We start from the raw sequence: 143,489 nt of genomic DNA, 5'->3' as shown, positions 1-143,489 counted from the left end.
AAAAGTGAAGGACCTGGGTTAGGGTCTGTGTCAGTTCAGTTCAGTTCAGCCGCTCAGTCGTGTCTGAATCTTTGCGACCCCATGGACTGCAGCACACCCGATTTCCCTGTCCATCACCAACTCCCAGAGCTTGCTCAAACTCATGTCCCTCAAGTCGGTGATGCCATCAAACCATCTCATCTTCTGTCATCCCCTTCTCCTCCTGCCTTCAATCTTTCCCAGCATTAGGGTCTTTTCCAGTGAGTCAATTCTTCACATCAGGTGGCCAAAGTATTGGAGTTTCAGCTTCAGCATCAGTCCTTCCAACGAATATTCAGGACTGATCTCCTTTAGGATGGACTGGTTGGATCTCCTTGCAGTCCAAGGGACTCTCAAGAGTCTTCTCCAACACCACATTACAAAAGCATCAATTCTTCGGCACTCAGCTTTCTTTATAGTCCTACTCTCACATCCATACATGACCACTGGAAAAACCATAGCTTTGACTAGACGGACCTTTGTTGGCAAAGTAATGTCTCTGCTTTTTAAAATGCTGTCTAGGTTGCTCATAATTTCTTCCATGGAGTAAGCATCTTTTAATTTGATGGCTGCAGTCACCATGTGCAGTGATTTTGGAGCCCAAGAAAATACAGTCTGTCACTGTTTCCATTGTTTCCCCATCTATTTGCCATAAAGTGATGGGACCAAATGCCATGATCTTAGTTTTCTGAACGTTGAGCTTTAAGCCAACTTTTTCACTCTCCTCTTTCACTTTCATCAAGAGGCTCTTTAGTTCTTCACTTTCTGCCATAAGAATGGTTTCATCTGCATATCTGAGGTTATTGATATTTCTCCCAGCAATCTTGATTCCAGCTTGTGCTTCATCCAGCCCAGCGTTTCTCATGATGTACTCTGCATATAAGTTAAATAAGCAGGGTGACAATATAGAGCCTTGATGTACTCCTTTCCCAATTTGGAACCAGCCTGTTGTTCCATGTCCAGTTCTAACTGTTGCTTCTTGACTTGCATATAGGTTTCTCAGGAGGCAGGTCAGGTGGTCTGGTATTCCCATCTCTTTCAGAATTTTCCACAGTTTGTTGTGATCCACACAGTCAAAGGCTTTGGCATCGTCAATAAAGCAGAAATAGATGTTTTTGTGGAACTGTCTTGCTTTTTCGATGATTCATCAGATGTTGACAATTTGATCTCTGGTTCCTCTGCCTTTTCTAAATCCAGCTTGAATATCTGGAAGTTCACAGTTCACGTATTGCTGAAGCCTGGCTTGGAGAATTTTGAGCATTACTTTGCTAGTGTGTGAGATGAGTGCAATTGTGCAGTAGTTTGAGCATTCTTTGGCATTGCCTTTGTTTGGGATTGGAATGAAAATTGACCTTTTCCAGTCCTGTGGCCACTGCTGAGTTTTCCAAATTTGCTGGCATATTGAGTGCAGCACTTTCACAGCGTCATCTTTTAGGATTTGAAATAGCTCAGCTGGAATTCCATCACCTCCACTATCTTTGTTCGTAGTAATGCTTTCTAAGGCCAACTTGACTTTACACTCCAGGATGTCTAGCTGTAGGTGAGTGATCATACCATGAGGATCAAAGTTTGGACGTCATCTCTGGGCCTGCAGAAGAGAGACCTTGGGAGGCCCAGGACTCTGAGCGGAGTGGGGGGTGAGCAGTTGGCTCCATGGTAGCGAGGGGCTTGGGAATGTGGGGGAAGCCAGAGCCAGGGAGTGGGCTGGCCAGGAAGGCCCTGGAACAGTTCCCAACTGGTGTTGCTGCCAGTTGGGTCCAGAAATCTCTCTCCTTTCCCTGACCCTTCAGTGAGGTCTCTTGCACGCACAGCCTTTGGGGATGAGGAAATCAGGGCAGCAGGGGTGTGTGTGTGTTAAAGACAGCAGGATGCAGTGGAGACGTGGCTCATGCCAAGGGTAGAATTAGGAATGAGAGGAGGCAGGAGCCATACACCTTCTAGAAGGTCCTGAAAATTTCACAAAGGGCTTTGGACTTTCCAAAGCACAGGGCATAGAGTTTTGAATGATTTTATTTTGAACCTAGATGACATGGTGACATTGGGGTTATGGTTTTAGGTTTGTATGATTTGGACTGGCAGAGAGCAAAAGCCATTCCCTAGTAGGTAGGGGTGGGGCTGGGGGAATGGTATGACCCAAGCCTGGAGTTGAGAAGCATAGGGTTGGAGTGGAGGACTCGTGGATGGTGTGTTGCTGCTGTGGGCAGTGGGTTTGGGTCCCAAAGGCCTGGAGTGCTAGAGGAGAACTTGATTTTTTGTGTAGTCACTGGGGAGCCATGGAAGACTTTAAGATAGGGGAGGGACAAGAAGCAAATTGGCCGTGGGAAGATGGCTTGAAAAGCACAGAGAGGAACTGGGGTGGGATGGAGACAGGTAGGGAGGTGGGAATCAGCATTCGGTGTTGAGGACCATTCACTGTGTAGGGTTTGTTGTGGTGGGTGACCAAGGCAGGTGTGATACAGTTCTTGTGAAAGAGTGCGCCTGTGTGATGGTCCTGGTGGCAGCCCGATTTCACCTGCATCAGCTGCCAGCTCCCTCCTGGTGGAGGGAGTTTTTATTGTTTTTATTTATTATAATTTTATTTATTTCTTTATTTGGCTGTGCTGGATCTTTGTTGCTGCACGGGCTTTTCTCTAGTTGCAGTGCACGAGCTTCTCATTGTGGTGGCATCTCTTTTAAGGAGCACAGGCCCTAGGTTGTGGGGGCCCCAGGAGTTGTGGCGTGTGACTCCAGGAGTTGCAGTTCTCAGGCTCTAGAGCACAGGCTCCACAGTTGTGGCCCACAGGCTTAGTTGCTCCAAGCCATGTGGGATCTTCCCAGACCAGGGATCGAACCTGTGTCTCCTGCATAGGCAGGCAGATTCTTAACCACTGAGCCACCAGGGAAGCCTGGGAATTTTAAAAGTTATGTCATTTTGGAGGTGACTCAGTTAAAAGGGCAGGGCTGGGGGATGGGGATCTCTCACCCCAAGAACTTTTGTGTAGCCCCCAAATCTTCATGGGTTATAGCTAATCACTGATCACAAGATCAGTCACCACACCAGCCGATCTCATTTGATGGATGGGAAAACTGAGGCCTACAGATGGGAAGGGACCCGTGTACACTTGAGTGGCCAGGGTGAAGGCCTGGGTCTAGTTCAGTGACTTTCTGTGTGATTCTGGGTGGGTCATTGCTCTCTGGGCCTCTCTTTTCTCATCTGTAAAATGGGGGTAGTGCAGTCTGTCCTAAAAACCCAGTTTCCTCTTACCCTCCCACTTTGCTGCCTGCCCTCCTCTCACCAGAGATGCTGTCCTTGCCCAGACCTTTGGTCCTCTGCGCAGGTGTTGGGTGTCTTTACAACTCACTGCTGCTCCACCACCTCCTCAGCCTGACACCAGCTCCCCTCCCCTCCTGGGGCCCTGCTTCCTTTGGGCACGCTCCTTCCTAACCCTGCCATGCTCTGGCAGGCTGGGATCCTCCTCATTGCTATCTTCCTGACCTCCCTGCCACCCTCCACATTCCCTGAAGGCTTGGCTCATGCCCTTCCCCTACCCAGCCCCACCACCATACAGCCCCCAGGTTGAGACCTTCTGTCTGATGATGGCTGCTCCCTCCACTGTCTTCTGGATGCTTCTCTCTCATCTCCCCTGGGGTCTTGCACCTTCAATAGTTCCCATTCTCTCTGACCCCTTCACCCCACTTCTCTGATTCAGTCCTAGTAGTCTGTTATCATGTTTAACTCCTCATATCTCAAAATAAATGACCCTTGATCCTGTGTCTTATCTCTAGACACTAAGCTCATCCGTTTACCTGGAACCTCCCAAGTCTGGTCACTAACATGCCTTCATTTCCCCTTTTCATGCTTCAAGGCATTACCACTTGCCCTTCCCCTCATCCTGCAGAAGGATGTCAATAACCTCATTGCTAATAGGTTAACTCTTTATGCCTTATCTAATTTATCCTATCATTTCTTTTCTTTGCTGGAAAGTTCTCCCATCTGTGTTAGAGCCTGTCAATGGCCTCCCCTACAGCTGTCCTCCTCTGGTTCCTTACTATTAGCAGCCAGATTTTCTTTCAGAAAGTAACGTGCTCTGATGAAAGGCCACATTTCCCAACCTCCTTGCACCTAAGTGTAGCCAATGAGGTATAAGTGAAAGCCATAGGATGGGAAAAAGTTTTCAGGAAAGCTCCTTTTCAAAGAGTCTGAGAAGTCTTAGCAAGGAGGAAAATTTCCTACTCTTGCTTCTTCCTTCTTCTTGCTGCTGGAGCATGAACATGATGGCTAGAGCTGCAGCAGCAATCTTGTGACCATGAAGTGAACTTGAATGTGGAAATCAAGGATAAAAATAGCAGAACAAGAGACAGAAAGAGTCTTTGATGTTGGTAGGCTGCCTCTCTCCAAACTTCTTTTATATAGGAGAAAACAGAACCTGTATTTTGATTAAGCCACTGATTGGATTTCCTGTTGCTTACACCAAAATCTAATCCTAGGCCATGCAACGTCAGAATGGTTTCCTGGCTTTCCTATCTTTCAGGCTGTTACCAGTTTGTCTCCATGTGTGGGTGCCTTTATTGTCATGCTCCTAAAATGTGGGGAACCCCAAGTCTCTGTTCTGGGTCTTCTTTTTTCTGTGTCACATCAGTTCAGTTCAGTTCAGTTGCTCAGTCGTGTCCGACTCTTTGCGACCCCATGAATTGCAGCACGCCAGGCCTCTCTGTCCATCACCAACTCCCGGAGTCTACCCAAACCCATGTCCATCGAGTCGGTGATGCCATACAACCATCTCATCCTCTGTCGTCCCCTTCTCCTCCCGCCCCCAATCCTACCCAGCATTAGGGGCTTTTCCAATGAGTCAACCCTTCGCATGAGGTGGCCAAAGTATTGGAGTTTCAGCTTCAACATCAGACCTTCCAATGAACACCCAGGATTGATCTCTTTTAGGATGGATTGATTGGATCTCCTTGCAGTCCAAGGGACTCTCAAGAGTCTTCTCCAACACCACAGTTCAAAAGCATCAATTCTTCGGCGCTCAGCTTTCTTCACCGTCCAACTCTCACATCCATACATGACCACTGGAAAAACCATAGCTTTGACTAGATGGACTTTTGTTGGCAAAGTAATGTCTCTGCTTTTAAATATGCTATCTAGGTTGGCCATAACCTTCCTTCCAAGGAGTAAGCGTCTTTTAATTTCATGGCTGCAGTCACCATCAACAGTGATTCTGGAGCCCCAAAAAATAAAGTCAGCCACTGTTTCCACTGTTTCCCCATCTATTTCCCATGAAGTGATGGGACCAGATGCCATGATCTTAGTTTTCTGAACGTTGAGCTTTAAGCCAACTTTTTCACTCTCCTCTTTCACTTTCATCAAGAGGCTCTTTAGTTCTTCACTTTCTGCCATAAGGGTGGTGTCATCCGCATATCTGAGGTTATTGATATTTCTCCCGACAGTCTTGATTCCAGCTTGTGTTTCTTCCAGCCCAGCGTTTCTCATGATGTACTCTGCATAGAAGTTAAATAAGCAGGGTGACAATATACAGCCTTGACGGACTCCTTTTCCTATTTGGAACCAGTCTGTTGTTCCATGTCCAGTTGTAACTGTTGCTTCCTGACCTGCATACAGGTTTCTCAAGAGACAGGTCAGATGGTCTGGTATTCCTATCTCATTCAGAATTTTCCACAGTTTATTGTGATCCACACAGTCAAAGGCTTTGGCATAGTCAATAAAGCAGAAATAGATGTTTTTCTGGAACTCTCTTGCTTTCTTGATGATCCAGCAGATATTGGCAATTTGATCTCTGGTTCCTCTGCCTTTTCTAAAATCAGCTTGAACATCTGGAAGTTCACGGTTCACGTATTGCTGAAGCCTGGCTTGGAGAATTTTGAGCATTACTTTACTAGCATGTGAGATGAGTGCAATTGTGCGGTAGTTTGAGCATTCTTTGGCATTGCCTTTCTTTGGGATTGGAATGAAAACTGACTTTTCCAGTCCTGTAGCCACTGCTGAGTTTTCCAAATTTGCTGGCATATCGAGTGCAGCACTTTCACAGCATCACCTTTGAGGATTTGAAATAGCTCAGCTGGAATTCCATCACCTCCACTGTCTTTGTTCGTAGTAATGCTTTCTAAGGTCCACTTGACTTCACATTCCAGGATGTCTGGCTCTAGGTGAGTGATCACACCATCGTGATTATCTGGGTCATGAAGATCCTTTTTGTACAGTTCTTCTGTGTATTCTTGCCACCTCTTCTTAATATCTTCTGCTTCTGTTAGGTCCATACCATTTCTGTCCTTTATCGAGCCTATCTTTGCATGAAATGTTCCTTTGGTATCTCTAACTTTCTTGAAGAGATCTCTAGTCTTTCCCAATCTGTTGTTTTCCTCTATTTCTTTGCACTGATTGCTGAGGAAGGCTTTCTTATCTCTCCTTGCTATTCTTTGGCACTCTGCATTCAGATGGGAATATCTTTCCTTTTCTCCTTTGCTTTTCGCTTCTCTTCTCTTCCCAGCTATCTGTAAGGCCTCCTCAGACAGCCATTTTGCTTTTTTACATTTCTTTTCCATGGGAATTTTCTTGATCCCTGTCTCCTGTACAATGTCACGAACCTCTGTCCATAGTTCATCAGGCACTCTGTCTATCAGGTCTAGTCCCTTAAATCTATTTGTCACTTCCACTGTATACTCATAAGGGATTTGATCTAGGTCATACCTGAATGGACTAGTGGTTTTCCCTACTTTCTTCAATTTAAGTCTACTTCCTAAGTAATCTTGTTCTTGCTCGTGGCTTCACATCACAGGACAGTGACTTGCAGCACAGATTCCAATATTCAAGTACAACCCTCAAGTCCAGTGGCCCCCAAGTTCTTCCTCATGCCAGTTTCTCCTCCCAGGGCACAAGCTCAGCTGATGGATCTTTATTCACCCATCTGGCCAAGTTGCAGACCCGAGAGTAATTCTCTTTTCCCTTACCCTCCTGCTGCCTCAACTCCTCACATGCAATCATTCATCACAATCTAGTAGTTTACCATTTTATACCCAGTAGAATGGCTGTTATAAAACCAGAAATAACAAGTTTTGGATGGATGAATGGATAAACAAAATGTGGTGTATCTACACAATGGGATATTGTACAGCCTTGTAGAGAATTTGAAACCTTGTGCCTTTCTGGGTGGGAATATGAAATGGTATAGCCTCTGTGGAAGACAGTATGGCAATTCCTCAAAAAGTTGAGCATAGAATTACCATATGATCCAGCAATTCCACCTCTGGACGTATACCTCAAAGGATTAAAGCAGGGTCTTGAAGAGATATCTGTGCATCCATGTTCATAGCAGCATTATTCACAATAGCATAAATGTGGAAGCAACCCAAATGTCCACTGATGGATGAATGGATAAACAAAGGCTATACAATGGGATATTGTACAGCTTTAAGAGGAAAGGAAATTCAGATACATGGTACAGCACAAATGAACCTTGAAGACATTATGCTAGGTGAAATAAGCTGGTCACAAAAGAACAAGTAGAACCCTATGATTCCACTTAAATGAGGTACCTAGCGTAGTCAAATTCATAGAGACAGAGAGTAGAATGATGGTTGTCAGGGGCTTGGAGGAGGGGGAATGAGGATTCAGCATTTAATGGGTGTAGTTATGGAAGAAGAAAATGTTCTGGAGACAGATGGTGATGATGGTTACAAAGCAATAGGAATATGGAACTTCCCTGGTGGGCCCATGGTTGCCACCTTGCAACGCAGGGGACACAGGTTCAATCCCTGGTCAGGGAACTGACCACATGCCATGGAGCAACTAAGCCCTTGTGCTGCAACTACGGAGCCCACTTGCCACAACTTGGAGTGTCCTTGCATCGCAACAAAAGGTCCTGCATGCCACGACTATGGCCCGAGGCGCCCAAATAAATAAACAAAGGAGACAGACAAAAATAGGAACGCACTCAGTACCATAGACCTGTACACTTGAGAATGGTCACTATGTAAATTTTATGTTATATGTGTGCTGTGCTAGTTGCTCAGTCGTGTCCAACTCTTTGCGACTGCATGGACTGTAGCCCACCAGGCTCCTCTGTCCATAGGGATTCTCCAGGCAGGAAAACTGAAGTGGGTTGCCATTCCCTCCTCCAGGGGAACTTCCCAATTCAGGAATTGAACCCAGGTCTCCCACATTGCAGGCAGATTCTTTACCAGCTGAGCCACCAGGGAAGCCCAAGAATACTGGAGTGGGTAGCCTATTCCTTCTCCAGGGGATCTTCCTGACCCAGGAATCAAACCAGGGTCTCCTGCACTGCAGGTGGCTTCTTTACCAGCTGAGCTACCAGGGAAGCCCTATGTTATATATATTTTACTACAAAAAATCTAGCAGTTTTACTTTCTAAATTGCCTTCAATCCATCGCTTTTCACCTTCATACTTTTGATGTTCCATGGGGCTGCTGCAAAGCCTTCTCTCTGTTCTCCCTGCCTTTAATTTCACTCTCAGTATCCACAGCCCGACCCCTTCCTAATCAGAGTGTTTTTTTTCTTCTTCTAAATCTCAAATCTGTTCATGTCAGTTCCTCCCACAGAGCCATTTGGGTCCCCACTGACTCTAAGCCCCTTCGGCTGACCTCCGAGGGCCTCCCTGCTCTGGCTCCGCCTCTGTTTCTAGGCCACACCTTCCCTTTTTTGGTTCGGTGATTCCTCGAGTGCCTGGGCTGGCTCATACCTCTGTGCCTTTGGCAGGTGCCCTCTGCCTACTCACAGTGACACTTGCCTTCCCCCCTTGTCACAGCCCATTCATCCTTGAAAACACTGCTCTGGAGTCCCCTCCCTTCTGTGATGTCTTCCCTGGCCTCCGTGCCACTCCTTTGCCATCTCTGTTACCCCACACCCTGTGTGGCGCTGTGATGATCTGTTTACATGTCTGTCTTCAGGCAGCCCTTCAGCTTCTCTCCTCTTCCTCCAGCAAGTCCTTTCTGACTCCTCCAGCCCACGGTGCCATCCACCTGCTCTGTGCTCACCATCTCTCACAACACCCTGGATGAACCATTCGGTATTTGATTGGCCCCTGTCTCAACCTCAGTTCTCTCATGAGGATTAGTCTTGCCTCTGATGAGCTGGTAAAAAGTGCTCCTGGGTTGCAGGGACTGTGGCCTGAGTTCTCTTGGTCCCCACTCCCCCAGTATGGAGCTGGCTGCCAGGAAGAAAGGCAAGAGTAGACATTTAGGAAGCAGTTGGTGCCAGGTACTCTGGCACATATCTTGTCGTTTTATCTTCCCGAGGACTCTGAAGTGAGCATTAGTGTTCCTGTTTTACGGATGAGGAGGCTGCAGCTCAGAAGGTCAAGGGGCTGGGATCACTCAGCATGGCCGCGGGGGAGAAAGGATTTGATCGCAGGTGGATCAAACTTGCACTCTGCTCCTGGCCAAAGTCTGGGCCCCAGGAAGACTCCCTGGGTTGGACTGGGTTGAGTGAGCCTGTCTCCCACACACGTGGTGGTGTTGGGTTTTTCCAGCAAACTCAAGTACAAGCAAGTCGGAGGCGGCATCTAGGGGAAATAGCTTGTGTTGGTCCTGGTCCCGGGGCTGGGGACGTGTCCAGGGCTGCCCAGGCTGGGTGGGGGCTTGGCTGGCCTTGGGGGCCGTGAGTCTCCGGGGTGTCCCAGGACATGGCCCTCCTCTGTAGTAACAGCTCCGCATATTTTAGGATTTCATTTTATTTATTTATTTATTTATTTTGCTAAGATTGTGGGCAGCTCCTGTCACCTCCCTGACTTCCGTTTTCCTCATCTAAAAAAATGAGAATTAAAATAGTGTCTCCCCTTTAGATTTCTGGGGACAGATCCTTTGCAAGGGTGGATGAACACAGTCCCATGGGCTCTGAGAGATGTTGCCTCCTCTTGGGGAGCCTATGGCACAGAGATGGGGGTAGGATCGACAGTCCTAGTTTACAGATAAGAAAGGCAGGGCCTCTGGCCATGTATGGACTTGCTCTCTTCCCACGGCTGGTGAGAGAAGAAACTGGGATCATTCAGGGCTTTGAATCAAGTCCAGCAGCCTTTCTATGCAGGAGACCCCAGTTCGATTCCTGGGTCAGGAAGATCCCCTGGAGAAGGGATAGGCTACCCACTCCAGTATTCTTGCCTGGAGAATCCCATGGACAGAGGAGCCTGGAGGGTTACAGTCCGTGGGGTCGCAAAGAATCGGACGCGACTGAGCAGCACCGATAGATGGAAGCCAGAGGATAAGAGGCCACATCGTTGGCATTTAGGGCCAAGGGATTGGATGGAGAGTTTAATGCTGAGGGTGTGAACCCTGAAGAAAGATCACTGCACTACCAGTTTAGAGGACCAGAGAAGGAATGTTAGTTGGCCAAAGTCACAGAGCAGATTGTTGGAGCTGAATGCAGAATTCAGCTACAGTGACAGGGCAATACCAAAAAGGGAAAAAAAAGAAAAAAGAAGAACAACAACAAAAAACTCAACTGTCACTATTTTCTGTATCTGTTCTCGAAGGTAATAGACGCTCTTTCACTAATGCAGTTAGTCCTCTCACGGCCTGCAGCCTGTACCTCTCTGATTGTTTTCAGATGTGGAACTGGAAGTCCAGTGAAGTACTCTGAATTGTCCAGAGCTCACCCTTGGTTCATGGGAAGCCCACGTTTGAGCTCAAGTCGAACCCCAAAGCTGGTGTCCTCAGCCACTCTGACCCACCTCCACACTTGCCCACATGTGAGTCTGTAAACTAGCCTATCAGTCAGGGGCTTTGAGGCCCCACGGAGCTGGGTCAGGGCACACGGCCAGGCTGGTTGCTGGGTGCCAGCTGTCAGGCACTCAGCTCATGGGCAGCCAGGTGTGCAAAGACTCCATTAAAAGGAGTGTAGGGTGTGGGAAGTGCCCGGGTCAGAGGATCAGAAGGCTCCCCACCCAGGCCTTGGTTTCCCCATCACCAAGGGTGGATGTTAACTAATTTCGAAGGTGCTTCCCACCTCCACATTCCTGGCCTCCCCACTCAAGGGGGTTTGGGGTTGAGGTTTGGTGGGGGTCGGGGCAGGGGGAGCCAGCCGAGCCCCTCCTTCTCCACCAAGGTGTGAGCCACCCGGGGAACGTGGGGCCGGCTGTCATGGCAACCCTGTGTTGCAAAGTGACGTAATTGGAGTTCCAAACGTGTGAAATCAAATACAACATCCACAAACACAGCCTGGGGGTCGGCATGGCAACCGCGGGCACCAGGATGGGCAGGCGCTGTCTGCCCCGCAGCAGCCAGCCCATCTCTGCCACGAGGCGAGAGAGCACCCTGCCCCCTCTCCACCCGGGCCCTGCCACCTCCACCTCCTCTTTTTCCTCTTTTGGTTTCTCTGGGAAGCCGTGCTGCCCGGTGGTCAGGGAGTTGACGCTAGCATTAGCCAGAGCTGGGTCCGTGTGCTGACCCATAGCAGTGCTGAGGTCAGGCAGTGGGCTTTACCTCTTGACACTTGCCTTAGCTGTGACTACTAACCCATACTTTCCCTTCTTTCTTTCCCTTTGTTGTTCCTGGTCCTGCCTTCCACCCTTTGGGCACCTACAGGCCCCAGGAGTGACAGTGGCCTGGAGCCTGAACCCCTAGGCTATCAGTCAGGCCCTATGTGGCTTTACCTGTGATCTCAAGCTTAAATCTTCCCTTCCTTGGACCTGGGTCCTCCCCTGTAAAATAAGGTGTGGTGCACCTGTCTCTCTCAAAGCATAGGCATCTGCATCAGCATCACCTGGGCGCCAGGTTGCAAATACAGGTAACTGGACAGTCCCCCCTTAATATTTTGATCCAGTAAGCCTGTGGTGCAGTCTAGGAATCTGTTTTAACTGGCTCTCCAGGTGAATGGAGACCTATCCCAGTGTGAGAATCCCTGGACTAGATGGGTCCTTGGATCCTATGCCTGGCTCTGATTGGGCCCCAAGAGTCAAATGCCTGACTCTGATTGGCCCCCGAGACTCAAATGCTCGGCTCTGATTGGCCACCTTCCAGGATCCTCTTTTTATTCTGTAGCCCTGTTGCTGCCAGGCTGAGGCAGGCTTCCTCTGGTTTCTGTCTTGTTCTCTCCTATTTGTTCAAGCAACAGGTGTTCTTGTGCCAGATACTTAACTTTCCTGCAGGAGTGAGGAACTGGGCAGCCGTGTGTGTCTGGGGGTGGGACTGAGAAAGTAGGGACAGACAAGCCACTGGCCTCTCTGTGACCCAGTTTCTTCGAGTATAAATGGGGATAATGATTCATTAATGAGTGTTCTGCCCATCCCGAGCTGGAGTGGGGCTTGGGGGCGGGGAAGACAGACACGTTCTCTGTGAAACTGTGGCGTGCCTGGCACTGCGCTGGATGCTCTGCATGGCTAACTCGTTCAATGCTCCCAAGAGTAGGGGCCCTTTATCCTTACAGTTGAGGAAACTGAGGCTCAGAGAGGTGACTTGACGCATCTGAGGCCACTCAGCAAGGAACCAGTTTGGATTTAAACTGTCTCTTGGCTTCATGCTCTTCTCCAGTTACTTTTTTTTTTTTCCTTCTTGCCTCTACTCCCCTCCCCCTTCTCCCTCTTTCTCCTCTACTTTCCATCAAAAGGTCTGGAGGCTCTTCTGCAGTCACAGTCAGTATCCATGTCTTCACACCTGCAATCTATTTGCCCACCTCCCAGTCCCACCAAGGAGCATCCTGGGACAAAACTCCTTGGTCTTGACGTCGCTGGAGCACTCTTCCTGGAAGTCAACTCTCCTCCCCGACTTTGCGTTCAGCCCATCTCTCCTGGGTTTCCTTCAGTTCACCTCAGTTCAGTTGCTCAGTCGTGTCCGACTCTTTGTGACCCCATGGGCTGCAGCACGCCAGGCCTCCCCGTCTATCACCAACTCCCAGAGTTTACTCAAACTCATGTCCATTGAGTCGGTGATGCCATCCAACCATCTCATCCTCTGTTGCCCCCTTCTCCTCCTGCCTTCAATCTTTCCCAGCATCATGGTGTTTTCAAATGAGTCAGCTCTTCATTATCAGGTGGCCAAAGTATTGGAGTTTCAGCTCCAACATTAGTCCTTCCAATGAACACCCAGGACTGATCTCCTTTAGGATGGACCGGTTGGATCTCCTTGCTGTCCAAGGGGCTCTCAAGAGGCTTCTCCAACACCGCAGCTCAAAAGCATCAATTCTTTGGCGCTCAGCTTTCTTTATAGTCCAACTCTCGCATCCATAAATGACTACTCTTAATTTAAAGGATTAAAAAAAAACCCAAACACTTGTTGGGCACCTGCTACATGTCCGCTCTGTGCTAAGTGGGGCGATGTGTGGTCCTTGTTCTCCGGAGTGGGGAGCATGGTGAGGAGCACCGCCACTGGTCTGTACCTCCTCCTCCTGCTTTCGGCTGGTGGATGCTCGGCTGGTTCTCCCACTTCCCTCCTCTGCTGGCCGCTCCAGCCTGTGCACTCTCTTGTCACAGTTTTGTCTGTTTCCATGGCTTTGGCCCCCACCTGCAGCCTGGGGAGTCCCCAGCCCCTAGTCCAAAACATTCTGTCATGAGCTCCGAACTGAGATGTCCACAGACCACCCGGAGCCCATCACCTGCCCCTAATTGTTCTCTGACTCCAGATGTCCTCTCCAGTCCCTGCTCCGCTGAGTTGCCATGGTGCTTTCTCTGTGACACTAGTCAGACTGTGACTGCTCAGTATCACAAGGTGGAATCCTCACTCTTTGGTCTGTCCCACTCCTACGCATCCTGTGAGACTCAGCCCAGACATCACCTCCTCTGGGAAGCCCTCCAGGACTGATCAAGTGACTGCTCTGTGTGTCCCCAGTACAGAGGCTTCCCTCCAGCCCTGTGGGATCCTTGAGCTTGGGGTCTGGCACGGAGTAAGGCACCCGTGAATATGCCTTCAGTAGAGCCAAGTGACTATAAGAGCTCGCAGACACCTAGTCCAAACCTCTTGTTTCACCAATGGAGACATGGAGACCCAAAGTCTCAGATGGAATTAACAGCAAAGCCAGGACTCAGTCCCAAGTGCCTGGATCCCATTTCAGAGTCTGTCCCATCAGACATGGCCAGGGTGGTGAGAGGCTCCTAATGGGACAGAGCTTGGCATGCTGAATTATCCTGTGACCCCGTCATAAGTGAAGTTGCTCAGTCGTGTCCAACTCTTTGCGACCCCATGGACTGTAGCCTACCAGGCTTCTCTGTCCACGGGGTTTTCCAGGCAAGAATACTGGAATGGGTTGCCATTTCCTTCTCCAGGGGATCTTCCCCACCCAGGGATCGAGCCAGGTCTCCCACATTGCAGGCAGACGCTTTACCCTCTGAGCCACCAGGGAAACCTGTATTCTGGGCTTATTTCTCTCCGGAAAGATGCAGTTAGTTCTTTGCACTTGTCCAGTGAGGCGTGCCTCACAGTGAATAGGTGACTATTCACAAACTGCCTACTGTGGCCTGACCCTTTCACAGATGTTATCTAGCTTCTGTTGTCTTGGGGGAGGAGCCAAGAGGGGTGAGGAGACAGAGCGTTTCCTCCTAGGCGGGATCTCGTGTGAGGCGCCTTGACCTCTTCCCCAAGTGCTGGGTGCACAGTGGGTGTTCGCTGAGTTTGGCGCTGCACAGAGGACGTGCTGGTTGGACCTCAGGGTGCCGAGCTGAGCTTGATCAGAGAGTAACTGGAGCCCGTGAGGATGCAGAGCTGAGTAACTGCAATACCGAGTGCGCTTGACCCCAGACCCCAGGCCTGGGGTCTCCTTCTGAGTCCCATGTGGGTGAGCACCTCTAGGATGGGGTGTGAGGCGTGAGGCGCTGCAGTACCCAGCACAGCCTGGGCTCTCAGGAGGCCCTCATACATGGATGCTGAGTGACCTTAACACCCAGGTGACCCTGGAGGTGGCTGTGTCTCTTGGACTCAGGCTTCCGGTGACAAAATAGGAGTCCTTACTCTTTCCAGTGGACGTGGCTTGAAGGCCTTAAGGGTGAATGCGTCCTGTGTGTCAGGCCCTCCTCTAATACTTCACATGTACAAACTAATTCAGTCTTCACAACTACCTTTTGAGGTTGGTACTATTTCAAGCCCCCTTTACAGATGAGGAAGCTGAGGTCCGGAGAGGTTCAGTAGCTCACCCGGGGCTGTGCATCTGGTGGACAACCCCTGAGCCTAGTGGTTAGGAGCATCTGGCTCTGAAGCCAGATGGCCCGGGTTTACCCATGCTCCTAACCACTGGGCTCAGTGACCTCTTTGTTCAGCTTCCCATTACCAAGGGATAAAACCCAACCGCCTGATTGTGGCCCATGGGTGACCTGCCTCCTGTCCATACTGGGCCTCCCAAGTCTGCCCCCTTCACTGTCCCGATAAGCCTAGCTGCTGCTGCTGCTAAGTCGCTTCAGTCGTGTCCGAATCTGTGCGACCCCATAGACGGCAGCCCACCAGGCTCTGCCGTCCCTGGGATTCTCCAGTCAAGAACACTGGAGTGGGTTGCCATTTCCTTCTCCAGTGCATGAAAGGGAAAAGTGAAAGTGAAGTCGCTCAGTCGTGTCCGACTCTTCGCGACCCCATGGGCTGCAGCCCACCAGGCTCCTCCGTCCATGGGATTTTCCAAGCAAGAGTACTGGAGTGGGGTGCCATTGCCTTCTATCAGGTGCTATTTGTTGGGTGAATTAATTAAGTGTACAAATTAAGTGAATTAATTAATTAAGTGTACAAATGAGTGGAAGAAATTATTATCAAAATCATTTAGGAGGGATTTCTCTGGTGGTCTAGCGGTAAAGAATCTACCTTGCAATGCAGGGGATGAGATTTTGATCCCTGGTCAGAGAACTAAGATCCCATATGCCACGGAGCAACTAAGACCACACTAGAGAAGCCTGTGTGCCACAACTACTGAACTTCAGTGCCACAGCTAGAGAGTCCGTGTGCCACGTTGAAAGATCCCGCGTGATACAACGAAGACCTGACACAGCCAAATTAAAGAAAAATTATTTAGGATTTATCCCACCCCTACTTCCAGAAGCTTCTGGAATTGCTTGCAAAACAGAACATAATGAAAACAGACAATTAAAGATGAAGATACAGCAAAACCCACTGAATTTAGCTGAGGCCCAGTGTGTTGGGCTCTGTCACACAGGTTTCTCAGCAGTCAGGGGCTGAGCTGACAGAAATCACCAAAGAAGAGTGACTTTATATTTTCCCTCGTGTGTCTCAGTTTCCTCACCTATAAAATGGACATATAATAATGCTTGTGAGTGTGCGCTAAGTCGCTTCAGTCGTGTCCAACTCTTTGCAACCCCAGGAACTGTTGCCTGCCAGGCTCCTCTGTCCATAGGATTCTCCAGACAAGAATACTGGAGCAGGTTGCCATGCCCTCCTCCAGGGAATCTTCCCCACCCAGAGGTCGAACCGGCATTCCTATGTCTCCCATATTGAGAGGCAGATTCTTTTTTTTTCTGTTATTGGTTTCTTGTTTAATTCCATAACAGTCAGAAAATACACATTGCATGATTTCAATTTTTATGTTTGTTGAGCTTTATTGTATGGCCCAGGATATAATTTATCCTGTTGAATTCTTCTGGGTGCTTGGGAAAACAGTGTGTATTCTGCTGTTGTTGAGTGACTTCCCTGTAGTTTTAAAAAATTTGTTTATTTATTTTAATTGGAGGATAATTCCTTTGCAGCATTGTGATGGTTTTTGGAAAGGCAGATTCTTTACCACTCTGCAACCTGGGAAGCCCGTAATAATGCTTACCCCGCAGAATTACTGAGAGGATGAGCTGAGTTATAATTTGTGAAGTGCTTAGAACAGTGCCTGGCATGGAGCTGATGCAATATAAGAGCTGCTGTTGTCATTATTATTCCTAAAGGGAAGATCCCCTTGTGTGGTTGGAATTAGAATCTCATTTCTGGGATCTGATTCAAGGAAGGAGCTGGAAGAAAAAGGGCCTGGGGTATATCTTAGTTTGACCAAGGGTTTGCAAAGGGCAAATGCAACTAAGACATGAATCTGATCTGAATGTGGTGTTTGTTCTGATCTTGTCCTTTGATTGGCACAGAGCTCAGCTCCTCTTCTGCAGTCTTCTATGGGAGTGCGGGGAACCAGCTCACGGCCCAGGGTAGCAACCTTTCCAAGGGGGCTGGCCTCATTCAGACTGGGGAGCCTGGGAACCCCTCAGCTGCCCAGACAGGACTCACTGCCGCCTCCTCCCCTGCCGTGGGAGCTGGTCCTTGGTGGGCAGTGAGGGGAATGGGAGCACTGGAGTGGGGAAGTTGTCGAGGCTGAGCCATGGTAACTGTTCCTGTCCACCTCCAGCCTGCTCGTTTAGGCACGAGATGTGATGGGCATCTGGGCAGAAGAAGAAGATGCCCACTCACATGATCTAATCCTTCCCAAAGGCCCCATCTTTTAGTGCCATCACATTGGGGGTTAGGATTTCAACACGTGAATTTGGGGGAAGCACAAGTATTTAGTCTACAGCAAGAGTACTAAGTCCTCTAGTTTGTTCTTCTTTACATTCGACTTGGCTATTTTTGGTTCTTTGCATCCTAACTAATTTTAGAGTCAGATTGTCACTTTTCACATATGTATATCTTTCTCTCTATATATATACATATGCACAAAAAGTCTGCTGAGAGTTTTATTGTGATTTCATTGAGTTTCCACATCTGAGGAGAATGGACATCTTTATGATACTGAATATTCTAATCCATCATGCGTGCACGTGTGCTAAGTTCTTTAACTGTGTCCGACTCTTTGCGATGCTATGGACTGTAGCCCGCCAGGCTCCTCTGTCCACCAGGCTCCTCCGTCCATGGGATTCTCAAGGCAGGAATGCTGGGATGGGTTGCCATGCCCTCCTCCAGGAGGTCTTCCTGACACAGAGATTGAACCTGCATTTCTTACATCTCTGGCATTGGCAGGCAGGTTCTTTACCACTAGTGCCACCTGAGAAACCTCTAACCCATCACAGTTTGTTTTAAAAATAAAGTTGATTTTGTATTTTCCTCTATAGATGTGATAAAGCAGAAAAGTTGGAAATGACATGTTGATAGAAAGTCATTTTCTTTTATATTTATTTAATGCTAACCTCATGGTGTGTCTCTTTCTCATAGTTTTTCTACATATTTTATTTAATATACAGCCCATAGGGTTGCAAATATTCAGACACAACAGCACAGCACGTGGTGGATGGATGGATACTTAGTGGACAATTGTGTATTGCATTTTATGCAATTGTGTATTGCATTTTGCAATTGTGTATTGCAATTGTGTATTGCATTTTTATACTTAACATTAGAATATAAACTTTTCATGTTATTTCAAAATCTTTATATATGTAAATTTCAGGTTAGAAAGTAATTTATGAGTTGATAATCTATTGTCTAACTATCTAATCCATAATTTAGAAATGGAATATTGGGGCAAAGCTATATGGCTACTTGAAGGCTCTTTATCCTTATCACGGAAACAGCCAGTAGCAGAATCAAGACTGTGAACCATAACCCTGACCTCGCCTTCAAAGACCAAGTCCACTGGCCTTAAGGCCTCCAGGCAGTGGAGGAGATATAGCCCCCTTCCTCCTGGCCCAGGGTCATTCTGAGTGGGCCTGCCTCGGGTTTGCCTGAGATATTCTGCCCTGGGTAACCATGACCCAGGGTGGTGGATGAAGCTGCCTTCTCTCACCGATTGGGGTTATGGTGGGAAAAGACAGCCCTTTACTGGGCTCCCCAAGAGTAGGGCTGAAGGACACCATTCCTTTTGGTGAAACTCTGCCAAGGTTTTCTGTACACTTTCTATGTGCTGGGCAGAGTGGGGGTGGTTAGAAGAGGTAGGATGTGGGGACAGACGGTCTGAGGAGGAGTTCTGGTCAATTCTTTCTTTCTTTCTTTTTTTTTTTTTTTTTAAAGTGAATGCTTTATTTATTTTTGCCATACTGTGAGGCTTGTTTCCCTGACCAAGAGTTGGATCTGGGCCCTCAGCAATAAGAGTGAGGAGTCTTAACCACTGGGCCACCGTGGAATTCCCCTGGCCATTAATACTGGTGTGGCTGTGAGCTTGAGGTGACTTCATTTCTTTGAGCCTTGGTTGCCTCATCTGTCACTTAGGGATGTATACACCCACCTCTCAGGGCTCTTGAGTATTTAAAACAAGATGATGTAGAAGAAAGGCCTTCATAAATGGCTCAGGCCAGGAGCTTAAACACAGGTATTCAGTGTGAAAAACCTCATAGCCAAAGAAGAGTCTTTTATCAAGTTCTCAGACACTTCGTTTCTTTCCACCAGTCAGAAGGTCCTCCCTGGGATAGCCCAAGGGTCTGTGGTCGTGGTTCTTTCTGCTTCCAGGCTGCCCTGTGGTTCTCTGACCAGGCATCAGATGGACCTGTTTCCTTCATCTTTGATGACTTTCAGGTTCTTGGCAAGAATTGTATGCCCTGTCTTAGGTCAGGCTGCTATAGCAAAAATACCCTAGACTGGGTGGCTTAAACAGCAGAAATTTATTTCTCTCAGTTTTTGAGGACGGGAGGTCTGAGTCCAGGGTGCTGGTAGCATCAGGTCCTGGTGAGGGCCTGCTTCTTGGTTTCCAGCTGGGCCATCTTCTCGCTGTGTCCTCATGTGGAGGAGAGAGGTCATCTCACGGTGTCTCTTCCTCTAAGGGCACTAATCCCATTCGTAAGGGTTCTACCCTCGTGACCTACGAATCTCCCAAAGGCCTCACTTCCAAATACCATGAGCTTGGAATTAGGGCTTCAACGTATGGATTTTGGGGGAGCACAGACATTCCATCCACAGCAAGGCCTCAGGTCAGAGCTTGGTGGCGTTTGCCAGCTGTCCTAGGCATTTCCCGCTTGTCTGAGATTAACTTCAGCATTCAGGATGACTGCCACTCACTCCAGTCCTGATCACCACCCAAGGGTGGTCTTGGCAGTTTCCACGGCAGAGGTCACCTTTCCATGAACAGCGGCCCTTTCAGTCTGGGTTGTGATGGGAGGTGACTGTTGGACCTGACACCGCTGGGAGTCCCTTCCAATCATGGGCTTCCTATACTGGAATAAGTGGTGATGGCAGCACAAGCTTATATTCACATCCTGCGTGTCTAGTCTATTTGGTACCATGGTAACTGGGCAGAGGTCTGATTTCCACCCTAAGCCATCTTTCTGTTCTGCACACAAATCCACCTCTTGGCACTGAACCAACCTGACCAGGATGGACTTTTGCAGACACCTTCTGGGTTTCCAGCACACAGATTGTGAGCAGGAAGAGCCCAGGGATGACTGCACAAGTAGCAGTCTCCGTACGGAGGATGCAGGTCTCTGCTTTGATATAGTGGAAGGACCTAGATGCAGGGATGCGACTGAGAGGAAGCTGAGCAGGAACTCAAATGTGTGTCTGTTCCAAGTACTGGTAGTTTCTGGGCACCCCGAGGGGTTTCTGACCACCTGTCCACTAACCAAAGCTTGACCCTCCCCTTTGCCTGCCCATGTGTGATGTTGAATGGTGAATGCAACTTCCTTAAACATTAGTGTCCTCTTCTATAAAAGAGGATAAATAAAATATCCCTCCTTAAAATGAGGGTGATAATGATCTCTCCAAAATAAGAGCAATAATAATCTGCCCATGTAGAGATTTTCTTTTAAATTAATAGATTTTATGTTTTAGAACAGTTTTAAGTTTATAGAAAAACTGAGCAATTGTACAGAGTTCCCATACACACATACACACACACACAGAGTTCTCTTTTTGTCAACATCTTGCTTTAGTATGGTACATTTGTTGTAATGACATATCACTGTATATTATTATTAACTGAAGTGTATACTTTACATTAGGGTTTCCTCTTTGTGTTGACAGTTCTGTGGATTTTGACAAATGCATGACATCATGTATCCACCATCATGTATCCACAGTATCATGCAGAATAGTTTCACTGCCCTAAAAATTCCTTGTGTTCCACATATTCCTCTCCCTTGCTCCCCACTGCCCTGGCCACAAGAACCCCTGATAACCACTGATCTTTATAGTGTCTCCATAATTTTGCTTTTTTCAGAATGTCACATAGTTGGACTATAGAATATGGTACCTTTTCAGACTGACTTCTTCAAATTAGCAACATGCATTGAAGTTTCTTCCATGTCTTTTCATGGCTTGATGCTCATTTCCGTTTGTTGTTGAATAACATGAGAAGGGACGACACAGGATGAGATGGTTGGATTGCATCACCGACTTGATGAACATGAGTTTAAGCAAGCTCTGGGAGTTGGTGATGGACAGGGAAGCCTGGAGTGCTGCAGTCCATGGGGTCGCAAAGAGTCACACGACTGAGTGACTGAACTGACTGAACATTCCATTATACGTATTTGCTTATCCATTCATCTTTTGAGGGACTTCTTGATTTCTTCCAGTTTGAGAAAAATATCAGTAAAGCTACTATAAACATCTGTGTGCAGGTTTTTGTGTGGACAAAGTTTTCAGCTCATTGTCATAAATACCAAGGAGCATGATTGCTGGATCATATAATAGACTATGTTTGGCTTTTTGAGAAATTGCCAGACTGTCTTCCAAAGTGGTGATACCATTTTACACTGCCACCAGCAGTGAATGAGAATTCCTGTCATTCCACAACCTCACCAGAATTTGATGGTGTCAATTTTTTGGTCATTAGCTATTCTAATAGTTATGTAGTGATCTTTTATTATTGTTTTAATTTGCAGTTCCCTAATGACATCTGACACTGAGCATCTTAAATTTTATATTTATGGCTGCGCTGGGTCTTTGCTGCTGCATGCGGGCTTTCTCTAGCTGCGGTGTGCAGGCTTCTCATTGCGGTGGCGTCTCTTGTTGCAGAGCACAGGCTATAGGGCACGCAGGCTTCAGTAGTTGTAGCATGTGGGCTCAGCAGTTGTGGTGCATGGGCTTAGTTGCCCTGACTGTGTGGGATCTTCCCGGACCAGCGATCAAACTGGTGTCCCCTGCATTGCAAGGTGGATTCTTAACTATTGGACCATCAGGGAAGGCCTGAGCATCTTTTTATACACGTATTTGCCATCTGTATATCTTCTTTGGTGAAGTGCATTCAGATCTTTTGCCCATCTTTTAAATTCTATATTTTGTTTTCTTACTATTGAGTTTTAGGTGTTCTTTGTGTGTTTGAATACAAGTCTCCTATCAGATATGTGTTTGCAAATATTTTCTCCCAGTCTGTTGCTTGTTTCTTTTCATTCTCTTAGCAGCGTCTTTCACTGAGCAGAAGATTTTAATTTTAATGAAGTCCAGATGATCAAGTTTTTCATTTAGGGATCCTGCTTTTGGTGTTGCATCTAAAAATTTCTTGCCAAACCCAAGGTCACCTAGATTTTCTCCTAGTACTTTGGTTTTCTGGGAGTACTTTAGTTTTGCATTTTCCTTTTAGGTCTATGGTACATTCTGAGTTAATTTTTTTTGAAAAGTAGAAGTCTGTGTCTAGATTCTCTTTTTTCCCATGTGGATGTCCAGTTGTTCCAGCACCATTTGTTGAAAAGATTATCCATTTTCCATTGAATTGCCTTTGCTTCTTTGTCAAAGATCAGTTAGCTGTATTTACATGGGTTGATTTTGGGGGTTCTCTGTTTTGTTCTATTTATCTATTTGCTTAATATTTTGCAAATATACTGTCTTGATAACTATAGCTTTATAGTATGTCTTGAAGTCAAGTAGTGTTAAGATGTTTTTCTCATTCAGTTTGTGTTGGATATTCTGGGTCTTTTGCCCTTCTGTATAAATTTTAGAATCAGTTTGTTGATTTCCATGAATAACTGGCTCAGATTTTAATTGGGATTGCATTGAATCTATAGGGGAAGTTGGAAAAAACTGTTATCTTAATAATATTGAGTATTCCTATCCACGAATGTAGACTCTCCATTTATTTATTAATAGATCTTTGATATTTTCATCAGTGTTGTAGTTTTTGTCATATAGATGTTATTTTTTTTGGCTAGATTTATACCTACGTGGTCTTTCCAGGTGGCGCTAGTGGTGAAGAACCCACCTGCAGGTGCAGGAGACACAAGAGCTGTGGGTTCGATCCCTGGGTCGGGAAGATCCCCTGGAGGAGGGCACTGCAACCCACTCCAGTATTCTTGCCTGGAGAATCCCATGGACAGAGGAGTCTGGCGGGCTACAATCCATAGGGTCGCAAGGAGTCGGACACGACTGAAGCAATTCAGCACGCACACATACCTAAGTATTTGATTTTTTGGTGCTAATGTAAATGGTATTGTATTTTTAATTTCAAATTCCAGCTGTTCATTACTGGTACATAGGAGAGCAATTGACTTTTGTACGTTAACTTTGAATCCTGAAACCTTGCTGTAATCCCTTGATATAATAGTTGCAGGAGGTTTTCTTGTAGGTTCCTTGAGATTTTCAATATAGATGATCATGTTATCTGCAAACAAAGACAGCTCTGTTTCTTCTTTCCCAATCTGCATGTTGCCTACTTCCTTTCCTTATCTTGTTGCCGGGCTTCCAGTATGATGGTGACCGAGAGGAGTAAAAGGACATCTCCTTCCTTTGTTCCCGACCTTAGGAGGAAAACATCTAAGTTCTCACTAGTAAGTATGATGTCAACTATAGGTGCTTGGTGTTTCTTTATCAAGTTGAGGAAGTTTCCCTCTATTTCCAGTTTGCTGAGAGTCTTTTTCTTTTTAAATCATAAATGGGTATTGCATTTTGTCAAATGCTTTTTTCTGCCCATTTAGGGTTTGGAGAAGATTAAATGAGCTAGTGCCTATGGAGCACTCAGCACAGCATATGGCAAATACTTAATATATGTGTAACTGAAAGGTAACAAACATAACAAACATGCTAATTGTTGATGTATAGGAGAGCAGTTGACTTTTGTATCATGAAAGAAAGGAAAAGTGAAGTCACTCAGTCATGTCTGACTCTTTGGGACCCCATGGACGGTAGCCTACCAGGCTCTTCCGTCCCCTTGCTATAATCCCCTGCTATAATTGTTCCCGGAGTTTTTTGTCAATTCTTTGAGATTTTCAACAGACTCCAGAGTCAAATTGCCTGGGTTCAAATCCTGACTCTACCATTTACAAGCTTTGTGACCTTGACTAATTTACTTAACCTCTCTGTGACTTAGCTTCCTCATCTGTAAAACAGTGATGATAACAGAGTCTTTTTATAGAATTGTTCAAGGATTAAATCAGTGAGTATTTGTAAAATGCTCATGGTAAAAGCACCTGGCACGTATACAAGTGATATTGACCACCATGGTCCTCTCCTATTAGTTGCAGTCAGATTTCTCCATATCAGAGAAGCAGTTGAGAACAGATAATCAGATGGTCTGGATTTGAGTCTCAGCTTTGCTGCTTACTAGCTGTATGACATTGGACAAGTGACAAACTCATTATGCCTTGATGTTTTTCATTTGTAAAATAATACCAGTATCTCCTTTATGAAGTTTACTATATGGATATATGTAATGTGCCTAGAAAAAACATGTGACCAAAACCTGTTAGTTATTACTGTTATTTTCAGAGGCCAGCTTTTCAAGTCCTGGCCTCTAGCTGGCTTGCTCTGAGACTGTGGTAGAAGAGACACACAGACCCAGGATGCATGGCCAATCTAACCATCAGGGTGGCCTTAGGGGCTGTGGAGGAGGTAGTGAGTTCTCCATCACTGGAGGTATTTAGGCAGGGATTGGGGGTTTGGCTGAATGATCTGAAAACTTCTGTCTAGGCCGCGTTTCTGGGAAGTCTTAGTTTGGCTGAGCGAGGATAGGGAACAAGGTTCTGAGAAGGTGTCTAAGGAGGTTGGTTGGGGTCAACTTTCTTCAGCTTTAATTAGAGCCATTCCACGTGCATCTGTTTTATTTATTTATTTTAAAAATTAATTTTGATTGGAGTATAGTTGCTTTACAGTGTTGTGTTAGTTTCTCCTGTACAGCAACGTGAATCAGCCATCCGTATACATACATCCCCTCTTTTGTGGATTTCCTTCCCCTTTAGGTCACCGCAGAGCACTCGGTAAAGTTCCCTGAGCAGTAAGTTCTCATTAGGTCTCTATACATAGTATGGGTGACGCAGTTGGTAAAGAATCTGCCTGCTTATGTAGGAGACACAAGAGATGCGGGTTTGATCCCTGGGTCGGGAAGATCTCTTGGAGAAGGAAATGGCAATCCACTCCACTATTCTTACCTGGAAAATTCCACGGGCAGAGGAGCCTGGAGGGCTACAGTCCATGGTGCGGCAAAGAGTCAGACATGACCGAGTGTGAGCAGGCACATACACATCACCCGCTTGCATCTGTTTCATATTTTGAAACTCCAAAGACTTTTTTTGGTGGAGAAGGATGTCCAATTCCCTCTTTTCCCTTCGCAGCTGGGGGAAACTGAGACTCTGAGAGAGGAAGTTACTTACCAAGGTCAAGCAGTGAGTCCCAGAATCTGGAGCTCCTGACTCCTAGTGTCTTGCTCACTTCATCCCATCCCTCTGATTCTTCCTGTTACTGCCACTCCAGCCCCTGATGGGCACTCCGCCTCTCAGTTCCCGCGTTGATTGATGACCTTGGCCCTAGCTTTGCTTGAGCTCAGCTCCCTGGAGTGGAATCTGCACAAGCTCTTCCCCTAGGCCAAAGCTTTAAATTAAGTCTCCCCCTCTGTATCTGGGTGGGCTCTGGGTTGCTGCAGTATCCTCATGGTGATGAGAGTAGCTTGCCCCTGCCACCAAGGCTGTATTCGTTTATTTATTATTTATCCAACCAACAAATGGATACAGAGTTCCTACAATATGCAAGGCTTAGGTGCTAAGTCCTGGGGATTTGGTGCTGTGTGAGACAGACAAGTTCCTGTTCTTACGTATCTTACAGTCTGTGGGGGAAGGCAGACAAATAGCAGTTAATTCCATTTCAATATTGCCTTACTCAGGGTAGGCTAACTGTTGCAACAAACAACCTTAAAATGTCAATAGCTTGATATGCGGGCTTCCCTGACAGCTCAGTTAATATGACGTGGGATTTCTGGTCACGTGGCTCCTTTCAGCTACTCTCACCTAAGCAGTGGCTCAGAGACCCAGGCCTTGGGTTCTACCTGTCTGCAGGTCCTCAGCATCCTTTTCATTCGCTGGAAAGAGGGGGAAGGAGAAAGCACCTGCAGAATTATGTGGGAAGTGAAATCAAGGCCAGACCTGGATGGCCTCCTTCACTTCTGCCCTCCTTCCATTGGCCAGAACTCAAGTCACACGGCTCCACGTAACTCCAAAGGAGAATGGGAAATGTAGTCTAGCTCTGTACCTGGGAAGAATTGGAAATAGGGTTTGCTGAACACATGGCCGTCTGTGCCACTGTGTGATCATTTCAGTGTAAGGGGAAAGCTGAGCACCCCAGGAAGGCTTCTTAGGGGAGGTGACATCTGACCTGAGGCCTGAGGGTGAATAAGAGTTGGTCAGGGCAACGTGGAGGAAGAAAGCTTTTCCTTGTATAGAGAAAGATTGAGCATGATATGTTTGGAGAATAAAAGATAGTCTGGTTCGAACTGAGAATGGGAGTTGAGGCGGGCAGTGAGTGATGAGGCTGGACAGTGGGACCCAGAACCTGAATGACCTGTGCTCAGGACAGGAAGAATCAGGACAGGGGAAACGCTAGGTCATATTAGTGATTTAGATAGATCTCTCAGGAGCAAATGGACTGGAAGGGCAAGAGGCTGAAGGCAGGGAGCTGTTGGAGGGTCTAGGTGGTAGGCGATGAGGCTGGACCAGGGCAAGGGCTGTGATTGGGAATGAGGGGCTGCTATTTAGAAGGGAGATTTGATAGGATCTGGTGACCTATCAGATGAAAGGATGATGAGGAAGAATGAAGGACACAGCTGAAGTTACATAGTACCTATGTGGCTAGTTCAGCCAGAGGGTTTGGCCGAATATATCCCACTATCTATTTTGTAAATAGAGTTTTATTGGAACACAGCTCTGCCCATTCATTTATGTATTTTCTGTGGCATGATTTACACTACAGTGGAAGCTGAGTAGTTGTGACAGAAACTGTATGGGCCTTCAAGCCTAAAATGTTTATTATCCAGCCCTCGACAGATTGATTTGTGGGCCCTTGAGCCACGCAGTTGCTCATTTCAATAAACTAGGGGAAAAAAAGTCAGTTAAAACAGTGTTATGACCTACGCAACATTTCCTACCCGTCCATCCACCCATCCCTAGGCTGTTTCCCGGCCCCTCTTTGATGGTGCCCCACTTGCCTGCCTGTACCCCGTAGCCGGTCTGGGAGGCTGGTCGGGTTGCCGGGGACCGCAGTCTCAGAGGCAGGTGTCCACTTTCACACATCAGGACACGAGGGCTGTGGTGGGATCTGCAGCACATCTGGATGCGCAGATGTGAGGTCCACCTGGGCCAAGCTGGCCTCTGGAGCCGGGCCGTTCAGGTGACGGGCCTTCGGGGGTAATCACATTTACACGAAGCTTTCTCACACACGGTATCGTTTACTCCGAAGGGCATTGCTTGAGCTCAGCGTTACCACCCCTCCATCGTGCAGACCGAGAAACCAAGGGCTGGAGAAGTGATTAGCTCAAGACAAAGGGAAGACGCAGGCACATCTCTTCTTGGTTGGATCGGAAGATCCAGTCGGGGTGACTTGTGGTCTCAATTCCTTCTCCCCTGAAGACCTAGGGAGCCGGCAGGGCAGGAGTGGCCTCTGGGTCAGAGCCCCTGGACCCTCCGGCCATCTGGCACCTCCTCGGCTTTCGTCCCAACACGGGTTACAGATGTGAGCTGGACAGTGTGGGAATGCAGCTTCGCGGCAGTAATTAGTTTATTCCTGAGGTCAGCAGTATAAATAGTAGAAAAATGTATTTCCTGTTCCAAGCCAAATAAGCAAGTGGCAGCCAGTTGGCCAGGCGCCACTGATGGGATTTCAGCCGTGCGTGTGCCTTGCCTTTGGCCACGAGTTTGGGCGGGAGAGCAGAGAAGGAATGTTCCTCCGCAGGCCCAGTCCTGCCCTTGATTGGTGACTTACCGGGTTGACTCCAATAGCCTGACACCTACCCGGGTAATTCTAGGTTCCTGCTGTGATCATGGAGACCTGCAAAGGTGGGTGGACGTATGAAGTGGGTATCACCAAGTCTGGCTTTTACCATTGGTGATCACTCCATGTGTCTGGAGTGTGGTTGATGATCAAGGGATATTGTTGAATGGGCAAATGAATGGGATGGTGCCCAGCCTTTGAGTGGAAGGGAACTGGCTGTGGGAGCAAAGGCCACCTCCATGGATGAGGGGACCAAACCGCTGTGTCCTTCCTATGGTTTGATGATGAAATTGGAAGTCAGAGTCCTGGGCTGTTCCATTTGGTGCTGAGATAACTAGATGCTTTTTCTGTAATATATATGTCTGTATCCCTTCCACTTTTTGCTCATTTACTTGCTTATTTATTCTTTTTCTTTTGCAGAGGACTGCATGATGGTCAAGAAATGAAGGAGGCGAGAAAGAAGATGCCTCATGCCTTTGCAAATGTCAGGGCCCCACCTCTACCCTTTGACCTCCCTCACTTCTCTTGGCTGTCTCTTCCTCAGCTTTCAAGCTGTACCTTGGAGGTCATTTTCACTAAAAGGCTCTTTGACTGTCCATACTGGTCCCCTTTTCTGTGCTTTCAAGCCCCCTCTGTGGCCCCTGTCATAACTTCCATCACTGTGGAGGATCCTTGTCTGGATCCTGGAAGCAAGGGCCTGGTTCAGATTCTCCTCTGTGTCCCAAGAGTGAGGACTGACTTAAGGTAGGTGCTCAATAAATAGCTATCATATAAATGAATGAATGGATGAAGGACAGGTCTCACATTCCCAATCCATAGCTTTCATCCCTTCTTGAAACCCTTGCTAATGAGATAAATGCCACCATTTCTTCATTACAGGGATAGACTTGTTTTCTTCTTCCTGAATATGGCTCACCAAGCTCTGTTCTAGAAGGCATTCACCCCCTATAGGGCAGGAGAATACTTCATTAAAAAGTTTTTATTTTATTAAAGTATAGTTGATTTACAACGTTGTGTTAATTTCTGCTGTACAGCAAAGTGATTCAGCTATACTTATATTTGCATTCCTCTTCATATTCATTTCCATTATGGTTTATCACAGGATATTGAATATAGTTCCCTGTGCTATAGAGTAATAGGGCTTCCCTGGTGGATTAGCAGTAAAGAATACACATGCAATGCAGAAAATGCAAGAGAGGCAAGTTTGATCCCTGGGTTGGGAAGTTCCCCTGGATGAGAACATGGCAACCCACTCCAGTATTCTTGCTGGGAAATCTCCATGGACAGAAGAGCCTGGTGGGCTATAACCCATGGGATCACAAAGAGCTGGGCACAGGCACGTGCTATAGAGTAGGACCTTGTTTATTCATTCTACATATAATCATTTGCATCTGCTAATCCCAAACTCCTAATCTGTCCCTTCCTCTTCCCTCCTCTCTCTTGGCAACCACAGATCTCAGAAGAACCCTTCTTAATCCACCTTCTCTCTCTTTACATTGTTCACCTAGTGAAGCAAAAGCCCAGAGAGAGTAAGCAATTTCCCTAGGCTCACACAGCCAGATTGGGGTGAGGTTGGATGCTGGCTAAAGCCCTGAAGATCATTCTTGGTGTGAGAGCTGGCAGTTTAGGAGTGAGCTGACCCAGGAGTGAGCAGGCACTCTGAATGCTGCCTTGTAGTCCCTGACTCCCTGGAGCCCCACTTCCTGTTTGTGAGCAGAGTTGGACACTTGCAGCTTGAACCAAAGGTGTGACTTAGGCCTAAGCAAAGGTGTTCTGCAAAGACTGTGGGACCGACTGGGCCCATAGTGAGGGGTCCTGCCCTGCCTCACTCACCCACCTCCTGAGCAGGGCGTGCCTCTCCCTGTCTCAGGCAGGCTGCCCCTCTTTCTCAGCCTCTTCTAGAATTCCACCTGGAACCCACAGTGATTTCCTACAGTCTACATCATGGCACTTGGACAACGGTCCCTTCTAGAATCTTCTTCTTGGCATCCACCCAGCATTCTGTCCTGGGCCTGAGAACCCACAAGCTTTCGTTCCAGCATCTTTGGGTTCATCTCTGCTGGTTCGGTGAAGGCTCACCACCATTGCCATGCTGGGGGTCCCCATCAAGCTTCCTCCTGTGACTGTTAAAATGACAGTAAACACTCATTTCCTTCTATTTCTTTTATTCATGAGATGTACAGTTCTCTTTGCACCTGAGAGGGCCTGTGGTGATTGAAATATAGAGTAATTGAGACCACCCTCAATTTTGTCTCCCTACTGTTGCCTTCCCATCTCTGTCTGGTTTGGACCATGTGACGCTGAGGAATCGAGAAGTTGTAAATTATGGTTGGGCCTGGGTGGAGGCAAATGCAAACAGGGACCAACCACAGGCTGCGCGGGGGGAAGCCTCCCGCGGCCCCTCGGCCCCAGTCCTGTCCAGTTTGGTAGTGAGGGCTTTGCTGAGAAAGCAGCTGCCCGGAGCCAGACGTGCTGGGAGGTGGGGCAGGCGGTTGGGCTCCTGAGTCCTCCTGTCCCGTCTCTGACTCCTGGGTGGCAGTGGCAGCAGCCAATCCAGGGGGCATGGCCCTGAGCCAGGCCTGGGGCCTGCCAGGTGTGCTTGTCCGCTGGCTTTGGGCAGCTGGGAGCTGGTATTTTCACCGCGTCCGTCTCAGCCTCTCGTTGACTGCAGTAACAGGCCCATCTCCCCAAGCCTCCCAGACGACTCCCTGCGCCAGGGTGGCTCTCACTTGCAGACCACGGAGAAGCGCCGAGCTGAGCCCATGGCCAGGGGGCGGCTCTGACGTGGTCCCCACTGTCTGGCATCTCCTGATCCAGGAGGAATTCGCCTGGAGAGCGGGGCTCGGGCAGCTGGCGGGCTGCGTTCTGAGCTATAACTGAGACGCAGCCGGTTGGCAAGGGCTGGGGCCTTCTACTGGGGCCTCTGTGTTTGGAAGCTCCAAGTCCTCAGCTCTCCTGGAACAACGGGGGATTCAGGATGCTGATCCCACTGAGGATGAAAAAGCCACAGGCTCCCAGACAAGCCGCCCCCCCCCCAGCCTCCCGCCACCCTGCCAAGCGGCGTTTGGCTGAAACTGTTATCGAATCTGGAGACAGCGGCTGGGACAGGGGTGCGGGGCGGGGTGGGGCAGGTCTCTAGTCTCTGCAGCCAATGTTTCCTAGGGGCAGACTTGGGAGAGAGGCTGAGGCAGGAGGGGGCAGTCCTTCTAGAGCGCCAACCCCTGCCCAGGCAGCATTTGCATGATGTTAGTTCTCCGTAAGCTCATTTGATCCCTACAGTCTCCTTTCGAAGTGGGTTTTACCGACTTTCTCCCCATTGAGGTAACTGAGGCCAGGAGGGGCCGAGGCCTGGCCTGAAGGCCCTAGAGTGTTCAGGAACCATCCGCGGTCCAGGCCAGTCCCTCTGCCAAAGCTTGTCTTTGACGGGGTTTTGTTATGAATCCCACCCTCCCCCTCGCCGCCTCCCCAGGACCTCTGAGGATTGTGACAAATTGAAAATCCTATTAGTGTTAAATTAATGGGCTTTTCTTGTGGGGCAGTGGGCTGGAACGGCGGCAGAGGGTTGAGAGCCTTCACTGGCAAAAGCTGTGGGCAGGGAGTGGTGGTGGGCCTGCCTGTCCAGGGCCTCCCTCCCATCTTTTATTAACCAGCTCATCTCTCCGGCTGAGCGGCCTTTCATCTGGGAAGGAGGCAAGGGCTCTTTGAACCTTGGAATTAAATTCTGCGGGGGCCTGGGACAAAGGACAGAGCCTAGAGGCCATCACCCCCACCCCCTCCTTTGCCCTGACCTGGAAACAGCAGGGGGCTTTGGGGCGGCGGCGGTGGGTGGTGGGTGGGTGGGATGGTTGTCTCAGGTCCAGGACCGCAGCGGCAGGGGGCATGTGCCCAGCAGGGATGGAGGGGAGCTTTGTACTTTTTCCAAACTGTGAGAAGGCTCAGGAGGCGGAGTGCCAGGGCTGCCATGAGCTGGCACCAAGGGGCTTCTGGAGACTCCTCTCCCCCCCGCCCCACCCGCACTGCTTCTCTAGAGCTGGTAGGTGGGTCCTGGTCCTCCTTGGAAAACTGAGTGCCGTCTGCGGCCAGGCACCGTAGGGTGTGGGTACAGCTGTGCCCCAGACAGACGCCCTTCTGTCCCACGGAGCCAATGGGTCAGTGAGCCAGGACGGAAGGTCGACAAATGAACAATCAACATACAACACACCAGGCTGTGCTACGTGCTACAGAGAAGAATGAAACAGGTTAGGGAGGAAGCCAGAGATGCAGGTGGTCAGGAAAGGCCGGAATGGAGTGAGTGAGGGAGTCGGGCAGACATGGGAGATGGGCAGAGGTGGGTGCTGGGCAGAGGGAATAGCGGAGACAAGAGCTTCGAGCCCAGAGCGTGGCTGGGGAGTTTGAGGGAGAGCGAGGAGGGAGGCCTCAGTGGCTGGAGTGAAGGGAGTGAAGGGGGAGAGACAGAGGAGAAAAGACTAGGGGGGCAGCCTCGCCCTCACATCTGAAGGGGCTGGGCAGGAAGGAACCTTCTTCTCTCTATAAAACATTCAGTTAACTAATTGATTTTGTGGGCTTCGTTGCCCCGCGCCTTGTGGGATCTCAGTTCCCAGACCAGGGGTGGAAACCCACATCCCCCTGCACTGGAAGGCAAGTTCTTAACCATGGGGCCACCAGGGAAGCGCCGGGAGCCTTCTGCTTGAAAAAAAGTGCCAGGGTGAGGGAGGCAATCATTCAGGGTCATGCAGCCAGGTCCTGGCAAGTCTGGGACCAGAAACGAGTCTAACATGGGTGTCCAGCCCAGGGCGCCTGCTACCACTCTTCAGGCAAAACAGAATAATAATCAGAAACCACAGGATGATTTACTGAGCACATATTCCACACCAGACTCTTTGCCCAGCCACTTATATTGGCTCACATGTTGTATGTTTCGCTGCTCTTGTGGCTCAGCTGGTAAAGAATCCGCCTGCAGTGAGGGAGACCTGGCTTCCATCCCCTGGGTCGGGAAGGTCCCCTGGAGAAGGGAAAGGCTACTCACTCCAGTATTCTGGCCTGGAGAATTCCATCGACCGTATCATCCATGGGGCGGCAGAGTCGGACACGACCGACTTTCACTTTCATTGTATGTTTCACTCAGATTGACCTCAAGGGAGTTGTGACACACCCATTATACAGGTGCTGCAGCTGAGGATCAGAGACGTGGAGGGACCTGTCAGGGCCAGCGGGCTGGATTGAGCCCAGCCTTCCTGATTTCAGAGCACCCCGTATATGACTCCCGGCTCCTGTAATCCCTCCTGTGAGGTGGCGATTCGGGGCCTGTGGGGATCATGAGTCCAGTCCTTCTGCAGCTCAGGCCTCACAGTTACCTGCAGATGCATTTATCTGCTCCTCTCCCCCATGAGACCGTGAGCCCCTGGAGGGCAGGGAGTGAGCTGTCCTCATCTCTGCCTGGGTCTCCAGCGCCAGCCCCTTGGTTGGAGGTCGGCATGTAGGGCTGAGGCTCAGTGTAACTCTCAAAGCCCAGCGTGCCCTGGCTTTACCCCTCTGAGCTCCTTTCCCACACTGCTGTTGCCTCGTGCAGCCCACCTTGTCTGCTGGAGGGTGAGCAGCAGGGAGGGACCAGAGGGACCAGGGCTGCCCTCTCATTTCCATCTCTGCGGCTCTCAGGGGCAAGCCTGGGGCCCGGCTCAGACTTGGTACCCGATGCTTGTTCAGACAAACGAATCCTGAGTTGTATAAGTTCTTGGGAGGACATTAGATGCAGACGAGAAAGGCGAGGTAGAGGGACATACACTGAGAGATAGAGAAGAACAAAGAGAGGGACTCCAGGCTGACCTGAGACTCAGGTGAGGCGGAAGGAATGGGGAGGACTTCTCAGATGCTGATGGAGGCAGAAGGGCACAGATGAGACCTGCAGGGAGGCTGGGAGGTGGAGGAAGGTGGACACGAGGCCATTGCTGGCTTCCTGGCAGCGGGGGTCTGTGAGCTGGGCTTTTCAGGAAGACAGGACACGGGCAAAGATGGGCTGGTCAGGAAGAACATGAACAGGGCTTGTTTGGGGTGGGGGGGGGGCAGATCGCAGTACAGGGGTGTGTGCTGGGAAGACCAGGGGGCTTGGGATTTGGAGTTCATGTCCATTTGTCTCATTGTCTTGGGTTGTGACGGTCTCTGGTCAGGAGTTACCCATAGATCTACGGCCAGGCTGAACATATGGTGATGACGACAGAGTCAGGGTCACAAGTGGCCGGGGGGCCTTTCTGATTTCTTGTCTGTGTGCCTCCACGGACGATGTGGCCACTGAAGTCAGAGGGATTATGTCACCACTGTCCCCTCTTCTGCCTCTCTTCTCTTCCCTGTGGTTGTTGCTCAGGTTCCAAACTTCCTATTTCTCATCTGGGCCCTTAGAAGTGTCCCCAACTCTTTCCAGCTCCCAGCCGCTTCCCCCAAGCCAGTCTCTACTCTGCAGCCAGAGGGGTCTTCCAAAACCACAGTCTGACCGTGGCACCTCCCTGCCTAAAGCCTTCAATGACTCCCTAGGACTCTCAGGCCCTGTGTGGCTTGACCTGTCCACGCCTCCAGTCCCAGTCACTCCAATCCTCCCCATCCTCAGCTTTGGCTCTGGCCACACTGAATTGCAGGTCAGCTTTGTCCTAGCTCAGTTGGTAAAGAATCCGCCTGCAATGCAGGAGACCCCAGTTCAATTCCTGGGTCGGGAAGATCCCCTGGAGAAGGGATAGGCTACCCACTCTAGTATTCTGGCCTGGAGAACTCCATGGACTATATAGTCCATGGGGTCACAAAGAGTCGGACACGACTGAGCGACTTTCATTTTTGTCCTAGCACATCATTGTCATTCTTTCTATAGAATGTTCACCGTGTCCATTGGAGAACTTCTAGCTGAACTTCAAGACGGGGTTGTAATGTCTCTACCTCCAGAAAGTCTTCTCCTACCCCTACCCCCATTTGTGAGGGTGTCCTTAGGCCCCACCTCTGTTCTTCGGGAACCTGTCCTCCCCAGCATGGCACTGAGTAGTCCATATAGAAATCGCTGGGGCACTTGCTTTTAGACGCTCAGTCTGGAGGGCAGGGCCACATGTCATTTACCTGTGTATCTGCACAACCTAGCACAGTGAAGTGGAAGTCGCTCAGTTGTGTCCGACTCTTTGCCACCCCATGGACTATGCAGTCCATGGAATTGTCCAGGCCAGAATACTGGAATGGGTAGCTGTTCCCTTCTCCAGGGGATCTTCCCAACCCAGGGACCGAACCCAGGTCTCCTGCATTGCAGGCAGATTCTTGAGCAATCTAGTACAAGTCGTGGTATAAACCGTGCTCTTGGGAGATGTTTGAATGAATGAAGGCTGCTGGGCTGTGGGATCCTGACTGGGATCGCCGCTCCAGGCTGGGGGAAGTGGGGGTCCTAGAGCTCCCAGGCTGGGCACCGGGACAGGCTGAGACAGGAACTCAGCCTGCCCCTGGGCGGGTTATTTTGGTCATGGCAAATAAACCGCTTTGGAAAATGTGACCAGCTTTTGATCCTCGTGTCTTCACTCCGGACGCCCTCCTTTCAGTGTGTAACGAAGGCAGCGGCCTCCGTTAATAAAGAATAATTATGGGGTTGGCTTAGGGAGATTATCAGGAACAGGTGGAGCCCCTGGGCCCCTCCCTGCCCCGTTCTGCCTGGCGGGCGGCGGCAGGGATGAGCTCACACTTTCCCCCTCTCTGGGGAGGATGTGCCCCCGGGTGGGGGGCCTCCCGGCATGGCTGCTAATCCTTCGAGGATGGGAGAGAATTCTCCTGCCGCTTACTTCCTACCGAGTCCCAGGTGAGATTCCAGGGGATCAGCGACGAGAGATCCCTCCCCAGCACATCAGGAGGCCCTGACGCTGCTTCCTACCCGCTTCTTTAGAAAGCCGGAAGACAGAGGGCACGAGGGTGTTGGAGGGGAAGGCCCCACTGGGGAGGCAGCCTGTGCGGATTCTCATCCTGGCTCAGTCCCGGGCACAGCCCTGGATGACCTGGGCCATTGTTCCTATTTCGGCTTCAGCTTCCTCATCTGTCCGGCAAGGCAGTTAGACTACACCAGGCTGTCCTGGTGGGCTACAGCCGGGGCTGTGTAGAAATCAGTTTCAATTTTTCAATCTATGAGAACTCAGGGAATAAAAGTCCCATGACCCCTTCTTGAAGATGAACATGGAAAGGAGAAATTGTGGCAAAAGGTCTAAAGACTGATGAAGAATTGAATTCATTGTCTTTGTCTCTAAGACTAAAACCAAGATGGGGGTCATGATTATGGAACAGAATGAAACACAGAGAAATGAATGAAATTGTGTAGAAACTAAATAACCAATAAATATTAGGAGAGCAAAGGGGAAAGAAGGTACAAAGGAAAGTAAATAGACAGATTTGCTCATCTTTTATAGCCAGAGGACCAAAGATATAATTTAAATATGAAAATTAAAGTAATAGATATATTATAGACATGAAGGTAGACATTAAAATACATAAAATAATAACTCTGGGTCATGGAGGGAGAAAAGGAAGGGAGAAGAAATAAACTAATTTTATCATTATTTCCAGTTATGGTTGTGTATGTGTTAGTTTGCGACTCCATGGATTGTAGTTTGCTAGGCTCCTCTGTCCATGGAATTTTCCAGGCAAGGATGCTGGGGTGGCTTGCCATTTCTTTCTCTAGGGGATATTCCCAACCCAGGGATAGAACCCAGGTCTCCTGCATTGCAAGCAGATGCTTTACCATCTGAGCTACTGGGGAAGTCCATAGCTCACAATTCAATACAACAAGAAATAAACAGCAAAAGATAAAATATCCACTCTTAAATATCTCTGGTATCAAAAAAGAAATCAAAACAGATTGCAGAAATCCAGAGTCCAGAGAGCTGAGTTAATAATAGCAATCCATATGCGAGCTATTAAATACCACTAAAGCAGAGATCAGAGAAAAGTTCATAGCTCTAAACACTTTTGTTAATATATGATAAAGATTAAAAATTTATAAATTAGATATCCAAATCTAAGAACTTAGAAGCACAGCAATAAAATAAATCTAAAGAAATCACAAGAAAAAATGTGTAAAGATAACAGTGAATATTAATGAATTAGAAACCAGAAAAATACTAGAACTAACAAATTATTTTTTAGATCCAAGTAAAATAGATAAGATGTTAGGTAATCTAATCCAGAAAAAAATGGGAAAACACACGTTCATGAAATAAGAAATGGTTATGGAGAAATAACCTCAATTTCAGAGAAAATAAAAGAATACTTAAATATATTTGAGAAATCAGTTGAAATGGATAATTTTTAAAGAAAATATAACTTATAAAAATGTACCTAAAAGTACATTAGTTACTAAAATCTTAACACATTAATAACCATGGAAGAAATAGAGATAGTTTCCTAAAAAAATCACTATGTACAGATCATTTCACAAGGAATACTATCAAACATTTAAAGAATTACTTAAGTTTTTTAAATTGTTTAAATAGGCCCAGAGCTAATTTCCTTCATATATAAGGAACTCCTGTAAATCAATAATAAAGGGCTGAAAATGCAATAGAAAAACAGATGAAATATACGAACAGACTACTCACAGAGAAGGAAAATGACTCTTAGAAATGACTATGAAAGATGATCAACCTTACTCAAAATAAGAAAACTGCACATTAAAACTATAGTGTAATGCCATTTTTCACCCATCAGATAAAGACTGTGAAATCAGATAAATCACTGGGTTAGTTCATAGGGAAAAAGGAACATAAAGTGCTGGTAGAAATGCAAATTGTTACAACTTTATGAAAATCAGCTTGGCAATATCTTCGCCTTTGACCCAACAATCTTACCTCTAGGAACTTTTTGCACAAATAAGCTCACATTTGTGTGAAATGACATTTCAGCAATATATCTGTGACAGCAAGAGGAGGGACACAGCCTGAGTCTGTCAGGAAGAGAAGGGTTATTATATACTTTCTACTCCAGTGGAACATTATATAGCCATCAACAAGAGAGGAGGCAACCCTTAATGTACCAAGACAAACTATTGCCAAAATACATTGTGAGCTGAAACAAAAATGAAGTATGATATGCTATTTACCTGTGTAGAAATGAACTTGTATATGTCCTCATCAGTATACACCTAGAATAAATCTGGGTGCACACACCAAAAGGTAGTAGGAAGGGCTTTCTTTGTAGTGATGATCTGGATGACTGAGGACAGCAGCTGGGGCTGAACTGATCTTTCAATGTCTGCCTTTTTATACTTTTGAATTTTGTACCACATGAATGTGGTACCTTTAAAAAACAGAAGTGATCAAGAAATTTAAAGATGAGTGGGAAATAACCGGGTAAGAAGGGACTAGGGGAGTAAATATATGCAAAACTGCTCAAATTTGCTAGCATCAGGGAAGTGAAAAAAGTTTTTTGTTTTTGTTTTTGTTTTGGCAAAAGTGAAAATGAGTCATAATTTTCAGAGCAGAGTATAAAGTTTACCCCAAGAACAATAGGAGCCCTGGGTGGGCTGTGAACAGGGCAGTGAGGATTAAGTTACAGGGGCTGAGGCTGAAGGCAGGTATGTCAGGAGGAGGCTGTGTGGCCATCCAGGCTACGTTTAGGCACTGGACCACAGGCAGGGGCAGTGGGGAGGAGGTGATTGAAAAGATTTTCAAGGTGGGGTTGACAGCCATAGAGCTGAGTGGATAAGGGGGCTGGGGAGAGGAAGCTGGCTAGATGAGGTCCAGGCTTCTCCCATGGGTGCCCTAGTGTTGGTTGAGGTTGACCAGCAGGCCAGAGACGAACTGTTTACTGGAAGACAGGCCATCACCTCTCCTGCTGTGGGACAGCTCTCCTCATGAACCAAGATGCTCTTCATTCACTCAAGCTACGGAGAATTGAATTCATGTCTTTGTCTCTAAGACTAAAACCAAGATGGGGGTTGTGATTATGGAACAGAATAAAACACAGAGAAATGAACGAAATTGTGTAGAAACTAAATAACCGATAAATATTAGGAGAGCAAGGGGGAAAGATCTGTTCATTCACTCAGGCCACCTTTGTGATGAAGGTGGGGCTGAGGCTGGTGATGTTGCAGGCTGGTATCCCATTGTTCAGATGAACAAACTGAGGCTCAGAGAGGGTAAATGACTTGCTGCAGTCTCTCCAGCAGATCTCAGTCAGGCTCACCCAGGGTACCTCTCAGCCTGCTCAAGACCTCACTTTTTCTCCCCTCGGCCCATGACAGCTTTGGACTGGAGTCTAAAGTGTCTGCCAGTGCTCACAGCAGACGCATAGTTGTTACTGTCAGTTACCAGTGACCCAGGAGCCTCCCAGGACGCTTCCAAAGCCGGCAGAATCCTACTAGTGACATCCTGACGTGAGTAGTCAGAGATCTGGACGGGCTTGGCTGGCTTCTCGGCTCAAGGGATAAAGCTGAAATCAAGGTGTCGGCTCAGCTCAGCTTCTACCTAGAGGCTCTTTTAGAAAATTTTTTTTTTTAATATTTATTTATTTAATTTATTTTTTGGCCACGCTGGGTCTTCAATGCTGCATGGGCTGCATGGGCTTTCTGTCGGTGCGGCGAACGGGGCTTCTCTTCATCGTAGCACACAGACTTCTCACTGCGGTGGCTTCTCTTGTTGAGGAGCACGGGGTCTAGGGCTCCTGGGTTTCCATAGTTGTGGCTCTGGGGCTCGAGGGCACAGGCTCTGTTGCTGTGGCACACGGGTTTAGTTGCCACGTGGCATGTGGGATCTTCCCGGGCCAGGAATCGGTCCTGTGTCTCCTGTATCGACAGGTGGATTCTTTCCTACTGAGCCACCAGGGAAGCCCTGCCTCGAGGCTCTTGAGAGAATCTGTCTTCATGCTCATTCAGGTTGTTGGCTGAGTTGAGTTCCTTGCAGCTACAGGACTGAGATCCCCATTCTTGCTGGCCGTTGGCAGGGGTCACTGTTAGCTTGTAGGGGCCACTCATGTGTGGCCTCTTCCAGCTCAACAATGGAGAAGTTTGCTTCACTGGGTCAATCTCCTTTATGCTGCAAATTGCCCTGACTTCTGCTTGGCAGGTGGGAAAAAAAATCGCTGATTTTAAAGGGCTCATGAGATTAGGTTTGGCCACTTGCATAATCTCACTTTTGCCATGGGATGGAACATAATTATGGGCATGATATCTCATCGTATTCACAGGTTCTCCCCACACTCAAAGTGGGGTGGGTTATACAAAGGTTATTAGATATCATTCCTAGGATTCTACCTACCACTCAGATGGGTACCCTCTTCATGTGTAATAGGAATAAAAACATGTATTCATTATCACGGTTTAAGTTCTAGGCACTTCCATATGAACAGTATCACTTGCTTCCCAGGAGCATATGTGGTTGTTCCTACCACTATTATTATTGTCAGTTTACTGATGATAAATAGGGACTCAGAGGGGTTAAGTTACTTGTCCAGGGTGACTCAGCTAGAAAGAGCCGGGGCCTGACCCAGAATGCAGGTTTGTCTGATTCTGAAGCCAGTGTTTTGGTCTGTCTCATTCGCATATGCCTGGAGGTCCGTGGCCACTCATCTGTAACACGCACACACCTGGGCATCGATACTCCTGTGCCCAGGTACTCAGGCATGCTCAGGAGGGTTCACACACAGATACGCACACACTCCCCTGCCTGCCTGTTTCGCTGGGGCCTGGAGTTAATGGAGGGGCATGCAGGGCCCACGCAGAGCAGCCACGGGCAGAGATGAAAGGTGGGGTGTGCCTAACCGCTCTCCGGGGATCTGGTTACCCATGGCTGAGGCTCCTCAACCAGGAGATTAATTGCCCGGCACTGCCTCAGCCCAGTTAGCTCCCAAGGCCTCCTGCCCTCTTATTAAAAACATCCCTTGATGTCATCCCGCCAAGGAGATCAAGGGCAGCCAAGGGGAGGGGGGCGCCTGCCAGGGAACGAGGGTCTCAGTGGCCTCTCCCCGGTGCCACCTGCCTCCCCGGGTGCTCACTATCCTGGGAGATGGCAGGGGTGATGTTCCCAAAGAGACTGAGTCCTGTCTGACTGGGTCATGGGCAGCTGGGCTGATGAGTGAGTTTTGGAGGAGACCAGAGGACTCGAGCCTCTGCTTAGGGCCTTGAGAAGCTAAGAAGAAGGTTCTGGACCCTCCTCTGGGCTCCAGCCTTCTTCTGGGTGTCCTGGCATCAGACTCTCTTGGGTTTGAATCTGGACCAGCCTTGTGACACTGACCTCCCCAAGCCTCTGGCTTCTCTCGTGCGGAGCGGAGGAAAGGGATATTTCTCGCAGGTCTTGAAGGTCAACCTGACTCTCAAAACTCCTTCTGCTCTTGGCTTGGGGGCCCTGCACACTCCTGTTGTCCCTCCTGTCTCTCTGGCTGTGTCTCTTCTGTCTTCTTGACTCACTTCCAGGCAGCATAGCTCTGAGCATGACGACTGGGGCCCAGGATCCACCACTTACAGCCAAGCGACAGCCTGGCTTGACGGTGCTCAGTGTTGACAGAGGAGCATGACAATTTTCATGTTTATGAGTTCAAGTATTTTTTTTTTCCCTTGGCAGTTGTTTTTTTATTTTTGGAGATTTTCACAAATAGCTCTTGGGATAAAAAGGGATCCATTTCCTGGAGTGTTGCAAAACTCATGTCCATTCAAGCTTCTTCAAACTGCCTCTTTCTCCCTCTTCCCTGAATCTGTTTGCTCATTCTGCTCATTCCCACACAATTCTGAAGCTGCTTTGGGGTGCGCTGGCACAAACATGGACACACCCATGGACAAGAACGTCAGCAGGCACAGGATCCTGGCAGACTGGGGACGGTTCTCTTCTTCAGTGCTGTGCTGGTTTTATCAACAGGCTTTCTGGCAAAAGAAAGGCCTGATTTGGCATTTGCCAGTTTCCATGGCGTGATGGCTCAGCGATAATGAATCTGCCTGCAATGCAGGATACGTGGAAGACGCGGGTTCGATCCCTGGGTCGGGAAGATCCCCTGGAGGAGGAAATGGCAACCCAACCAGTATTCTTGCTGGAAAAAATCCCATGTACAGAGGAGCCTGGTGGACTGCCGTTCGTGGGGTTGCAAAGAATCAGACACCACTGAGAAATTGAGTATATATGATACGAATGCTCTCACTATGGTCAATTTCAAGTTACCAAACTCAAGTTGCCAAATGGGGGCTTGGGAGGAGATGTGTGAACGGCTCCTGTGAGCCAAGTGGTGTTCCCTGGGCTCCAGGCACCACGTCCTGATTCATCACTGTCTCCCTATTGCCTGACACAGTGGCCAGCGCAGAGTTCATGCTCAATCTGTCTGCCAAAACCCTCATTCCTGCTGAGTGACCCAAGGCCTGACCGCTGCCTTCCCCACACGTGTGCACACTCAGAGTCAGAGGTACCCTCATCAGCTCACCATCAGGGATGTGTTCCAGCACAAGCACCCTTGCATGCATCTTGCCCCCAACGTGTGCATTCAGAACCCACACGTACCCTCAAAGTGGCCCTCGCAGCTCCACTCATGGGCACAGCTGCAGTTTCTCCTTCACACACATTCTCTAGTGGGTTCGTGCACACCTGTGCTTACCCTTGACTGACATGCATGCACACACAGGTGCACACTTTCAGAAACATGTGCACACACACACGTGTGTCCCAGTTACTGGCATGCATGTCGTGGGGCATGAATACACGGACACACTTCTCTGAACAGCAGACCTGGGGGTGTGAATCCAGCAGCTCCCACAGAGCACCAGCCATGGCTGAAGCTCAGCCTTTCTCACCTTCACGCCTACACACCACGGCACACCCGTTGCTCACTCATCACCCCACCCTTCCTGGTCCCCCCGCACCCCCTGCAGGCATCTCCCCCACCCCGCCATACCCAGGGAAGCTGGCCGGGCTAGGTTGGTGGGTGTGGTGTTTGGGAGTTAGAGAGGAATTCCAGGCGGGCCCCTTCTGCTCCCCTGGCCAACGTTAAGTGCCTTCAGACTGAAAAGAACCGTCCAGAGAGGCTTTTCCGGCTAGAGATTAATGTCACTGAAAAATGTGGGTCCCGAGCGATTAACGCAGCCTTCTCTGCCACACATTATGCAAGTGCACTAAAGCGAGAGGGGACTCATTTTTGGCATGTTTTTAACCTGCTTGGCTCAGGGTGAAAGAAGAGTAGGAGAAGAGCCTGGGGCCCAGGAACTCGAGGGTGGGAGGCTTGGGGGGCACCAAGAGCCCCAGAGGCCAGGTAGGGTGAGGCTGGGTCAACCCGGTCCAGGGCCTGGCGGGTCGGGTCACAGCCGAGTCACCACAAGACTCGGAGGGGAGGTGATAGTGGGCCCGCTGGCGGTCCCCGAGCTCCAGGTGGTGTAGCTGTGGAGATGCGTGAAGGCTTCTGGCTGTGCAGCGTGGCCAAGGCAAACAGCCCTGCCAAGCCATCTCCTAGCGCAGTCAGGACCTGGATTCAAACACTAGCTCCCCGGAGTGACCTTGGGCATGGGACTCCACCTCTCAGGGTCTCGTTTTCTCCATCTGCAAAATGGCCGTGGAGCCGTATCTTCCTTACAGGGTTGTAGTGAGGCTTAACTGAAATCAGGTACCTAGTGAGTGTCTGGTAACAAGCGCCCTATTGAAGTGATGGTGGCAGTGATGGGCATGTGTGCGTGTGTGCGGGTGTGTTTGACTGATACTTTGAAGCAGATGAACCTGGGCTTGAACCCCATCATGCGACCCTGAGAAAATGATTTGTCTCCCTGAGCCTCGGTTTCTTCACCTGAAAGAGTTAGTCGCTCAGTTGTGTCCAGCGCTTTGCAGCACCATGGACCGTAGCCTACCAGGCTCCTCTGTCCATGGGGTCCTCCAAGCAAGAATACTGGAGTGGGTTGCCATTCCCTTCTCCAGGGGATCTTCCCCACTCAGGGATCGGACCTGGGTCTCCTGCACTGCAGGCAGATTTTTTACTGTCTGAGCCACCAGAAAAGTGTGACCTTGAGAAAATGATTTGTCTCCTTGAGCCTCAGTTTCTTCACCTGAAAAATGAGGTTCGGTAATATTCCTGGGATTTCCCTGGTGGTCCGGTGGTTGAGACTCCTCACTCCCAACGCAGAGGGGACAGGTTTCATCCCTGGTCAGGGAATGAAGGTCCCACATGCCATATGCTGTGGTCAAAAAAAAAAAAAAAAAGATTCCTGTCTCCAGGGTACTGTGAGGACTAAATATACATTATGCCTGGCACGGTGCCCAGCACTAACCAGAGGCCCTAAGACATGGTAGCTGTGGTAAGTGGGCCAGAGAGTGGGCTAGTGTGAGAATTCTATCTACAGTAATGACCTTTCTCCTCTGCCTGGCAGATGTGCTTGGAGTCAAACTGGCTGAGACTCACATTCTATTTTCTCAGTTCCCGAGAGCTGGATGAAGAGATTGGTGACGCCGGAGGAACAAATAGTGTGGGGGTGAAGGAAGCACACAGGAGGCTCCTTGCCCAGGCACTGGCAGGGCAGGGGAAGGGCAGCCCTTTTCAATGCTCCAGGAACCTCTGCAGAGGGGCAGGGGAGAGGAGTTGGGGCGAGAGTGCTGCTGAGAAGGGTCACCTGTATGCCAGGGGTCAAGGGAGGCGCTCAGCGTCTTTCCCTTGTCGGTTTCACCCTGAAACCCTGGAGGGGTGATCGTGTTCAATGGAAAACTGAAGGCGCAGAACAGGTAAGCAACCTGGCTCAGGTCACACGGCTAGGAAATGGTCAAGAAGCAGGTTCCTTTGGAGCAGATGGCACCTTGTCTGGGCAGGATTCTGAGGGCAACCAGGAACACACTGAAGAATGTGTTGCTCACATATTTAAAAACACAAAACGGATCAGGTTATTTCTTGGCTTAAAACTCACGAGCATCCTCAGCTGCTCGCAGGGTAGAGCCAGAGGGCCCGACCTGACAGCTGTGGGGTCTGGGCCCCGTCACCCCTCCAGCCCCACCTGGCACCACAATGGCCCTCATGTCCGAATTCCAGCTGCGAGCCCTCTCGTCGGTGCCAGGTTCCCCGCCTCCTCCCTCCCTGGGCTTCACCCTTCAGAGCCCGGCCCCAGAGAGCCCCTGCCTTGCTAAGACCAGGGGCCCAGGTTTAAACTCTCACAGGCCTTGCAGCAATTCTCACAACATAAAGTGATAACTGAGCTCTTTGCAGTTTGCCTTCTCTGCCAGTAGGTCAGCTCGGTGTGAATGGAAGCTGTGTTCATTGAGTCTGCACAGAGCCTGGTACGGATGGTTGAGAGGGTAAACTGAGGGGTGGACAGGCAGGCTGGCCTCTGGGCTTGAGCTGGGTCCCCACGGGAGTTCAGGCTCCGCAGGTCCAGGGCCTCAGCTCCCCAGCAGGCCAGGTGACTGGAAGCAGGATTGATGGACAGGGTCACTGAGCATCCTTAGCTCGCACCCCTGTTGCCAGGGAGGAAGGGAAGTTGGTGGTGGTTTTTCTGTAAGATTTGCCTGACTTACACTGAACGTGCTAAAGGCTTTGGCTCAATTTCACACCCAGAATTATAAACTCAGTGCCACGAGGGAATGGAATTCAGGGATAAGGGAGTTCTCCAGATGGAATTCAATCCTCAAAACGGCTTCAAAGTGGGCACCCCTTGTTATCCTGGTTTTTCAGACCAGGCGCTTGGGGCTCAGAGAGGCTCTTGACCAAGCTGGGTCCAGAACCTGGATCTGTTTGTCTTCCCTGCTGATTGAGCCGAGGGAGTGGGCAGGGAATAGGGATGGGACTACCGGTCTCATTTGCCAGGACCAGGGAGATGGAACCTGATGCAGAAAGGAACTGCTGCTTGCTGTGGTGGTTTTAAGATATGCTCACAGGTTCTTTAATATTTCTCCTTTGGTTTTTGTTGTTTAGCTGCTAAGTCGTGTCCAACTCTTTTGTGACCCCATGGACTGCAGCTTGCAAAGTTCCTCTGTCCATGAGATTTCCCAGGCAAGAATACCGGAGTGGATTGCTATTTCCTTCTTCCAGGGACCAAACCCACGTCTCCTGCATTGGCAGATGGCTTCTTTACCACTGAGCCACCTGGGAAGACTCACTTCTCCCTTCAAGAGGTGGTTTAATTCTCTCCACCTTGAACGTGGACACAGTGACTCCCTCCCAATGACTAGAATGCAGCAGGAGTGTGTGGCTCCCAAGACTAGGGCATAAAAGCCATTGCAGCTTCCTCGTCACTCTCTTCTGCATCAGAAGCCAGCTGCCATGTTCTGAGGACACACAAGCAGTCCTGTGGAGACGGAGGCCTGGCACTTAGTGAGGAGCTGGGGCCTGCTACCCACAGCCATGTGCGTGAACTGTCTTAGAGGCACGTCTCCCAGCCCCAGACAAGCCTTCAGGTGAGGTCTAGACTGCAACCTACTGAGAGATCCTGAGCCCAAATCTCTCAACTTTGCTGCTTTCTAATTCCTGACCCATAGAAACTGTGGGATAATAAGATTATTGCTGTTTTGAGCTGCTAAGTTTTGGAATAACTTATTATGAATAGATAATTAATATTCACATTTTGGCAGAAATGACTCCAGGGACCACTGAGTGTATTCATTTTGGCAGAAATGGTCCAACAACCATTGACAGTAGACTTGATGGAATATTATAGAGCAATGAGAAGGAATGAATCATCACCACAGGCAACAACGTGGGCGAATCTCACAGATGTGTTGAGTGAAAGAAGCCAGACCAAAGGGAGCACATGCTGTGTAACCCTCCTTCTTATCAAATACAAAAGCAGGTGAAACTGACCTACAGTGATGGAAGTCAAGATGCTGGTTTATCCTTGCAAGGGTGGGTGAAAGGGTCTGGAGGGCTCTGGTGGTGGAGGGGCTCTGGTGGTGGGGGACTGGGGAGAGTGGCTTCCTGGGTGCTGCTTAGATTTCTCTGTGCATGCAGATTGTAAAACCTCACTGAGTTGAACACACATGACTTATTGTTGCTGTTGTTCAGTCGCTAAGTTGTGTCTGATTCTTTGTAACCCCACGGACTGCAGCAATCCAGGCTTCCCTGTTCTTCACTATCTCCTGGAGTTTGCTCAAATTCATGTCCATGGAGTTGGTGATGCCATCCAACCATCTCATCCTCTGTTGTCCCCTTCTCCTCTTGCCCTCAGTCTTTCCCAACATCAGGGTTGGTTTTTTTTTTCCAATGAGTTAACTCTTTGCATCAGGTGGCCAAAGTATTGTATGACTTGTATACGCTTTTACATGCTGGACCTAAATCAAAAGTAAAGCAACAATAACAAAGTACTGCCCGTATGGAATGGGACACTGCAGGGTGGATTGGGCCCACTGGGAGCCCATCTGGCCGTGAGAGATGCTCTAGTTTAAGGGGTTGAAGGCATGGAAACCTCCAATCAGCTAGAGCAGAGAGGGTCAGCTGTCTGGGCACGAGGTGGGCAGAAGAGGGTGGGGTAGCCTGTATTGAGACCTCCCACCCTCAAGGCTTGGCCTAGCATCTCACTTCCACAGCCCTCGTGCTGATGGATAGGAAGGGACAAAGGCTCAGGGCTGGACCAGGGCTGGGGTCAGCTGAGGGGCCAGCTCAGGGGTGGCGGTGAGGGCAGGGGAAGTCCTGCCTGGCTTTGTGCCTGACGGATTTGCCATAATCCCAGCCCTTCCCTGCAGCCTGTCTAATCCCCACCCATGGGGCTGAGCCTTTTTAAGATCTGACTTTGGCCTGAAAGGCTCCCAGAGGGGCCTGCATTCCTGCCCGCAGCATCCCTGCTCCTAGCAGGGGACTGCTCAGGATTTTGCCCCTCCCCAGATGGTGTGCCTCTTCCTTGGAGGAAAGAGACTTGACAGCTTTCCTAAGTTCAGGAAAAGTTAAAATGGCCATGTGAGAATCTTGTCCACCCATTTCCTCAAAGGAAATTGTGGTCTCTGCCCACAGGGTCTTGGGTCTTGTTGGGCCATTAAGGAAACAAGGGAAGGGATGCTGGCGAGAATGGGGACCTGCTTGGGAGTTTAATGACTCTGAAGGCTCAGCGTGAACCTCTTCTATAACCTAGTCACTCACTTGACAAGTTCCAACTACCTGGACCTTTATGTTCCTAAAACCTACCAGCCTAATCCCTGTCTCAGGGCCTTTGCAGATTTCCCCTCTGCTTGGAATGTTTCTCCCCTGATCCTTGCATGGCTGCTCTTGCACGAAACTTAAGTCTCAGTTCAAATATCACCTCCCCTGAGAGACCTCCCTAGAGGCCCATAGTCGCACTCAGTCAAAGCATCCTGTGCCTTGGACTCATTTGTTGCCTTTCTTGGGTCTGTCTTTCCCGATCCCCTGCCGCCTAAAAGGAGAGACCCTTAAGAGCAAGGGTCTTGTCTGCTGCAGCCCTGGCCACTCTCTTTCTCAGAAATGTGCCCAGGGCATAGGGGGTTCTCAGGGTTTATGTGCTAAAAGAGTAAAGGAATGAAAGTGAAAGAGAAGAGTTACTCAAGGAAGAGTGAGGAAAAAAATCCAGGTAGGGGTGATCTTGCTCAACTAAAGTATCATAGATATACCTCCCTGAACACTTAAAACTGTCTGAGGAAATCACTATTATTACCCTATTTTTACAGGTAGAATTTTACTTACCAAGACCATGCAGCCCATAAGTATTTACCCCATCTGGTGATGATGGGTTCTATAACAGAATAAGCATGCAAGAAAAGAATCATTGCTGGCCTTGGATTTCAGCTGTTACGCATACACTGAAGTTCTTAGCACCTGAAATTTCACTCTTAGACATGCATTCCTTCTGCTTAAACATTGCCCTCATAAGGATTCCTTTCTTTTCATCTTTTGTCTTAGTAGTCAGAGAATGTTGCATGAATGAATGATTTGCATGGTAGCTCTAGAAGGAATGTCATAGGCTGTATCCTAACCTGCCAGTTTTACAAGTAGAGATACTGAAGACCTGAAAGCAAGAATAGTTTCTTCAAAGTCACCTAATAGGTGCTCAAGAAGTGCTTGTTCATAGAATTAACTTATATCTCTTTCTAACTGTGGTGCTGGAGAAGACTCTTGAGAGTCCCTTGGATTGCAAGGAGATCAAACCAGTCCATCCTAAAGGAGATCAGCCCTGATTACTCATTGGAAGGACTGATGCTGAAGCTGAAGCTCCAATACTTTGGCCACCTGATGCAAAGAGCCGACTCACCTGAGAAGACCCTGATGCTGGGAAAGATTGAAGGCAGAAGAAGGGAGTGACAGAGGATGAGATGGTTGGATGGCATCACCGACTCAGTGGACATGAGTTTGAGCAAACTCTGGGAGATGGTGAAGGACAGGGAACCCTGGCGTGCTGCAGTCCATGGGGTCGCAAAGAGGCGGACATGATTTAAAAACTGAACAACAACAAGACAGCAGGAGTGTGGCTTGTTTGGGAATCCCAGGTAAAACTGTTTTGACGGTCAGCACATGCATACCACTTCATAGCGCCCCGGTGCCTGTTCCTTGACACAACTGCAGGCCAGCACTTTTATTATGCTTCAGTTGTTGTTTCTCCTGGAAGAATTTTTTTTTTTCCTTTTTAATTTATTTTCAATTGGAGGATAAAAGAAAGTAAATACTTAATGTGCTTAGATGCTCAGTCATATCTGACTCTTTATGGACTATAACCTGCCAGGCTCTTCTGTCCATAGGATTTTATAGGCAAGAATACTGGAGTGGGGTGCCATTGCCTCCTCTCAGGGATCTCCCCTACTCAGGAATTGAACCCTTGTGTTTTGTGTCTTCTGCATTGACAGGTGGATTCTTTACCACGAGTGCCAGCTGGGAAGTCCCTATCCTCCATTTTACAAGCAGGGCAAATAAGGCCCAGAGAGGTGAAGTGTTTTGTCCAAGGTAACACAGCAAGTTAAAAAGCAGTGCTGGGATTTGAATTCAGCTCCAGAAATCAACCCTGAACACTCATTGGAAGGAATGATGCTGAAGCTGAACTCTGGTACTTTGGTCACCTGATGGGAGGAGCCGACTCATTGGCAAAGACCCTGATGCTGGGAAAGATTGAAGGCAGAAGGAGAAGAGGACATCAGAGGATGAGATGGTTGGATGGCATCACTGATGCAATGGACATGAACTTGGGCAAACTCTGGGAGATGGTGAGGGACAGGGAGGCCTGGCGTACTGCAGTCCATGGGGACATTGACCCAGGAGCCGGGGCTGGCCCTGAGCTTGTTGAGCAGGGTGTGTATGCACACACATGAAGGAAAGGGTGGTGGCCTCGCCCCGCTACACTGAGAAGGATTCTGGCGGCTACAGCTCATGATCGGTGTGGGGCACAGGCTGCCCAAGGAGCGTCCGGGGGTCCCGCCCGCCGGCTGCCCCCCCCGGCCCTCCCTGTCCCAGCAGGCAGGCCACTCCGACACCGGGACTTGCCAGAGCCTTCTCATCAGGCGAGGTTGCAGGTACATTCCTCCTCCTCAGAATCCTCCGGTGTCACCTGGGGGGCCCAGTGTGGACTAATTCTATACAAATTGGCTAGTATTCCAAAGAATGCCATTCTGTAAGAAAGCAAATATTTAAATACTCGAGGCTGGGCCCTCTCCACCCCCACACCCTAGCCTTGCCACCTGCCAAACTCTGGCACATCCTCTGGGAGGCGTCTTGGGGCTGAACACCTGGCCGCTTCTCCCAGAGCTCAGCAGCCCCCTAGACTGGGGTGGGGGGCTGGCAGATAGATGCATCTCCCAAAGCAAGATCCCCTCAGGGGGACTGCCCTGGTGGTGACCAGGGAGGTGTGTCCAGAAGGGGTGGGGAGGCTTGGTGGGCATAGCAATGGGGTCAGAACCCTGGCCTGGGCACTTTGCTGGGTCCCCTTGCGCCCCACGTGTGTCAGCAATTTGGGCCTCAGTTTCCCCATGCATACTGAAGGGTGTGCAGCCAAATCAGGGGTTCCCCATCCTGGTCGTGCTCTCCCACAGACCCGCGGGAGCCCAAGCTGAAGGACTGGGGCACAGGAACCTGTATGCTTTCACCCAGCCCGGTGGGGAGAAGCATACAGCTGGTGAAGCACTCTCTGCCTGTCCATGGGTCATGCTGGGCGGAACTCAGGGCGGGCTTCTCTCAGCTCTAGGAGGAGGGAAGGGTGCCCTTGCAGAGGGAGGGCATCAGCAAGGCCAGGAGCCCGAGTGGCCTCTGGGAAAGTGGCAGGAACCTAGGGTGTGGGCTGGGGCTGGGGGAAGGTAGGCAGGTCGAGTGCAGATAGTGACGGCTCCCACCCTGCCTTCCCAGGGCTCAGGAAGCCTTCTTGATGGTCTGACTCTGGCCTGAGAGCCTTTCCTCATTTTGGCCTCAGTCTTGGGCCACGGGCTTCCTTCCTTCTTTGACTGCAGGGCGCCAACTCCTTCTGTCCGTTTTACAACCAAACTGTCAGTGACCCGGCCCTGCTTTCTGCTCCTCTGGATGCCTCTCTGTCCTAACAACGACCACGACCTGCTCTCCCCTTTGTTGAGAGCTGTGTCCGGCCCTGTGCTAACCCCTTCTCTTGCAGGATCTTGCTTTCCATAAGAGCCTGGTGAAATGTGTTCTGTTACCACTGCCAGCTGACAGAAAGGTCAATGGAGGCACTGAGTGACTCCCTAGCTTGCCAGGAGTGTGCAGAGAGGGTATGCAGAGCTGAGCTTTGACTCTGGGTCTGCCCCCCCTATGGCCTGGACGCGTGCCACGCGTCTCTACCGTCTTTGATAGATTCCTCCCGGGGATGGGGAGGGGGTGTGGCTACTCTTCTGTGTTCCCAGCACCCAGGACGAGGTGGGGCACAAGGCAGACCCTCCCCAGGGCCAAACACATGGGTCCCTTGTGAGTGTTAAGCAGTTAGTCCCGTATTACAGACAAAGAAGCTGAGGTACAGGAAATTGAGAGCCTTGTTCAAGGTCCTAGAACAGGCAAATAGCAGAGTTGGTTGTCTTACATGTTGTGTTCCCTCAAAGCAGAACCTGCATCAGGATTAGAGTGCAGACAGTTTACCTGGGAAGCAACTTCTGCAAGTACAGGTAGATAAACTGGAAGAGAGAAGAAAAGAAGGAAGCTGATAGAGGTGTGTCAAAAAGCATGGGGGGCGGTGTGGAGGAAGTGGGGCTCAGTCCCATCAGAGACCTCTGGGACAGTGTAGACTGTGCCTTGGAGTTGTCCCCCCAAGGAGTGAGGGGGAGAGTGGTTAAGGGGGTGAGGGGTGTGATGTTTGTCCTCCCCATCCTGTCTGTTTGGCTGAAGGCTGTTCCAGTCCCTCTTGCCCAGCATGTTCCTGTGGCTGGAGAGGCAGGGCCACAGGGGTTTGTGTGAGAGATTCATGGCATGGGCAATGCTGAGGGAGCACATAGGGCCACCAGCAGCATCTGCTGCAGGAGTGGCCATAACTTGGCTTTTCAGGCTCTAAATCCATCTTTGTCTGTCCATGCATGCATGCATGCATCCATCCCCCATCCTTCCACCAATCTATCCATCCATCTATCCTTTCACCCTACATTCATCCATCCCTCATCCATCCATCCATCCACCCATCCCTCATCCATCCATCCACCCATCTCCTATCCATCCATCCATCCACCCATCCATCTCCCATCCACCCCATCCATCCATCTATCCATCCTCCATCCATTCCCCATCCTTCCATCCATCCATCCATCCATCCATCCATCCACCCATCCATCTCCCATCCACCCATACATCCATCCATCCATCCTCCATCCAGCCATCCCTCATCCATCCATCCACCCATCTCCCATCCATCCATCCATCCACCCATCCCTCATCCATCCATCTACCCATCTCCCATCCATCCATCCATCCATCCTTCCATCCATTCACCCATCCATCCTCTATCCATTCCCCATCCTTCCATCCATCCATCCTCCATCCATTCCCCATCCTTCCATCCATCCATCCTCCATCCATTCATCCAGTCACCCCTCATCCATCCTCCATCCAGCCATCCCTCATCCATCCATCCACCCATCTCCCATCCATCCATCCACCCATCCCTCATCCATCCATCCAGCCATCCCTCATCCATCCTCCATCCAGCCATCCCTCATCCATCCATCCACCCATCTCCCATCCATCCATCCATCCACCCATCCCTCATCCATCCATCTACCCATCTCCCATCCATCCATCCATCCATCCTTCCATCCATCCACCCATCCATCCTCTATCCATTCCCCATCCTTCCATCCATCCATCCTCCATCCATTCCCCATCCTTCCATCCATCCATCCATCCTCCTTCCATTCATCCAGTCACCCCTCATCCATCCTCCATCCAGCCATCCCTCATCCATCCATCCACCCATCTCCCATCCATCCATCCACCCATCCCTCATCCATCCATCCACCCATCTCCCATCCATCCATCCATCCACCTATCCATCCTCTGTCCATTCCCCATCCTTCCATCCATCCATCTCCCATCCGTCCATCCTCCATCCTTCCATTCCCTATCCATCCATCATCCCTCGATCCCCCTCTGGGTGCCAAGCACAGTTCCAGGACCTGGGGATAAAGAGACTACTGACCAGGCTGATTGTAGTCCCTCCCTGTCTCCAAAGGTGCTGCCCTTCTGGCAGAAGCTGTGAGGTGAGCAGACAGGGTGGGAGTGGGGATGCCAGCGTGTCTGGGTTTAGGGCCCTCCAGTTCCTTGGAGGCTCCTAGAGACAACCAGTGCCACTGTCATTCCAGAGGAGTCACAGACCCTTCCACAGATCGGCCGCCTCTAACACTGGAGTCCTTCCCTCCTGTTCAGCCCCATGGTGGGGACGTGGGCCCAGTCCAGGCTGAGGACATCCACTGGGTCTTTGCCGGGCAGACTTGAGAAGCTGAGCAGTGCCACGGATGCTGCTGGCACCAAGTTCTCTCATCATCTTAGTGTCCAGAGAGGTCACTTGCTTGGACCAAGATTGTCCTGGGCTCACATCCTGGAGAAGAAGCAGGGACAGAAAGCCATCACTGAGCACTTACTGGGTGAATGCTCCCTTGCAGGATGGATTTCGCTGAAATCTCGTATCAATGCTAAGAGGTGGTCATTCTCACCTGTACTGGACAATCAAGGAAGCTGAGGCTCAGCGAGGGGAAGTGTCTTGCCTGAGGCCACACAGCTGGTGAGTGTCAATGGCAGAACGGCGCCAGGTCCCCTTGTCTTGGGTCCCAGTTATGGCATAGCTGGAACAGCTGTCCTGGGTCCTGTCTTCACTAACAACCCTCCTCACCTGCACCCCCTTCATCACCACCGTCACCCAGACACATGTGCTGAATGGCTCTTTCCCACCCAGGTGACCATGCTTTTAGGGCCCAGGCCACAAACACGTGACGGAGGGAGCAGGGGCTTGTGTAAACTTCAGACACTGCAGACTGTCAGCTGGTAGATGGAGCACAGATTTGGAAGAGAGCAGGCCTGGGTTCTGGTCTTGGCTTTGCTCCTTCCCTGCTTGGTGACCCTGGGTAAGTTACCTTACCTCTCTGAGATGTCCAGTTTCCTCATCAATAGCTGGGGAGAAATACACATCTATCCTACACAAAGGACACAAGTGGGAAACGGGAGAAAATGTGCCAAGCGTCACACGCTTTGTGCCTGGTCATTTATGCTCCAAGAATAAGTACAGAGGAATAAAAAGACTTAAATTCGGTGTGCGTCTTAAGGCAAGGAGGTACTAAGTCTAAGGTAGTGTTATTTGATTATTAAAATGGTCTCTTCCCTGCCCAGAGAGACTTTTAGAGCCTAGTCTGGTGGTTTTCACAGAGCCTGGGGGCGCAGATTTCTTTCTCTAAATGAAACCGCATCTCAGACTTCAGTCTAGAAAGCAAGTCACAGTGCTCCTCTGTGAAAACTAGGGGGCTGTTCCGTCTCTTGTCCGCGCTTCAGCCCTCCACACCTTGCTTCTTCTTGGCAGCCCCGAAGGCACTTGTGAGGACCCCAAGAACCCAAGAAGCACAGTATGAGGGCTCCCGGGGTCCCAGGCCTTGGAAGGCAGTTTGGAAAGGAGGGATTGGTTTGGCAGATGTTGGAAAGGCCTCCCCAGGCCTGACTCCGAGCGACAGAGTAAGTGTGTGTGTGTTTTGTGTTTGCGCGGCTGGGTCTGGGGGCAAGGGGGGACGCCCTGCCGCTCCCTGCTTGTTGCGGTCCTTCCGTGCCCCCCAGCCCCCATCCCTACGCAGCCAGCTTCCTGCTGTCCCCTAAGGGTGTGGTGGGGGTGGGGATGTGGGGTCATCTCTGGGTTTTGTAACAATGATTTAAAAACTGCCAGGTGGTGGTGGGGAGTGATGCATTGCCCAGGCCTGAGTCTCTGCCAGAGAGAAAGTTCCTTCACTCACCTCTGGCTCCTCTTCCAGCTGTAGCCTGCCGTTGGAGCTCCTACTCTGTCTGAGTTCCCCACCCCATCACACACTGGCAAGGGTCAGAGAGGGATGAGACCTGTCTGTGGTTGCACAGCACCTCAGCGCCAGGGCTGGGTTTGGGGGGCTAACGGCTGGGTCTGGGTTGTCAAAGGGAGGCCTGGCAACTGGGAAGGGGTGCTGGAGAGTTCCATACTAACTTGTCCCAAGTCTTGGGGATCATTTGTTGTTGTTCAATAGCTGAGTTGTGTCTGACACTTTACGACCCCATGCACTGCAGCACATCTGGCTTCCCTGTCCTTCATTGTCTCCCGGAGTTTGCTCAAACTCACGTCCATTGAGTCAGTGATGCCATCCAATCATCTTATCCTCTGTCGTCCCCTTCTCCTCCTGCCTTCAATCTTTCCCAGCATCAAGGTCTTTTCCAATGAGTCAGCTCTTCGCATCAGGTGGCCAAAGTATTGACACCTCAGCTTTAGCATCAGTCCTTCCAATGAGTATTCAGGATTGATTTCCTTTAGGATTGACTGGTTGGATCTCCTTGCAGTCCAAGAAACTCTCAAGAGTCTTCTCCAGCACCACAGTTTGAAAGTATCAATTCTTCAGCCCTCAGCTTTTTTTTATAGTCCAACTCTCACATCCATACATGACTACTGGAAAAACCATAGCTTTGACTAGACGGACCTTTGCTGGCAAAATGATGTCTCTGCTTTTTAATACACTGTCTAGGTTTGTTATAGCTTTCCTTTCAAGGAGCAAGCATCTTTTAATTTCTTGGCTGCAGTCACTGTTACCAGTGATTTTGGAGGCCAAGGAAATAAAATCTGTCACTGCTTCCACTTTTTCCCCTTCTATTTGCCATGAAGTGATGGGGACCATTGAGGCCTCACGATGTGGGGCCCCCGTGATCGCATTTGTGGGGTGTATCTGTTCATTCCACAGTCACTGAGCCCTGCTGTCTGCTAACGCCTGTGCTGGGGGTTGAGGACTCAGAAACAGGGCTCACCTTGGTCCTTGGGGAGCCTTCCATGTAGAGGAGGTCAGGGCCAGACCCCTAGCTGCCCAGCTGCTGGGCTGTGTGACCCTGGGTGCACCCCCCAAACCTGGGCTCCTCTTTTCGCCTGTGCAAAGCAGTTACTGGTATCCCACCTCCTGGGGTCACAGTGAAATTCCCCGCATGGTGCCCCCAGGAGGTAAGTTCTCAACTGAAGCTGGTTGCTGTGATTGTGATTTTTGCTGTGATTATTGTCTGTGGTTGTGACTATCGGCTGCTATCGGCCAGACACTTTGCATATTACCCGTGTGTTTCACTGTGACTCTGAGAGATAGGATTACAGAAGGGGAAGCTGAGGCTGAGAGGCACCATGCTCAAGATCACACCTCCAGGAAGTCATCGGGCTGGGTTTGAACCCAATTCTGCCTGCCTCATCCCACTGGCACCCCCTCATGCCACCTCCCACCTCTGCCTCGGGAGGGCAGACCTACCCTCGCTGGGCAGCCCAGGGCCCACTGGGTGGACCTCGCCCCTCAGGGCCCACCAGGGTGCCCAGCCCCCATGATGGACGGGTCTGGGGGGTATTTTCTTCCAGAGAGGCTGCCAAGGCCAAGGCCTTGATAAGGGTCTTCTCTGGCTTTGGTTCCCCTCCCCCACCACCTTCCCCAGGGGGCCATGCTGGGACTGCCTGGGCCTGTCTTCCCCCTCCTCCCTCATAGCTTACATTCCTCTAGAAGCTTCTCCCCCGGGCTGGTGGGCGGGTCGGCGCCCCCCTGTGCATGGCCCTCTTTCCTGCTCTGCTCCCAGTTCTTGGCAATTGGTCCCAGGACTCCACTTGCTCCCGTGGCCCCGTCCAACTCCTGCCTGGCTCTCCTGGTCTGTCCAGGGGCCTCCCTTCACTTCCAGTATCTCCGCTGCCCACGCAGGACTTGGCCCAGACAGGACAATGCTTAACCCAGAGGACTGGAGGCCCAAAGCTCAAGTCACAGTCATAAGAGGAGAAAATGCAAGTGGAGCATTCTCCCAAAAATGCCAGGAAGGCACCCGTCCACTGTTCTCTCTAGAAGGCAGTTCTTGGGCAAGGTCTGTTCCCACATAGGAAGGTCACCATTCAACTGGCAGTCCTGGCTAGGCCTCAGGTTCCTCATCTGAAAAATGGATCCATAAACATCTGCCTTGAAGAGTCCTGAGGATTCAGTGAGATTCTAATGAACCTGATATAGTATATCTTCAGAGAGTGGATTTTAAAAATTATTATATAGATTATCGAGGAAACAGCAGAAGATTGCCAAGAAGAAAGGGTTGCTGGAAAGGGTGCTGCAAGCAGAGGGAATGGCTATCACAGAGGCAAAGAGCTGTGACACAATATGATGAAGAGTAAAGCTGGTGCTGAGCTGGAGGTGGGCTTGCATTGGCTCCTAAGAGTTCACTGTTAAATTCTCAGGAATGTGTAAACTGGTTGTTGGCATAGCCATCCGTAAAAATTACCCTACAAATTTACAGTTAAACAAATCATATTGCAAAGTGAAGTAATACTCAAAGTTCACTTTCTCACAAATTATTTTGCTATTACCTACTCTCTGAAGGTTATTTACTTCTATCTGTACAGTGGAAACATTGTATAACAATGTGTTCCTTCCCCTCTGGTCCCAGCTTCCTGTTCAGAGTGTCATATTGGTAGCCTGGACTTTGGTCATGATGAGAGTATTTGTATCATGGAAGTTGGTCAGTGCTACACACCAGGGCCTCCCGCCCAGAGCCTGTTGCTGGACGTCGACCAGCGCTCCGCTGGCTAATCTTGAGCAAGAGATTACTGTGTGTCAGGTGTGCTTTTGTCTTGCTTGGACACACATTATGCCATCTCATCATCACAACAATGCTATGAGGTTGGCACTGTTACTATCCCATTTTACAGTCATGGAAACTGAGGCTTGGGGAGTTATTCGCTCAGTCATATAACAAGCAGCAGAAGCAGAAGGGTTCCTGGAGTCGGGGGTGTCTAGTGAGGGTTGGTTGGGGACATTCTAAGTCCTGACCCTCTGCTTGTCCTCTTTGCCCTACAAAGGAAGCTGGACTTGACATTTGGAGGGATGGAAGCAGAAAGAGCCTCCAAGGTGACCCAGCCCTGCCTCCTGCCTCAGAGCCGGAAGGCTAGGGGGCCAAGGATCCTGAGAGGATGGGAATGGCTCTGCCTGCCCTGCCCCGTGGGGCGGCCCTCCGAGTGTCACCTGCCTGCCCGCGGTGGCTCTGCTTGGCTCTTGGCCTCCGTAGCTCAGATGGTGCCAGTATGGGCTCCGGTGCTGGCCTGGGAACCACCTCCATGGCCAGCCTGCCAGGCTGTGTTTCGCAACCATCCTGGGCTGCAGCTTGGCTGGGTGGCGGCTGATTTGTAAATACACGTGTTTTTGGCAGCTTCTCGCTATTAGGCTGTGTAATTGCTTTGCACCACGAGTGGCCGACATGGTCCTAAGAGGGTCCTGCTGACTCGGCGCCCAGCCCAGCGCCTCCCAGGGTGGGGTCAAGCCCCTTTGGAGCTAGTGCCCCTCTTCCTGGGATCCTGGGGCCCGGGGACCTCGAGATCTCTGACCCTCAGAGAGTCTCAGTTGTATGCAGGAGACTGCCCACTCTGAGAGGCGGAGTGGAGGGCTGTGAGTTCATGCAGACCAGAAGTTGTGTGGTCTGGGCAAGTGACTTCCCTTCTCTGAGCTTCAGTTTCCTCATCTACAAAAAAATGGGCATGATAACAGTTCTTTCTGTTGTTTTGGAGAGGATGGAATGAGGGTCATCTGCAAAGTTCGGGAAGGAGAGAGAATGAACCTAGAAAGCCCTCTCCCTGCCACTACACAGATGAGGAAACTGAGACCCAGAGAGGGGCAGCTGCAGCCCAAGGTCGCATGGCACTTTAACCAGGGCTCTTTCTGTGCTGCATTTCACATACCTTCACAGTTACAGGTCTGACGTCTATTTCAGAGGAGAAATAGAGCAAGGGGTGCTGAAGCTGAAGCTCCAATCCTTTGGACACCTGATGCAAAGAGTCGACTCATTGGAAAAGACCCTGATGCTGGGAAAGATTGAGGGCAGGAGGAGAAGAGGATGAGATGGCTGGATGGCATCACTGACTCAATGGACATGAGTTTGAGCAAATTCTGGGAGATGGTGAAGGACAGGAAAGCCAGGTGTTCTGCAGTCCATGGGGTTGCAAAGAGTCAGACATGACTGAGTGACTGAACAACAACAAATCCTCATTATTTAAAATCAGTGAGCATGACAGGACTTCCCTGATGATCCAGTGGTTAAGACCTCGCCTTCCAACGTGGGGGCTGCACGTTCCATCCCTGGTCGGGGAGCCGAGATCCCACATGCCTCGGGGCCAAAAAACCAAAACATAAAACAGAAGCAATATTGTAACGAATTCAATAAAGACTTTAAAAACGGTTCTCATCAAAAAATAAAAAAAATTAATAGATAAAATCCATGAGCACTGAAACAAACCCATTGTCTAGGCTCACTATGGCTTTCTGTTATTGTGGAACCAGCTCAGAGCAGGTGCTCAGAGAGGTTAAGATACGTGCTCCTGGTCATATAGTGAGCAAAGGCTAGTCCTTTAGGTAAAGGTGGTACAGCACCAAACCGGGGCTGAGAGACCCAGACTGTGGCCTTCCTGAGGGATTTGGGGCAGGTGACATCCCCTCTCTGGGCCTTGGTTTCCCTTGGGGCTGGCAGTGTGCCAGGCAGAAATTAGTTAAGGGATCTGTTGGAAGGGATGGTAGGAGAGAGCACGAGGGGTTGGGAGGTCTGATCAGCTCAGGGTGTGTGACCCTTGACCCTGCCAGACCACCAGACACCATCCCACATGGATGCACTCACCTTTGGGCAGCTCTGGGCAGGCCCTCCTGCACACAGTTGCCCATGTGCATCATACAGCTGTCTGAGTGCACACACACATGCATACACACACAGCCATCGAGCACAGTCACATGTGCCCCTGCATGGACCCCAGTTCCACATGGACCCCTGCACACAGATGCTCACATGAATGACCTCACATGTACCTGGGCACACACACATCCCTCCCTGACCCGAGCAAAATATTCTCCCAGGTGACAGCTGATTTTCCTCCTTCTTCATCTCCTTATTTCCAAAAAGATTTCCAGGGAAATAAAGTAAAAGGGAAAGAAGACATCAGAGAGGATGTGAAAGGAGAAGAGACTTCTGGGATTTCTTTGGGTGGCAAACAAGTGCTTGATTTAGCCTTTGAGTTTCCTAGCAGCCAAGGAGAAAAGGGATGAGTGGGCTTTTTATCCCACTTCCTTTGTAGGATTGCTGCAAGGACCAAGATTTTGGTTGTGGAAGTGTTTTGCAATCATGAGATCTCTGTTAAGATGGAGTGAGAGTAACAGTTATTAACAGTGTCTGATTTCATGGCTATGACCCAACCTCAGGCCTTAACTCCCTGTGTCAAACCTGAAGGCCTCTCCTGTCTTACCCCCTGTCATTCCTCATAGGAATGATGAGTGCTCGGGTGGTCCCAGGCCTCCATTCAAGCTGTTCCCCCAGCCTGGAACATCTGGTTCACTACTACTCAGGAGTCTTGTCCCCAGGCCACTGCAGGCTTGGACTGGGCCCTCCTCTAGGCCTCCACCCACCCCATCACGCACCCCACTGGATTAAAGCCTCCATTTGCATGTACCCTCCCTCACTAGACCCTTTGAGGGCAGGGGCGGAGTCCCTGTTGGTTTTGGCATCCCCAGTGGCTGGCACAGGCCTGACACAGAGTTGGTGCCTAGGAGGGGTTTGCTGAATGAACACACATCAGTAATGGGCCACACCCTGTCGTCTGATCTCTTGTCACCATCAGGGCAGAGTACCTGGGGCTCCTAGCTTTGCTTCCCCAGGAGCCCAGGCTCTACGGGGCCTGCTCTTGCCCACCCACAAGGGTGGGTCCTGGCCCCAGGTGGCCCCTGCTTCCCTGAGCTGTAGCCACTGGGAGAAAGCTGGAGCCCCAAGCTTTCTGGGGGCTTCGGCTGAACAGGCGTGGCCAGGGCAAACCCAGGGCAAGGAGAGGGCTCCTGAGTAGCCCTTCCATTCGGTCTGAATTTTTCACCTGCGTTTTGCTGTTTGCTGTTGTTGATGTCTGCCAGCAAACTCCAGGGGAAGGAGCCATTTTGTCCCCATTGTACAGTCGTATAAACTGAGGCTCAAATGACAAGTACTCTGTCAGTGGGCCGGAGGGGCGCATCTATCCTCTGAACGCTCACGGCCTGAGGGCCAGTCAAGAGGTGTGCGTGTGCTGTGCTCAGTAGCTTCAGTCGTGTCCGACTCTTTGTGACCCTGTGGCCTGTAGCCCGCCAGGCTCCTCTGTCCGTGAGATTCTCGAGGCAAGAAAACTGGAGTGGATTGCCCTGCCCTCCTCTGGGGGATCTTCCCCACCCAGGGGTCGAACCCATGTCTCTTGTGTCTCCTGCACTGGCAGGTGGGTTCTTTACCGCTGAGACACGGGGGAAGTCAAGAGGTAGAGGAAAACAAATGCAGGAGGCTGAAGGCCCTCTGAGGAGGAGGGGACAGCAGAGAGCGTGCAGGCCCCTGGTGCCCGGCCGGCCGAGCTCACTCACACACCCTTGACTCAGCAGCGGCCACAGCCCCTCGCCTGCTCACTCGTCTCTGCTTCACGGTCTCATGGTCATGGTCACTGAGGGGGCCCTGAGCCTCCCAGGTGCCCTGCCGTCCCCCACCCCTCACCCCATCACACTCGATGTCCCACATTCACACCTTGCACACGCATGGGTGTTCACGTCCATCCCTTCCTTTCTTTTCTCAAGGCGTGGGGCACACCTTGAAACTCTCCCACCTGCAGGCGGACACACCCGCCCTCACCCACACTCGCGTTTTCTCTCACACACGTTCACGCACACTCTTGTGCCCACACCCTGAGTGACACAGGGACGTGCTTATACAAACACCCTCCTGATGCTCACATACACGGCCGGTGTCTCGCCTCTCAGGTCACACACCTGGTACCCCTCTCCTTGATGGCCACCCCTCGCAGGGCCCAGGGCTCCTCGGGTGACCGAGCTGGTTCTGCCAGGAGGGGCAGCGTCTCCAGCTGCTCGGGCTTGCCCCAGGGTGGGGATGTGGCCCTGGCCTAGGGTGCAGGGCTGGGCAGCAGCTCTGCGGGCCCAGCTGGGGTGCCCACACCTGTGTTGATCTGTCTGGGACTGGGGCCAGCCCGGTGGCCGCTCCCTCTCCCCTCCAGCCTATCAGAGGGCAGCCCATGCCAGGCTTGCATGCCACACTCACATTCCTGGAGCGTCGGGGAAGCCCGGGGCGGGGCAAGGTGGGCAGGCCTGGGCTGGGCCTGTCTCTCTCATTCCAAACCCCAGTTTCCAGACTGTGATCTCAGGTGTGTGTGGTTTCAGGGGGCCTGTTCTGAACCCCAGCTTTCCCTTTGGGAAAATGGCTATGATGACAATCCCTGCCTGGTGGAGATGTGTGTGAGAGATCAAAATAGTTGTTCAGTTGCTCAGTCGTGTCCGACTCTTTGCAACCCCATGGACTGCAGCAGCCAGGCTTCCGTGTCCTTCACTATCTCCCAGACTTTGCTCAAACTCCTGTCCACTGAATCAATGATGCCATCCAGCCATTTCATCCTCTGTCACCTCCTCTCCTCCTGCCCTCAATCTTTCCCAGCATCAGGGTCTTTTCTAATGAGTTGGCTCTTCGCATCAGGTGGCCAAAGTATTGGAGCTTCAGCTTCAACGTCAGTCCTTCCAATGAATATTCAGAGTTGATTTCCTTTAGGATTAACTGGTTTGATCTCCTTGCAGTCCAAGGGACTCTCAAGAGTCTTCTCCAGCACCACAGTTCAAAAGCATCAATTCTTCGGCTCTCAGCCTTCTTTATGGCCCAGCTCTCATGTCCATACACGACTACTGGAAAAACCATAGAGAAAGAGGAGAGTGAGCAAAAAAAAATATTGTGAAATCTAGGGCTTGGTTTTCCCGCTGAGACTCTGACCGTGTGTTTTTCTCTCTCAGCTGAAATCTTACCTCCTCACTTGCTCTTTTCAAAAAAGCTTTATTGAACTGTGGTTCACATTCCATAACATTTACTTGTTTAAAGTATACAGTTGAAAGGCTTTTAGTGTGTTCACAGGTAGCACAATCATCCTTATGGTCAATTTTAGAACATTTTCATCCCCATAGAGATTCCAGATCCTTTCACTACCCTCCTCCAACATATTATACACCCCTCTCCCCACCCAGCATTTCCTAAGCAACTACTACTAATTTACTTTCTGTCCCTATAGACGTTCCTCTTCTGGACATTTTACGGAAGTGATGTTATATAATGTGTGGTCTTCTGTGACCGTCTTCTTTCATCGAGGATAATGTATTCCAGCCTCATCCACGTTATAGCAAATGTCAGTGTTTTCTTCCTTGTTGTGGCTGTCATGTGGGTATCCCACGTTCTGTTTATCTGCTCATCTATTGGTGGATATTTGTGCTGCCTTCATGTTTTGGCTGTTGTATGGAGCTGGTGCTGCAGTGAACATTTGTGTCGTACCTTCTTCTACCTGATTCTTCCTCAGGATCTTTGCAGCCTCTGACATCTCCACCAAGTCCGAGGCAGGAAGGCCAGTGTTAGAGGATAATCAGACAGTGGGAACTCAATATCTGAATGGGACTCTGGAAGCTCATGGGAAGAAGTCGTTGGCCTTAGGGGGTGGGGACCACTCTGTCTTCCCCACCTGTTACCATTTGCACTTACCTCCCTTCCCTCTTGTCCTCCACCTACCAGTCCACTTGATAGTGACCATCAGAGGCAACGTTATGCCAAGACATTTGTACACAGAATGTCAACAGATCCTCAAACAGAAAAACAAACAATGAAGCGGATTCTACGTGCGTGCCCAGTTTACAGAGGAGGAAACTGAGGCTCAGGGAGTTGAAGTGATTTTGCCAGGTCATGCAACTGCTGGGGCAGAATTTGAACCCAGATCTGTCTGGGGCTTGGAGGAAACGGACGTGACCTCCTCCTTCCCGCCTCTCCTGCCACTTTGGGTCTGAGTTTTGTCCCAGGGCCACATTTGCTGATTCAACCCAATTCCATCCAGTTTCTCTGTGCCCAGGTATGTACCAGGCCAGAGCTGAGGAGGGTAAGGGGAGCTGCAGTGGCAAGACCTGGCTGAGATTTATTTACATGCCAACTCTGACTTGGTCCCCAGGACCCAGATCTGAACAAGACGCTGTCCCTGGAAGCTGGATATCAAGGTTGGGGAGGGGTGCAGACCGGGGAGGGGCTGATGGGAAAGGCGTGGTGGGAGAGGCAGGAGTGGAGGGGGAGCCTGACCCAGTCAGGGTGACAGCATTCAAGGCAGGCTTCCTGGGACTGCAGGGCAGTGGCTCCCGAGGAAAGGTGTTCCTGGGTGAGGGAACAACATGAGCAGAGGCATTGAAAAGAGAAGGAGGCAGAAGGAACACAGTAGCTTTGTCACCTGGAGTGGTTCTCTGGGTGTGAGCCCAGAGTGCAGCGGAAGATGTTAATGGAGGTGCGTTAGCGATGGTGAGGACCTGGGCCCTGAAGGCCTAGAATGCCGGCCAAGAAGCTCAGACCTTCTCCTGTGGGCAATGGGGAGATGCTGAGGAGCCTAGAAGGAGAGCAACTTGTGCGTTTGGAGAGCTGCTCTGGAGTGGAGGCAGGAGGCTGGGTGCCTGGGTGATAGGGTCATGGGAAGAGGGGATGAGGGAAGTTTCTGGGGGAGGAAAATGTTCTCTGTCTTCATGATGGAGGTTCCTCAGGTGTAGATACCCATCAAATCCCATCAAACTGTCCATTTAAGAGCTGTGCATTTTACTGCAGGTAAATTATAGCTCATAAAAAGAAGGCAAAACTTCAGTAGCTGGGAACTGGTAGAAAGCAACGTAGCTCTAGGATGAGGCCAAGGAAGGGTGCGGATCCTGCTCCCCAGGGGCAGCCTGTGGCAGATCCTTGGGCCCCCTGGAGCCCAGGACACCCCAGCTCTGAGCGCCGCATCTCGCGATCAGGCTGCCCTTCCCTGGGCACCCAGCCTGTTCCCGCTGCCCGCACCTGATGCTCTTCTGAGGCCGCCGCCTGTGGAGGAACCCCGGGCAGCCCCCCTGCAAATCCTGAATTAATGAAGCCCAGGAATCTGCCGCCGGTGAACAGCCTCTTCTTTGGGGTTTTGGTGAGAACGCCGGGGATTAGGGCCTGGCAGGCGGAGTGCCTCCTCCCGGCGGGCTCAGTTTTCATCCCAGGAGAAATCTGAACTGGACCCCCAGCCCCACAGTCTCGCTTCCCATTTGCAACAATCCCTTGTTCTTACAAGAAGCATTATCTGTCTAATCCCTGCCCGCCCCGGCTGGCTCCTGGTGGGGTGGGCAGGAGTGGGCAGGGCCCAAGCAGCCCCCCTCCCGGCTACGCTCTGCCCTGGGTGCCCAGGGGTGGCTGAGGGGGGCTGGACCGTGAGGAGAGGTGGGTAGGGATGACCATGGATGGCCCTGAGAACCACGGCTGGCCGGCAGCTCCCTGAATACCCATGTGGACACACACGTACACACACTCACCTTCACTCTTATGCTTCGCGGGGTTCTTGGGGTTGGCTGGCAGGAATAGAATGTTGGGGGGGTGGCTAGCTCCTCTATAACCCGCACTGATCCTTAGCTCAGCTGTGCAAAGGGCAGGACCGATGACACCAGCCTGCTTTGGATGGACTGGTAGGCAAACTCGTTGGGTATCCTTGCCGGGCAGGCAGTTAGATTTGGCTTTGAATACAGATTTCCACCTCTTGATGGCCCCTTGACCTTGGTCCTTCTCCTTTCCTCTCAAATGGGAATAAAGAGAGTGTTTTCCCCTCCCCAAGGGAAGGGAGGCTTAAATGCAAGACAGAGTTCTTAGAGTCAACGCTCAATAAAGGGTGGTGGTTCATTTTTATTAAACAGTTATGCCAGGCACAGCCTGCCTCTCTGCACACCCACCGATGCCCACAGCTCAAGCAGGTGCCCTTCTGGGTGTCCCCATATGTGCCTGGCGGCGGTGCACCAGCGCCCAAAGATCCCCTAATGTCAAGCCGTTGAGGAGGGGGCTTATTCCCTGGTCTTTTGAAGGCTGCGGTGTCTCCCTGGAGTCCCTCTGGGTCTTTGCCAGACATGATCACCTGGGTGTGGGGTCCCTGAGAGCCTGGGGAGAATATGGGTCTGTGTGCTGAGTGGGGTTGTTAGGAGGCTGAAGCAGATGGGGGCAGGACGAGGGAAGAGGTGGGCAGGACCCCAGACAACCTCCACCAGCCCCACAATTCCACTGTGGGCTACTCCCAGCTGGGGCCCAGTGGTGACGGGAGAGAGATCCCTTGGGATAAAGCCAAAGGTCGGGGTGGCTCTGATCTCTGCCTCTGGCCAGGTAGCTGGGGTTGGCAGCTTTGGGAGAAGATGCTGGGCTGGGCAGGGTGGGGACTTATTCGCTTCCAGAAGTTCAGAGGGATGACACGAGGGTGGTCCTCACTGAAAGCTCACTGCTGTTGGTGCAGAGAGGCCCGTCCCACCACCCTGGAAGGCCTGGAAGTGCTCATTGCCCTGCAGGAGTCTGGACTCCAGACACAGAAGAAGACTCTCCTCGTCTCTCACCGTCTTCAACCGCAGAGACCGGATGGCGGGGCCTGGAGCCGGGCTCACCACACGTCAGTGCTCAAGACAAGCCGGCTGCACCCTGCAGGCTAGCTCAGGAGCCCTGGCATTGGTCCCCGCTGTGTGTGACTTCAGGCAGGTCACCCCTCTCTGGGCTTCAGCATCCTATCGCTTGATGGGTGGGGGGCACTCAAGTGCCAGGGTCCCCTGGGCTTGGCTTGTGAGGAAGGCTCCTTGACTCCAGTTCCCTATTGTCCACATGGGCCCCCAGCTCTGGACCACAGAGCCCACGTGCTGGGTGGGCGGTCGGGAGGCCGAGGTTGAGGCTCTGCCTCTTGGAGCCCCTGTCTCCTGCCTGTGAAAAGAAGAGGCTGGGCTCTCTTAACCAGGGGACTGGGGCCATCAGGAGTCTAGGTGTGTGGGAAGGGCGGGAAGGGACGGCCGTGGGCAAGCGGGGCCGGGCCAGGGGGGTGTGGTGCGGGAGTGGCCGCCCTCTCCCGTCCGTCTGGGGCTCACAAAAGGGCCATGTGTCCTCCCTGGGCAGCGTGGGGCGGGCGGGGCGGCCGCTTTAGAGATGGGGATTTGGCTTCAGAGTGAGGCTTTATTATGTTTCCTTTTTAATTACGACGGTCCTGGCTCCTACAAGGGCAGCTTTTGTTGGGGCAGCTTAGCAGAGGGAAGGGAGGCAGGGCTGGCCAGTCTGGGACTGGGGAAGGGGCTTCACAAGGAGGGGCCACATTCAGAGCAACCCCTCCCCACAACTCCTTGGGATGGGAGGTGTGGGGGCAGGAGGTAGAGGGCAGCTCCCGTGGGAGGAGGGAGGGCCGCAGAGTTTGAGGCAGATGGACACTTCTCCCTGCTCCACATCGGTGCCAAGCTCCAGATTCTGACGTGTAACCCTGCGGACATCTGACCAGACCCCTTCCCTCGGGTGGCTCTTGGGGACCTCAAGTCCAACATCGAGTCCCCCGATATTGGCACCACACCCTGGGTTCTCCATCTCAGCGAACTCATTCATTCAACAAATATTTATTGAGCAGCTACTATGTGGTGCATCCCACACTAGGTGCCTGGGGTACATCAGGGAACAAGCAGACCCAAATTTCCTGTCCTGCCCAGAGCTGACCAGACAGTGCTCATCTCTTCATGGTTTGTCCTCATGGTCTCCAGGAGGGTGAGGGTTTGCTCCGAGCCCACCCAGTGCTCCTGACAAAGCTTGGCACACAGTGGCTCTTTAGGAAATGTTCCCTTATGGAAGATGGAAAGAACCATCTGGAAAGCAGTGGTGCCTGAGGCTTAGAAGGGTGCAGGAGCCTGGAGAAAGGTGGAAGGAGACGCACAGCCCGCTAGCACGGTGGGGGTTGGGTAGAGGTGTGAGATGACTAACTGGTCTTCATACATCTGCATCACCCTGGGTCACTTGTTTCAAGATGCCTCAGTTGCTCTGTGTTTTGAAAAAGCAAATAAGAGAGCCTTCAGATAACAAAGAGGTTAAATAAGCAACTGCTTTAACAACAAAGACAACCAATCCCAAGGATAAGATTTAAAAAACTGCATTCATCTTCCCTCACCCTCCTAAAAAAATAAAGCAGTAAGTTGTGGACTCAGACAGCTGCCTCTGCTGTTTCCCAGATGTGTGACCTTGGGCAAGTCACTTAGTTTGCCCGAGTCAGCCCCCATTCGTCAAGTCACAGGATTGAAGAGAGGGTTGAATTTGGCAAATGCCTGTAGAGTTCTGACTGTTATTTCATTCTTTTCTTTTTTCTTTTTAAGATTTTTTTTGATGTGGATCATTTTTAGTCTTAGTTGAGTTTGTTATAATATTGTTTCTGTTTAATGTTTTGGTTTTTTGGCCACCAGGCGTGTGGGATCCTAGCTCCCTGAACAAGGATTGAACCTGAACCCCGCACTTTGGAAGGCAAAGTCTTAACCACTGGACTGCCAGGGAAGTCCCTATTAATTTTTATTTGTTTATTTTGACCACACTGCCTGGCATGTGGGACCTTGGTTTTCCCAGTCAAGAATCGAACCTATTCCCCCTGCAGTGGAAGCACAGAGTCCTAGCCACTGGACCCCCAGGAAAGTCCTGCTGAGTGTCACTGGGGTAGTGGGGCCCCTGGAGTACTGGGCATGGCCCCCAGTAGGAAGGAGCCCTTCACCTTGGGACCACCCACCACAGATGCCGGAACCCCAGAAGCTCCAGGGTCCCAACCCTGTAATGCAGCTTCGAGGCTGGTGATCTTCATGTCATGACCCCCTCCTCACTCCCCAGGCCCAGGTGAGAAGTCACCTGGGGCTCCAACTGCTTTACGTTGTCTGAGGGCTGGAGTCAGGACTCCTGGGCGGTCCAGGCTCTTGGACCTTGGTCTCTCCAGACCCTACTAGCTGGATCCCTCTGAATTGCAATGTCCAAGGGGAATGAAGGGGTTGCTTTTAGGCTGAGTTCAGTTAGGGGATTGCAACAGAAAACTCAGTTCTACTCCTAGAGCTCTGGTTTGGGGAGGGAGTGTGGTTTCTCTGGCCCCACCCATGACCTCCACCTCCCTGGTCCAGGGTGGGGATCTCTGCTGAAATCCTCAGAGGTCTTTCTTGGATCACCCGCAATAAACTAGCAACCCCTCCTTCCTGGCTCCCCAGTACCCACTGGCATATAGCACATGGGCTACAAACACCAGCTCTGGAACCTGACTGCCTGGGCCAGGGTTTGCTGACCATGGACTGCAGACTCCTTGAAGACAAGGGCTTTTTCTGTTCACCACCGTATCACAACCTGCCTGGACAGGCCCAGCACTTTCTGTGTTTTCCAGGTGGGACAACTGAGGTCCAGAGAGGGCAAGTGACTCTCCCAAGATCACACAGCAGATCTATGACTGCACAAAATCCTGAGCTCGCTCTTACCTCCGGATCTGAGATGGGGAGCAGGTGGAGGCAATGCAGGGGGTGAAGCGCCTCCCGCCCTGCCAGGTGCCCCATCTGGACAGGGAGGCTGCAACCCGATCTGCGCTGCGGGCCGGAGAGCTGGGCTATTTCGGGGGTGGCACTGGAGGCCCAAGCCTGCTGACTGGGGGAGGAGGTGTCTCCTGCCCCTGCTGCAGGCTTGGGATGGAGGCCCTGGCCCACCGGCCATTCCCGAGGACTGGGGCGAGACCACGGGGGCGGGGACCCTCCTGGTGGGACTCTGTTGGAAGCTCTGGCAGCAGGGTCTGTAACCCAGAGGGATATTTTTTTTGCTCAGGGGGCTGGAGGCTCCAGGGCCACAGGCATGGAGAGAGGAACCACATGGCTGGGTCCTCTTCCCAACTCTGCCGCCGCCTCACTGTGTGACCTTCGGGCAAGTCGCTCGCCCTCTCTGGGCCTCGGTTTCCTCAGCTACATCACTTGGAGACCTCAGGTCCTATCCAGTTCTGGGCTTCTATTCTTTTGGAGACAGAAGAAAAGTCTCATGCTTTAAACTTCTAGGGAAGAGGGGGATGGTTCCAATATTCTCAGATTAAAGGAAGGATTCTAACTTTCTAGGGATCTAAAATAAAAAGAAGGATTCAAATGTTTTGGATTATAGGAAGGGATGATGGGAAAACAAATATTCGAAAAGGAAGCTCCTTGGGTCCCTGGCAATAGCAGTGCTGGGGTTATTGCTATCACTAGAGTAATCCAGAAGGAAGATTTGACCCCAGAGCAAGCCCAAAGGAGGGGCAAGGCAGGGAAGACTAGGAGGGTCAGCAGAGGTCCCTGGAGGTCACGACTGTCACAGGTGGGCCTAAGGGCTGGCCTTGATCTGAGGCCATGGAAACAGCGATACCCCTGTCTGCCCTGGTTTTTCTGCCGGGACCCACCCTGCTGTCCTGAGGCTGCGGTCTGGGGGACAGTGCCTGCCAGGGGCACAGAGTGAGAGTGTGAGCGTGGGCATGGGAGCCCGTGAGGTCAGCTGGGCTCCTGCCTCCCCCTGGCAGCCTGCTGGGCAGGTGCTGGCTGCCTCTCCTGGCAGGGTCCACACCCTGGGAAAAGCTTCCTTGGGCACACTCTAGCATTCAGCCCTGCTGAGCCAAGGCTTCTGGGAAGAAGGCAAGACAGGATCTACCCTGGGCAAGACCTGGAGTGGGGGCAGATGGGAGAAGCTCCTAGGCTGTTCGCTCCACCCAGGCCCCATACCCCAGACATATGGCCAAACACTTCCGGAACCCCTGCTTCATTCGTGAAAGCGTTGGGATGAGGCTCCTGCATTAAATGAAATGAACAGTGCACAGTGCCTTGAGGACCTAACGTTGAGGAAGGTCTGCAGCCCTGAGAGGGGAGCAGCTCAAAGGAAGAGGGCCACGTGTTCTGTGGGAGGCAGGGGCTTCCCAGGGGAGGGGCGTTAGAACTCAGACCTCAGTGCCTCCTGCAGAGGCTGGGCCGGGGCTCAGGTATCTGCCTTGTGGCCCTGGAGTCGGTCCAGAGGCCCCACAATGGCCTTTCCTCTCCCCCAGAGGTTTTAAAAATGAAAAGTTCCCCAATGATTAGTCAGTGAAGTGTTAGCTCTGGGGCTTGGTGCAGGAAGGGGGCTGAAGGTACAACTCAAGGTCCAGAGGTATGGGGAAGACAGTGTCAGGAAAGCTACAGGGAAGACAGTGTCAGGAGAGGTATGGGGAATACGGTGTCAGGACAGGTACGGGGAAGATGGTGTCAGGACAGGTACAGGGAAGACGGTGTTGAAGAAGACTTTATTCAAGCTCAGAGACTCCAGGAAGTGGAAAGCGATGCTGGGGATTGGTGAGTCCCCAGGTTGTCTCTGGACCACATTATCTCAGATGTGAGTGTGTGTGTGTATGTGTGTGTGCTCTTGTGTGTACAAGGTGCTTACTTTAGCTGAATCCATATCAATCCTAGCTATCGTCAATGTATAGTTTCTTTATAGCTAATCTACTTTGCTTCACAAGAGTTTGATGCAGCTGTAAGAAATATTTCTAATTCTAAAGAATAATGTGAAAAATATGTAAGTTTCTACAGTACACATGAACTTTTGAAATATTTAAATCAGGCCTCCTGACACTCTGGGAAATGCAGGAATTGTGAGCAAGTCACTGCACCATTCTGAGCCTCAGTGTCCACAACTGGAACGTGGGGAGAATAGTTCCTGCCTCAAGGTGGTGATGTGGGGATTAAAGGAGGTAGGATTTGCAGAGAACCCGGCCTGGCACCAGGCACGTGGATGATGCCCCAGCTGAGGGCAAGGGTCCACGGAGAAGCTTTTTGCAGTTCCTGCTTGAGTTGTGTTGGAAGTGAGCCATCCAGACAGGCTTCCTGGAGGAGGTGTGGCTTTCCATGGTGTTCTAAGATAGAGTCCAGGTGGGAGCCTGAGGTAGCAGGATCAAGAGGAGGTACCAAGGGCAGTAGATTCCTGGGGGTGGGGCTTCTGGGGAGCTCAAGGAGTTGCTGACAGAGCCCTGAGGATGAGACAGAGGGAGGCGATGTGGGTATAGGAGTATGGACTTCCTGGGATTGTCCAAAACCAGAGAGCTGGATGGAGGGGGAAGGAGAAGAGGAAGGGAACCTGTTGTCTTATAGCAAGACACATGGGTGACCCACTTTCCCAGATGGGAAAACTGAGGCCCACAGAGGGCTCTTGGGCAGCCCTTCGCCCTGGTTACGCATAATAAAGGAGAGCTCAGAGATGGTCACATTGCCCTGTACGGTTTTAGCTTGTGGTGCGTTGGGCTTTCCTACAAGCACGAAGTGAGACTCAAAGTCACCCATTCGTGTCTGACTCTTTGCAACCCCATGGTCTATACAGTCCATGGAATTCTCCAGGCCAGAATACGGGAGTGGGTAGCCTTTCCCTTCTCCAGGGGATCTTCCTAACTCAGGGATCAAACCCAGGTCTCTCGCATTGCAGGCAGATTCTTTACCAGCTGAGCCACCAGGGAAATCCACAAGAACAAATTGGAATTTAAAAAACCGATCATCACTCAGTCATAAAAAGGAACAAATTTGGGTCTGTTTAGTGAGCTGGATGAACCCAGAGCCTGTTATACAGATTGAAGTAAGTTGGAAAGAAAAAAACGAATATCTATATTAACATGTATATATGGACTCTAGAAAAATGGTACTGATGAACCTGTTTAAGGGGCAGCAATAGAGATGCAGACATAGAGAACAGACTTGCGGACACAGTGGGCGAAGGAGAGGGTGGGATCAGTTGCGAGAGTAACATTGAAACATATACACGGCCATGTGTAAAGTAGATGGCTGGTGGGAATTTGCTCTATGACACAGAGAGGTCAGTCGGTGCTCTGTGACAGCCTAGAGGGATGGGAGGTGGGAGGGAGGTTCAAGAGAGAGGGGGTAAACATATGCCTGTGACTGATCCCTGCTGGTGTATGAAGCCAACACAACATTGTAAAGCGGTTATCTTCCAATTAAAAATAAATAAATTAAATGATAATAGAGCAATAAAAAATCAATCAAATAAAACTAAAAAGCCACCAGGGGCTTCCCTGGTGGCTCAAATGGTAAAGAATTTGCCTGCAAAGCAGGAGACCCAGGTTTGATCTCTGGGTCAGGAAGATCCTCTGGAGAAAGGAAATGGCAACTCACTCCAGTCTTCTTGCCTGGAGAATCCCACGGACAGAGGAACCTGGTGAAGTACACAGTCTATGGGGTCGCAAAGAGTCGAACACGACTGAAGTGACTAACACAGATTTAAAAAAAAAAAAACCCAATCATTTTAAAAAGAAGGAACTGCAACTCAGAGAGCTGAAACGGCCAGCTGGGGAGGCAGGGCCAGGACCGGGATGGAGCGATGCTGGAGGTGGTACCCCGGTTTGTATCTGAGGGCGACCCGTGCTTCTTCTCCCAGGAGGAGTAGGCGGCGGAGTCAGGGTGGGGGGGGTCCTTCTCAGGGCTCCACCGCCCAGCGGCTGCCTCCCCGGCCCTCCTGGAGTTTATTGGGTCCTTAATGGGCTTGCAGAGACCTGGCACCTGCTGCCTTTTCTGTTCTAATAAAAGGCGGGTCCTCTAGGGGGTGGATAGGGGTGGGGTGTTGGCGTGTGGGGGGCTCTGGCTCATGGCCACTCTGGGCGACACATTCCTGGCTCCTGACTCACAGGGAGACGTCTTCATGTCTCCTCAGCACTTTTGGACCCTGCAGCTGTGGTCGCATTCCTCCTCCTGGACCCCCTCCCCGCACCCCACCCCCACCTCCCGGCAGCCCAAGCTGCAGCTGATGGCACGGACCCATCCCGGGCTGTGGAGACTGAGGCCCCCGAGGGCCCAGCGCTGGTCTCCCAGCTGCGGCTGGGGCAGGGGTGGAGGGCGACTGTCTCACCTAGGGGACCCTTTGACCAGACACTGGAGACCCTGAGATGATCCGGGGCCCAGCCCTTGTGCTCAGAAGCCCCAGGTTTAGTACGGGAGACAGACAAGGACCCAGTGCCATCTTGGTCCTCAGAGCAAGGGGGCTGAGTCTGGAGCTTGGAGGTCGGACCCGTGATGCTGAGCAGGGTGCCGGGGCTGCCGGCTCTGAGCGGCAGGGGAAATGGGGGCAGACCGGGTCCCCGCTTTGGGCCTTGGGTTCATCCTCTGGCCAGTGCTGAGCTGAACTCTCTCACCTCCCAGGGTCTGTCGAGTTCTCATCAGCCAGGATTCTAGACTCAATTCCTGTGCTGTGCAGTGGTGGGACCTGGTGCACCCAGGCAGGGGCAGGCGAACTGAGGCCCAGCCAGCCTATCGCCTGTGTTTGTTAGAACGTGTCACAGGCACACACTCACGTCCATCTGTTTACAGCTTGTCCGTGGCTGCATCAACAGACTTGGGTAGCTGCGACGCTGTCTAGACGTCAACCCTTAAAATATTTTCTACCTGGCCCTTTACAGTAAGAGTTTGCGCTAAGGGATGGATTTCAGGCCTAAGTCATTGGCTGGGGTGGGGGAGTGGTTGGTGGGGTGAGGATGGTGGGGGGTGGGAGGATGGGAGGTGGGAGCTGATGGAAGGGCCCCCTCATTTGGGAGAGGGGTGGGTGGAAAAGGCCTATCTTAAAGGAAGTTCTTTGCAGAGCCCAGGTCAGGCTCTCGAACCCAGATTTCGCCCTGCAGCCTCCGTCCCCGCCGTGTGGACACGGAAGTTGCAGTACCTGCCTCGCAGGGCGGTGCAGGGGCCCAGCGTCCCGCGGAGTGAGAGGAGAGAGTCTCGTGCCCAGGCCAGGCAGCCTGAGCCGGGTTATTTATGGGTTTCCGCCGGGAGGGGGGCTGCGGGCCGCGGGGCCGTGTCTGACCTGAATTCTTACACTTACAGGAAATTAGAGCCCTTGGAAGCAGGTGCGCTGGTGATCCCAACACTCGGGTGGCCGAGAGGGTGATGTGGCCGAGGCAGCGGGAGGAGGCGGGGGTGGGGGTGGTGCTCGAGGGGACCGAGGGCTGGAGGAGGGGCCAGTCCAGAGCGGACAGGGTTCCCGGCCTGCCTTCCTGCAGTCATGGAGAGGAAAATAGAATGTCACGAGCAGGCTCTGGGTTGTCCCTGTGCCGTGCTGGGGTCTGCTCAGTTAATCCTTGCCACACGTCTGTGAGGTAGGGTGATCACCCCCATTTTACAGATGGGGAAACCGAGGCCCCAGGGTGTTTCCTCTCTGGCCCGTGAGCATGGAACAGGTGTTAGAGTCAGGATTTGAACCCAGAAAGGACTGTATATAATTACAATTCTCATGTCCTCTTGTCAAAGCCAGCTGCCCTGGGCCAATGAGAAGATCTTCAAGGCAAGTCCAGCAGGTGGTTCCTTGCTGAGGTGGTATTGGGGTGTAGAGCATCCCGGAGCTCACTATGGGCAGGGACAGGGTGTGCGGATGACTCAGCTCAGGGGTTGGGGTAGGAAGGAGTGAGTGGCTGGTGTCTTGGGGAGACATTTTGCTGGGGGCTCTGGGGGTGAACCAAGGAGAGCCAGGTGCTCACAGTCAGAAGGGCAGGAGCCTGGGGGCGATGGAGAGAGAGGTGGCCCTGAGGCCAGGGGGCAGGTGATGCCCAGCTTGCCCGCCCATCTGAAGTGAGCACGAGTGGGCAGGAGGAGAAGTCATCTGTCCCTGGAGTGTGTGATGCTGCCTTTGACTCACATGACTAAGTAGGGGTGTGGATGTGTGTGCAACAGCGTGAATGTGAGAGAAAGTGGGAGTGATTGTTTGGTGGAAGCTCTGGGTGTTTGTAGGGGCAGGTTTTCAGGCATGGAGAAGTTAAAAATGAATTTAATTTTGGGGACCTCCGTTATGACACAAAATGCAAAAGGACTAATACCAAAGAGTCTTCAAAATGAGAAAGAAACCACAACCAAGGACACAAGTTTTAAAACTGACAGCTACCACGAATAGGACCAAATCCAGAAAAGTGTTACAATGTTTGTATTATGAAGGTCCTGGCGCACGTCTGTAGTGCTGATTTTCCTACCGGGAGTTCTTGGCTTTGACATTATGGGAGTTAACACATTGCTAGGCCCTTTCAGAGCCTGGGAAGAAGCCTGCAGTGTAAGCCTTGGGCTGTTGCAGTTTGTGTGGGTGACCAGGGCGTGTGTGTGTGTGCGCTTGTGCAAGGATGTGATAAAAAGAGTGAGAGATGGAGAGTGAGGCTTTCATAGCAGATTGGCTCCGTGAGTGTTTGTTGGCTGAAATAAGAGAGAGTGTCACACATGTATGTAAAAGAGTGTGCAGGACACATGCATGTGTTTAAGCGTGTGTGTACACACATGTGAATGCATGGGTGTGCAGTCATGTCTGAGAGGACAGAATGGTATGTGAGTCTGTGTGAGTTTCCTTGGGTGTCCTTTCTCTGGCACTCCGGTTTTGGGGATCCTATCCCTGGCTGAACCTCCACCCTCCTCCCATCCCCTACCCAGAGGCAGATGGGCACAGACACGCCATGGCATTCAGTCTAGGCCTTGCGGGGACAGACTTGGTGTGGGGAATTCACAGCTCCTTCTATGCCCCGCCTCCCTTCCTCCCACCGATGAAATGTTGGTAATTCAATCCAGGGGGAAGTTCAGTGTCCCAGGGAGAGGCTGGCACAGGCCTCCAGACTGTGTGCGTGTGTGCGAAAGAGAGCTCAGCAGTGTCCAAGCCCCCCAAAGAGTTTGCCATTCATACCCTCTCTTGCATAAATGGAGAAACTGAGGCTTGGAGGTAGAGAAGGCATGTGTCTGATTAAATTCCAGGATCATGTTGGGACCAGAACTCAAATCTTCCAGGTTTGTTGTTTTTGTTAAGTTACTAAGTCATGTCTGACTCTTTGCGACCCCACGGTCTGTAGAATGCTGGGCTTCCCTGTCCTTCACTATCTCCTGGAGTTCGCTCAAATTCATGTCCATTGAGTCAGTGATGCCATCCAACCATCTCATCCTCTGTCGTCCCCTTCTCCTCCTGCCTTCAATCTTTCCCAGCATCAGTCTTTTTCAATGAGTCAGTTCTTTGGATCAGGTGGCCAAAGTATTGGAGCTTCTGCTTCAACATCAGTCCTTTCAATGTTATTCAGATTTGATTTCCTTTAGGATTGACTGGTTTGATCTCCTTGCAGTCCAAGGGACTCTCAAGAGTCTTCTCCAACACCACAGTTCGAAAGCATCAATTCTTCAGTGCTCAGTCTTCTTTATGGTCCAACACTCACATCCATACATATAGCTTTGACTAGATAGACCTTTGTCGGCAAAGAGATGTTTCTGCTTTTCTGATTCTGATTCAGCTAACGATTGTTAAGTGCTTGCTGTTGGTCAGGTATTGGGTCAGGTGAAGGGGTGGAGGGTGGTTGGCTGGATAGAACCATCTCTGGCCTGGAGATGCTTCTAGAAACGCAGTAGAATACGTGAGGGCATCCTGGGAAGGGGCAGGTATTTGTGTGCATGGTGAGTGGGGGGAACAGCAATGAGAAGCAGATGGGGCCTCATCAAGGGGGCCCACGGTGCCAGGCTGGGGAGGGTGCTGTGCTCCTGAGGGAGCAAGAATTAGAGGGCTTGGGCCTGGCCAGGTGGGGCCAGGGGCAGATTTGTGTTTCAGAAGGAGAACCTGGCTTCTAAGGAGGGTGGTGACCACCAAGGAGGCTCGTGCCCCAGCTGAGCAGGAGTAGGGTGTCTGATGGGGTGGGGAGACAGGGTTGTCAGGCGGAGGTGACCCCAACTCTGGCCTTTCTCACCATTCACCCCTGTTCCCCATCAGCTTTCTGCTAACAAACAGGTCTTAACCCGACCATATCCAAGAAGGGCCTCCACTTGACCTTGGGGGAAGAGAGGTGATGCTCGGCTGGGGTGACCTCAGGTAGCTTCCTTCCTGTATAGTTGGGAGATGAGTACCTCAGGACAGACCTGAAAGGGGGCAGATCTGGGCTGAGGTCAAGCAGAAAGATTCTGGAGAGCCAGGCTGATGCCTAAGTTCAAACACTGATCCATGTGGATGTGATGCTTAACCTTTCTGGGCCCCAGATTCCTCCTGAATGGGGACGACCTTAGACAGTGGTTATGAAGACAAAGTATCTCAAGCTCAGGTGCCGGCGTACTGAGACTCCATGAGTCACAGCTGTTCTTCTAATTCTAGAAATCACATCCAACGAGACTCCCCTGGTGGTGCAGTGGCTAAGATTCCGCACTTCCAAAGCAGGCTCCATCCCTGGTCAGGGAATTAGATCCCACCTGTCACAGCTAAGAGGTTGCACGCTGTAACTAAAGTGCCTACGTGCCGCAACTAAGACCTGGCACAGCCAAATACATAAATAAATATAAAAAGAAAAAAAAAAAGGAAGGAGAAGTCACATCCAAGATGGAGCAATGTCTTCTCACCTGTGCAACCTAGGAGGGCTTCATGAAGAAGGCTAGCCGTGGGGTGAGTCTGGGGCTTGGATCCCTGTTTTGTCCCTTGGCCTGTGTGTTCTGGGTGAGTCACGGACTCTCTCCGAGTCTTGGCTTCTTTCCTGTGAGGAAAGTGAGCAACGGTCAACCAGCCCTGAGACTTTCCTATCCCTCCAGCCTGAAACCGTGCATCAGTCCTTCTTTCATCCTCACAGCCGCCCCGAGGGAGTCGGGGGCGATTTCACATAAAGAAATGAAGGCTCAGGAGGCCTCCCTGTGAGCTCTTGCCTGAACTCACACAGTGCGGAAGGGCAGATCCAGGGCTGACTTCAGATGATCTTCACCATTAAGGCTGGTCCCAGCACATAGCTGTCGTTCAGTCGCTCGTGTCTGACTCTTGACGTGGACTGTGGCATGCCAGGCTTCCCTGTCCTTCACCATCTCCCAGAGCTTGCTCAAATTCGTGTCTATTGAGTCGGCAATGCCATCCAACCATCTCATCCCAGCAAATACTTGGTGTGAGTAAATAGCTGTCATTGTCCATGAACAGTGATGATATCGGATGGGTCTTCCCAGAGGAACAGGGCTCCTCAGGGAGCAGAGGGGAGAAGGGAAACCTGGATGGGGTAAGGCTGAGCAAAAGCAGGGAGAGGCAAGGGTCTTCTTCCCACCTGCACTTAAAAAAATAATAATTAATTTATTTTCATTGGAGGCTAATTACTTCACAGTATTGTAGCGGTTTTTGCCACACATTGACATGAATCAGCCATGGGTGTACATGTGTCCCCCATCCTGAAACCCCTCCCACCTCCCTCCCCATCCCATCCCTCAGGGTGGTCCCAGTGCACCAGCTTTGAGTGCCCTGCTTCATGCATCACACTTGGACTGGTGATCTATTTCACTTACCGTAATACACGTTTCAATGCTATTCTCGCAAATCATCCCACCCTCGCCTTCTCCCACAGAATCCAAAAGTCCACAGAATCCAAAAGTCCGTTCTTTATATCTGTGTCCAGGGTAGGGGCAAAAGCTGGCTCCACTCTGCTGCGTGCTCTGGGCTGGCCGCCTTCCTCCGTAGCTCTGTCTGAAGCCTGCTCCCTCCCTTCTCTTTGCCCTTTGGGAGGGAGTGGTAACGGCTCCCCGCTGTTGCCAGTCCCCGGGAGCAGCAGCATCCCTCGGTCAGCTTCCCTGAACCCCACCCTTTCCTCCCAAAGTCCCTTTTCTGGGAGCCTCTTTCCTGCTGGGGTCCTGCTGCGTGTCTCCCCAGCTGTCCTGCCCTTCCCTCTCTCTTCTGACCTGGGCTCCTGCCCTCCGCTTAGCTGGGCTGAGGAATGTCACTTTCAAGTCCTCGGTGGTTGCCTGGAGCTCGCAGAAGGGGAGCCTCAGAGTCATTTCAACAAACACCAAACTCAACAGCCTCAACGTTAAATAAATAAGATCTGACTAGGGGGCAGCTGCTCTCCCCGGGAGCTTTGGGGAGACTCTTGTTCCTGTCCCCCCAAGTCTGGTCTAATCACATGGTCAGCTTGCCCTGGTTCTGGTGTTCACAACTCCCTGGGATCTCCTGGCCCCATCCTGTGCTTTGGCTCCACTGAGAAGCTGATTACCAGCCTCCCTCTGCCCACCCTCTCTAGCGGGACTGGAAGCTTGGGAGACTGTGTAGCTTCTCCCAGGGCCGCTTCCAAGATGTTCCTTCCTGTCGTCGGGAAGTTCTCACATCCTGCCGCGTCCTCTCCCGCTTTGCGTCCATTTCTCCTCGTTCGGTCCATTTGCAGCTTTCCTCTTAGCAAATCCCAGCCACCTCCAACCACGTGTAAGGGGCAAGAGCACACTGGCTGCTGTGAAAAGAGTGCAGAGATTAAGGGCAGAGGCAGGGGGACCAGCCAGGATCGTCCAGGCAGGCGAGGATGGGGGCCTGGACCAGGGTGGCAGCAGTGCGGGTGCTGAGAACCAGGAATTTCAGCCACCAGACCCCACACGGTAAACAGCATACAATGCTTTGGCCAAACTAAAGCTCTTGAATTTGTTGTTGGTCAGTCGCTCCGTCGTGTCTGACCCTTAGCGACCCTGTGGACTGCGGCACACCAGCCTTCCCTGTCCTCCCGGAGTTTGCTCAGATCCATGTCCATTGAGTCAGTGATCTTGAGTTTAGGTTCTGAAAATTTGCATCTGGCCCTTGTGAGGAGGCCCAGCCCCCCGTTATTCCCTTGGGATGGGTGGGCCAATGAAAGCCAGGAGAGGGCTGTGTCGTTTGGTGTGTATTTACTGATTTCTAAAAGCTCTGTGCAGGTCATGTGCTCAATGGTCCTGTCCTGGTGCTTCTAGCTCCTTAGAGTGTTGCAGGTCACTATCTGAGACCTTTCTCCCCCTACCGCATTCTTCCCCCAGTACCCACCCCACCCCCTGCCAAAAAAAAAAGCCTGCTTCTTGTTTGCCTTCTTGCCTGCAGGATCTTGAGAGCTGGGACAGGTGCCTGGCACAGTCAGTAATGAACGAACACTTGCCCTCTCTCAGGCACACATCATCTCATTGAAACGTCCATCCACCCCAAGAGCTTGCAGTCTTCTTAGCACCGTGCTTCCTGTGAGGACACGGAGGTGTGAAGACCCATGCTCAGAGTCACCGCGCTGGGAGGTGGCAGAGCTGGGATCTGAAGCCAGGCTTGCCTGACTCCCAGCCCTGCCCCTGCCCTCTCTCTCCCCCCCTCTTCCTCCTTCCCCTTCCCGCCCGGCCCCCCTCCCTCCAAACTGGGCTGAGCCAGATACAGACTGGGGTTCCAAAGACCTTCCTCCTTCTCGGTCCAGAGATAAATATTTGTTTCTCCCAGTGTAAATACCCCTCCGTGTTTAATGAGGCAATCCCAGGCCCATTTCCTGACACAGCTCAGTGCCTGGAAGTCTCTTTCACTCTGAGAGGAATGGGCTTAGGGCGAGAGCCGCTAACGGGGGACTGGGGATCTCTCAGGAGTTCCTCCCATTGACCGAGGAGGAGGCGGCTGTTCAGAGGAGGGGATCTGACCTGTCCAAGGTCACAAAGCCAGGATTCCAACCTGCGCAGCTCAGCTCTGCTCTCCGGGCTCTGCAGTCTCTGTGTGGTAGCTCGGCATCTCTCCTGGGCACTTCCGTGGTGCTCCAGCAGCTGCACCCTGGCCTATGACCAGCAGGCCAGTGCTTGCAGGGATGGCCCTGTCCCTCCTTTGGCATCTCCGGTCAACATGGCACTCACGGCCCCCTGGGCACAGACCCCCTCCTGCCATCCCCACTTTAAGTGATACTTTAATAAATTATGCTTTTATGTTATTACACGTGGAGCTATAAAAGCAGAGAGTGTGCAGTGGGGCTGAGGTAAGGCGTCCGAGACTTTGCAATTTCCTGGACTGGCCCGGCGGTGCTCCACGCCGTGAAGTTTTCATTAATGTGCGCAGGTGACGCCATGGGGGCAGAGGCAGGCCAGGTATGCTCCCGTGGCAGCAGGCCCCGCCTGGCCCTGGCCGGGCCGGACTGGCAATGCCGGAGGGCTCACCCTGACGACAATTAGACGTAACCTCAGCCCGGGGGCTCAAGATCAGCTCTGGATTCCCGAAGTGAGCGACGAGGAGTGTGCTGAGTCCGTGTGGAAGGAAAACCAGGAGCCAAGCACGTGGCTCGTGCCAGACCCCTAGCCCGGTGTTGGACATGCATTACCTCATTTCACCCTCCACGAGCCGTGAGCTCAGCATTGCGGGCCTTCCTGGGCAGGCGAGGAAAGTGGGGCTCTTCTAAAAGGGGGACAGTGCCAGGCCTGCACCCAGGCAGCCTGACCCTAGAGCCCGTGTTCAATGCTGTGCGTTCCTCATTTATTGGGCTGGCCAAGAAGTTCGTTCGAGTCTTCTGTATTGTATTATGGAAAACCCAAACGAACTTTTTGGCCAACCCAGTATTTCTCTCCCTCTCCCCTCCTCTCCTGTCCCACACCTGTGGGCCTTTTCCACCCAGTTAAAGTCACAGAGGCAATAGGCACATTGAACAGAGAATAAAAGAACCTTAGAACCTTAGAATCTGATGCCACACCTGTGCCCATGTTGTTTCTGGCCTGGCCTGCCTTCCCTCCCTACCACTGGGCTCAGGAATTCAGGCCTCCAGCTTCGGAATCCCCAGCTTGCCTCTCTCTCCTCCCATCCTCTGTCCATTGACCAACCTGAAATGTGAATCCCTGGCCCCAGCTCATCAGAGGTGTGTCAGTCTTCCCATCTGTGAAATGGGGCCTAAGGAGTCCATGGAACACAGAGGGAAGTAGTGATTTAGTCGTTAAGTCAAGTCTGACTCTTGCTATCCCAGGGACTGTAGCCCGACAGGCTCCACTGTCCATAGGATTTCCCAGGCAAGAATACTGGAGTGGGTTGCCATTTCCTTCTCCAGGGGATCTTCCCAACCCAGGAATTGAACCCAGGTCTCCTGCATTAGAGGCAGATTCTTTACCTGACTGAGCTATAAGGAAATCCAAAGTCTTTATTGAATTTGTGACAATATTGCTACTGTTTTATATTTTGGGTTTTGGGCATGTGGGAATCTTAGCTCCCCAACCAGGGATAGCAACCCACTGAAGCTTATGTGATCTTCCAGTCATTCCAGAAGCTTTCAGAATGAGAACGGCGACAAGAAAGCAGGCATGCTGTATGGGTAACCGGAGAACTCGTGTGTGTTCTTCTGTAAAGTGGGTCCAGGAATCTGCATGGAGGTCAAATGAGAACAGCTCTGCCTTCGAGTATGCAGGCCCAGTCGAGGCCAGACTTCCCCAGCTCTTCTGGGAAATCATTCCAGGAGCAAACATGGAATAAACACTCAGGGTCCAAACACCCTACAGTTCTGGGCGAGTGACTCTCCTCTCCAGCCGCCGGCTTCCACGCCAGGCCCAAGTGCAAACAAGAAGCAGCAGGAGTTAGTGAGAGTTTCTGAGGGCCGGAGCCCAGCAGATGTCCCCTCTCCGGGCTCGGTGACTCACTTGCCTCCCTGGTTGAGGAAGGGATCCAGCCGGGCCTGAGCCATCCTGGCTGATGGACGATGAGACAGGGGGCAGAGGTCGGCGTAAACACTCGCAGTCAAGGCAGGAGGTCGAGAGGAGGGGTAAGGATGGGAAGGAGGACAGAACGTTTCCCTTAGGCAGAAGGGAGAGTTCTCGAAGGCCCGAGGGCCAGAGGAGCTTCCTGAAGAGACGGGGCGGGTCTGGGCCCTGAGATGCAAGTGAGACCCTGAGGACCCTCTGAAGGCTGGAGAATTCCAACCAGCCTCGGGAGGATCCCAGGCAGGATGCCAGTTCAGGTCACTCAGCAAACGGCCCTCAGCAAACGGCCCTCTTGGAGAGATGGGCAAGCTTCCCCTGTAAAGGACCACGGAGAAAATAGTTCAGACTTTACAGGCTGTATGGTCTTGGTTCCTACTACTCAACTCTGCCCCTGCGGTGTGAAGGCAGTCACAGAAAACTCACAAAGGCTTCCCAGTTGGCGCTAGTGGTAAAGAACCCGCCTGCCAAGGCAGAAGACGGAAGAGACACCGGTTTGGTCCCTGGGTTGGGAACACCCCTTGGAGGAGAGCATGGCCAACCACTCCAGTGTTCCTGCCTGGAGAATCCCATGGACAGAGGAGCCTGGCAGGATACAGTCCATGGGGTCACAAAGGGTCAGACACGACTGAAGCGACTTAGCATGTAGCTGTGCCAATGAAGCTTTATTTTTTAAAACATTTAATCATTTATTTATTTTTGGCTAAACCTCATGGCATGAGGGGCTTCCCTGGTGACTCAGATGGTAAAGAATCCGCCTGTAATGCAGGACACTTGGGTTTGATCCCTGGGTCGGGAAGATCCCCTGGAAAAGAGAATGGCTACCCACTTCAGTATTCTTGTCTGGAGAATCCTCACAGAGAGAGGAGCCTGGTGGGCTGCAGTTGATGGGGTCGCAAAGAGCCGGACATGACTGAGCAACTAACACTTTCATGGCATGAACCATCTTATTTTTAGTTGCAGCATGGGAGACCTAGTTTCTTGACCAAGGATAACCCAGTTCCCCTACATTGGGAGCATGGAGTCCTAACCACTGGGCCACCAAGGAAGCCCCAGTAAAACTTTATTTACAAAGACAAGCCATGGGTCAACCTCTTGGGGCCTATGGTTTTGGGGTCTGTGAGTGGGGGTTGGGCTTGTGGATTGGAGGCCTCTGACCTGCTCACGCGCACTCGACCCTCGGGAGGTGCCCCTCCAGCTGGCTGGTTTGTTCTTTCATTTCCTCTTCTTCCTCCCTTCCCATCTATTCACTCACTCCTCTGTCTATTTGACCACTGACTTCATTGTTTCAATGAATCTCTGATTCATGTTCTAGCTCACTGACTTATTTGCTCACTAACCGGCTCACTTAAGAATTCATCCAGTCACTTTTTCACTCATTTATCTATTCTTCTACTGGAAATTCAGGGTTCTAAAAATTCTAACATGGACATGCTACAGGAATGGAGGTTGTTCTACCAGGAGAAAGTCTGGAAAAATGCTAGAGTTTGGTTATTATGTTTTAGGCTCTCTCAAGTTGATATGGCATCTGGTCCCATCACTTCATGGCAAATAGATGGGGAAACAGTGACAGACTTTATTTTTTGGGCTCCAAAATCACTGCAGATGGTGACTGCAGCCATGAAACTAAAAGATGCTTGCTCCTTGGAAGAAAAGCTATGACCAACCTAGACAGCATATTAAAAAGCAGACATGTTACTTTATGAACAAATGTCCATCTAGTTAAAGCTATGGTTTTTCCAGTAATCATGTATGGATGTGAGAGTTGGACTATAAAGAAAGCTGAGCACCAAAGGACTGATGCTTTTGAACTGTGGTGTTGGTAAAGATTCTTGAGAGTCCCTTGGACTGTAAGGAGATCCAACCAGTGCATCCTAAAGGAGATCAGTCCTGAGTGTTCATTGGAAGGACTGATGCTGAAGCTGAAGCTCCAATACTTGGGCCAAGTGATGGGAAGAACTGACTCATTGGAAAAGACCCTGATCCTGGGAAAGATTGAAGGCAGGAGGAGAAGGGACGACAGAGGATGAGATGGTTGGATGGCATCACCGACTCAATGGACATGAGTTTGAGTAAACTCCGGGTGTTGGTGATGGACAGGGAGGCCCGGCGTGCTGCAGTCCATGGGGTCGCACAGAGTCAGACACGACGGAGCAACCGAACTGAACTGAAGTTGATATGAATAAGATTCTGAGTAATTATTCCTTTACTAATTAAGTCCTGGATTCCTGGATTGTTTCTGAACTCAAAGCCTCCATTATTTGGGTTCTGTACTTGGAAAGACATCATCCTTGTCCTCTAAGAACCCACGTTCCAGCCTAGACACAAACTTCCAAAGAATGAATTATTTCAGGTGGGGAGGACGACATGGCAAAGACCAAGAGGTGAATCAGAAACAAGTACGTTTCCGGAGATGCAAGTTCAGTCCATCTGGGTTGGAGCATAACGTGTGTGTGTTTACTCTGTGTGTGTGTGTGTGTGTGTGTGTGTGCACGCGCACACGCGTGCCCCTCTCTGGGCCTCCATTTCCTCATTCCTGTTATGGTTCTGGCCTCACAGGGCTGTCACAAAGATGACAGAACACTTGATCCGGTGCTTGGGCTCAGCACTTGCTGGTTACAATCAAGGGCTAGTAAATACTGTGTGTGTGCGTGCTCAGTCACATCCGACTCTTTGTGACCCCATGGACTGCAGCCCTTCAGGTTCTTCCACCCATGGGATTTCCCAGGCAAGAATTCTGGAGTGGGTTGCCGTTTCCTTCTCCAGGGGATCTTCTCCACCCAGGGACTGAACCTGGGTCTCCTGCATCGGCAGGCGGGTTCTTTACCACTGAGCCACTTGGGAAGCTCATTCGTAATAATTATCAGGTGAATACAAAAATGAACCGATGGATGAAGACAGTGCTGGTGGCCTGGTAGGATGGACTGTGGGGAGAGGTTGGAGTCGGGGATCAGTTAGGGCTGCTGTGAACTCAGCCAAAAAATAAGAGGAGGAAAATAGTAGGGTTAGCGGCTAGCAACTGCCGGCCACTTACAAGCTGTGCTGTTTGGGGCTGTGTCCTCTCCTCTGTGAACGTCAGGGTTTTCTTCTATGAACTGTGGGCAACAGTGGGCCCACCTCTCAGGTTGCCATGTGAATTAAGTGAGAAAAATGCACCCTGGGGGCTTGAATTAATAAACGGTCACTAACATTTTGAGAATTACAACTATCTCCTTGGGTGCTATGGGTCTTGCACAGCTGGATCGTTACCACCAGTACATTGATGCCCACTTGGCAGCAGAGCTGACCAAGGCTCGGAGAAGAGGGGTGCTGCGGCCTGGTTCACACAGCTGCCTGGGCCCAGGCAAGAGGAGGGATGCGTGGGTTAGAGACGCCTAAGGACGAAACACTGACCTCGCTCCCCCCGCCACTCCTGCCTGTCTCCAGTCTCAACCCTCATTCCTGGCAAGTTTCATGTCCCTTCCGCCACTCCGAGGAGTATCTGTTCCCACGCTCTCTGGCCTGCCCCTCCTGCCCCACTGGGCTCCTGGTGCCCCGAGTCTGGAAATTTCCCGGGCCTGGGAGAGATAAGGGGTGTACTGCCCAGCCGTTTTGATCGCAGACCAGATGGTTCTGCCGGCTCAGTGGTGGGAGAAGCAGCTGCAGCGATAGGGGGCAGGCCCAGGGAGGGACGGGGCCTGGTATCAGTCACCTGAAGGGCCACCTCCCGCTGCCACCATAGCAACAGGCGCCCATCCCTGCAAACAGGAAGCTGCTCCTACACGGACAGTGGGATAGGCAGGCATGTGGGAGACCCAGTTCCTTTCATCTTCTAGAGGAAGTGGTCCAGGGGATAGGGCCTGGTTTGGGTCACCAACTGCCAGTCTTCCCGATGAGTGTGGGGGGTGGGGCACAGGGATGATCTCCCCCAAAACACAGTTGCCTGAGTCCTGGCTGAGGATGGATGATGAAAAAAAACTCAGGCCCACAGGTCAAAGGAACCAAGCAGACGTCTTTCGTGGGAGGTATCCAACCTGGCTGCTTTGGGGCTCTGGTCTCCTGCTGAACAGGAGCGTGGTGGCATTGGGTCCAGGCACCCAGTCGGACCAGGTGCTAAGGGCTTCACGACACCCTTTTGGGCCCCTCTCCTGCTGAGGGGGCCGTGAAGGCAAATTGCAGTGGAGTCTTTGCTCTTGGCTGGGTAACCTCGGGTGAGTTCCCATTTGCTTATCTGTAAAATGGGAGGGCATGGCAACCCGCTCCAGGATTCTTGCCTGGAGAATCCTGCGGAGAGAGGAGCCTGAGGGGTTACAGTCCATGGGTCGCAGAGTCAGACGTGACTGAAGTGACTTAGCACAAAGTGGGCTATACAGACCCATCTTCACAGGGCTGGCGTGAGGGGCCAGTGAGATAGTCCAGGGAACATGTCTAGGTCCAGAGTAAGGCAATCTTAGGTTTAGTGTCTGGTCCTCTGGAGCCCCAGGCCTGGAAAAACACCACCCTCCTCCCGTCCCACCTCCAGTAGCCATGCAGTGCTGGGGATGGGGGGCTGGCAGGCTTGAGGGACTGCCCCCTGCCAGAGGCCAGGCCCTGGGTTGGCCACCTCCTCTGCTGTTGCTCACTTCATCCTTCCAACAGTCCTGAAAGTCAGGGACATGACGCCCATTTTACAGACAGGGAAACTGAGGCTTCAGTTCCAAAGAGTGGGGGGGCTTTGCCCTCTGAGTTCGTTCTCACCTTGACATGACTGCTCCGTGAGTCCTGAGAGTCCAGGATGGAGGTTCAGCACAGCTCCATAGAACACGTGGGGACTCAGCGAGATCCCCGTCAGTCACATGGTGGCCCCGTTGGTCCGGAGCAGCCAGGGCAGGAGGAAGGTCCCTGGGGTCATCCGCGACCTTGAGTCAGTTCTGGTCCAGCTTTCTCTGTTGGCTACACCACCTTGATGTGTGCTGTGCTTAGTTGCTCAGTCGTGTCCAACCCTTTGCAACCCCATGGACTGTAGCCTGCCAGCCTCCTCTGTTCATGGAATTCTCCAGGCAAGAATATTGGAGTGGGTAGCCTATCCCTTCTCCAGGGGATCTGCCCAACCCAGGGATCGAACCTGTGTCTCCTGCATTGGCAGGCGGATTCTTTACCATCTGAGCCACCAGGGAAGCCCTCTTAGACCATCTTCAGTGGGACCAAACCACGGGGCCACATCATCGTCCACTAAGCCATTCCTTCCTTCAACATGGAGCTTCTAGAATGTGCCAGCCTCTCTGCTAGAGAGTAGGGTCCAGAGAGGAATAAAACACGGTTCTGCTTGGGAGGAGAACAGAATCCTCTATGTGTGTGTGTGCACGTGCATGCACGCACACGCAGGGGTGCAGAGAGTATGTCAAAGTCATGTGGGTGATGAGCAGACAGAAGAGTTGATGACCGTGATGGTGCTGATGGAGCTGGAGCAGTCATGGGGGAACAGTGGTGTTTGTGAGGATGGTGGTCTGGGAGGTAGTGATGTTGGTCTCAGATGGTGCTAGCGACAGTGGCACTGATGACCGAGTGAGGAGGTGTGACACACCGGCCCTCCCTGTCTCCCTCCTGTTTCTGTCTGGCCTCTGCCTCAACCTTGCGGGCAGCATCTGGCTCACCCCTGACCACGACAGCTCCCTCAAGGCAGCACCCTATCCACTTGGGGTCAGGGTCACTTGACAGCCCATCACGGGCTGCAGTGAGTCCAGGCTCTCAGGAATGGCCAACCAGAGAGGGTGGGGGACTGGCTGGAGGTCACAAGGGTGACCCAGGACTTCTGGCACCTGGCCCAGCCTCTGCATGCCCTCCTGTCCCTTTCTCACATCCACAAGCATGTTCTCTGGGGCTGTGCTCTGTGCCGGGTGCTGGGTGAGGGTCTGAAGTGGGTACAGATGCATCATCACGCTTTCAGCCCTCAAACACCCCTGTCCAGCTGGGGAGGCAGACACCAAAAGCGACAAGGATAACAGGGAGATGAGTTCAGGCAGAAGGTGGTGGGAGTCCCTGCCAAGAGGTGATGGGGATTTCTGACCGAGGCCTTGAGGGATGTGGAGGAGTTCGCTGTGGGCCTTGAATGAAACAGACACTATTCCTGATCTCACAGGAGTGCATAGCTAGCTGGGGAAGTGAGGAGACGGCCCTGGAGGCAGAAGGCACTGCAGGTTCAAAGGCCTGGAGGTTTGAGAATTTGCAGTGTTTTTAGAGAACTGAGGTGGGAGGTGTGTGCTTGTGTACGTGTGGAGGAAGAAGGGCAGGGACTCTCGGTTGCAAAATAATCAGAGACTGCCCCACCCTGAAGGGGGTCCCTTCTGCCCCTCCTGAGAGTCACAGTATCACCCTTCCCCCAAGATAACTGGAATTGTTTGAAAATGCTCAGCAAGAATTCAGCTCAGCAGGTTATACTGGTCAGGGGAAGAGCCGCAGCTGAGTGGGGAGCTGGGCGGGGGGTACTGAGTGGGACTTCCTGGGAGAAGGCGAGAGGTCCTGACCTCGGGCCGGGGCCAGTGCCCCTGTGAGCACTGATCCGGGAGCAGATTACAAGGGAGACTGGAGCCAAATCAGCTTTGAAAAAGAGCTGGTGGAATCTCCCACCCTGCTCAGTGAGGTCACCTGGAAAAGTTCCTCTCCCTGCCTGGGGAGGGGTGTGGAGTGGGGGTGCAGGGCAGAGCAGAGTGCTGGTGAGGGGCTCTGTGTAGGTGGGCACGTGTGCAAGGGTGCGGGTTCTGTATTGAGCATATCTGTGTGTGTGTGTGGCCTTGGGTTTCAGCACCCATGTGTATGTGTGCACATATCTGTGTGGTCTGACACGTCCATCTGTCTATTTCACGTCTGTTCCTCTGCATGTCCCTTTCCTCCTCTTTCCCTTCCTCTCCCATTATCCTCAGCACCACCGCTATGTTAACCAGCCTGCCTTCTTCCTTCCAAAAGTATTTATTGAGGGTCCACCACGAGCCAGGCACTGTTCTAGGCCCCGAGGGTGGACGGCAGATGAACAAAACAGAAGAGATTCCGGATCTCACAGGAGTGCATACCCTCCTGAGATGAGATGGACGTTAAACAAATAAGGAAATCAGTAACATGTCAGATGGTAACCAGTGCAAGGGAAAAATTAAACAGGGTGAGGGGAAAGGTGCTGTGAGGCTGGAAGGGTTGTTTCAGATGGTTGGTTCAGGGAGGGCCCCGGTGATAGGACATTTGAGAGAGGCCTGGGGGACAAGAGGCTGGAGACGTGTGACTGTCCAGGCTGGGGGCACAGCACGTGCAAAGGCCTTGAGGTGGGAGTATGCTCAGGGTGTGCTCGGGGCAGCAAAGAGGCCAGTGTGGCCGGAGGAGCAGGGAAGGGAGTCAGCGGAGCCACAGGGATGTGCTGCAGGAGCTCTGGCTCCTGCTCTGGGGGACGGGGGACCCCCTGCAGGACTTTGAGCAGTCTTACTCGGGAGTCAGGGGGAGGGAGGCAGGGGGCCCAGTGAGGAGGCTGTTGCAAGAATCCACTGGGAGCAGGGGAGGTGGGAGAAACCCCCCTTTTAGAGATGTTGTTCAGTTCAGTTCAGCCTCTAAGTCATGTCTGACTCTTTGCGACCCCATGGACTGCAGCACGCCAGGCCTCCCTGTCCATCACCAACTCCCGGACTTGCTCAAACTCATGTCCATTGAGCGGGTGATGCCATCCAACCGTCTCATCTTCTCTCGGCCCCTTCTGCTCCTGCCTTCAATCTTTCCCAGAATCAGGGTCTTTTCCAGTGAGTCAGTTCTTTGCATCAGGTGGCCAAAATACTGGAGTTTCAGCTTCAGCATCAGTCCTTCCAATGAATATTTACTGAGAATTAAAGGTTTACTGAGCATGACCCCACCCATCAGAACAAGACCCAGTTTCCCCCTCAGTCAGTCTCTCCCATCAGGAAGCTTCCATAAGCCTCTTATCCTTATCCATCAGAGGGCAGACAGAATGAAAACCACAATCACAGAAAACTAATCAAACTGATCACATGGACCACAGCCTTGTCTAACTCAATGAAACTATGAGCCATGCCGTGTAGGGCCACCCAAGACGGACGGGTCATGGTGGAGAGTTCTGACAAAATGTGGTCCCCTGGAGAAGGGAATGGCAAACCACTTCAGTATTCTTGCCTTGAGAACCCCATGAAGTGTATGAAAAGGCAAAAAGATTATGACACCGAAAGACGAATTCCCGAGGTAGGTAGGTGCCCCATACGCGACTGGAGATTGGTAGAGACGTTGAGTTTGACATACTTATTGGACCACAGGGATGTGATCACTGAAGCCTGGGGTCGAAGATGCAGGTTTATTATTTGGAGAGAGCTTCGCGCCAGGCTCACCCGGAGCCACGCGGTGCATCTGCTCGGATGTGTTCACGTGTGCACGTGCCCTGGTGTAGCCGAAGGACCGAAGCAAAGCATCCCAGGGACAGGCTGGGCCCCAGGGGAGGCATAAAGGATGGGGTGAACACAGGCAGCGTGGAGCTAAGGGGCCAGTTCTGGGGGGTGACTAAGGGCATATGGATATTGGTGTCAGACAGCTGGGTTTGCATCTTGGTGTGACCTTGGACAACCAAGGTCAGCTTCAAACTCTGAGCTGCATCCTCTTGTCGGCAAAGTGGAAATAGTAACAGTACCTCCCTGGAGGGGGAGCTGTGAATGAGTCAATGAGTCGGTGCACGTACAGAGCCTGGACTAGGTAATGTTCCCACCATTATCATGCTGGCTAACCCCAAGATGTGACCAGAGTCCTTTTGGATGACTCAGTTTCTTCCTCTGGTTGGGGCTGAAAAAGTGATGTTTCCTAGGTGCCTGGATCCATCTACGATTGATGAGTGGGGTAATTGAGGTTCAGAGAGGTTAAGTGACTTGCTCAAGGGGGCACAGCAATGGGGAGGCTTGCACTGGAACCGACACTGTGCCATGCTCCCCACCCCCGTCTTCAGGCTGCCACGTGCCCATGAAGCTCTGCCCAGAGGTGTGACGCCTGGCCCGTGGGGCCTCGTGATAGCCCCCCATCCCCCTTTGGCAGGGCCCTGGTGCTCATTTCACTCCGATTTCCGTAGAACACAGGCTGGCTCCCAGGGAGAGGATGTGGAGAGACCATCCCGCGGAGCATAATACCCCAGGCACAGGGCCTCTGAGATGCCTTAGTTTGGGCAAGGATACTGGAGGTGGGCAAAGCTGGACTCTCACCCTGCGGAGGGTGTGGGCGTTCCCTCACCCCGTCGCACGTGTGTCTCCTGTGTATGATTGCCTGTGCACTTGTGTGTGTTGTTGGGGTGGGAAGGGTCGTTCAGACTTGTGCGGACAAAAGCCTGAGCCTGGCAGTGGGAGCAGCTTCAGGGAGCCAGGCCAGGATGGGACCTCCTAGGGGTCCTTGAACCACATTGGAGCGGCTGTGGGAAGGCTCCCTGGTGCGTGGCGGGTAGAGAGGGAGGCTCACGCTAGTGATTTATCAGCTCCTCCTCCTTTTGATCTCCTTGCTTCCCTGGAGAGACTCCCTCCTCCACACCGGGGGGCTGTAGCTGGAGGCCTGGAGGGGGTCTTCCAGCTGGCCTGGGGCTGTGGGGTTTGCTAACGCTGGGATGCGTAGGAAGCTTCTTGCTCTCTGGCATGGCCTTGCTGGCCTTGTTTCCCAGCCCATGTCTAACGGGCCTGGCTCCCCTGCCCAAAGGCGCTGGGCAGCCTCCAGGCCCCAGCTTCTGCCTCCAAGATTCTGGGTCTGCTCTCCTGTTCCTCTGTCCTCTTTATGCCTTGGCCCACAGGCTTCTTCTTTCCTTCCCCTGCCTGACATGCCTAGACCCGTTTCAGGTGTGTTAAGGACCCATGAACCCCAGCAAGTTCAACTTTTCCTCTGGTTTCGTGGGGTGAAGAAGCCTGGCTTTCAGGCAGGAGCTGGGCATGTCTTGCAGACTGGTCACACTCTGCAAGCCCAGAGGCAAGAGGCAGGTCAGGCCAGCCAGAGCTGGGTTCGAAACCTGGCTCTGCCGCCTCCCAGCTGTGTGGCCCTGTGTGAGGGGGCCCTGAGGGGGTGGAAGGCGTCCTGGCGGGTTCTGGAAGAACAGCAAGCATGAGGCTGGTCTGTGAGGGGGCCGCAGCTCAGGGACAGGGGAGGGACTGCCCTCAGGACGTCCGGGTGAGGACACGGGGCCTGAGAGTCAGACAGGACAGTGAACAAGGCCGCGGGCAGACTCGGGTCAGGGCCGGGAGGGACAGGCGCCTTCCTCAGGCACCAAATTCACCTTCTGTGTCAGCAGGAGACTGAGCGGGGGGGCTGAGGGACTGCCCTGGCCATGCCAGGGTGGCCAGAACCTAGAGTCCTCTGACTGGGCCAGCGGGACCACAAAAGGGGCTGGGAGGGCTCATTTACTGCCCCTGGGGGTCTCCCGGGCCTGGTCAGGGAACAGGACAGTTTATACAGAGGAGACAGGAGTAGCCAGGGCAGGGAGGGAGTGAGCAGGTGTGACAAGGACCCGTCCGTTCGTCCCGTGTCCAGGGGCTTCACAGGCCCTGGGGCACCAACGGGCGGCGGCCCTGGTGTCCATTGCTTCACCCCTCTACGCCCTTTGCCTCCTCTCCTGCTCCAGGCTTCTCAAGGCTGAAAAGTGAATGTGAAAGGCGCTTACTCATGTCTGACTGTTTGCAACCCCATGGACTATACAGTCCATGAAAGTCTCCAGGCCAGAATACTGGAGTGGGTAGCCTTTCCCTTCTCCAGGGGATCGTCCCAACCCAGGGATTGAACCCAGGTCTCCTGCATTGCAGGCAGATTCTTTACCAGCTGAGCCACAAGGGAAGCCCAAGAATACTGGAGTGGGTAGCCTATTCCTTCTTCAGGGGATCTTCCCGACCCAGGTATCAAACTGGGGTCTCCTGCATTGCAGGCAGATTCTTTACCAACTGAGCTATCAGGGAAGCCCTCAAGGCTGAATGTTAACATATTTAAATTCAGTTTGTTCCCTTAAGGTTTGGTCACTTGCTAAGGAAGGGCTTCCCTATCCAAGATCGTAACGCTGCTTCTTCTTAGTGCTCACAAGTCTCTTCTCGGAGGCTTGGCTACACTTCATTCTGTCCCACTGATGTTTTTTGTCTGTTCCTGATCCAACACTCCGAGGTTTACCAGTTGTTACAGGTTTACCAGTTGTCTGTCCTCTCCCATCAAAATAGAAGCTCCTTACAGCCAGGGGTTCCTGTCTGTCCTGTGCCACGCCATGACCCTAGCAGCGTATCTGGTGCCTGGAAGGTATGCACCACATATACACTGAATGCGACCCCAGGGTGTGTGCCCAGTTCTCCCAGGCTCAGGACTGAGAGGATGTTTAGCAGAGAAAGTGCTCACCTCATCTCTCCTCACCCCATACCTTCTTCCTGGAATCGCTTCTCCTTAGCACTCCACCAGCCTCTCTCCTTCTTAACCAGGGATGGTTAAGAAAAAAAAAATGATGACAGAATCTGTTTAGCAAAGACATGTCAGGCGCCTGCGGGGCTCAGAGCTGGGGTGTAGGAATAGGGGGGGATAGAAGGACAATACCCTCTGTTCTGCCCCCCCAGAACCACCATGCAGCCCACTAAGACCTAACAAGGGCAATAGACACCTCGTCTGAGAGATACAGTTCATTCCTCATGACTCACATGTAATTGGCTCCCAAATGATGGCTCAGGAGCTCAATCCTGTGTCAGTAGCCATTAATTTCCATTATAATTGCTGGAGGGGAGCGGCGGGGTTTCTATTAAGGGATAAGAAAGTTCCAGCCTCAAGCTGCTAATCAATAAAATGAGTGTGTAATTATATACCACAGAGCTCCATAAACTCACTCATCATGCTAATAAAATGACACAATTCCTCAGGCAGCAGCGGGGTCGTGGTTTTGCCCATTGTTCTGCAGTTGCGCAAGTCGAGGCTGATAACAGTCACCCCAGAGTGCGTTTGTTGCGCGCCAGAGTGCGTTTGTTGCGCGTGAGGAGCCGCGAGACAGTGGGGAGGTGGACCCCACGGGCCTGGGGACCGTTTGGACAGCAGTTTGGTGGGGAGGGAGGCATCGAGGATAGTTCTGAGGGTCTGCTCCATCCTGGCAAAGACGGACCACCACAGCCAACACAGATCAGAGCAAAATGGCCCCAGCAGGGGCACCCAGGGGCAAAGGTGAGGTCTGCCCAGGGGGCCTTGTGCACCTCCCACCTCCCCTCCCGGACTCCATTTCCTCATCTGTTGCATGGGATGCAGAACCTCTGCCTCAATGGCACCTCTGAGAGTGTGAGCTCACGTTGAAAAGTGAGCCCGTCAACGTGAACACATGGTCGAGTCAATTCTGTCTGACCCACGTTAAATGAACGTGGCCTGACTCAAGTGTGCTGGGCTCAGGGTGGGCCCTGGGCCACATGGCCGTGACTGCGTGATCTCGCTTCTCTAAGAAATGCTATGAAACCTTCTTGGGGATGTCGTCAGACCCCAAGAGGGCCTGGATCCTCCCTGCTGGGGACAGAGACCCCCAATGGACTGACAGACATGAAGTGCCTTTAGTCCAGCACCGCTGTGTTCCCTTCTAACCAGCTTGGGAGAAGCAGCCCTCACTAAGGCAGTCATGGATGCCCAGAGTTGCTATCGGTGTGAGGAATCAAAAATTAGTCCAACCTCCAGGACTTCCCTCATTCATTCGTTCACTCATTCATGTGTCCACTCATTTGGTTATTTATTCATTCACTCATTAATTCATTGACTTGTTCACTCACTCATTCATTCATTGACTTATTCACTCATTCATTGCTCATTCATTCATTTACTTATTCACACCCTCACTTATTTATTTACTCTAGTTGGGTAAGACCAGGAAAAAAAAAAAGGCAGGAACACAGACAAACAAAACTAGAATAAATTACCTAAGTATTATGAAAAAAAAAACCACAAAGGGGCTGAGATGGCAAATAACGGGGTCCTTCCTTGGGATGAGGTCATCCGGAAAGTCTTTCAGGGGAGGTGACAATCCAGCTGAGACCTGGACGATAACCAGGAGGGTGCCACGGGAAGAGTGGAGGGGAGGGGATTCCAGGAAGAGGGAAAGCAGTGGCCAAGGCCCTGAGGTGGGAAGGGCCTGGTGTATTTGAGAAATGATGCAGCAGGGGGAGGTGAGGCAGAGCAGAGAGATGGGTTTGGGGGGGCGGGCAGGGGATGGAGCAGCATTGAGGTGAACTGGACGGGTCACCTCCTTCTCCAACAGTGGGGAGGCCCCAGAGCCGGCCCTTTCACTGGCTCCTGGCTAGAGCCAGGCAAGTCCATCTGGGAATCCAGGAACCTATACCAGGGACCCCAGGCTACCAGAAAGGACCCTCCAGCTGGTCTGCGAGCAGGACCCGCAGGGCCAGGGTGAGGGGAGGCATACCGTGCCAGCTCCAACTTGCCCTTGGCAAATGCCCTTCCAGGTCTGCTTGGTGAAGGCAGAGCCAGAGACCGCCGGAGGTAAGGACAGCTGCAGGCCTGAGACCACCTGGAGACGGCTTGTGGGCGAAGGCGCAGCAAGAAATCCCCCCTCAAACGCACAACCAAAATATTTCACAAGAACGCTGCCCCCCCACCCCCTTTTGTCAAGTCAAGGATCCACAGGGCCTTTCTACTTGTAACCTGGCCAAGAATAATTTGTGGCAGGAAAGTTTGAGCATTTGTAAAAATAAAATAAAAACGTGAAAAAAAGAGAGAGAGAGGGAGCACTTGAGGGTATACATTCGTGTGAAACTAAACAGAGGGAAAGTTATTTAGGTGGTAAAATGTCTTGGCGTTTCCCACCCGCCCCCTGCGCCCTGACACTTGGCCCCCTCCCCAAGTGTTGAAATTGAGATTGCTTGGGTATTTGTTTTGTTAATCTCCTGCCAAGGCCAAGGGGCTGCAGGCTGGGTTTCTTCTTGTTCACGCAGGGCTCCAGCTGCCAAGTGCGTCTCTCCCTTACCTAGCCCAGGGCTAGGCGACTGTGCACCTGTTCCCTACCACTCTGGCACGGTAGTGGGACCAGGGAAGCCTGTGTGCCCTCCCGAGAGAGGGTCGCCTTGCCTCACCTGAGACCCGCCCCTTCCTCCCAGCTCCTTGAGGGCCCCAGCTACTAACACTCACCACCTCACAACGTCTTGGAGCTATGGAGGTCTGGCCTGCACCCCTGGGTGCTGCTGAGACCTCATGGGAGTGCCAGACTCCAGATGGGGTCTGGTCCAGGTAGAGGTGTTACCCACAGCTGGGTTTTGGTCTTTGTGGCTCAGTTTCCCTCTCTGTAAAATGGGCATCATGTCTCTGTCCATCACAGAGCATAATTTATGAGGCTTAAGTGAGTTCAATAAGCAAAATCCTTAGCCCAGTGTCGGGCACATAGTAAATGCTCATTAGATATTAGCTGTAGCAGTGTTGTGTGTTTGCTCTGCTGTCGTAAAATGTCATTTTGGGTCCACAGAGAAGGAAGGAAACAATGCTCACTAGGTACTTTCCATCAACCATGACTCTATCAGGCCCTTTTCCATGAGGAATCTTGCTTCATGCCCAAGATACATTTCTGCACAAAGCTTATTGGTTCCATTTTGCAGATGAAGAAATTGAGGTTTGGGTGACTTGGCAGGCTAATGACAGAGCTGAAGGTAGAGCCCAGACTTTTCTGATGCCAGGTCAGGAGGTTTCTTTGAAGGCTGAGGCCTGTGGGGGGCTGAACCAGACCAGGACCAAGGGTTAGATGATGATACTTTTGTGTGATGGATGCTGTGAAGCACATTACATATAGTATTACAATGGGCAATACCAAAACCCTGCAAGGGAGGTTTATTGCCCCCATTAGACAGATTGGGAAACTGAGGCATTGACCCCGAGCCTCTGGGGCATCATCTGCCTTTGGCTGCTCTGTGTCACCAGCAGAGAAGCCGATGCTTAGTGCCTGGCCTTTAGTCAAGGCCACAGACAGAGTCATTCCTGCGTTGATCTTGCCTTTTCCCCCAGGAGATCAGATCAGGAGTGCTGGAAGCCCAAACTCAAAGCTCAACTCACTTGTTGTATAGATGGAGAAACTGAGTCTAAGATGGGGGAGGAACTTGCCTAAGGGCAGGCAGAGAGAACCTGATCTGAGGATCCGTAGAGGCCCAAACAGGGGTAGAGTTGAGGAAGAGAGAGAGGGAGGAGAGCTAGCCTGGCCCAGGACAGAGCTGCAGTTACGGAAAGAGGTTTAGGGGGAGTGGGTGAGACCAGCCAGGGAGGAGGAGACGCCCTCCCATCCAGAAATCTCAGGCTTCCCAGCCCCTCACCCTCCTGTCTGTCCCTCATCCTCAACAGGAAACTCTGTGGGCCTGGGAGCTGGGGCCTGGTCCCAACACCCTGGGGACTGGGGTCAACCCCTCTCTCCTCTCAGAGCAGTGGACCCTCCTCCCCCTGGAGGCATGAGGACAGATGAGGTAATGCAGGTAAAAGGCTGAAAGCAAGACAGAAATGGGAGTTGTTGTTATTTTTATTATTACTCCATCAGATAACTCGTTGGACTGCATTTTTCTCCATTGCCAGCCCCCGAGGCACACCCCCCCCACCTCCAACCAAGCCGGAGCCCTGGAGAAACAGCTTCAAACTGTGCTGGCGATTGCTGAAGTCAACGAGATTCCACCCAGTTCCCGTCTGACTTGTGGGGTGCTTCGGACAACATCCTGCTCCTGACCCTCTCTTGGTCTTCGTCTCCGTCGACATATTCTGTCTTGGTCTCTGGAGCTTTGTAGACGGTGACTCAGCCTGGTGGGGTGTGGGGAGGCCACCCCACCTCCCCAACCAGAGCAACAGGGAGGGAAAACCCAGCAGAGATGGGTCCCAACAGCCTCCCAGGAGCCTAAGTCAGTGCTCCCAGGTTCTGACTGTGGACGTGAGTGAGTGAGTCCTTCCTTCCCCTCTACAAACACTTTGGCGAAGAGCTGGCCCTTCCTGAGGTCCCATAGTGGCGACAAGTATCAGCGAGGGGAGATCTCATTCAGGGGGACAGAGGCTGACCTGGTCCAAGAGACTGGCAGGCAGAGGAGGCTGGGAGAGGGAGAGAAAAGCCTTTCTGGGCGAAAGTGGACGCCTGCAAGGGCCAGAGGGACGGAGTGTTCAGATCGCCACCTAGGCCCCAAGGAGGGCAGTGCAGGCCCAGCTGGGCTCCCTCCGGGTGCCCGCCCGCCTGCCCAGGGCCCCGCTGTGTGCCCCGCTGTGTGCCCCGCTGTGCTGGAGCCTGAGGACAGAGCGTGATGTCCCCGGACCCACCACCCCAGTCTTCGGGGCGCTCACAGCACGCACGGCGGCCAACCTGGGAGTGGAGCTTGGTTTGCCACCCCTGCTTTCTCACTTGTCAGCTGACTGTGTGACCTTGGGTGACAGACTTAACCTCTCTGGGCCCATTTTCTCATCTATGAAAAGGGTGACTGGGAGCCTGGAGCCAGACATTACCTTGTGAATTTCCCAGCCCAGGGTCTGGTGCATGCTGAGTTTTTTTTTCAGTGGTTGGTTGATTTTTCTTTCCTTTTTCTTTTCTCTACAAGTTAAGTCACAGGATGCTAGGAGAGCCCTGGAAAAGAAGCAGGGCTCCTGCTTGGGGGAATCAGGGAAGACTTCATATTGAACAGAGGGTATTAGAGTAGGGTTTTGAGGAATGAATAGAAGTTTCCTGGCATACCAGGGCTCTGGGAAGATAGGAACCATGTCTTCTTTGGATTTCCCTTGTTTCCCCAATGCCTAGTATACAGTAGGAGATCAATAAACATGTCTGGATGGGTGGACAGCCTTCCAGAAAGCAGAGACAGCAAAGCAGAGGCATGCAGGCAGGCCCAAGTCTGGGGTCACTGGTGGAATAGCCACTTTGTCTATGAAAAGCCACGGTACGTGTGAATTCACCTACCTGTGCCCCCGGAGGACTGTGTGCACCCCAAGGGCAGGCTCCTGTTGCTTTTGTCTTACTGTCCCTATGGCCCAGCCACAGCCTGGCCCAGAGGATTGGACTCTGGACTCCGTGCCCAGATAGATTGAAGGCTGCCATTTTAGATAACTTTCAAAGTCATCATTTGGGAGGTAAGCTGTGTGTATGTGTTGTGGAGGCTGCCTACCCAATTATCTTCCCCTCTCTTCTAGGGACCTAAGGATAAAGTCCCAACATTTTATCCCACCTTACTGGGCCCTTCCCAGTTGGCCTTGATCCATTTCTCTGGGCCCATAAATCTTTGCCAGATCATGGCTCTGTGCTACGAGAAGAGCTGTTGTTTAGTCACTCAGTTGTGTCCAACTGTTTTTCAACCCCATGGACTCGCCCGCCAGGCTCCTCTGTTCTTGAGATTTTTCCAGGCAAGAATTCTGGAGTGAGTTGCCATTTCCTTCCGCAGGGAATCTTCCCGACCCAGGGATCGAACCTGTGTCTCCTGCACTGGCAGGCGGATTCTTTACCACTGGGCCACCACTATGAGAAGAATAAAGCTGGGCAAAGGGAGGCTGGGGGCAGGGACTGCTGTTTTAGGGGGGTGGTCAGTTGGGGTCCTCTCTGAGAAAGTGACGCTGGAGCAGAGAGTTTCTCCTTCATCAACCACTGCTTCGGACTCTGGGAGCAAAGCCAGTCTGACCTGCTGCCTGGGTCGGGCAATCCCCCTCGCCCCCGCCTCCTCCAAGCCACATCTCATGGCCTTTGACTGCCCCTTCTCCTTGTCTCCAGGCTGCCTGGCCCAGCCACCTTTTAACCATGAGAACTTGGACAATTTGATTAGCCTTTCTTTGCCTTGGTTTCTTCATCTGTAAAATGGGAATAAAATGGTAACTGCTTCCAGGGTGGCTGTGGGTATTCCCTCCGTTCTCACCTGTATAGGCTCAGGATAGCACCTGGTGAGTCCTTGGTGTGTCAGAAATGGGTCTGCAATAGTGATCAGTGTGATCACACTTTGTTGCTGTTCAGTCTCTAAATTGCGTCCTACCCTTTATGACCCCATGGACTGCAGTATGCCAGGCCTCCCTTCCCTCACTCTCTCTCGGAGTTTGCCCAAGTTCATGTCCACTGAGTTGGTGACGCCATCCAACCATCTCATCCTATGCCGGCCTCTTCTCCCTTTGTCTTCAATCTTTTCCAGCATAAGGATCTTTTTAATAATATATGATAATAAATTATCACATTTATTTTATTTTTATTTCTTTGTCCCTCCTGACTCACTGGCCATTGAGCCTTGTCCAGTCTTCCGGAAATGGAAGTGGGAGGAACTTCCCAGGGAAGCTTGGGCAAGACTTGGGAGTGAGGACAGGGCTCTGCAGTCTTTCCAACTGCTGACCGGGAGTGGTGACTAAGCAAACCCTCAGCTGCATGCCAGGACGGTGCTAAGTCTTTTATGAGCCTTATTATCTCATAGAATCCTCCCAACACCCCTGGAAGAGCCCCACCCTGCAGATAAAGAAACCCCTGACTCAGGGGATGGTAACCTGGATCTGACTCCCAAGGGACTGAGCTGGGATTTGAACCCAGGTCAGCCTGACTCTACACTGAGCTGGAGAAATACCTTCCAGCCCACGTCAGTGTTATGCTGACTGAGGGCTCCATCCACCAAGGAGGCCAAAGATTTATTCAGCGGATTGGAGTTGGAGCAGATCTAAGGGAGAGCGTGTGTGGGCAGCCCTGTCCTTTCTCAAGAGGAGACCCAGCCGTTGGACAGCTTGTGTGCCTAAGTTCAGGTGTACTCCTTTAGGACTGACAAGATTATAGACAGATGGTAAATAGATAGATGGGGTAACTCTGCATGGAGGACCACTCTGCAGCGGTCCTGCCATCAACTTTGTGAATTGGGCCTGAAAGCATCAGCAGCTCTGCAGGCAGCCTCATTTCTACAAGGCCCACGAGCAGTGGTCCTGCCGTGTAAAGACACTGGATTTTCACACTATCCAGCCTCCAAACAAGCTAACTAGTTCATCTGGTGGCCAAAGAAAGAACAAACCGCACAGAAGACAAAATCCGTTGGCTGGAGATAACCTGCTGCCCCCAAGGCAGACCGAGCATCTGTGGTCCTCACTGCATGGGCCCCAACCTCATCACAGAAGTCCTCCAAGTGAGGGAAGGGAGGGGAGAGAACACCAGGCTGAGACCACCAAACCGGAGACTGACCCTGGCTTGGGCCTCCTGTGACCTCGGTCAAGGCCCTTCCATTTGGCCCATTTCTGGGGCCTTGCGTTTTCCCCTCTGGGGATGGGGTGGTGGCAAGAGTGAGTGATCTCGCTTCCAGTTCTAACGCTGCACGCAAACCGGCCATGCATTCATTCAGTGGACATTGACTGAGACTTGGAGGAGGGGGTTCGTTATGTGAGGACTGAGAAGAAGAGTGTGAGAAGCAGAAGGGATGGTAGGTGCAAAGGCCCTGGGGTGAGCCCGATGTTGGCAGGACTGAGGAGCAGAAGGGAGGCCAGAGTGACTGGGGTGGTGGGCAAGGGGGCGTGCTTTGTGAGATGAGACTGGGAGGTTGAGCAGGGCTGAGGATTCTCAGCTGGGGGCTACCTCCTGCCCCAGGGAGTGTATTTTTGGTTGTCATAAGACTGGGGGCCATGTCACTGGCATTTAGTACCAGGAGGGATAATAACTGTCCGGTAACACAGGAGTCCCACATAACACCGATATGTCCTCCACCAAGACTAGACGGACTCCCACCTCATACTTATCAGCATTGTTGTTTAGTCACTAAGTGGTATCTGACTCTTTGAGACCCCGTGGATTGTAGCCCACCAGGATCCTCTGTCCCCGGAATTCTCCAGGCAAGAATACTGAAATGGGTAGCCATTCCCTTCTTCAGGGGAGCTTCCTGACCCAGGGGTTGAACCTGGGTTTCCTGCATTGCAGGCAGATTCTTTACTGTCTGAGATTATGTTACGTGTATTTTACCACAATTGAAAAAAATCCAAAATGTAAGATCATCTTTTCTCCTTGGTCAAGAATTTGGATGTTTTTTCTAAGCGTGATGAGAAGCCCCTGAAAGGGATTACTATAATGATTATATATATAATTATACATATATATATATATATATATAATTTGTTTATTTGCTTTGTTGAATCATTTTGGCTGCTCTGAGGAGTAAGGATGCTAGAGCAGTGGGGATAAATGCAGGCAGACAGAGGAGGCTGGACAGTCTTCCAAGGAGGAAAGGTGGCTTGGTCCAGGCCAGTAGCCGTGGATGTGGTGAGAAGTGACTGCATCCAAGAGCCATCGTGGAGGAGAGTCCATAGGACCAGCTGATGGATTAGATGGGACTGTAAGAGGAAGTGTTCCTTGTGACCTTTAGCTCCCTGGGCAGGTGCTTTCTGAGCTTTTATTATATGCTCAGCACATGCTGGAGAGATGACAAGGGGCTGGGGGACCAGTCCTGTGGGAAGTTAGTCTGATCACAGACAACTGAAGGCATGGAAGGATTTTGAAACATCTTCTTGTCCATCTTCCTGCCTCCAGACCAGGCACAGACTCATGCCTTTCCCCAAACCCCATTTCCAGGAGAGGACGCATTGGGGGACCCCAAACCTCCCCCAGGTGTCCACTCGCTGGGGAATGGGTCAGGTCAGTACACTGCACCCTGGTTCAATGCTTTATTGTTTCCAAAGCCTTGTCATGGCTCTAGTCTATTTGATCAACTTAGCATCCCCGAGAGGCTGGCAGGGAAGATCTGCCCCCCTTGTACAGGTGAGGAAACACTGAGTCTCAGCCACGAGGAATGTGTAGCTCTCTTGATGATGCTTCCATTCTTGGCTGTACAGACAGAGGAGAAGGGGCAGCAGAGAGTTACAGGGGTGTCCCCGGCCACTGGAAGCCAGGCTGGGGTACCGTGTGATGTGAGGGGGAGGCCAGGTCATTTCAGTAACGTAAGGGGAAACTGACAGCTTTAAAGGGACAGCAGGGCCGTTCCCTGTTTTTCTCCAAGCAGAGGGCAGGGGGTTTCTGAGCCTCCCATCTCCAGTCCCCTCCCGAGGGGGAACTAGGTACCAACCCGAGTCCTGGCTCTGGGATGTTGCCTTCTTCCGACCACCTGGAGCCACTGGCTCTCTCTCTCTCTCTCTCAACTGCCAAACCCGGGAGTCCTGGGCAGTTCGGGCTGTGATTGTCTCCAAGCACGCACAGGATGGCCCCCTCCTGCATGAGGAGTCACAGACTGATGTGGGAATCGGAGGTGCTCTTAGATGCCTGACTCTCATCTCCGCCCTTCCAGCCAAGTCCAGGAATGTGTCTGGCTGCAGACAATTGGCGTCACAGCTGCAAACTCGATGGAGACTTCCAGGGCTGGGAGTAACCGAGGAGTCCTCCCATCCATCCTCTCGCCTTCAGGGGGAATGTCCCCCCCCACCTCCTCCAAAGGCCAACCCAGCCAAGGGGAGCCTGGCTTTCCCCCACGGCGCTCCTCTCCTCTCCCTCAGGCCTTTCTTCCTGTGGGGAATGGTTTCCAGCCGAAGATCTGCCTGCCCAGCATAGGTTCCCATCCCTCCCCGCCAGCACCTCTGGGAGCCTCTCCCCCTCCGCTTCAGGGTCACTAGTTTGGGAGGGGTTTACCTGGGGTGCACGCCTGGCTGCTGAGAACTCCACATTCACCTCGTCTGAGGATTTTCTTAGGAGTGTCGGACATGAGACTGGAACAAGGCCAATCTGATTAAGTTCTGGGATTTCTGCTGCTATGCTGAGGAGAGAGGTACCCTCTTTCAGCTGAGATTGCTGTAAGGATGGAAGCTGACAGCCACCATCATTTGAAGTGAGACAAATTACTGCCAGCAGCAGCTGGGCACCTGGGTCCAGCCACACCTGAAGCCAGGGACCCGTGGGCATTTTAGTTATGTGGACTAATAAATTCTCCTTCCTGCTTACTAAGGCAGTATAAGTTGGATTTCTGTCATTTGCAGTGAAAGGGCAGCAAGCCCACCCCAAGTCCTTCTTCTTGCTTGTCCTTCATCCTTCCCTGCAGTGGGGCCAGTGGGTCTCTCTGTCCTGCCCTCAGCAGGAGATCCCGTCACCTCCCTTAGTCAACTGGCCAATCATTGCTCAACTTGTGTGTCTCCACTTGGACCCACTCTATTCCTCTCACTGTTTTCTCCTTGGTTTAATGCGATTTGAAATTCTTTCCATTACAAGTGACAGGGCCACATATCACACCAGCTTGAGTGGAAAGGGAGCTTGATGGCCTGGGAAGTGGCCTGGGGTTCCGGAACTGGGCCTCAGGATACCAGGATTCTCTGTGTCTGTCACTCACTTCTGCTTGCCTCTGCTTCCCTTCACAGTTGGCCTCTTCCTCTCCTTTCTAAGGGGCTTCCCTGGTGGCTCAGATGGTAAAGCGTCTGCTTGCAATGCGGGAGACCCATGTTTGATCCCTGGATTGGGAAGATCCCCTGGAGAAGGAAATGGCAACCCACTCCAGTACTCTTGTCTGGAAAATCCTATGGGCGGAGGAGCCTGGTAGGCTACAGTCCATGGGGTCACAAAGAGTCAGACGTGACTGAGAAACTTCACTTTCTTTCTTTCTCCTTTCTATGTACTTGGCCAGAAGCTGTCACATGTGGCAACCCCGACCCAAAGCAAGAGAGCTGTCTTCTCCGGGATCTGTGTCAGTCCCAAGGAAGGACTTTGCGACTGGCCTTGTTTGGATCATGAATCCACTCTTGGACCAATCAGTGCTGTCAGGGAAACGGGGTATAGTGATTGACTGAGTCGGGGTTGTGCGGTTTTAGTGATTGATGAAGTCATGTTGGAGGAAGGACAACTTCCCAGGGGAGATGGGGTGTCTGATATGGGACAAAGGATGTGATATGGGGGCTGTTGGACAGAAAAGAGGAAGTGATACCCGCCTCAGCCACCACTGCCATCACCATCTGCAATATTGACTGAGTCCACATGTGGGCCAGGTTCCATGAGGAATCCACTTACTCATTCATTCATTCATTATCATGTATCAACTCTGCCCCAAGCCCTGAGTTAGGGATACAGTGATGAGATAAGTGTTTCTTTTCTCAAGTCCCAGTTCAGCCTAGAGGGGAAGAGCATTAAACAAGCCCTTATATTTTCCTGGGTTCAGAGCATCTGTAGGGGAGATGAGAATACTCAGGAAAGGGCCAGCTAATGTAGTTTTGGGTGGGTGGTCAGGGAGGGCTTCCAGGAGGAAGCAACAGCTAAGGGGAGAGCTAAAGGAAGAGTGGGAGGTAGCCAGGTGAAGAATAAGATGTCCCAGGAGAGGTGATACTGGGAAGAGTGGAGTTTCTGTCCCATGGAGGTCACGTGATGTGGGGATATGGGCATGAAACCATCTATTCGTCTGTTCCTTCCTTCACTCAGCTGGTTCCCACTGAGCTCCAAGGACGGCCGTGGCACCAGGCTGGGTGAACAGCCACGGCCCCTTTCTGCAGGAATTTCCATTTTGCTGGGGTGGCCAGTGTAGGCTGAGGGAGGTGGTGGTCAGGGAGCAGCTTGCTTGGAGGGAGGACAGTGAGGGGCTGGGGGAGATGGTGCCGTCCATGCTGAGTCTTGACGGGATGAGCTCACAGGTGGAAGCGAGACCGCAGACCCCCGGTTCTCAGAGCGGGCGCCTCTAACCACCATCTCCAGAACCAGCCGTGTGTCAAAGTGGAAGTGTTCATTGCTCAGTCGTGTCTGACTCTTGAGACCCCTTGGGCTGTAGCCCTTCAGGCTCCTCTGTCTGTGGAATTCTCCAGGCAAGAATACTGGAGTGGGTCGCCAGTCGCTTCTCCAGGGGAGTCTTCCTGACCCAGGAATCGAACCTGGGTCTCCCACATTGCAGGCAGATTCTTTACCTTTTGAGCCACCAGGGAAGCCCTAGCCACGTGTAGGGATCACAAACAGCACCCTCCTACGGCCTCTCACCACTGGGGAAGCCTCACACCAACATCCTTGTGTCAGGATGGGTCTTGTTCTCCCTCTTTGCTCCTCAGAGGTGTGGAGGGAAAGATGTTCCAAATGCTGATGAGAAGGACAGGAGGTAGATGAACCTGGGAAGGGAGTCCAGGACACGTGGCTGAATCTGGATTTGAAGTTCAGAGATGATCTTCAGGTCCTACTTCAGCCCCAAACACCGTGTGACCTTGGCTGTGTGACCCCACCCCTCCGCAGGCCTCAGTGGACTCCTCCGTCTACACGGGAGGAACCCACGCACAGGTCTGGATAAGGTGTCATCCCAGTTCCGACTTGGGCTGGTGCCTGGGTCTCCGGCGGCTGCAGCACCGGCTGACGTCCTCGTGGATGCCGGCGGTGAGGCTGCGCCGGGGCTCCTGGCTTTCGGCCTCGCCGCCTGCCGCCTTCAGGTCCTGAGTCATCTTCCAGGCAGCGTGTGACCTCTCCATACCCCTGTCTCCCCCCAGCCCCGTGACCCCGGGCGGCGCGCAGGACCAGGCCGTCCCAGGCAGGCGGCACGGGGGAAATCACAATATTGACCCAGCACGCAGGAAGTGGGGAGGACAGGCCGCTGGGGTTCCGGGCCTGGGGGAGACAGCTCGCTGAGTGATGAGCTTGGAGCCAAGCTCTCCCTCCCGCCTGGGTCACCGCTGCTGCCCGCCTGCCAAGGCTATTCCTCCCGGCTCCAGGGCCCCCTCCCCGGACTTCCCTCCTCCACATTCCCGGGGCTCAGGCCCTGGAGCAGAGCTGGTGGTGAGCCCTACAGCCTTCTCAGGCCCCCAGCTTTCCTTCAGATGAGGTGCAGGCTCCCCCCGGGGTTCCCAGAGTCTGCAGGGCCAAATTGGGACTGTACCCCCCACGGGCTGTGGGGCTTTAGCATCGTCCTGCCTCCCACTTAAAGGATGGGGAAGCAGGCTCAGAAAGTTACTAGTCAGTCACGTCAGAGCCAGGATCCAGACTCGTATCTGCCCACCTCCAGAGCTCTGCCCAGCACCCAGGAGTCAGCTCCCCTTGGTAGTGACAGTGGTGTGAATGACCACTGTCATTGGTGAAGTTGGGTGAAGCTTTTGGTTCCAGGCCTCCTGACAACGCCATGAGGGGCTCAGGTACTAACCTGGCTTTGCAGGTGGGAGGAGTAAGGCTCAGAGGAGGTGACATGACTTTGCCAAGACACAGCTCACAAGCAGCAGAGTGGGGATTTCAATCGTGGTTTGCCTGATCCCCCCAAAAGGGAAAGCAAAAGTTGCTGAGTCCTGTCCGACTCTTTGCGACTCCATGGACTCTACAGGCCATGGAATTCTCCAGGCCAGAATACTGGAGTGGGTAGCCTTTCCTTTCCAGGGGATCTTCCCAACCCAGGGATCGAACCCAGGTCTCTCGCACTGCGGGCGGATTCTTTACCAGCTGAGCCGCCAGGGGAGCCCCCTATGCTTTGTCTGTCCCTCCAAGCTACGGGGCAGGAAGGCCCCTTCTCAGTGGTCTGCTCCCCCAAGCCTCAGGAGCACATTTGCGATCTGAGTTCCTGTGGATACTTGTATCTGCAAAGGGGTCCCCTGGGGCAATCGAGCCCAAAGCCTTGCCCTCCTGGTGAAGGTGGGTGTGGCTTGGGGGGCGGGGCCCTGGGACTTGGAGAGGACCACCAGCTTGCTGGTGGATCAGCAAGACCCACAGGTTTGCCTCTTGGGAGGCAGTGGGGGCAGCAGAAATACCCCCAGGCTTGGAGGTGAGAACCTGGGGCTCCTCCTGACCTCCCATGGTCTCTTCACCTAGAGAAGGGCTTGGGGGCCATTTGAAGGTCTACACCCCAACCCCAGACAGTGAGGAGGAGGGTGGGCTCCTGTCACTCACTCCCACACTCTTCCCATGGGCCAGGGGTGGGTGGGGACAGGGCTTCCGTGTGCGGGCACGAGACTGGGCTTGGATTTTATGTCCTGGGCTTCCTCTGTGTTCAGTTGCGCATCAAAACCTGCTGTTGTGCTTATTCCAGCTGTTGCAGAGGATGTTATCTGACTTACTGCATGGCCCCATATGAGGAACCACAGGAAGAATTCACTTAGAATTCAGTGTAGGCGATTTGCATGAAGCCTGAGAAACTGGTATCGTTTTGTATCATAGACACTGATCGTGTGTGTGTGTGCATTTGTGCGCACACCTGAGTGTTTACTTCTTTGTTTTGCCCACCATGAAGCTCAGGGCTGAAACGGTAACACAAAACAATGCAGGACTCCCTGATCCAGCTTAATGTCCCCACTCCCCTCCACTGGCTCCATATTATAATAGTTATTTATTGAGCACCTATTGTTTCACAGGTAAGATACAATCCTCCACTAACCAAGTGTCTCCTTTTCTTTGTACCGAGGTAGAACCTGAATCTCAGGACATGGACAATGCATTTCACAGATGGCCCTGATGAGTGACGTCTGCTTCAGGCCAGGAAGGGAAGGACTGGTGCAGATGCCTCATCTCTGCCTTCTCTCATTTGTTCAGTGTATAAAATTGTTCAGTGTATAAAATTGCATATATGTATGTATCCTATTTAACCACAAAATATTTCCTATTTTGCCTTTGTTGAAGAAGACTTTGTATAGGGACTTCCCTGGTGGTTAAGAATCTGCCTTTCAATGCAGGGGACGTGGATTTGATCCCTGGTTGGGGAACTAAGATCCCACGTGGCCATGGAGCAACTGGGCCTGTGTGCCAAGGCTAGAGAGTCTGTGCACTGCCGTGAAAGATCCCTATGACAGCGAAGATTCCATGTGCTACCACTAAGACCTGATGCAGAAAAACAAATATTAAAAAAGACTTTGTATAAATAAATAATGATAATTCATTTCAAATAATGATTAATTGCATTCACATAGGTTATATGACTAAGTCCTCACCATATCCCTGTATACAGAGAGAAAATGGATGGGTCATGACAGAGGCAGAAACTCAAGTTCAGGGTCAGGACCTCTGCGAGCTCCCAGAGCAACATGTGCCCCTCTGGGCGATGGTTGCTTGGTAAGCAGAGCACACGATGGATTCACCTCATCACCCCAGGTGCCCTTGTTCAGTGCACAGTCTGAACCACCCTACACAGCAGTCCCGTTCAGCGTCTGGCCAAATCCCGCAGTTACACCCCTCTGCCCTCCACTCTAAATTCAGCGCTCGTTTGACGGTACACAGCTCACAAACCACATTCTGGGTCCTGGACACCCGTTCGGGCTTCTGGACAGATGGTGTTTGGTCTGAGGCTGCGTGAGGGGGTGGGAGGAAGAACAGCGGTAACAACTCAGCCAGTGTTTGGGCCACAAACAAGCAGGATCCCTTTTGGTGCCGCCCCCGCCTGCCAGGATCCGGCGAGGATCGGGGCTGTGAATAGCCCCAGTGAGGCCGTCTCAGAGGACCTGCTGGACTCCCCGGAGACCCCGTCTTCGGCCTCCGCCCCCAGTGCACCGCTGGAAAATCAGGACTGAAGCCTCCTCTTTGGCGCCTGCATCCTTCACGTTTCTTCCCGCTCGTTTTCTGCCCGGGATTACCGCTGGGGCTGGGCTTCTGCACACTGCTGTCGCTGAGGCCCCCGCACGGGAAGCTTGAAAAACATCTCTCTGAAAGCAGAGAAAGTGTGAGCCTTCGAGAAGGAGGGTGTGGAAGGAGAGAAGTCCTCGGAGGAGGGGAAATTTACAGCGTTCATTTGGCCGGTTCTGAGGACATGGTGAAACCCACATGGACTGCCTTCCGGAGCTGAGCGCTGGTATTTCACTGCTTCTAATCGGATGTCAGCACCCGGTTGCCTTTGGAGAGTGCCTCCGCCACCCCCTCCTTTGACAGATGAGGAGACTGAGGCCTAGGCCGGAGGGTGACTTGCCCAAACCCTTTCCGTGGGAGGGAGCCCAGGCACCACCTGGGCAGGCAGGGAGTGTGTGCTGAGGTCTCTGGTCATCCCATCAGAGGGCTGAGAAGAGGAGCAGTATCAGGGGCTGCTTGGCTTGGCTCCACTCGCCAGCAGCCCATGATGTGCCAGGCTCTTTCCTGAACATGTCACAGACGTCCTATGAGGACAGAACAGGGAGACTGAATCACTTGTTGAAGGTCACACAGTCCCATGGTGAAAGAGAAAGCAATATGCCATAGTAGTTTGGAACATGGCCTCAGAATCCAACATTCTGAGTTTTGTTACCATTGCCCACTGGCCCCGTGACCTTAGTCAAGTGACCCATCCCTTCTGAGCCTCAGTTTCCTTATCTGTAAAATGGGGGTAATAACTATGAAGCTGTCAGGAAGAACCGGTAGGATAGTGCATGGAAGGGACTTAGCAGCATCTTGGGATGTATTATATTCAGCATACATTCTAACATCAGTATGATGAACTGCCTGTGTGACTAGGCAGCTATAGCAGGCGTTTGTCGGGTGGGTTGCCAGAGTCCGACCTCTGCGTCCCTTGGGGCGAATGGCCCTGGCCCTTGGTGTGTCATCTTGGTGGTGAAGGTGACAGTGGGGGCTATTCCCCCTCCCAGAATAGAGGGTGCCACCACTGTCCTGCCCCTTCCCTGGTGCGGCACACAACCCAGAGCCGACCAGGTGACAGTGTTCTTCTGAGTCTGTGAGCCTTGAGCAATGATTCAAAGCCAGTCAACCGCAGGTGGGGACTTTCCTTTCTGTTGTATCATGGTTGTAGCAACATCCTGAGCAGCCGTTTTCTGCTAGCAGGTGCTCATTTATTTATTTAGCCCGTGGCTATCCTGGGAGCACCGTCTTGTACCAGGCACTGAGCTGGGGGCCCTGGGAACAGTGATGCTCGTGGCAGAGTCCCTGCCCCCCATCCCCAGCCTTCCTGAGCCGCCCAGGGACCTGCCACTCCCGAGCCCACGTCTCCAGCCTCCCGTTGGCTCAAAGCCACCTGTCCTCCTTCTCCTTTTCCCTCTGCTTCTGTCAGCCTGAGCTGACGTGCTAGAGCCTGGCTAGTTCTGGGCAGTGGTGGGACTGCCCCTCAAGCCTGTCCCCAGAGTCTGGGTGCTGGTACCTGGCACCCTCCTGCTTCCTGGTACCCCTGGTGACCTCGGTGCCCGAGCCTTGGCAGCCTTCAGAGTGCTTTGGGGAGGACCAACCAGGCCACAGGATTCATCTGAGAAGAACAGGGTATGACCAGGCCTTTGAGAATGCTACCAAACTGCCCGACATCAATGGTTTTCAAGCTGTATCTGAGAGCGCTGATGCTCGGTAGAGGTACCTCAAGGGAATGGCTGGTGGGCAGCTGAGTGCATGGGTTCACCTTCCCTCTCTGCTACCATGCCTGTTTTAACCAGGGTGGCTTTATTTTGCAGTTGTTGTTCAGTTGCTCAGTCGCGTGTGACTCTTTCAGCTTTATTTGGGGTAGTATTTAAGAAGCATGGGCTCTGGGACAATGCTGCCTGGGTTTGAGGCTTATCCCCATGGCTTGTGAGCTGTGTAACCTTGAGCAAGTCATTTAATTCTTCTGAGCCTCAGTTTCACCATCTGTGAAATAGAAGTGATGATACTTCAGAGAGTTGCTGTGAGGATTGAAGGAGTGTGTGCTACAAAATGCTTAGTGAAGCACTAGCCTGTGGTGAATAGTATCTTTCATAACACACTAGTTGCTGTTGCTGCCTACTTTACATATTTCAATGCAATATTCCACAAGGAAAACAGAGGTCCTTTTTATCGCTCAAGAAATGGTTGAAAATATCTGTGCGCTGTACTCACCTGGGCATGATCCCCTACACTTTCCTGGTTCTAGAGTCTTTCTCCAGCACGGTTCTCCTCCTTGGAACTTTCCAGCTCTCACAATCTGCTCTGGATCATGTGAGGAGCCATTCCTTGCTGATGTTCGTGTTCTGAGCCATTTCGGGGTGTCCGGCCATCTGACCACGTGCAGTAGCAGGTGGCAGCTGCCCTGCTGTGGGATTGAGCTCTCTGGGCAGCCGGGTTCTGGGCTTTTTCTGCAAGAAGGGCCTTTGGTGCAGATGTTTGGGCAGCTTCCTTGGATCCAGCTTCTCTTTGGCCCTCGGCGCTCTGCTCCCTCCCCCCCGTATCAGGAGCCCCTGACCCTAAGCCTTAGAGGAGAGAAGGACTCTTACTGACCCTGCCTGGTGAGGTCCCCGCTCCCAGTTTGGTCGTGGGGATGGAGATGCGGACAGCAGCTCCTCGCTGATGGAGAGCAAGATAGCCTCTATTTTCCTCAAAGCTCACCTTTTGCCTCTCTCTGGCCAGAAATCGTGCGTGGCCAGGGAGGGGTTCCTGCTGGTGGGTTAGAAAAGTTCCTGCCTATGTCCACCTGAGTCGAGGTGGACATCACTGAAACTTACAGTGACATGGCTGAAGCCTTAGGACATCACTGAAAGTTTAGGAGGCTACAACCTAATTTGTTCCATGAATTGAGTGGAAAGGTCTGGAAATCTGAGATCTTGTTGTTACCCAACTGCTGTCCCTGGCTGGACTTCCGTTCTCCTGTCTGAACTAGTTATCCCTTTAGGAAGCAGAGGTGACCTCTCGGCTTGTTCTGAGTTCGGTGTGAGGTGCTGGGATGTAAAGATGCCCCACTTGGGGCGCGTGGAGCAGAAATCTGACGTGCGAATACATCTCTGCCAGGACGGTGACGAGGAGTGCAACTGTGGGCCTGAACAGGAGAAAGAATCCGACGTAACTGTCAAGCATCCTGAAGAAGGGTGAGAAGATGGCACTTTCTAAGAGAAGGACCCACTTTTTCTTTTTTTTTAGGATCTAGAAATAATCACAGCATACTTTTATTTTTAAAGACTTATTTATTTAATACTATGAACTTATTTGACTGTGTTGGGTCTTATCTGTGGCACATGGATCTTCATTGCATCACGTGGGATCCTGTTTTGGGACACACAGACTCTCTAGTTGTGGTGTGCAGGCTTCGTAGTGGCAGCAGGTGGGCGTAGGTGCTCCACGGCAAGAGCGATCTTAGGTCCCCAACCAGGGATCACACCCACGTCCCCTGCATTTCAAGGCGGATTCTTAACCACTGCACCACCAGGGAAGTCCGTTTATTTATTTTTAATTGGGTTATAATTGCTTCACAATGTGATGTTAGTTTCTGCTGTTACAACAACTTGAATCAGCTATAGGTATACGTACATCCCCTCCTTCTTAAGCCTCCCTCCCACCCCCATCCCACCCCTTTATGTCAACACAGAGCACCACCCTGAGCTCCCTGTGTGATACTGCAGCTTCCCAGTAACATCTGTTTTATCCATGGTAGTGTACATACGTCAATGCTACTCTCTCAATTCATCCCACCTTCTCCTTCCCTCCCTGTGTCCACAAGTCCGTTCTCTATGTCTGCATTTCTATTCCTGCCCTGCAAATAGGTTCATCAGAACCATTTTTTTCTAGATTCCATACATGTGTATTAATATACAATATTTGTTTTTCTTGAGAAAGTCTCACCTTTAATGCTGAGGAGTCAAGGGATCTTGTCTAAAGTTGACACGTGAAGAAATAGAAGTATTATATACGGGTATGTAATGACCAGAAGAACTAAGACAAGAAATAATGATAATCAGTCCCACTGAGTGTTCACCACATACCAGGTGTTGTTCTAAATGTGCAGGGATTTACTGAATCCTTTCCCTTGGACTGCAAGGAGATCCAACCTGTCCATCCTAAAGGAGATCAGTCCTGGGTGTTCATTGGAAGGACTGATGTTGAAGCTGAGACTCTAATACTTTGGCCACCTGATGCGAAGAGCTGACTCATTGGAAAAGACCCTGATGCTGGGAAGGACTGGGGGCAGGAGGAGAAGGGGACGACAGAGGATGAGATGGCTGGATGGCATCACCGACTCGATGGACATGAGTTTGGGTAAACTCTGGGAGTTGGTGATGGGCAGGAAGGCCTGGCGTGCTGCGATTCATGGGGTCGCAAGGAGTCAGACACGACCGAGCGACTGAACTGAACTGAACTGAAACAGTCTTGCAAGGCAGACACTGTTATCATCACACTCATTTCATGGAGGAGGAGACTGAGGCACAGAAATGTTAAGTGACTGTAAAGGGTGGATATTGAATCTAAATCCTAGGATGTCTGACTCCCAGAGGCCGTAACCAACTCTTAACCATCCAAAATCTGGACTCTCAAAAGTTCAAAAAAAGTTTTCTGGATAATGTAGCTGGGGTAGGCTGAGAGGGAGAGACTATTTCTTTTCCTTCTTTACTCTTTGCTACTAACATATTTGTTACCATTTGCAGGAATTACTTTGTTTCAACACATATACAAGTGAAGGACAGAGAGCACTAATTCTGAAGTCAGAGGAAGACAGCTCCTGTCCTGGCTTTGCTGCTTCCTGGCTGTGTGTCTTGAAATAAACTACTCAACCTCTCTGTGCCTGTTTCTTCCTTTGGCAAATGGGGATGAAAAAAAGCTGATAAAAGTGGAAAAATCTTAGGAAGCTCCTGGATGCAAATCATGAGCACAGGGTCTGGCCCCGAATGAGTGCTCAAGAAATGTCTGCTTCTATGAGGCACAGAGCAGGGAAAGCATCTCCTATGGAGGGAACCCGGGGAGGCTTCTCAGAGGAGGTAGGGTTTGAATTGGTTCTTGAAGGATGTATAATAGTGCTCTAGGTGGAAGGGCAGTTCAGGCAGAGTGAGCATGGAAGTTTGGGATTGTGTGAGAGGTGTGGGAACCCACGTATAATTCAGGAAGCCTGGAAGGTCGGATGGGAGCTGACGGGGGAAGCGTCTGGGGTTCAGACCTGGGAGCATTGCAGGGCCTGGTCATGTAGCACCTTGAAGAGTTAAATTTACCCCAAGGACAGCAGGGGCCTGTGGAAGGGTTTGAGCAGGGGAGTGACCTGGTTGGCTTTAAGTGGTAGAAAGAGCGCTCAGCTGTTCCAAGGAGAATGGGTATAAGGGGAGACCCGGGAGCCCATTGCTGTCATCTGGGTGATAAGGCCCAGAAGAGGGAGATGGGATGTCGGTGATGCCCTCTGACCTGTACCAGGCAGCCTCCGCTTTGGTCCCATCTGGTCAGGGTGGCCAGGATGACCTCCGCCTCACAGCTCGAGGCCGCTGCTCTGAAGGCCCGTGGAGCTGGCTGGAAAAGAGGCTGGCTCCAGCCTGCAAAGGGGAAGCAGAAATATTTGCTCAGCTGCAAAGACAAGCTCAGAAGGTCTTTCCTTCCACACAAAGGGGGAAGACACTGGCCTGGGGTAGGGGGTCCATCACGTCCTCCCCTCACTCTCCAGAGTCTGCCCCTCCCCCATCAAGCCTTGGAGCCAATCAGAAAGCATGTCCTTCCTCCCCCAGACAAGCCCTCTGAGGTCTGAAGTCAGCGACCGTGACCCCTTTTCTCCTTTTCTTCTCTCATCACACCCCCCCACTTCTTTCATCTTTCCTCGTGTGACGACGACTGACCTTTATTTTTATTTTTAGCGAAAAATCTGGATTCAGCAGTCACTGATTCCAACCTTTTTTTCTTTTTTTTTTTAACCGGCTGACACAGACGAGGCATCATCAGAGTTTAGAGCCAGGACTTTGATGTGAGGTGGCCTCAGCTTGAATCTCAGTTTGGCCGCCTCTCTGTTGAGTGACCTCAGGCAAGTCGCTGGATCTCTCTGAGTCTAAGAGATCCTCAGAATCCCTTTCTCAAAGGGCTGTTATAAAGATTACATGAGGGACTGCTCTGGTGGTCTAGTGATTAAAAATCCACCTGCCGGTGCAGGGGACACCGGGTTTGATCCCTGGTCTGGGACGATCCCACGTGCCAAGGAGCAACTAAGCCTGTGAGCCACAGCTGCTGAGTCCATGCTCTAGAGCCTGTGCCCTGCATCGAGAGAAGGACCGCAATGAGAAGCCCATGCACTGAAACTAGAGAGTAGTCCCCACTCACTGCAACTAGAGAAAGCCTGCACATAAGAGTGAAGACCGGGTGCAGCCAAAGAATAAATAAATAAACAAAAAAAGTTTTAAAAGATTAAATGAGTAAATATTTCCAAAGCACTAGGACAGTGCCTGATGCCTAGTAGGTGCTCAGTAAATGCTGGCGAGTATTTTTTGTGTCTCTGGACACCTCAGGATTGTCTCAGTTTCCTCAAGCACCGTGGTCCCTGGCAGCTGTCCACTCGTCGATTGTGACCTTGACTTCAGGGTGGGCAAACACCAAGACGGCCTCGGTGATCCTTGCCTCCTGCTCTCAAGGCCTTAGGTCCTCCTCTCCCCTCGAATATACTTGCTTCAAGTCAACCGAGTACAGCAGAGGTGATGGGAAGTCACCTCCATGATTATGTTGCATGAGATCCTCGCTTGCTTCTTGCTAGACTCTCTGCCTGGCTAGCTTGGACGGAGCCAGCTGCCATGTGTGAGCTGTCTAAAGAGAGGCCTGTGTGATGAGAGCTGAGGGTGGTCTCCACGGCTGGCAAGACAGTCCAGAAGGAGCTGAATCCTGCCAACAACTACATGAACTTGCAAGTGGATCCTTCCCCTGTGATGAGCTCCCTGCCCAGCCCACATGGTGATCGCAGCCCTTCAGGGTACCCAGCTGAGCCATGCCCAGACTCTGACCCACAGAAACCCTGAGATAACAAATGCATATTGTTTTAAGGGCACTAAGTTTGTGGTATCTTGTTAATGGAGCAACGGACAACTCATACAACTACTGAAAGTGCACTAGGGCAAAACCACAGTGGGCTGGCCAGATTACAAATTCATTAAAACAGCTGGTATGGCAGTGGGGGCGCACAAGATGGCTCTGCTGACAACAATTATTATCAAGGATTGAATGTTTTCCCTGTTCCTTGCTCTGTGCCAAAACATTTACAGGTGCTGTTTCATCTCGTCTTCACCACGACCTTATGAACAACGACTATGACCTCATTAAACAGATGGCAAACTGAGGTTTAGAGCAATTCAGCCGCTTGCCCAAGATGGAGGGTAAAAGTCTCAGAGACTGGCAGACCCAGGATGGATGACTGAGACATAGAAAGCTCCCTGTAACAGGGTCTGAATTCTGTGTAGAGGGCATTCTGCCAGACCTGGCTTTGTGCGGCTCTGCAGCTTCTTAGCTAGGTAAGTTTGGGCAAGCCACTACCCCTCTCTGAGCCCTTTTCTTCCAGAATGTGAAATTGATGATACCATCTTGATGGTTAGATTTGTGCGGGAGACCACTAGCTGTTCCTCACCACTCCCCAACTCTTTTCCCTTTATTAATAGACTCCCCTATTTGGCCAAGTGCACATATGCACGTCTAAGACTACATTCCCTGGTCTTTGCAGTGAGGTAAGGCCGTTGAGATATGAGCGGAAGTGAGGCAGGCAACCTCGGGATGCCAGCTGCCTGCCTGCCACACTCCCTGTCCCCTTCCTGCTGGCTGGAAGCTGGAGGGAGGCTCCATGGTGGTGGGCAGCTTCTACCATGTTGATGAGGGTGACTCCCTGGGAAACGGAGGAGCAATGAGACAGAAGGTGCCTGGGAACTGAGATAATCTTGGGGAGCTGGCCCACACCCCTTGCATCTTTTGTCTCCTTTTGGACATGAGAGAGAAGCTAGGCCCTTTCCTGCTGGACCACTGTATGTCAGGGCCTTTTTCTTTCGGTGGCAGAGCCTGTGCCCAGACTCTTACAGATGACAAATGCAAAGTCCTTCATAAGTAAACAGAGGCCGCTGCCCTGCATCCTGTTGGGTGGGGGTGGGTGAAGATCACAGAGGGGCAGAGGGCCTTCTGCTGATCCGTAACCCTCCTCTTGGCACCTCCGAGGGTAGGAAATGAGGGTTTTCTTAGAGCCAGACCTATGTCCCCAAATTAGATTCACGTTCTGCTCATGGGCAGTTTTAGCCGGTTTCCCCTGAATTGTTTGAGCCTTACCCCAAAGCGGTCCAGAAGCAGAGGCCCACAGGTCAAGCCTTCAGGGCGGTTTCATGTAGATATCCCCCATCTCCCCAACTCCCTTCATTTCTCAAAACCTATTTGATTCCCTGCCACACACACACACACACACACACACACACACACTGGGCATCTTAAACAACATTAATTTATTATCTCAGTTCTGGAGGCTGAAAGTCCAAGATCAAGCTGTTGGCAGGGTCTATTCCTTCTGTGAAGTGAGAGGGAGATGTTCCATGTGTCTCTCTTGGCTTCGGGTGGTTTGCTGCCCATCTTTGGTGTCCTTGGCTTATAGAGCATCGCCCCGATCGCTGCTTTCATCTTCACACGGTGTTCTCCCTTTACGTGTGTCTGCATCCAAATTTCTCCTTTTTATAAGAACAGCCATCGTATTGGATTAGGGCCCAGCCCATTTTAGTAGGACCTCCTCTGAACCATTTGGAATCTGCCGGTCAATGCAGGAGATGCAAGAGACGCGGGTTCATTCCCCGGGTTAGGAAGATCCCCTGGAGGAGGGGAAGATCCCCTGGAGGAGGAGATACTGCTCCAGTATTCTTCCCTGGAAAATTCCATGGACAGAGGAGCCTGGCAGGCTACAGTCCATGGTGTCGCAAAGAGTTGGACACGATCGAGCAACTGAGCACACACACACACATCTTAACCGGTTACATCTGCACTGACCCTATTTCCAAATAAGGAAATTCTGAGAGTTGGGACTTTACCAGAGGAATTGTGGGGAGAGACACAATTCAAATCACAACACTCTCTGCAGGCTTTCCCTGTGGCTGGGGTTTCTCACAGCATGGTGGCTGAATTCCAAGAGCGAGCAGCCCCAGAGCAAGCGTTCAGAGATTCACAGGTGGAAGCTGCAAGGTTTCTTCCAACCTACTGTCCGAAGTCACACAGTGACCTTTCTGCTGTATTCTGTGGATTAGAAGTGAGTCACAGGCCAGCACAGAGTCAGAGGAGGGGACCACTCCGGGACATGAATACCGCGAGGTAGGTTGGGAATGACATTTGGAAATAAGCCATCCCAGTCCCATGGCAAGTTCATGCATCTCCTGCATCCCAGATGAAAGTGCCTTCTCTTCTCTGTTTTTGTCCAAGCTGTGTCACTCATGGGGCTTGGCATAGAGGTAGTGGCTTAATAAATTTTTTTAAGCCTATGCCTTCTCCAGCAGATCTTCCTGACCCAGGAATCGAACCGGGGTCTCCTGCATTGCACGCAGATTCTTCACCAACGGACCTATCAGGGAAGTCCCTTATTTGGCTGCACCGGGTCTTAACTGTGGTACACAGGATGTTTTAGTTGCAGCAGGTAGGGTCTTTTGTTGCAGCATGAGAACTCTTAGTGGCGGCATGTGGGATCTAGTTCCCTGACCAGGGATCAAACCCAGGCCCTCTGCACTGGGTGTGTGGAGACTTAGCCACTGGACCACTAGGGAAGTTCCAGTTGCTTAATAAATTGTTGTTATGCTGAATTATATTGTGATGGGGGGAGGAGGTTCTGCTCTATCAGCAGGAAAGTGACAGGGATCAGCCTCTTCCATAACATCTTGCTCCCTGCAGACCCCTTTTCCTTAGGAATTGGAGGCAGGTAAGGGTATGAGGGTAGAAGGGGGAACAGGTCCTGGGACCCAAAGGACTTGAAGCTGGAGCACAACTGGCCACTTTTTCCTGCCCACACATCTGCGCCCCAGCACTCAGGGGGAAAAGCCCCCCGAGGCAGGGTAGGTTTGGCTAGCCCAGAAAGAGGGAGACCTAATTTGAAATGCTCTCTGAATCCTCCGTGTAGAGGTTCTGCAGCCCCTGCCCCCCATCCCTGCTCTAGGGAGAGAGGAAATGCAGTCAGAGGAAGTGAAGGAGTGGGTTTCCAGTCTGTTTATATTTCAGGCTATTTTGAAACACCCTGAAGGCACTCACACACACAGGGATGCATTTAAATGCACAAGGAAGTGCCCCGGAATGGAAACTGGAGTCAGAGGAATGCAGGGGCACTGCATTGCCCGTTCTGGTGTTCTGTCCCTCAAACAACCACCAATTCAGCCCTTTCAATGCCCAAGTCAGAGTCTCTCTGGCCGGAAGGGCTCTTAAAGGTCATCCCTTTCCTCCTTTCTCTTTCCTCCTTACCAAACATTTACTAAATATCTCAGCATCTTCGTTTATCAATTACAGGACTCTTTAAAACATACCTAAACTGATCTAGATGGAAAAATCAAGGGGACTCAGTTGACGTGAAGTTTAAGGAGAGTTTGGCTTCAGGTATGGCTGGATCCAGCTGTTACAACCATGTTGTCAAGGCCTTGGTTCTGCTCCCTCTATGGTGGCCAAATTCTCAACATTATAAGGAGGCAAGATGGTTGTCAGCAGCTCCAGACCCTTATCTTCAAGTCCCACATAAGATCTTAAGATGTGATGTTCCAGTTGGCCAGGCTTAGTCACACGTGCCCCCACTTCCACTCCAAGCTGGGAATAGAGGCAATTCTGCCTGAATTTTAGAGGCACAGCTTCTATACAACCCTCATCCCAAACACTAAGACATAGACCATAAATGCGTTCTCATCCCAACAAAATGCTGCCCACATTCTCCATCTATACCCTCCCAGTGATGAAGATTCACCAGCATGGAGGGAGCCCTGTCCTTCGATAACTTATCCAGACTTCTATAATATCTCTTATTCTGGTTTAATGTGATTTGTCTGTTCACCTGTCTCCTTTATCAAATTCCTTTCTTTCTGTATCTCCATCACCTACCATAGGGCCTGGCACACAGTAGGTACTCAATGAATGTTCATCAAATGAAGACATCATGTCTTCTGTGACCAAGCACCTACTATGTGCCAGATGTTTTATGCATATTATCTCATTTGATCCTCATGACCACTGTCTTAGGTAAATTTCATCATCCCTCTTTTATGTGTGAAGAAGCTGAGGCTCTGAGAGGTTAAGAAATCACCTTAACCAGGGTCACCCAACAAGAAAGTGTGGAGCCAGGATTTGAGTCCAGGTCACAGACTTCTACTTGAGGGGGGAGTGGGAGAAGCAGGGTGAGAAGGGCAAGGAAAGACAAAGAAGGAGACTGAGGAGTGTAGGGAGAGAAGAGAAATGAGGACAGAGAAAGGTGGAGCGGGAAAGCTTTGAGTGTTAAAAATGCTTTCCTCTGATGATTACTCTTAACTTGCTTTCTGGTAGCTGATTCCTTCGAGAATATGTTTACAGTTAGTACGTTTTAATGTGGCAATGCATTAAAGCATTATGTATATGAAAACATTAAATAGAATTAAATGCTATCAGTACCAATATAGCACGTTACGAGTATAAAATTGGATAAATGAAGAAAAAATGATGTAATTTTGTTTGTTTAAAAAGAATTTCAGCATGGGACATTGGTGGTGGAGCTAATTGATTCTTTTCTGACTTTTCAGGGGAGATTCATATTGTATTTCTGGCTGCCAAGAACAAATTTTTGTTATACTACATGGGCTCCACATCTTGATAAATGATTTGTTAAGTTTGATAATGGTATTAATAGGATAATTAGTGAGAAATGTAAGAGTGAGATGAGTCATGAAGGACAGTACCTGACTGTTATACAATGTCCCTGATTCATGTCACTGTCACTGGATTTGCTTTTAAAATTCAGAATAGATGTCAGGTTGGAGGTGGGCTCTTGACCTTTGTTATGCAATGTATCAACACTGAAGTACGAACAACCATGGAAAATAGGGTGAAGACCCTAGATGACAAGTGCATATGCCGGGGTCTTTCTGTGTGTACTTTCAGGACTTCCAAAGAATCCCAAGCACAAGAAGCAGGAAGAAAACTACACCATCATCAAAATCAAATTGCTCAAAATCAATGGTAAGGAGAAAATCTTAAAAGTAGCCAGAAAAAGAGACACATACTGTACAAAGTAGCAAAGATAAAGATGACAGCAGATTTCTTGTTAGAAATGATGAAAATGAGAAGTCAGTGGAACTATGTGTTTAAAGTACTGAAAAAAATCAAGCCCCCCAAATTGTCTATCTAGAATTCTATTCTAAGAAAGGAAATACTTTTCAAAAATGAAGGTGAAATAAAGACTTTTTAAGATATACAAAGTCAAAATAATTCATTACCAGCAGAGCCACACAGTATGAACTATCTCAAAGTGTCCTTTGCTGCTGCTGCTGCTAAGTTGCTTCAGTCGTGTCCAACTCTGTGCGACCCCATAGATGGCAGCCCACCAGGCTCCCCTGTCCCTGGGATTCTCCAGGCAAGAACACTGGAGTGGGTTTCCATTTCCTTCTCCAATGCATGAAAGTGAAAAGTGAAAGTGAAGTTGCTCAATGGTGTCCCACTCTTAGTGACCCCATGGACTGCAGCTCACCAGGCTCCTCCGTCCATGGGATTTTCCAGGCAAGAGTACTGGAATGGGGTGCCATTGCCTTCTCCGAAAGTTTCCTTTAGGCAGAAGAAAATGATACCAGAGGGAATACGGATTTAAACAAAGGAAATAAGAACAATGAAAATGGTAATTCTGAAGATTTCAAAATACAAGATTTTTTTCTTATTATTTACTTCTTTAAAAGTTAACTTACCATGTAAGAAATTATAGAAAAGCAATGGAGAATTTATAGCATATACAGATGTAAAATGTCTGAAAGACAGTACATTTTACATCTATATATACATGTGGGATGCTGCTAATATAGTATTTAGGTAGAAATTTGTAGCACTAAGTATGTGTATCAGAAAAGGAAAAAGGTCTGAAATCCATGACCTCAGCTTTCACCCAAAGAAACCAGAAAGAGAATATCAAATTAAAACCAAAGTAAGTAGAAGAAATAAAATAATAAAACAAGAGAAGAAGAGAAATACAGGTATACTGTGTCAGGTTCCTACACTGTTCATGAAATGAATACTACTGCTTGAAGATAGAATGACAAGCTAAATATTAATATGTATACTACAAACCCTAAAATAACCATGAAAACAACAAAAGTTCTAGCAAATAAGCAAATAAGATAAAATGAAATGAATTTATCAAAGAAGAAGGCACATAGAGAGGAGAAAGACAACAAACAACAGATGGAACAATTATAAACAACTTATTATGGTAGATTTACACCATATCAACAATAACATTAAATATAAAAGATCTGAATACCTCAATATAAAGACAGACTTGTTAAACTGAAGAAAAAGCAGGACCCAAACATGTGCTGCCTACAAGAAATCTACTTTAGATATGAGGACACAAATAGATTAAGAGTAAAATTATAGAAAAAGGTATAGCATGTAACATTAATCAAAGAAAGCTGGAGTGGCTATATTATTATCAAAGTAGATTTCTAAGCAAAGAATTTGACCAGGGATAAGGAAGTTCATCTCATAATTACAAAGGGTCAATTCATCAAGAAGACATAATTTTAAGTGTTTATGCATCTAATAAAAGATGTTCAAGAAATAAGAAACAAAAATTGATAGAGCTGCAAGGAGAAATAGACAGAAATCTACAATTATAATCAGATATTTTAATACCTCTCTTTTGATAATTGATAGAACAAGTGGACAAAAGTTAGTTGTTACATAGAAGCCTTGTTCAGTCAACTTGACTTTAGTGATATTGATAGACTGTTTCACCCAAAACAGCAGAATAATTTTCTTTCCAAGTGTACAAGGAAAGTTATAAGATAGAGTATATTCTGGGCCATAAAACAAATTCGAAATTTTTAAATGATTTAAGTCATATAAAGTATGTTCACTGACCACAATGGAATTAAATTGGAAATCAATAAGAGAACTCTGGAAAATCCCTCTAATATCTGAAACTAAATAACACACTTCTAAAGAACCCAAAGCTCAAGGAAGAAATTAAAAAGGAAATTGTAAGATATTTTTTAACAGAATGAAAGTGAAGACATAGCATTTAAAAATTCATGTGATATTGCTAAACCAATAGCAGTAGTCCTTGGGTCGAAATTTATAGCACTAATTATCTGTATCAGAAAAGGAAATAGGTCTGAAATCCATGATCTCAGCTTTCATCTAAAGAAGCTAAAATAGGAAGAACAAATTAAAGTCACAGTAAGTAAAAAAAAAATAATAATAAAAGCAAGACAGAAAATAAATGAAATAGAAAACAGAAAAAAAGAGAAACATTAATAAAACCAAATGCTGGTTATTGAGATCATTATAATTAATAAGCTTCTAGTCACACCCATCAGGAAAGACAGAAGACACAAATTATCAATAACAAGAATGAGAAAGATGACACCTAAAGTCTACAGATATTTAAAGAATAAAAAAAGAATGTCATTAATAACTTTGTGCCAATAAAATCAGTGACTTGGATGAAATAGACAAGTTCTTTGAAAGACACAAGCTACCAAAGGTGTCTCCAAAAGAAATAGATAAGATATAAATGTAGCCCCACATCTATTAAAAAATTACAGTATAGTTAGAAACCTTCACATAAAGAAAATCTCAGCCTTCACTGGTGAATTCTACCAAACATTTAAGGAAGAATAACTTCAATTCTACACAAACTTTTTGAGAAAATTGAACAAGAAGGCGTACTCCTCTACACACACTGTGAAGCTAGCATTATTCTGATTCCAAAACCAGAAAACGACATTAAAAGAAAACTACAGTTAATATCCTTCATGAACAAAGATGCAAAATTTCTTAACAAAATTTTATCAAATTGGATCCGACTATCAGGCTGGATGAAGCACAGGCTGGAATCAAGATTGCCGAGAAAAATATCAATAACCTCAGATATGCAGGTGATACCACCCTTATGGCAGAAAGTGAAGAGGAAATTAAGAGTTTTTTAATGAAAGTGAAAGAGGAGAGTGAAAAAGCTGGCTTAAAACTCAACATTCAAAAAACTAAGATCATGGCATCCAGTGCCATAACTTCATGGCAAATAGATGGAGAAACAATGGAAACAGTGACAAACTTTATTTTCTTGGGCTCCAAAATCACTGCACATGGTGACTGCAGCCATGAAATTAAAAGATGCTTGCTTCTTGGAAAACTATGACAAACCTAGACAGTGTATTAAAAAGCAGAGACATTACTTTGCTAACAAAGCTCTGTGTAGTCAAAGCAATTGTTTTTCCAGTAGTCATGTATGGATGTGAGAGTTGAACCATAACGAAGGCTGAGCATTGAATAATTGATGCCTTTGAACCGTGGTGTTGGAGAAGACTCTTGAGAGTCCCTTGGACTGCAAGGAGATCAAACCAGTCCATCCTAAAGAAAATCAACCTTGGATATTCAATGGAAGGACTGATGCTGAAGCTGAAGCTCCAGTACTTTGACCACTTGATGTGAAGAGCTGACTTATTAGAAAAGACCCTGCTGCTGGGCAAGATTGAAGGTGGGAGGAGAAGGGGACGACAGAGGATGAGGTGATTGGATGGCATCACCGACTCAATGGACATGAGTTTGAGCGAGCTCTGGGAGGCTGTGAAGGACAGGGAAGCCTGGCTTGCCACAGTCCGTGGGGTCACAAAGAGTCAGACACAGCCGAGCGACTGAATAACAACAATATATAAAAAGGATAATACGTCATAATTAAGTGGGGCTTATCCCAGGAATACAAAGTTGGTTTAAGATTCGAAAATTAGTCATTTAATTCATAATATTAACAAACTAAAAAAGAACTCTATGATCATCCCAACAAGATGCAGAAAAAACATTCAACAAAAATCAACACCCATTCTTCAGAAAAACTCTCAGCAAAGTAGGAATAGAAGGGAACTTCCTTATACCACTTCAGTTCAACATTGTACTGGAAGTTCTAGCCAGTGCAATAAGGGAAGACTTTTTTTTTTTTTTAATGGACTACCCAGTTTGAATGGAATAAGTAAAACTGTTGTAGATGACATGATACTGTATGTAGAAAATCCAACCATGCACTAGAATTAGTAACTGAATTTAGCAAGATTGAAGGATACAAAGCCAATATACAAAAATTATTTCTCTGTATTAGTCATGAACAATCAGAAATTGAAAATTTAAAATACGATTTACACTAGCATTGAAAAATTAAAAATACTAAAAAATGATGTGTAAGACCTGTACCCTGAAAACTATGAAACATTGCTGAGAGAATGTTAAAAGTTAAAGAAAACCCAAACAAACGGAAAGATATATTATGTTCATGGGTTAGAAAACTCAGCATTGTTACAATATCAGTTCTCCCCCAATTGATGTACAGAGTCAGTACAACCTCTGTCAAATTCTCAGCAGGCTTTTGTGTAGAAGTTGATAAGCTGATTCCAAGATTCACAGGGAAATGCAAAGGACCTAAAGCAATTAACACAATTTTGAAAAGCGAGAGGACTTACACTACCTGATTTCAAGACTTTCATAAAGTTGCAGTAACCAACACTGAGTGGTATCACATAAAGATAGATACACAGATCAACGGGACAGAAAATTCAGAAACAGACACACACATATATGGACAACTGACTTTGCAAAGGCAATTCAATGGAGAGAGAAAGTCTTTGTTTCAAATGGTGGTAGAGCAAATGAATATCAGCATGCTGGTAGAAGTAAGGAAGGAAAATAAAGAAAAGAAGGTGAAAGTCTCATATTCCCATACAAAACTTGTACAGAAACATTCATAGCAACCTTATGTGTAATAGTCCCAAACTGGGAACAGCCAAATGTCCATTAACAGGTGAACTGATATACAAATAATGATCTATTCATTCAATGGAATATTACTCAACAATAAAAAGGTGCAAACTCTGATATATGAGACAGCATGAATCAATCTCAATATAATTACGCTGAGTGCAAAAGCCAGAGGTGCATGCTCTATGGTCCCATTTATGTAAAATTCTAGAAAATTCAGACTAATCTTTAGAGACAGAAGACAGATCCGTGGTTTCCTGAGTTGTTAAGGGAAGGAGGAATCACAAGGCAATGACTCATTTGTAGTGCTGGTTTCACAAGTGCTGATCAAACTGTATGCTTTGAATAACTGCAGTTTACTATAGCTCAGTACAGCTGCTTTATTTTGTTTTAATTTTTTAAAAATCACTTATTTATTATTTTTGGCTGCCCTGGGTCTTTGTTGCTGCACGGGGGTTTCTCTAGTTGTCGTGAGCGAGGGCTGCTCCCCAGTTAGGGTACACAGGCTTCTCACTGCAGTTTCTTCTCTTGTTGCAGAGCAGGGGTCCCAGGTGTGCAGGCTTCAGTAGTTGTGGCATGAGGGCTTAGCTGTCCCCTGGCATGTGGGATCTTCCCGGACCAGGAACTGAACCTGTTTCACTTGCATTGGCAGGTGGATTCTTAACCATTGGACCACCAGGGAAGTCCAATACAATTGATTTAAAAAGCCATATTCACTTACTGCCCAGCTACTGTTTATGAACAGTTACCTACCATTTACAAAGCATTTTTGGAAGTACAGAGATACACTAACTCATTCAAGCAACAAGCATTTTTTAAAAATTAATTTTTATTGGAGTATAATTGCTTTACAATGCTTAGTTTCTGCTGTACAGCATAAGTGAGTCAGTTATACATGTACATATATCCACTCTTCTTTTAGATTTCCTGTCCATTTAGGTCATTATAGATCATTGAGTAGAGTTCCCTGTCAACCAGCACTTTTTGAGCAACTACCAGGCTGCCATATACTCTACTCTATATACGCTATATGCAAAGGTCTGGGACTACGTCAGTCCACAAAACAGACAAGAAAAGTTCTGACTTCTTAGAGATCATGTTCTTGGTGGGGGGAGCAATGGGTGGGGAGGCAAATGCCAACAAGTAATTTAATATTTAATATGTCAGGTGGTGATAAGTACTATGAAGGGGAAAGAAGAAAGGTTAGAGGGCAAGGAGTGGGGGTGGGGGTGGGGTTGTAATTTTAAATGGAGAGGTCAGGGAAGGCCTCAGTGACATGTGAGGAGAAATCTGAAGGAGATAAAAAGTGAGGCATGTTGCTACCCGGGAGAAGGACTTCTAGACAATAGGAAGGGTGTGTGCAAAGGTCCTGAGGTAGAATATGCTTGGCAGATCAAGAAGTAGCAAGGATCTGATAGCTTTACAGTGAACAATGTTGGATTCATGATCTCAGAAGGAGAAAATTTTGCTTTGGGGCCAAAAGACACAGCTTCAATCACTCAGAGCTTTATGCAGCAGAAGTTTTATTAAAAGTGGAAAGGGGTAAAGCTTCTGACAGACATCAGAAGGGGGCAGAGGGTCCCTCACTCTTTTATCAAGGCCTTATATACTTTTTCAATTGGTTATTAACAATAGAAGGGTCTTACCCAGACCCACTTCCACAATATACATCTTAAGATAACAGGATTAAACAGAAGGTTCTTGTTAAGAAGGAGAAACATGTCCTTGAGCAAGATACATTGTTGTTATATAATCATTAGTGCAGAGTTTAAGCAAAAAACAGAGACGTTACTTTGCCAACAAAAGTCCGTCTAGTCAAGGCTATGGTTTTTCCAGTGGTCATGTATGGATGTGAGACTTGGACGGTGAAGGAAGCTGAGCGCCGCAGAATTGATGCTTTTGAACTGTGGTGTTGGAGAAGACTCTTGAGAGTCCCTTGGACTGCAAGGAGATCCAATCAATCCATCCTAAAAGAGATCAATCCTGGGTGTTCATTGGAAGGTCTGATGTTGAAGCTGAAACTCCAATACTTTGGCCACCTCATGCGAAGGGTTGACTCATTGGAAAAGCCCCTAATGCTGGGTAGGATTAGGGGCGGGAGGAGAAGGGGACGACAGAGGATGAGATGGTTGGATGGCATCACCGACTCGATGGACATGGGTCTGGGTAGACTCCGGGAGTTGGTGATGGACAGAGAGGCCTGCCGTGCTGCAATTCATGGGGTCGCAGAGAGTCGGACACGACTGAGCGACTGAACTGAACTGAACTAAGCAAAAACATACCCTTAAGCAAGATGGGTTGTTTTGTTGTGTAATCTTAGCTCTGGGCTTAAAGAAAGTTAGTCTTAGAAGAAATAGATTGTTGCCATAACAACTCAGAGCTTAAGGCAAAAACATCTTATGTGACTAAGACAAAGGAATGTGGAAGAAAAAACCCATCTGTCCCTGTTTCCTCCTCAAGGGTCCTGGTATCCTTATCAACCTACCTAAGAATAAGGGAATTGAGTCCTAAAGGAAATCAGTCCTGACTATTCATTGGAAGGACTGATGTTGAAGCTGAAACTCCAATACTTTGGCCACTTGATGCGAAGAACTTACTCATGTGAAAAGACCCTGATGGTGGGAAAGAGTGAAGGCGGAAGGAGAAGGGGACGACAGAGGCTGAGATGGTTGGATGGCATCACTGACTCGATGGACATGAGTTTGAGTAAGCTCCGGGAGTTCGTGATGGACAGGGAGGCCTGGCGTGCTGCAGTCCATGGGGTCACAAAGAGTCAGACACGACTGAGCAACTGAACTGAACTGAACTGAACAAGAATAAGCTCTCTCAGACCCCAGTGTGTCTGGAGCAGAGTGAGCAAGGAAGCAAGCAGTAGGAGATGAAGTCATGGTTGGGGCAGGTCAGGTTCAGCCATTGGAAGCACTTCGGCTTTTACAAACATGCAGGGGGTGGGGGGCTGGCCCTAGGAGAAGGGACAGGCTATGGGTCAGCATTTTCTCTGGACCTCCGTGTGCCTCCTTCTTCAGCAGTCAGAAAGGCCAGGGCATCCTATGGCACTGATGGGCTCATACCAGGACGGCACCCGGCACCATGCCTGCCATACAGCTGATGTCAGGAAACAGAAACTCTAATGACTGAGCCGAGAGAGTAGGTTGGACAAGCTTCCTGGAGAGAGGCTCTGAGCTGGGCTGGAAGGATTAATAGAATCTAAAATTCTACAGTTGAAAACCATAGTTTTTGGAGAAAGCCTGCAGGTTATGAGTCCCCTGAAGGTGTGAAACTTGTTTGCAGCAGGACCTCGCACATTTGTTAAATAAATAAAGCCAGGGAAAAAGGAAGAAGGAATCCATGGCAGATCTGGGGCGAGCCAGACACTGACCTTCCTTTTCTATCCAAGGACTGCCCAGAGCCTTGTAAGATCCCAGGTCCTGGAGTCCGAGAAGCTAGTATTCAAATACTATCTCCATCCCTTTTCCTGTGACACTGTTGGAGGGGGGTCCACTTGACTGCTCGAAATCTGTTGTGCCTTCAGTAAAATGAGGGCAAAGAGCATGTCTACTTCATAAGATGCTTGTGATGATCAAACGAGATAATCAACGTAATACAGGCCACATCGAGAGTACTCAACAGGTAATAAACATGGCTTTTATTGAGTGCTCCCAGGTGGCAGGCTCTATGCTGAGGGTTTTTCATGCGTTAACTCCAAATGTAAGCATTAAAACAACCCTGTGAAACAGGAGTCTTTATTCTCAACCCATCTAATGTATGAGGACATAGAAGCTCAGAGAGGTTCAGCAACTTGCCTGAAGTTACCCAGCTAGTGAGTGGGGCAGCGGGCACTTGAGCTGAGTTGGCTATCCTGCAACCGGGGATAGAACCCTCACCCTCTGCAGTAGAAGCTGGGAGTCTTAACCACTAGACTGCCAGGGAAGTCCCATAGCTGCTGTTCTGTTAATCATCTCTACCCCTCTGCCTCTGGGCTTTGCTGGTGGCTCAGATGGTAAAGAATCTGCCTGTAATGTGGGAGACCCTGGTTCAATCCCTGGGTTGGGAAGATCCCCTGGAGAAGGGAATGGTAACCCAGTCTAGTACTCTTGCCTGGAGAATCCCATGGACAAAGGAGCCTGGCTGGCTACAGTCCATGGGGTTGCAAAGAGTCGGACACAACTGAGTGACTAACACACACACACACACATATACACACACCCTTCTGCCTCTAACCAGAATGAGGCCTGGGGCTTTGTTCACTGGGCAAGGCACAGCCATCACAGCTCTAGGGGAACAGCAGCAGGAAAACATGATGTTTCCCCGAGGAGCCCATGACTGGCCGTCTTTCCCTGTGCAGTCTCAGCTGGGCTTTCTATAACCTTGAAGGAAATTGGGGACCCTGTGCCTCCCAGATCCGGGTCGCCTCTGTGCTTGGACAGGAGCTGAGAGCGTTTATAGAGTTCCTGGGGGAACCTTGGGGAGTCCATCGCTTGCCCCCGCCATGAGGTACTCTTCCTGGCAGTGACCTGCCCGGGCAGGGAGGAAACCAAAGAGGTGCCTTGGGCTGGTCGTCTGGGCGGGTCTCACGGCAGCTGTAATTGCTGGGCACCAGAACCCAGGCTGGGCCCTTTTATGGAGACATTTATAGCCAGCCTGTCTGGGGGACCATTCAAGTGGTTTTCTCTCTTTTGTGTCCCTTTAATAAACGAGAAGAAGAGACATCAAATTAAAGCTGATTCTGGAGAAACTTGGCTTTGTTGCGAGGCTCTGGGGAGGTCAGGGGAAGGTTACTCTGCTCTCTGACCCTGAGGCCTGGATTTCTTACCACACGCTTTTAAAATGTACAGACTCAGATGTCAGGGCTAGTCAGGCCTTTGAGGTCACCCAAACCAACTCTCAGTCTTGTGCATATTTGCAGCCTTCCAGGGATGGGGAGCTCACTACCTTAAAAGCAACCACATTGTTGACAGGCAGCTCTGCAGAGCCTCTCTGCTGGGGGAGCTGAGGAAACAGACAGACGGGGTGAAGTTCCGTGCTCACCAGCATCAGCATCAGTCCCTGATCAAGGGCTCTTATCTCTGTGAGTTTCCTCTTCTGTCAAAAGTCATTCGTTCATTCATTCAACAAGTATTTCATCTTAGCCTGTGCTTCCCCAGAAGCAAACTCAAGACAAGGGTTTGAATGTTAGCAGTTGAGAAATGATCATGGGGAAAACCTCAAGGAAGAGGTCGGGGTGAATGAGACAGGGAAAGTGCTGTGGATTGAACTGTGTCCCCACCAAAAGCAATGCTGAAGTCCCAACTCCAGGTATCTGTGAATGTGACCGTCTTTGGAAACAGGGTCTTTGCAGCTGTAATGAAGTATAGATGAAGTTGTATTAGATTAGTGATCTAATACAACCTCTGATTCAGTGACTGGTGTCCTTATGAGATGAGAGAAATGTGGTCGTGTGGACACACACCGAGGGAAGATAGCTCTGTGAACACACACAAACACACACACACACGCACACACCTACACACAGGGAGGGATCATGTGCTGATGGAGGCAGGGATCAGAGTTAGGCTGCCACACGCCAAGGATCAGCAGCAACCACAAGAAGCCAGGAGAGGGGCATGGAACCGATTCCCCCTCTGAGCCCCCAAGGAGGAACCAGCCCTGCTGACATCTTGATTTTGTTCTTCTGGCCTCCCGAGCTATGAGACGATACACTGCTGTTGCTTTCAGACACCCAGTTTGTGGTATTTTGCTATGATGGCCTTAGAAACTATTAATAATACAAATAAGAAGGAGAGGAAATAATAAAAAGCAGCATACTGTTTAGCAGATTGCTGCTGTGGGGAAACTGAGGCGGGGCCCTCTGCGGAGCTCAGGGATGCAGTAAATAACGTGCCCCAGAGTAACCCCAGCCAGCCAAGGGAAGGGGCGGGCGGAATGTTCACCCACCAGCGTCATCTGTCCTTGCCTAAAGGATGCTTCCCGGGGACACTGACGCCCCTCCCCACCCTGGACACTCTGGCCTGGCCAGTGTGTGGACAAGAAAGGCTCAGATAGCCAGAAAAGCCCCTGGATGAGAACTGCAGCTGGTGGGAGTTGGAAGTGTTGGGGTTAGGATGCACAGGGAGGGGATACGGGGGGAGTGGTGGGGCACCAACACTGCCTGCCAGATCTCCGTTGAGCGCCTGCTGTGTGTGCAGAGCACCATTCCAAGTACATGGAACGGAGCCCGAGTCAATGGGCCAGGTCCGGCCCTCTAGGATGGACCCAGACAATAGTAGGTCCCATTAAATAGCAGGAAAACTTATGCCCGATAAAGCGGGAAGGGGTGCACAGTGATGGGGATCAGCCAGCGTCGTGAGGTAGCCCTCGCTGAAACTGGATGGTCAGAGCGGGCCTCTCTGAGGAGACCTGAAGGTTGAGAAAATCTGAAGTTCAGACATGTGGCGGAACAGCATTCTAGGCAGAGAGAACAGCCATTGTGGATGTCCTGAGGAGGTGGCAGCCTGCTGTGAGGACTAAAGCAGCAAAAGGACTCGGCTCAGGCCTGGAGCAGAGGAGGCTGGCAGTAACAAGCCTCACTTCCCACAGTTCATGTTTTTTTCCCTAGTTCTGCCCTCTGGTCACCAGAGCGGAAATTCCACTCCCATTCCAGGGGAAACCCCTTGGGAGGCTCCAGGCACAGAGTCAGGTGGAAGGACCCAGGCTCCCCAAACCCCACCCTTCACAAGGTCTTTAACCTTGGATGAGACCTGCAGCTCTGAACCTCATTTTCCTTCTCTGTAAAATGACAATAACAGTGTCCACATCACAGGGTTGGTGTGAAGTTTAAAGGCTGCTTTTCCCAGGCAGGGAAAGGGGGACCCTGATACTCATAAAACTCCATCTCAGTCCTTTGGGGCCAGATCGCAGCCAGCAAGCATTCTCTGTGGTGAAGGACAGTCATTGGTTGTCCTATTAATTGGAAGAGCGTTTTTATATATCTTTATATATCTTCAATTCATCAGTTTCAAAAAAACCCTGGAGGGGAGTTTGGGGGAGAATGGATACATGTATACGTATGGCTGAGTCGCTCTGCTGTGCATCCGAAACTATCACAACATTGTTAATCAGCTATACTCCAATACAAAATAAAAAGTTTAAAAAAGCCCCCTAAGAATGCACAAAAACCCTGGAAGGAATGAACGGGGAGGGAGGGGTGGGTGGTTGCTGGACTGAGCCGTCTCTGTATATTTGCCCCCTTAATCCTCACAGCAAGAATGAAGGGGACGGGCAGCAGATTTTTAAATTTTTGATTTGTTCGTTGCACAATTAATACAGGCTTATTGGTTTCAATTTTTTAAAAAACCTAGGAATGTATAGAGCATGAGATAAAAAGCATCCACCTCTCCCCCTCCAATGCCTCTCTGGGACGTGTTTGGGAGTTTCCTTCCAAACTTATCTGTGCATAGCAAATATATAATTGCAGGTTTTTGTTTTTAACAAATATAGGAATATATTTGCCCTTTGGAGTTAAGGTACAGTGGGTATCTTGACATTTTGTGCTGTTAATCAGCCTCAGGTAGGAATTATGGGCGAATTATGGGCGAAAGAACTCAGCTTGGACAGGTGGAGTGTTTTGCTCAAGGTCTCAAACGGGTGTGTGAGAGAGCGGGGACTGGGACCCAGGCCCGTCTGAATCTGCAGGAGTGGGCCTTTCCGTTGTGCTGAAATATTGTCATCAGCAAGTCTTAGCAACTCAGCAGGACCTGGGAAGAGGAACAGCCTTCGGAAGGCAGAGGGCTGAGAGGAGCAGACGGTTCTAGGGGTGGGAGGTAAGCGGGTAGAGGGATGGTTCAGCAGGAGGGGACCAGCCGCAGGAGGCACAAGCCACCTTTGGGTCTCACAGGCGGGTGTAGAGGTGCCAGGCAGGAAGGGGCTGGGCGCCCAGGCCCCTAGCCTAATGGGCCCAGCTGCCCTGGCTGTTTCTGCCAGGCCACTACCGACACACTCACCTTCTCTCTTTTTTTTTTTTTTAAATTAATTAATTTATTTTAATTAGAGGCTCATTACTTTACAATATTGTAGTGGTTTTTGCCATACATTGACATGAATCAGTCATGAGTGTTCATGTGTCCCCCATCCTGAACCCTCCTCCTACCTTCCTCCCCATCACCTTCTTAATGACACGCTTGCTTTCCTGTCTCTCCAAGCCTGCCTGAAGCTCTGAGACCTCCCCAGCTGCTCAGCCTGGCACACAGCACCTCTCCCATCCCACCCATGGCTCAGCGGTCAGCGTCTGCCTGCCTGCCATCTCGTGTCAACGCAGAGACCTCAGGCCTGTCCCCTCCCTGAAGGAGGCTGGGATCCCATGAATTACCGCAGCCAGGATTTGTTCAACTTTGGCTTGGATGACTCCAGGGTTCTGGGGCGGCTCATGACCTTGTAAGGAAGCTGGTTCCATCTTGGATCATTATCTGGGTTGGTTCAACAGTGGAATGAGTTTTGAGGCCTGGAGGCAGACCCAGGTGCTTCCAGGGAAGGCAGAAGAAGAGATGATGATGACAAAACCTGTTCCAACAGTATGCGGGAGGAGAGGGCCAAGGGGGCCTCAGTCTCCCCTTCTGGCTTCTTTTGGCTCAGCGTTTATCTAATTGCAGGTCACAAACCATGAGCGCATGCTGACATCAGTTCAGTGGGATGTCACCAGCACTTTACAAAAGGGATGGAACAGAATAGGATGGACAATATTGACTTGCATCTCGAGCAGCTAGGATGGGACAGACGTCAAGCTTTCCCCGTCGGCACGGGGACAGCACACTGGTGAGGTGGGCACAGAGGGTCGGGGCATGCCTGGTGGGGGCAGGGCTCTCCCACGGCACGAGGGTGGCCTGGAGGGGCTCCCAGGCTTGGGGGCCTCTTCCTGCCCAGCCCACACCAAGCGGGGCCCCCGGGGCGGTGGGAACAGGGAGATCCTCTCCGCTCTCCCCAGTGCATCCACCGGGTTGTGAGCAGCCCCATAAATCGTCTGCCCGGAGTCAGGGGCATAGAACTCCCTGATTTATGCCCCGCCAGGCCCGCCCCCTCCGCCTCCCTCCCGGGCTTTGTGGGGCCAAGGCCTGGCAGGCTGCTGGCTCCAGACAGCCCCTGTGGTTGCCGTGGCGACCGGTTCAGGCTGGGCCATTATCCGTGCTCCGGCCCTTCCCTCCCTCAAGCTCTCATCCAGGTTGGCTTTTCAACACCACCAACCGGCCTTCTCCTCCATTAGCCAGGCTCTTCCCAAAGGGTGCCCGCATGTCCAGTGGGCCCCCAGCGTTGGCATCGCATTGAAGCTCAGATGTAGAACCTGCTAAGACAAGGCAGCTCAGGCTGCTAGGTTACTGCCCGGGCTTTGAGTCCCATCGACAAGGTTTTGAATCCAGCAACTCCACTTTGAGGCCAGCGATCCCAGTGCCTACCTCATGCTCTTGCCAAGAATCAGCAAGATGGGGCTTCCCTGGTGGTCCAATGGCTAAGACTCTGCTTTCCCGATGCGAGGGGCCTGGGTTCGATCCCTGGTCAGGGAACTAGATCCCTATGCCACAACTAAGACCTGGAGCAGCTAAATTATCAAAGGAAAAAGAATCAGCAAGAGTCAAGAGGGAAAGTCCTGTGCTGGGCCCTTTCATTGGCACTTAAACCTTTGTGAGTCTCCATTGTCTCATCTGTAAAATGGGTGTAATAACATCTTCACACAGTGCTCTCTCCCAGGGCCTGCGACAGTATCTGAATGGACGTGTTCCATAAATGTGAGTGAATAAATGAATCTCTTTGGTTGTACACATCCTTGTTGTTTCTGTTTTTAGTCGCGAAGTCAGGTCCAAATCTTTTGTGACACCATGGACTGTAGCCCACCAGACTCCTCTGTCCATGGTATTTCCCAGGCAAGAATACTGGAGTGGGTTGCCATTTCCTTCTCCAGGGGATCTTCTCGACCCTGGGAGTAAACCTGTGTCTCCTGAATTGGCAGGTGGATTCTTTGCCACTGAAGCATCAGGGAAGCCTGTCCACGGTATTTCCCAGGCAAGAATACTGGAGTGGGTTGCCATTTCCTTCTCCAGGGGATCTTCTCAGCCCTGGGAGTAAACCTGTGTCTCCTGAATTGGCAGGTGGATTCTTTGCCACTGAAGCATCAGGGAAGCCTGTCCACACCCTTACTCAAGAGCATAAATATGGTGGATTAAAGATGGTCGGTCACACATCCTCCAACCCTCCTCCCACTGAGATGTGGGGGTTCGATTCTCCTACCCAGAATCTGGACTGGACTTGGTGCTCGCTCGTAGCCAACAGAATGTAGCAAGAGTAACACGGACCGCCTTCCCAAGCAGGTCGGAAGGAACCTTGCTGCTTCGCTTAGGTCTCACTAAAGCCCCATCATTCTGAAAGAAATCTGACCACCCTGGGTGAGCTGAGCTAGAGAGACCTCATGGTCCTGAGCCTCCACAAAGAGAGAGCGAGACACCTGGCCTGCCCCCAGCCCTTCCTGTCCCAGGTGTTGCTGGCATCCCAGCTGAGACAGAGATGAGCTGTCCCTACCGAGCCCTACCCAAATTGCAGAGTCATAACCAAAAGAAATAACAGCTCTTGTTCTAAGACATCAAGTTTTGGGTCCATTGGTTTTGCAGCATGGAGTTTGGAGAACAAGATATAAAGTCCTGCCCTCATGCATAATAACAAGCACGTAGCAAGTGCTCAGTGAAGGAAGCAGTCACAGTAGCAGTCGTGGTCATAGCAACTGTCCTTGTTGTTGGCAAACAGCGAAATAGCCTAACTCTTCAGAACGGAGGTTCTGGAGGCAGACGGCCTGGGTCTGGATCCTGACTGCTAACTCCTTTCACTCGGATGATTCCTTTCCCTCTCCAGGCCTCAGTTTCTTCATCGGTGTAAGAGCAAGAATGACAGTTGACTACTCTGTAGATCTACTGTGAAGCATTAATGAGATGGTGCACATAGAATGGGCACAGTGCCTGGCACAAAGCGAATGCTGGCACCGGAGAGTCACTACCAACAACATCAAGGTTGGCATCATTATCTTCCATCTGACATTTAAAGTGCACGCTCTCATTTTATGAGACCTTAAAAGGGTCAGAGCTGGAGGGAATAAATCCACTGAGTGCAACCCTCCATCGTACAGATGGGATTGGGTTGCTGGTGGAAGCTTTGAGTTATGATATTTTTATCTTTAAAAAGAACTCTGGGTGGCCCATCTAAAAGTCAAATAAATAATAACTATGACAATGGAGGAGGAGGAGGATTTGCCTAGTGGAGCTCACCTACCTCATTGCTTCTAGAAACAGCTCAAGGGATTTGTTCTTCACCAGTTGCTAAATTCAGTGAGCTTCTAGGGTTGGGGGAGGGGAGTTGGGAAGCTTCTCATAGCTTTTGGGGGATTGGTCATCCTGCCTGTTTGTTGGACACATCAGAATCTTCCAAAGCAGCTGGCTCGTCCTCTCATTGTACATATGAGGATCCAGAGAGGGACAGTGACTTGGCCAAGGTCACATGGCACAGCAAGAGCAATGCTGGAATCAGAACCCAGGGCTTCTGTTTCCCAGCCTGTAGCTTTCTAGGCTCCTTCCAGCCTCAGAAGCAACACATGTTGCAGGGGGCTTTACTTACAAAGCTTTCAGGGGTGGGTTTTTCCCTCTCTACCGTGGACTTCCTTGCATTAAAATTCTCATCGTGGGAGTCTTAGCTATTATTCATTTCTATCCAAATGGAATGCTCGCATCTGACAAGGAGCCTCTGGGGAAGACGGCGTATGTTATCTGTAAGCTCATCTCTGGCTCCAGCTTGAACAGAAAAGGGATGGTTTTCTCATTCCCTTTCAGGAGATGGGGAAAGAAAGGTCCAGAACAGGGAAATGAGCCTCTGCTATCTCAAACACCGCCCTGGAGTCTCTTTACAAAACAACCAGCAGACACCAATCTACATGGCACATTTAGAAGGGCTCTAAGATTGCTGGAAGCCTCCTTGCTCAAAAAATGGTCTTCCTCACTCATTTTCTAGCATGCCTAAAGCCCACCTTTGTAATTTACTGCTTTGGGGTCAGGAAGGCATTAATGGAGGTGCTTCTGGTGGCTATGCTGCTGAACTGACAGTAATGGGGTTAGATGGAAAAATACAGGATTTGAAGTCACTGAATCTGGCTTTGCCGCTCATTGCCTGTGCGATGTTGGGCCAGCCATTTTACCTTTGTGAGCCTCAGTTTCTTCGTCTATAAAATGGCATCACCACTGAATCTATGCCACCCCTATGAAGGTGAAATGTACTGTTCTAGTTGCCTGTAGCCATGTAACAAACCACCCTGCAACTTCATGGTTTGAAATGCAGCAACGATCTTCTGTTTTGCTTGTGAATGTGCAATATGGGCAGGGCTTGGCAGGGACAGCTGGAGCTGGTTGACTGGGTCTGGGGGATCCGCTTCCAAGACGGGGCACTCACATGACCGGTAGTCGGTCTCTCCTCATGGGGACCTCTCCATCGGGCAGCCTGGGCTTTCCCAGACCACATGGCCTGGTTCCAAGAACTGGGAAGTTGGTTTGGGCCTGGAAAGAGTTGCAGTAACACTTCTATTGTATTCCTTTGAGCAAGCAATCCCAGAGCCTAGAGAAGGGACATAGGGAATAGCGTTTACACAATTGCAATGAAATAGTTATTTGTTATTATTGACATCTGACCCTTCTCCTCCCCCCAGTTCATTGCTGTATTCCCAGAGCCTAGAACAGTGCCTGCAAGATAGAAGATTTATTAAATTTAATAATTTAATAAAATTTAATAAAAAGATTTACTAATATTAACATTATTAAATATATTGATGGATGAATGAACTAATGTGCCTCCCATGACACTCCAACCCTGTATCCTGGTTGCTCAGGATGGGGTCGGGGGACAGGGGTTATGGAAGGGGCCCTGGCTCCAGCATCTGAGGCCTGGGTTTGGGCCCTGACTCTGGCCCCAGGGTGCTGGGTGAACTTGGGCAAGTCACAGACTTCTCTGTGGGTATCAGCAAGAGCCAATAAAACCAGACCCTGGCTTTTTGACTTGTGTCATCAAAATCCCTGCGTATGACTTGCTTTAATTAAGATAAGAGTGCAGTGAAATGTTTGGACTTGCTTGTTCATTCTTTGATGTTTGGCCTTTTCTGTTGTTGTTTTTGATGTCCCGGGGCTTGAAGGACTAGACTTGGGTTCTTGGCCCTTGCTGGCCGGCTGCCTGCCGTCTGCTGTTTGCCTTGTTAAAAGCACTTATGATCTAATAAAGCGAGATGGATGTGGCCTCTCTAGGGATGAAACACTTTCTAGTCCCCATATTTACTGCACTTCTCAGCTGCATTCGTGGCTGATGCTTTCTGAGTATAAACTAAATCCTAAGCCCTGGGATAAGTTTCATTTAGTCCTCAAAACAACTTAGTGAGTGAGGTGCTGCTGTAGTCCCCATTCTAGACAGGAGGAAACAGAGGCTCAGAGAGGCTTGGGGACTTGTCTAAGGACTCTGGGGAGAAGGCTGGGAAGTAGAGGTGCCCAGATATGGACCTGGCGTGGTCTCCTATGGGCTGCTGGGGGCCCTGACTTGATGGAAAGCCGACAGGGAACCTAGCCCTGGATGGGTAGAGAGTGGGTGAAGTTGGGCCCCTAAGTTTGTTCAGTGTCCTTGTTAGGCATCAGAGAGAGACAGCAGGTCTATGCGGCAAGGTTTCTCCCCATTTTACAGGTGGGAAAACTGAGGCCTAGAGAGATTGTGCACAAAGGATATTGGCTCCAGGAAAGGACAGGAGCTTTTGGGACCATCTTCCCCTCTGCTTGTGTTGTTGTCCAAAGTTAAAGCATGTCAAGACCCAAGCCTTTTTGCTGGTCACGTGTGTGAGATAGTGGCTGAGCTGACTTCGGCATCTAACAGGCCAATAAAGACAATGGAAGGGATGTGGCTGTGGCTTACTGCGGGGCAGCAGGTTCTGAGTAGAAGGGTCCTTGGGAAGATGAAATGATGCATCTCACATGCCTGGTTCCCAAAGTGGAACCAGGAGGTGCTGATGCAGAGGTAGGATGGTTGCAAAAGTTGGTTCTCTTTCCCAGTGCTCAGCTGAAGCTGCGCGTGCCCCTAGAAGAGCAAATAACCCAGTGATGACCCCCACCATTAGTCCAGTGCAGTGCCAGAAATTCCACCGTTAACGGCTTTTCCTAGGAAAAGCACGTGCTGCGGTGGGGTGGGAGGTGGGAGACTTTCAGGGCCGTTGAGGGACTTCACTTTCCTTTTCTGGGAAATGGAACAAATACCACCCCCACTTGGTGTGAAAGCTCTCAGCACAGTGCCTGGCATCCCAGGGGGCAAAAGAGACTTATTCGTTCTGAACAGAGGGTCAACCCAATAGACCCTAAGCACCTTGGCTTGCTGGAAAGCAAAGGACGGTGTCCATTCACTGGGAGCCAACTGTCTCCAGGCCTCGCAGGCCTGCAGGTGCCCACAAGATCACACTGACATCAATACGCAGATGAAGGCTCTCAGACCTCATCTCCCCATCACACCCCCTCCCCACCTCCACCTGGAGGCCACTTACTTCCAGCACCTTCCTACGAGGTGCTCTGAGCATCGTGTCCTGTGACAGGTCTGCTCAGATTCTTTCTTGCCACAGCCACAGGCGCTCCTGTGAAATAGCCTCTCCAGGTGTGCCCACTGCCCATCTTGGGCACCCTGAGCATTCAGGAGCCAGAGCTGCTGGGAGGCTCACAGTGAGGTGACTGCAGGATGGGCTGAGGCCAAATTGAGCTCAGGATTTGTCACTGTGTCATACAAGAACCGGGCCCTGATCTTTTGTGGTCTCCATGACAACAGCTTGAGCAGTTTCTCTTGCCTTTTTCTCTACCAAGGCTTAAACCCAGTGCTCAGGCAGAAGCCACACATTTACCCCAAGGCCCCTTCCTTAACCCTAAGTACCCATGCCCCTTTATGAGTCCCTGCCTAGAGCAGACCTTCCAGTGCCACCATTGGCCAGACCCTGGATCCAAGCACGGGTCAAACAGCACAGTCTGCTCCAGACAAAGGGAGTCTGGCCAGCCCTCCCGCTGAGTGTGGGGATCAGCACGGCTGAGGGTCCGGCTGGCCTGCTGCGTGCCCTGGGCCAGTCTCTGCCCTCCCTGGACTGTTCTGGGGAGGATAATGCCCAAGTTCCCCTCCAGCTCGGACAGTCTGAAGCCGGGGGCCTTCTCCAAGCCTCTGGCAGCCAGTGGCGCCAGGGCCACACGACTGGTCCCTCTTTTCCATTCAGGCCAGGCCGCCCGAACAGCCCGGAGGCCGTTATCACACACAGCTATCTTCATTGTTTGCATAGCGCTCGTTTCCCTTCGGCTAAGAAAACATGTTTGCAAAATCAGATTTCTCTGCAAAGCCGGCAGGTTGAAAGGATAGGAAACGGTTTGAATTCTCTG

Source organism: Giraffa tippelskirchi, chromosome 3, assembly GCF_054371585.1.
Source record: "Giraffa tippelskirchi isolate mGirTip1 chromosome 3, T2T-mGirTip1v1.2.pri, whole genome shotgun sequence".
NCBI classification, from domain to species: domain Eukaryota; kingdom Metazoa; phylum Chordata; class Mammalia; order Artiodactyla; family Giraffidae; genus Giraffa; species Giraffa tippelskirchi.
The sequence above is the reverse complement of the archived record's forward strand: the minus strand, read 5'-3'. Positions refer to the sequence as shown.